The sequence below is a fragment of the Lepidochelys kempii genome, chromosome 4 (genome assembly GCF_965140265.1).
Source record: "Lepidochelys kempii isolate rLepKem1 chromosome 4, rLepKem1.hap2, whole genome shotgun sequence".
Classification (NCBI taxonomy): Eukaryota; Metazoa; Chordata; order Testudines; family Cheloniidae; genus Lepidochelys; species Lepidochelys kempii.
In genome coordinates this window covers 32,868,481-33,012,659 of record NC_133259.1, presented here as the reverse complement: position 1 = coordinate 33,012,659, position 144,179 = coordinate 32,868,481, and the positions used below count along the sequence as shown (strand labels likewise).

Sequence of the window (144,179 nt, the reverse complement as noted above, 5' to 3'; positions counted from 1 at the left end):
AACACTTTTTAACCGACATGCCCTCACTACTCGCTATGCCAGGTGCCTGGAAGTGGATCCTATTAATAATAACGTTTTAAAACGGCTTTTCTGCATGTTGGAAGATGAATACGTTTAGGCGTTTTCAAATCATTGCAAAGGGAAAATGTATGTCTGTGGGACTGTTGTGAGGCTAGAGGCGTTATCGATCCGGAATTATGGAGTAATCCGAGCCAAAGGTGTTTATGTCAAACTGTGCCAGTCTTGAAATGCAGAATTAGGATCATGTCAGACTCCTGCTGCAAAACTGCAGTAGCCCAAGTATTCAGAACTGGTCCCGCGGATGGTGAAATGTTGCTTATAGCTACCGTTCCTTTGTTTGTTTCTTTAAATTGTTGACATTGTCTGAGGCAAATTGGAATACAAATACAATCACCAAGGCCTTTACCTAGTCCAGAATTCTAATAATACATTTACTGGCTTGGCAGAAAGGGGGGAAAAATGGAAATCCATGTATTAAGTCAGCTCCACAGTTTCCAGACACCCTGGAACCCCTATTCCACAGCAGCATGTCTAATGTATTCCCTGGTGATTCTGGGCATTAATTAGTTGTTTAATAGGAGTATGACTAAAAATGTAAAAGAAGGATTAGGAGCGTGAAACGTATGTCCAGCTCCTTCCACACACTCGAGGAGGGAATGAAAATCACCCTGTATCTTATGTTTCTCTAGGAGCCATTTGCATTTCCCACCAGCTGCTCACTTCAGCTGTACCGATTCTGGGCCAGTAAAAGTGCCCAGCTCATCTCCTGATCCTGCTGCAGCCCCGACATGGGGGCAGCAACAGCACACGGCCGGGCGAGAGCCCAGACAGAAACGGGACAGCTTCAGCAAGCGGCTGCTGCTTTAAAACCTCTGAATCGGGAAAGTGGGGGGACTTGCGCACGCACAGCTGCGTATGTCTCTCTGCACAGAGTTCTCTCGCGCATTCTTCGGAGGCTTCAAAGCAAACCCAGTCACAACCCTGGGTATTTATTTACCTTCGTTATTATCTCCAGTGCCTATATGAATTAAGACACACAAATGCGCATTTATTTCACCGACAAAAGCGACTGAAGATTGTGAGGACCGATCCGAGTATTTTTCATCGACCGCACAATTTTAGGTGAACTCTGAAGGATTTTCCTCTCTTCTGTTTCTTCTTCAGATTTGTTGAAAAAAATTGTCTTAACTTAGCATACCAGTCCCATGGACAGAAATCCAGAGTGCCAAGAACAGTTTTTTGTTTTTTGTTTTTTTTTTAAAGAAAACTCATACACATGCATTTTGATTTCTTTCAAGTAAATCAATTTGTTTGCGGGCGTGTTTAAATGGACAACACTTAGTGTTTAAATAGATTTTCTACTCACGTCATCAATTCTTGATGATGTTTGAATGCAGTTCAGTTTCCTTCATAGCTAAAGAGGATAACACTTTCCATACAATTACTTTGTCAGCTCTTAGCCATTTTCAGAGTAATTTGCTTTCATCCTCAAAAATTACTACCACATTTACTACTAACTAAAACTAATTCAAAACATAAAATACTTCAAGACAAACATATTATATGCCTCATCAGAAGTAATGAAAAAAATAGGTATATTTTTCAAGTAGAGCAGCTATATACCCGAAGTCACTAAAAAAATTTCAGCAGGAAAGTAAATCATTTGTTTGGTTTAAATATATACTTTTCGCGTGGTGCTTTTTTACAATACAGAACATTTAATAAAATCGAATTTCAGTGGATGGTAATACAAATTCAATTTAATGGTTTGGATATTATATTGTTTCCTTAAACGATGTATTAGGAATATCAAAGATTAGCGGGAGAATTCAAATAACGTCGGTTGTTTCTCATAAATTTATCTGTGTGTGTGCAAAAAACCTAGGGCTTTAAAAAATATCGCACACGATGTTTGTTTGTAATCACCTTTCACACCTAGTAGTAAATATGTCCGAATTTATAGCACTCTACTAGCGAGCCTATAAAAATAAATCGCGATAAAGTTTACAAATACCTATGTTCTTTCCTAACGATAAACAAAACATAATATTTAAATGGTCAGGCAGTAGTTCGTGCCCTATATCTATAGCTTCCTACAGGAGCACACATTTTCAGAAGCAAATGTAAATATATAGATAAGCCCAATATTGCGGGGGTAATGCCCTTCTTGCAGAACCCTTAACCTCGTCATTTTAAAAAATGAGTTATCAGCGACCCTATGTGAACTTGGGTCCATCTACAGCAAAGGAAATTCTAGACTTAAATAAGCTTCTGAGTCTTGTACATCGCAGTCCCTTCATTGAAACTGGCCAGTGCCTCCCCTTCCCAGCTGCACACTGGGATCTGCAGTGTATTTTTCAGTCTGGACCGAGTTGACTTTGAACTAGTGAAGCAGTGCTGAGCGGGAGCAAAGTGACCTGGCCCTTTGCACAGACTTCACCAGCGCTGCGTTTATCGCCCCGTCTCTCTCTTTCTGGAGCAGGCACACGCAGACCACTCTGCCTCTCTCACCTCGGTTCTCGTCTTTACCTCTATCTATTCTTCTTCCTTTGCTTGTTTCTTCTTCCCCTTTTCTGGTTTTTCTTTTCTTTTTCCCACTCCCCCAAACACAGACACACACAGACACACACACTCGTTCAGGTTTTTTTTTTTTTATCAGAATTTCTATTGCTCTTCATCCTTTCCTGCCTCATCATTCCGATTTTCGCGCGCGTGTGTGTGTAACATACTCATGCTAATATACCATAGAGGTAATGTAGATCCTACTCTTAATTGCCCTGCCTTCACTCTGGTTTCTTATTCGGTGTCTGCCTCTGTTCTGCTGCCTGAGTCTATTTTATTATCTCCCTTCTTCCCCGCTTCTCTTGTCTATGTGTCCCTCTGCCTGGCTCTTTCTTTGCAGATTTTACGCCCCCCCCCCCCTTTCCCCGCGCCGCTCGCCTCTGTCTATCGCTGTCTCTGCCTCCCCTTCCCCAGCAAATCCACTGCCCCCTGCACTCCCCCTCTGCTCTGCTCCTCGCTGGAGTTAGTTTGGTGGAATCTCTGCTGACGTCACGTCGCTCCCAATGCAGAGAGGGGGCGAGAGAGAGGGAGCCGGAGAGTAAAAGAAAGAGCGAGTCAGACACAGGAAGATCTCCGATCCCACAGCGAATACACTAGCCCCCCGCTTCCCCCCCCCCCAGCCCCAACCACCTCCACGGAACCCTGCGCTCTTGTTTGGATCCTTTATTACTTCTGCCCCTGAGTTGCTGGCGCTGCAGTCAAGCCAGCCCCCAGGATTTGCTAAATCTCGAGGAGGAGAAGAAAGAATAACGGGGTGGAAAGCTCAACGAGTAGCCGGTAAGTGGAGGCCCATCCTTCCCCGGGATGTGAGATAATGCGAGTCTGAGAATTGGTTCCACTTTGCGGGGATCTTCCCGCTAGGTGATTTGTGTGACTCTCTGATGTCTCTTTTCGCTAGCGAGGGCCGTTCCAAACAGACGTGAGTCGAGCCGTTCTGGGGACTTTACACTGTTTTTCAGTCCTGGCAATAATGATCTATGGGGGCAGTTCAATGGCAATCGAGAAGATCGTGAGTTGTCTCGGAAAACGGTGCATCTCCCTGAACCCTCCTCTACCTACTTCACGTTAATACGTCTGGAGGGATTGGCGTTCGAGAGATAAAAGGAGTCAAGTCACTGAGGGTGGGGTTTTTTTTTTTTTTTTTTTTTAAGGCTTCTAATGTTTTGCCTAAGAAAAAAATCCAGCTATTAAATGAGGCCTTGAGAATACTACCTGGGAGACAGGCCCTTTTGCAGAAGAGAGTTTTATTATTTAGGTCAGCTCGGATTGGTTACAATTTTAAAATTGTGTCTTTCTAAAAATGCTTTAAAGTTAGTGCGATTTGTTAATTTATTTTACTGTTAATTGTATTATTAATTGTACGTTATTTGTGGAGGGAAAATATTGTCTCGATTACATTCCTTACAGTGCTTTTTTTCCTCTCCCCCTCCAAAATAAAAGGAAAATGGTGTGGATCGCTTCCTCTCTAACTATGCGTACCTTAATTTCTTTCCTAAAGGCAGCATTACAGAACATAATTTTTTAAATTAAGGACATCATTTACTGTAGGGAAACTTAAATTAAGTTAGGGAAAGAAGTCACCTAAAGCTTTAAGATTTTTACCTAGTTTCAGACAATTGCATATCTGGGAAGTAAAAGAGTGTTATGCACAAAGGAATTGCATATGCTTTACATGAGAAAGTGTAATGTGTGTGCCGATAAATGAATAGCCTTACGTGTAGCCTCCAAGAAATATTAATACAATAGAATTAATCTAAATCGTTGTCCTGTGTTCACTAGATTGTAACTAGCAAGGCTTGTTTGTATTTTCAGTATAAGGAAACATCCTTTATTTACTCAAGTAACCCTTACTCACGAGAGCAGTCACTGGGACTAACTACGGATTACTCGGATGAATAAAGATTACAGCATTAGGCCTTAAATTAAGCACCGATTTCGTTTATGAACCACCTACAATAACACCTACCATATTACAAAAACTACTAACTCCAAATTATGACCGGTGGTTCTGTGATACTAAAATGTTTTGCAAGATATTTGCCAGGGCCTCGGATTAATTTGTTTCTAAAATGACATCAATGTGTACAACTCACCTGATACTGCTTATTACTAGGTCAGCTATAGTTTATGTGCTTGGAGCAGAGTATTAATTAACTGAATTTCCTCAGCAATCCAAGAAAAAGAAAATACTTCAACAGTCTATGAGTTTGCTATTTGTTTTCATTTATAAAAATAATTAAATAGTTTGAAAGTGACAAAGTGGACAGGAGAAATTAAAACAAAAAACAAAGGGGAGAGCAACCCCCTTACTAAATGATTCGGCATTGTCATTTCTGTAGTCAACAGAAAATTGCCTCTTCTTTTATGCCCATTCCCCTGTTGAGATGTTCTTATAAAAATTAAAAGAGAGAAAATAAAGATCAGTGGTGTAATTGGGATCTGAGCGGCTGAAACCAGGAGAGTAATAATCCTGTCTAACAAGATATATTCATCCCAGGACAGCAGCATTTGAGGGGAGAGAAAAACTTCCCATTCGGGGGAAAAAAAAGTTGTGCATCTCAATTTGTTAGATAAATTAGCCGTCAAGGAAAGCGAAGAGGCAAGGCAAGTGAATTTGTCATGCAAGGCTTGTCTTGACAGAGCCGGTTTAAGGACTATCAGAGAGGAATTAAGGTTTTCTTAATTGCCTTCCCCAAAAATTTAGCCACAGCTCATATAGTAGGCCCAGTTATAGGAAGGAGCATTTAATACAGATCAGAGTTCTTCCTAAGTCCTTCTTTGGCTTTGAATATCAATTCCGATGTCGTAATACGACTCAGAAATGTCCTGAGAAACATACCTTGACCTTTTTTTTTTTTTTTTTTTTTTTAATTCTCACTTCCTAGGAGAAAATCCGTGTTATTTACAGAGCTGCAGACTGCATTGGAAAATGTGACTGTTGGTTGGTTCAGCCATACTCATGTCGATTATTAATTATCAGTATTATTAATTATTATTTTGTTATTTTATTATTATTTATTTCATCAAAAATGTTTGTAAACTCCAGTCTGCGGCATTTTAGGCACTAGCTAATACTGCATCCAGTTCAGACACTAAAAAAAGAAAGAAGAAGAAGAAACGAAAGAAAAGATTACCGAAATGATGATGACATGCAAATTTCCCCAGAAATTATCATAAGTAAACATTTGAAGCCTGGACTAATAAAATCCCATCTGTGTTACTTCATATCGAGTTAGCAGAGAGCTGTGATAATGAATTTTGTAATATCTCACGAACAGACATCTCAATCAGGCACTAATCCTGTGATTTTACTGCAGAATCACTAAATCTGGCGCAGTCAAACTGCTGCTCTTTGGCACAGGGATAGCGAAGGCGCACCTCCTGCCGCGACCAGCGAGGGCTCCCAGGCTGGCGATCCTAAACTGTCACAGACCGGGTTCCCACTGCCTGGCCAGCTAGATTAGAAAGAGGACGCTCCGGGCTCGCATTGTCAGGTTTCCCCAGAACAGGGAAGCAGCACGTGTAATCAGCGGCGTTATCCTTAATGAATAGAAAAGATGTTCTCCCTAGGATACACTTCTGCAATCCGCTTGTGCTACTATTTTATCTGCTCTGAACTACAACTATTCCATTGGTGCGTGGTTTACTATTTGAACCTCGCTGGACAGACAGCAGAGCACAATGGGGTACGAGGCTTTCCTAGACCAAAGGGGGTCGTGGTAGCCTTTAGAAGGTAATACAGAAAAAGATACAATGAAATGAAATCGAACCTAGTTCAGGGTTGTATTACCCCCTAGTAACCTTAACGTGATTTTAAAGTCGATGATTACTTAAAAGTGCGAAGTGTAGGAAGCCCCTTTTGTACTAATTATAGGAAAGCTAAATCTACTGCATCAAATGTAATGACAGTCTCATTTAAACTCAGCTTGTACAAAAGACAAATGACATGTATTCTATCATCTGAGAAAATTATGAATCCATAAACAACAGGATTAAAATGTGCTAAGGACAAGTTTGGTTGCAAAGTTTTAAAATATTAGATAAGTGCCTACAAAAGTCCGTTCGCCATTCACAAATAAACAATGCGATTCTTCAAAGGGAGTAAAGGCAGAAATGTTTGATCGCCTTGATCACTGTGATCATTATTACTGCCTTTTAATACCAGCGTGTCCCTTTCTGAGCGACAAGTAGGTGAACTTGATTCTGATTTTTTTTAAATGTATTTTGTAAAAATCGTTACGAAAATATGTTAGCAACGTGCTGCACACTGACTACTACAGCACGTCTCCTTTGACGTTTAATTTTTCTTAAGTAAGCATTTTTAAAATAAAATCCAATACATTTGATGTTTTACAGATAACGGGTGATGGAGTCCAACTGTCGTAAGCTAGTATCGGCTTGTGTTCAATTAGGTAAGACAAATATTTCCGATCGATTCATATGAAATTCTTTATGTGTGGAGAAGAGTAGTTTATTCGAATGTAAGTGGCTGTGTATTATCCGTGAGAGAGAGAGAGAGAGAGATGCACTTATATTTTTATAATCACATATTACATTTACAAATACTGATGTGCCGATTGATCAAATACTATTTTCTCTCTACGCAGAGAGCTGATACTTTAATGGTCAACAAAATTGAAGATCAATATTTTCTGGACTTTTAAATTATTTGAACTGCGGTGAAATTCACGCGGACTGTAATGTTCACAATGATGGTGATTTGGCAGAGTTCTACGTTTGACAGCCTCTCCTCTCTGTCTGTCTCTCTCTCTCGTCCTCTCTCTAGTGGGGGTGCAACCTTCTACAGTTGAATGTCTTTTCTCCAAAGACTCTGATATTAAAAAGGGGGAATTCAGTGACCCTCCAGAGAGCAGGAAAGAGGCAACCAGCAGCAAGCTCTTCGGGAGGCAGCATCCCAGCGCCAATGGTAAGCGAGAGCCCCCCAGGCCGCCTCCCTTCGGTCCCACTCACCTTATCACTGGTGAGTGAGAGAAAGGGGAGAGAGAGTCCAACGTGTTGGATGCTTAATTGTTCCCTCTTTATTTATTCCTCTTTTTTTTTAACTAAAAGGGCTTGTCTCAGGTGTGCAGTGCCCTGTCCTGGTTGGATTCTGGCGCAAAGTGTGTTGGTTGTTATTTGGATAGGGGACTTGCAGAGGAAGTTTCCCAAACTCCTTTCTCATCCTCCACTCTCTCTCTCTAGCTCTTGTTTGGGAAGGTAGGCCGGTCCTGAGCTAAAACGCGGTCCAACAGCGACCTCTGCTGCTGTACATCTGCGCCACTGCACAGAGAAGCAACAAACGGGGGAAACTGGACAATGCTGCCCACTTGCCAAAAGTTAACTGGGTCCAGGTTTTTTGCTGTGGGGAGTGCAACCCAATTAAAAATGGATATTCTTGGCGAGGTATTTTCCCCGTGCAAACAGCGGCGTGCAATAACGTGTTGTGAATAACAACTTTCAGGGCCAGCTTGTGTGCTTTTTTTTTCTTTTTTCTTTTGCTAAGGCAACACTTCCCACGGAGTTCAAAACGGGGAGGGAAGAGGGGTTGCCTGAGTAAGGAGTGCAGCAGGATCTGTCGAGTGGACTGTCTGGATGTATCCGCATCCTTTTGATGCGACCCTTTCATACGCTTTCATTGCACATTTTTGCTGTGCTTTAAAATGTTCTCTTTGTGCACCTAATCGGAAGTGTCTTCGTCAGTATTTTTTTAAATTAAAGTTCACAATAAAAATTTTTGCTAAAAGTTCAAAATAAGAATAATTTTGGTAACTATCTGCGCTAAACATCGGAAATGTCTTTTTTCTTAAAAATAAATAAATAAAGAGACACAGGAAACCACTGATAGGAGGATCTCTCCACCCCCTTTTTGATTCAAGATTTAGTGGCTCTAATATGTGAATACAAAATGTAATAAAGAAAAACATCAATGCAAACATATTACAAAGAAGAAAACAAGCTCTCTAGTTCACGTTCCTATTTAATTCAAGAGAAGCATAATTTTGTTTAAATAAAATATATTAAAGTGAATAAATAGTACAGGAAACTGGACTGCACTGATAATGTAAGTATTCCTGGTCTTGTGGTTAAACACTTACTTGTAAGAATATAGTATTAACCCAATTTGGCTAAATAGCTTAATATTTCTCAGATAACATCAAGTGATTTGCAATTGTTCATTCCCCCCTTCCCCGTTTGGAAGTTTTAATCACTGTTTGACAGCTCCTTATAAAAATAAATGTTTAGACCAAAGAATGGTTAAAAATCAAGCTTAGAAACAATTCCAAACCCTAAAGTATTATGACCCAATAACTTGTCATCCCGAAAAAATACATCATATTAAATTGTGCACAAATAAGGATTATCAATGTTTTGCACTTTTTAATCCACAAGTAATAGCTGTTAAATAATGTAGAGAGGAAAGATGACATTGGTTTATATATGGTTTGAGAATAACAAAGGCCTTTTTACCCTTCACCTTTTTTTCCCCAATGAACAGGTGGTTTTAATCAAAGACTACAGCAGGAGCTAATGGGAAAGTGGGGACCTTTCTGCTATAATAAATTTATGAGTCCTTACAAGCCAGTTTTATTCTTCTAAGTATTTATAAAAGTAATATCCACATATGCTCTATGACATGGTAGTTTTTACTTCCCTTGCTGAGAAACAAATGGTTATTTTCTTAACCATTAATTATGAGTCCGGATTATTGTATTACATGTAAAATTTCCTGCCTAGTGCAATATCGATAAGTCCATTTTTTACCCTTCAGACTGAAGGGGAAATTGCTATCCAAACATATTTAATACCATTAATTAAAATATACCTCTGTGTTGAAGTAATGCTGAATACCTTGAGTTTGTTGGCAATTTTTTGGATTTTTTAAATGGTAATATTTCATGGAATTTGTTCTATATAGAGCTATGTATAAATGCAGACCGTTTTGTTGAAACCTAATGAATAATTATAACTCCCGGAATGTCCTCAGTTGTTAGGATGATTTATTTGAAAATAATACAAGCAGTATATTTCCTTATTTACTTACATTATTTTGTTTTCTTTTTCTGTTTTAAATCTTTTAATCCACCTTGGTTTTGTATCGCGTAGTTAGAAGGAAATGAAACGATTTAATCTTTTATGTCATTTACTTCTGACAAATCTTTCCCCTTCTGTCAAGGCTTTTAAGTTGCTGTGTTAGGAAGTCAGGTATCAGAGACACAAAACAATTATTCTTTGGGAGCATATCCTGCCATAGTTCCTTTTGTCAAATTACAGTTGGGGGTCACTGTGACTTTGGAGAAAAAAAGATATGTAAGAGGGGAAAATCAGAGGAAGACAGCCTGCAAAATACAAAGGATTGTTGAGTTTCTGCAAGTGCTGAACATTTTCATAGCTCAGCAGAAAATAAAGGCTTTATTGGAATAAATGGGAATGTACACAGTCATATTAATATCTACATGAACATATTCTTGCTACAAATAATTTCAAATGCAAATTTACTAATCTTATATTTAGCCATAAAATGGAATTTAGGAAAAGTATTTCTTAGTGACAAACCACATAAAACTACTTAAACTGTGTAGTGGGGGAGCGGGTCAGGAGGGACTCACATTTTATAAGTACTGTTTATTATTATTTCATTTTAATTTCTGTGCAGTGCCCTGGCCTTTTTGATAGGGCATGCTGAGTATATGCAATTATTATATATCTTTTTGTAAATTCCACATTAGAAATCATGTTATGTAATTAATAACCCAGTCATGGAATAGCAGGCTCATAATATATAATGCTGAAATAACATATTGCCTTATTCCATCGCTCTCAACATCGCAAATTGATTATTTCAACTTGTTAAACTAATTATTTGCGGCTGAATATTCAATAATTTAACATCACTTTTAGAAAAGCCCCCACTCATTCAGCTTTATGTATGTATTCCCCTGCAAAGTTAGGTACACCACTGTTTAAAGAAGATATTTATCACTTATTTTTACAAAAGTTAAAAGCTAACTCTGCAAGTTTGGTAACCCTCTGTGGCCCCTCCACTCATAGTCTAGTTTCTTATAAGAATCCAATATCAACAGTTACCCTAGTGTACGTGTGTAAGTGGATGGATAGATAGATAGATAGATAGATAGATAGATAGATAGATAGATAGATAGATAGATAGATAGATAGATAGATAGATAGATAGATAGATAGATAGATAGATAGATAGATAGATAGATATTCAACGGGCCTAACTGAAAATCTCTGTATCCTATCAGTTCAGCGAGATACAAATTTCCCTGGCACCGCCAGTGCAGATATGGTGGAAAAGCCACATGAGTCCACCAAAATGTCACCGTAGCTAAGTATGCATGGCAGGAAGTACAATGTGCTGCTTGAACAGTGTCAGTACCAAAATGTAATTTAGGATGGCAACCGTGTCCAAAAAGGGGTAGAGAAACCATTGGCACTTGGCTTCCTAACAGCAGCCTGGCCAGTTGGAGGAAATCAGAGAAAATAACCTTGAGAAGAAAGAAAGAGGGAAACCTGAAGAAGAAAGGCCCGAGTAAGATAAGAGAAAAGAAACTGGCCTGGGAAAGAAAGAGATTCCTAAGAGAGCAAAGAAGGGCCTAGGACTAAGAGAGAGACTGGGAGCTGAACAGCAAAGGTGGGAGCCTTGGAAGGAAGAGAAACGCGGTTTCCCGTTTCTAAATCAGCAACACACTCTGGTCATACACTACGTTTCAGTGTTTCCGCAATTGATTGGGACTGATTCTCTCTCCAGGGGCAATGCGATTATAGCAGTTACTATCCCAAATTTAAGTTTCCCTTCAAATATTCTCTGCAAAATGAAAATTAAAAGTTACTTATTGTTCCTTTGATTTTTTTTTCCGTCCTCGTCTCACAATAATAGATGCAGCAGTTGTTAGACTGACCCCAGGGAAAACTAAATGTATAACGAAAGCTTATTCGTGAGGAGGAATATACTAATGGAACAATCTGATGTCTTCTTAATCCTATGTAAAAAGCTTTGTCGTCTTCCTAATATTGACTGAATGGGTAATTAATGGCTCTCCATCTAGGAGAATACCCGGTAATCCAAGATAGGCGAAAGACAACAAGCCAAAGGTAAAAGACAACAGGACTAGCTGGAGACTCTACATAAGAACCACTTTATCCATTTAGGAGAGTATTACGTCTAGAAACAATGATCTTATAGTAGATGAAGGCAAAAGTGGGAAAATAAATACCTGCAGTATGTCTTGCAAACACAGCAGTATCCAGTTAAGCAGGTCATCTGAGCTCCTGTTTCAAGATCTCGCTCTCTCTTTCCCTCTCTCTTTCTCTCATTCAGAGATCAATTTAAATCTGTGCAGAATTTGTAGGGTTCTGGGTACTGGCCCGTTGAAGTTGGACTATCGTCTCCCCCCCCCCCCCCCCCCCGTCCGCCTAACGGTTACAAATGATCAGGAAACATAAGATTTACCATAATGGATCAGACCAGTGGTCTTGATATATATTCCGGTATCCTGTCCTCACAGTGGCCCGCACTAGCTGTTTCAGTGGAAAGTGCAAGAAACCCTACAAAAGGAAATCTGCCCACAATCAAAGGAGTTGGGTTTTTGTTTTGCTTCTTTGTTTGTTTTCTCCCTTCTGAAATCCCTATTCCACAGAGGCTGTGAGGATCTGGAATCTAAAGAGAACCAATGATTCTACCGGAATTAAAAAATAAAACAACTTCTGACATTTTAATTTCAACCTTTAGCAGTAATGTATTACTTGGGTTACTACAATTAGGTTGGGGTTTTTTTGTCAGCTGACAGCTTTTAAAATACTATTTCGCTAGGGAAATAAAAACTTCATCTCAGATTAAAGGTGGGTATTTTTGGATTTATCTGATTTATGGTCACCATGACAACTAATGCCGAATGTTAGCTACCCTCATGGCTGGCGGGGGCGGGCGAGGGGGAGAGGACAGGGGGAGAAGCAATGGAGGAGTTTTAATCACAGTATTGTAAATAAGTGACTGCAGCCTTCCCTTCTGACTATACCTGAATATGTCTCTATTCCTACTTCTCCCCACTCCAACCCTCCACTACACACATGTTCAGGTAGAAATGGGCCTAAAATAGCCCGTTAGGTTCCCGGAGATGCTTCATAACTGAGACCATTCTATTCAAATTCTTTAGGACGGTTCTATATTTAAAAAAATCTCTCGTGATTCTTAACATAATCCAGATTTTTACAAGGGGAGGGGACCCATTTGATCTATTATCTAGAACCCAGATAGGAGAAGGAAGAGTTCGAGCCAGTTAGAGCCACTAGAGCAAAGGAACCCAAAGGGAGTCCAGGGTTTGTCAAAAGAATCTTGACAGAGCTGAGGTTTTTTCTTCCATCAGCGCCTAATATTCTAACAACCAAGGGATTCTGCAAACTATAAATCGCCTAATCCTTCAACTCAGAATTTCAAATGCGCAACAGTCACTAAAACTGTGTGCTGTGCAGTAGATAGAAAGCATGGTTCTGCAGTCACTTACATGTGTAATTATTCTTGACATACTAATAGAAACAGGAAAGAGCTGACAATAAAGACGTCAAAGCCGGGTGGGGTGGGGTGGGCGCTTGTTCTTTGATTAATTAAGAAGTTGGACCAGAATGTGGGAAGGGAGAGAGCCACTAAAGAGACAAACATACAGAGTTTCCAATTTATAAACTTTTAAAAATGCCTATTAAAAACGAGTGTGGTTGGCCACGCATCCTCATATTCTTCCATTGTTGAAGTCCATAGCAGAGTCGCAGTTGAGAACTGACAGTTTCGTTTCATTCTAAGCTAAAGAACAATCCCTAGGACTCTGTTGCAGGGCGTTCTCAAACGGGTTTGAACAGTAAAATCTAACAACTGTGGAACTAAATAAGACTATAATGCATAATCGGTTGCTTAATACAGTGACAAAACAGTATGGCTCTATGTCAGACCCAAAAAAACCGCCAAACCATTTGTCTGGAAGAGGGGAAAAGAAACCGAATTCAATCTCTTATCTGAGAACATTAAATCCCCTTTCTGACTACGAGTTATACAGTGCATTTGCGGATGTGGAGTCTTGTGTACGAATTTGACCAACGTTAAGCTTTATGACAGAGGCAAAAAGTCATAATGATTTATGACCAAACAAGTAAGAATTCGACATAGCATCCCATTACAGAGGAACCCACAAAGTGCATAATAAGTGCCTTGCAGTTTCCAAACCATACATATGTCTTTTCGTTAAATCCCAGGATCCCAGGAAAGGTTTGCATGTCTCAACTAAAAAGCCCCATCTTCAAAAATATAAATGAAGAATAGCTCTTCACCCTTAACACACACACACTTTGCCCATACTCCACATTTAAAGGTGGAAGCCCTAGATAAAAATAGAAGCCTTGCAATCTTTTTCCTCCAACCCCTCTCCCAGTGTCGCTTCTGTTCTTTAACCAGAGAGAGATTTATTCCTTTACAAATCGTTTAAAGGTAATAAGGGTCTCGTACTTCTCTAATTTTCCCCGTTATTTTCAACATAATATTGAAATACAGATTTAGAAAATAACAATTGTTATATTAGCCTTGTCCACCCACCCACATCCCGGGCTTCCTTTAAAATGCTGCTCAGAGAGAACTTACTTTGCTGAAGTTCTGAACCTACAAATCTAATGCGCAGGAATGTCCCAACCTTGCGTTTAAAATAATGACACTGGGAGGCATTGGTTTCGCCCTATTGGAGTCCTTTCATTAACGAGGGCTTCGGGGATTTATGAGTACAGGACCACAGTAGTACAGCGAGGTTAAGAAGAAACTGAAATATGATTAGTAAACAAATTGTGCAGAAAGGAGCTGGATTCATATTGACTTACTTATAGGTCATCTGCTGCCGGTGCAAAGGGAGGAAATATTTACTTTGCACATATACTTTATGATCTTGGGGGAATTAGCGGAAATTCAATAAGAAAACGGCTAGAATCATTTTAAAACCCCCTATTTAAAAGACTTAAGCAAATTAGAGTCTTATCAGATTAAAATCCACTACAAATGTAAGAGCATTGTCTCCATCGAAACGCTGTGGGGTCTGAGGAAAGAGATTCTTTGCCAAATCTCAGGGATAAAACACGTCATTTAAACACCAGATAATGAGCAGAATGTAAATTAATTTAACCTTCTTTACCAACAGGCTGTTAAAGTAATATGTATAATTTAGCGATAAGTAAGGCTGCAAAATATAATACTGAGAGAAAGAGCATCCACTAATAAGAAGGACCTGTCAAAAAATGAATAAAGGAAAGGGAAGCTTGGAAGTTATGCTGGCTTAAGAAAGTTCACATCTGTGGGAAACTCCCAGACATCTAGAATTGTGAAGAGTAATTATAAGTATAGGAACAATCTTATCGCACATACATCTGCAGTGTCTGGATTAGTTCGTGTCATTACGCAGAACTCTTCCAATCAATGGGGGTGCTACTTAAAACCCCATGCTATGGCCCACTCCCGAGTCTATTGCAAATATTTGGGATAAGGTGTTTTCTTGCAACTGGGTTCAAAGGAGACAAACGGATATGTTCAAATATATTTGCCTCTTGCTTTATCTGCGGGACAAGCCCATTTTCTGACTGAAGAACTTTCCAGTCATGTGGCCAACATGGAAGGACACACAATCTCCACAATGTGAGATTTGCTGAAGAACTCCCCATATTTCTATCTCACACCAACAACTACTGCAGTAATATAGCAGGACATGTAAACAAAATCAGAATGTAGGACGGAGATTAGCTCTTGGTTTGTGCTCTGAGACGCAGCCTATGGTAGAGTTTTATACTGCCGCCCATCACCCTAATATCTCGGCGTTAGCGGTGTCTGATTCATCGTAGTCACATTGTTGCTCTAGATTTCTCCGTTCTCTTTCCTTTAGATAATTTTGCTTTTACTTAGTAATTTGTTCATGACGGGGGGGGGGAATGGTCTCTAAAAATAAAAGGAATTTAGAAAATGTCCTTATGATCGGTTGTTTGAAATCTCCTTGAAATAATGGATGGATATATATTGCACAAAAATGAGATTTTCGTGGTTTTATTTTCTTTGAAATTATCACAAGAAAATAAACAAGATAGTAAACGAAAAGTGAGAAATTTAAAGGTTTACAAATACAGTGTAAGGATCAGCTAGAGAGAATCTCGTTTATTGCTTTCCAATAAAATTTAAAAGATTGCTATAATTCGAAAACTACCCATTTTTCGGCAAAAAAATCCGTTAGTCAAACTGGTATAACGCTGTATAATGTATTATCTATTTGATTTATTAATGGGCATTTACACTTGCGTGGTATTTTTAGTGTTGTCGTTTCTATCCAAGAAATCTGTAAAACGAGACTATAGTACTAAACACTTGCTAGGATCATGCTTAAAAGAATGATTTCTCTTTGACAAGCTAGGTTTTGTTTGTTTGTAAATCGGATTTATAAGGCGCCAGTTGTCTTGTTCGCAATTATAGAAAAGCTGTTTAAGACGAGGGTAATATCCATGCCAGCTGGGGTTGAAATTTTAAGATTAGTTCGGTTTTATTTGTTTCCTCTTCTTTCCCTCAGCAGCCTGCTTTTCAGTGTAGAAAATTGTGAAGCCAGCAAAGTATGTTGTTTCCCCATATCACTGGGGAACGGCAATAAATGTTATTTATAACAATGTGTGGGTCTATACAGACATACCCCCCGACACACACATATGCCTTCACCCGCGTTTGGAATCACCTCCTTTATATACCCAATCTCTTGCAATTTAGGCACGGCAGGTTGCACAAGCCTCTGGTCCCGCAGAGTGAATTACTTAGCCCAGCCCTGCTTCTCTGATAGGTCGCGGTTATGATAGTCGGCCTTCCGCCTAGCGCTTCCTGATTGGTCCGGAGCGACATCATTCCTGCCCCGAGCAGCGGGTCCCGGGCGGGGGAGGGAAGGGGTCGGGTGACATCACTGCCCGGGGAAGGCCTCCTCTGGTTTTAAGATGTTGGGCAAACAGGGAAGTGGCTGAGCTGATCGGGTCCCTTGCTCGCCTGGGTGCTGCGCCTAGATGTGTGCACAAGAGAGAGTGGCTGAGCTGGGGAGGGCTGCTGCTGCCTTGGATATAATATCATCTACCTGCCCCTGTCACTCTGACACTTACTGACACTGCCATCGCCTTAGCTTGTCGGTCAGGAGACTTGGTTCCTATGGTTATTCATTATTATTAGGAATATTATTATTATTATTATTATAGGGTCGAATTTACCTTCTTTTTAATCGTTTTTTTTTTCGTGCTGCCTTCACGCCACAAAGAAAACCCCCTGTGCCTCTGTGTGTGTTTTCCTTGAGACTTTAGCTAAGGCTGGCTGGACTTGCACATTAGACTTCTTAGGACTCTTTCAGTTGAAAGGGTAACAAGTTGCTTCTTGAACGCTGGCCGCTGCTGCTGCTTTTCTGTCTCCCACTGGACCAGGGAGCCATACGGGGAGTTGAGCCCGCACCTTCTGCAACGCTGCGCCTTGGAGCGGGGGTGCAGTGTCTATATATCTCTATATACATCGCTATACATATATACATAGAGACACACACAGAGAGAGAAATATTTGGCTTTCTTTTGCCGATGAACTTCATGAAAGATCCCTTAAGCCTGGAGCGCCTGGGAGCCGGGAATAAACTGTGCTCCACTTCACCTTCCTCCTCCTCCTCTTCATCCTCTTGCCATCATCACCAGTCGCCGCTGGCCATGGCTTCAGCTGTAGCGCCGGGGCAGCCTCGCTCTTCCCTGGACTCCTCCAAACACCGGCTGGAGGTGCACACCATCTCGGACACCTCCAGCCCCGAGGCCGCAGGTAAGACAGAGTCCATCCCGGGGTGAGGCTACACCCACACCCCCCCCCCTTACAAAGCCCCCTGGTAACTTCTGCATCACCCTGTGTCGCAGCTCAGTCTCGCTGCCGACCACCCCGCAACCCCCACCCGCAGTCTCTTCCTATGTTCTCTTGAGTGAAGGAAGGTGAATTGGAACCGCAACTGAGGTTCCTCTGAGTGCCTCTCCCGGCAGCAGAGCCCGGCTGATTGCCTTCGGTCTGTGTGTTCATTGGGAGCATAGGGAAAACCCTTCCCCCGTATAATGAATTGCTTCTGCAGGGACTCTCCGGCGGGTTTGCATTGGGATTCACTGCGGCTCCCATTTGGCTATGGAGTGCCCCAGCATCCAGCTGCGGAGAAAGGGAGAGAGACCCCTCGGCGCCCTTCAACCAGGGAGTTGTGGGGCAAGAGGGTCCACAAGGCGAGAGCAAAGATATTCAACCGGGACAATTATGTAGTCAGATCCTCAGTGAACCTTAATGCGCGAGATACAACACATGCAGCGACTATCATTTACTTTGGTATTTGGAAGTGTATTTGAATCAAGGTCTGTTGATTACCTCCAAGAAATACTATGTGTGTGTTTATTATAAATACATATGTACGGACAAGGTAACGATATTTATCTGGATACATAACTATGTACATACAGATAAATATTCTATCTACACCTTCTAGCTGTATTTGTATCGTCTGTACGTAGTCTCTCTCTCTGTTATCTATAAGAAATGGATAAATACATCGATCTGTACGGTAGAGAGAGCGTGTGTGTGGTGTGTGTGTGTGGGGGGGGTGCATACACATACAGAGCTGTAAATATAAGGTTAACAAAATCCAATCAAACGAGCCTTCTCTCTGTAGGGGGAATACTTGCCTTTTCTCGTAGCATTAAGGAGCAGCCTTTTGAACGCGGGGTGCCCTTATTTTACAGAGAAAGAGAAAGGCCAGCAGAGTAAAAACGAGGATGCCGGGGTTGAGGATCCCTCCAAGAAAAAGAGGCAACGACGGCAGAGGACTCATTTCACCAGCCAGCAGCTGCAAGAGCTGGAGGCCACTTTCCAGAGGAATCGCTACCCGGACATGTCCACCCGAGAAGAGATCGCCGTCTGGACCAACCTCACTGAAGCCAGAGTCAGGGTAGGTACAGACGCCGAAAGCCCGATGCTGCCTGGTGGGGGAAGTGTTGGACCGAATGCAGCTGCTTTCGATTTCAGTTTGCGTTCAAAACTTCAGAGCCTTTGCACAAAAGCATCAGGGAGCAAGACATTTATGTCAAAGCGAGACAGATTAGGATCTCCCTTCTTGGAATATGGTGCATCGCACGTTCCGCCCTTACTGTGCAATGTGCTCTCTTCCTTTTGATCGAAATGCGAATGAAAACATTAGCCAAGAAAGCAACTTGAAACAGGCTTCAACCTGTGCTGCCTCTAATGAGAAAAAGATACAACATACACAAGGGCTTTTATTTCCTCATAGGCATTCAGGGCATGCCCTTCCTTGCATTTTCTCTTTCTTTTGGTTTCATAACTACCCTAGCGCTTCCCCCACCCTTTCCCCCTCAGATTTATGGTACTATCACAGTGCTAAAAGTTATCAAGATTATGGGCCAAATCCTGATCCTATGCAGTCCCATTACTGTGAGGCCCTCGCTCAAAAATAGACCCCCAAAATGAATCCGGAGATCCTTGCTATTTTCAGATATAACCCATGGTTCATTTATTGCTCTACTTGTACAAGGATACTATTAAAAATACAGTTAATAGAAAAACATGTTTTATTTGTGGGAAAAGACTTTTTAGTCTTAAATGCTTTAGAATTAGAGTAGACCTGTAAAATAAATTAATAAAGACCTCTGTTTTAAATTAGGAACTAGCTTAATCTACAGAAATTTAGAAGTAAAAATATATTTTAATTAAAAATAGGCCAGCTGTAGACTTCAGACTAAAAGGAATAGTAGAAATATACAGTGAGTAATTAAGAAGTATAAAAAAGGGAGAGGGAAAAATCAGGCTTGTTGATTAATTCAAGCAGAATGTAATTGCAAACTGAATCTGTCTGGTGTCAACCCCATTGCACTGTCATTTTAAAAAGTAGTCTTCTTCATTTAGGCTGTTTGTTGTTGAAAACAGTCACTTTGCATTCTTTGTCTGTCGTTAGTAGACTGGTGGGTAAAATATCGGATTATAAAATGTTAAGGTAATTTTAGCAACCATTTCACACTGTATATTTTTATTCATGAGCTGCAATATAACTGACGGATGTTTTGTGAAGATAGCTGGAGAAACATTTGCTGCTTTAGGTTGACAATATTTTGTGAATGTGAGTGGGGCATGATATTGGTTTATAGCTGTGTGTCAAGCTGTGTCAAGGATTAATTGTACAGTTAGAGATTTGTAATGTAAAACATCGTTTGTGTAAACAAAGAGGAGCCGGGGAAGGCCTCTAGTACGCAAAATAACTCTGCAGGAGGCTGGCTGACAAATCAGACACCAAGATGTGGATTGGAAAGATTTGCAGAAAGGCACACGTTTTCGCCATTGTCTGGAGGGAGGGACCTTCGATCTCACTTAGCACGTTGTGAAAAGGCAAACTTTGCCAAAAAGCAGGAGAACACGTTTGTTTATAAGTGTTTGGGGGTTCTTGAAGATTAGCATATGGGGAGCTTGCAGTTTAAACAAGCTGCTGAGTCAAGATTTATTAGTATTTCCCCTCTATCTGTAATAGGAAATATTTTTTTTTCTCCCCTGGCAAAACTCTGCAGGTTTTCTACGCGTTTTGCATTCGATTTGCAGTTTGTTTTGTTCGGTTTTTTTTTTTCACTTAATGTCTCCCATGTGTAAAATGACAGGGAGCAAATATAAACGCGCTGTCTTTTGTAGCGCGAATGTGTGTTTCGGAATCACGAAAGAAAAACTCATTTGCAAAATGCGTGCTCTAAAACAAATATTTTATGTGATGATCTGCAGCTGATACAGTCTGAATGTGATAGAACAAAAAATCGCTAACGTGTACACTGCGGTTCCCGGAGAGTTTCTTTGGCGATTTTGCAAACTTCCGGGAGTTGTAGATTTGAATAACCATTTTAAATACAAACGTCTGTTAATAGTGAAAAATGCAATCCCGTTTTACACTGGTCAATTCTCTTGCCAGAAGAACGCGTGATATCTTTTGTATTACCGGCACCATTAGCGAAGTGCTGTGATTTTAGTTTTTGCATAACTAAACCGCGCCTGACCTTTTCCATTTTATTTATTTATTTATTTATTTATTTTAAAGGTTTGGTTCAAGAACCGCAGAGCCAAATGGAGAAAGAGAGAAAGAAACCAGCAGGCTGAGCTTTGCAAAAATGGCTTTGGTCCACAATTTAACGGTCTAATGCAGCCCTACGATGATATGTACCCCGGCTATTCTTACAACAACTGGGCAGCCAAAGGCCTGACCTCTGCCTCCCTTTCCACCAAAAGCTTTCCTTTCTTCAACTCTATGAATGTCAACCCTCTGTCTTCTCAGAGCATGTTCTCCCCTCCAAATTCCATCTCCTCCATGAGTATGTCTTCAAGCATGGTGCCCTCTGCAGTCACTGGGGTCCCTGGTTCCAGCCTCAACAGCCTGAATAACTTGAACAACTTGAGCAATCCCTCTCTGAATTCTGCAGTGCCAACGCCAGCCTGTCCTTATGCTCCTCCAACACCTCCTTATGTTTATAGGGACACATGTAACTCTAGCTTGGCTAGTCTGAGACTTAAAGCCAAGCAGCACTCCAGCTTTGGATACGCCAGTGTTCAGAACCCAGCTTCCAACCTGAGCGCATGCCAATACGCTGTGGACAGACCCGTGTGAGATATTAAAGTATAAAATACTGAATGGGAATCCCTCCCCCTTCCCACAAAGACTGAGAATTATACTAGAAAGTAATGGGCACTATAGAGAAAGAGAAGGAAAGAAAGAAAAGGAGAGAGAAAACAGAGAGAAAATGAAACCACTGAAATAAGATAGTCCCTTTGTTTTCAAAGGACCTCCTGCAGATTCTGACATCTTTCACTAAGAGTATTTCCAACAGTTACAAGAACATATATATATATATATTTACACACACACACACACACACACATATATATATATATATGGACAAATGTTTGACTGGATATGATATGACATTTTAATGTTACTATAAGCTTGTTATTTTTTAAGTTTAGCATCGTTAACATAAAAATGACTGAAAGGATGTATATATATGGAAATGTCAAATTAATTTTATAAAAGCAGTTGTTAGTAATATCACAACAGTGTTTTTAAAGGTTAGGCTTTAAAATAAAGCATGTTACACAGAAGCGATTAGGATTTTTCGCTTGCGAGCAAGGGAATGTATATACTAAATGCGACACTGTATGTTTCTAACATATTATTATTAAAACGTGTGAATATCAGTTTTAGAATAGTATCTCTGGTGGATGCAATGATGTTTCTGAAATTGCAATGTAAAACATGCCCTGTGTATAACATTTCGTACAATATTATTGTTTTACTTTTCAGCAAACATGAAAAATGTGTTTTATTTCATGGGAGTAAAATATACAGCATACAGTTTTGTCTGGATTTTTTTTTTTTTTAATGAATTAACTGCGTAGCGGTAACTACTTCACACTGATCAACTGATAGATGACACCCTTCTTTGGTCCCTTCTTTGGAAACACGGTGCAGTAATTTTTACTGTAATACATATAAATTACAGTTTTACCCCAACAAAAAATCTTTACACTGAAGTTACATGCTAAATAAACTCTGGCCTTGGGACGATTGATTCTGCAAAGTAGACAGGATTCCACTATTCCCATGAATAGCTCAGCAGAAAATGGATCATTTGAGATTGCTGGACTCAAGCATTTCCAACGAAAAACAAAGTCGCTGCGTCCATGTAGGGAGTGAACGGCTCCCGCTGTGAAGGAAACTTTTATTAAATACCAAAAGAAAGTTTGACAACAAACACCCCCTAGTCAAACGCGACAGCCCCCTTTTTTCTTAAGTAGAGAGATCTTTCATGTAATATTACATTTCTATTCCCAAATTCCTTTTCAGACATTAGCAGAAGCAAAGACCACTCCAAATAACCGCAACCTCTGAGAGCCCAAGAGGTTGAGAGGTTAGCGTGAAGTTTCCTGAGCCTTGTACTGCAATATGTAGTTGAGAGAAAAGGTCGTGCTCTCTGTGTTTTGTTTTAAATAATATTGACCCATTAATTCTAAACCTGCTTGTTCGTGAAATTATACAGGATTATAGTTTGCCATCTCCAGGACAATGAAGTAAATCAAGATGAATTACAGTTTGAACCTCCCGTCTGATGACATGTGAAGGAGGAATGAATGTCTTGTGGGGAACGGGGAGCGGGAAGAATGGAGATTGAGAGAGACCCTTTTTGGATGGGGCTTTTGTTTTTTTTTAAAAAATCAAGAATTAATTAAAATATAAAACGCTGAACAAACTGCAAAAAGTTCGTCGGCTTGCTGTGTAGGGGGGATAAACAAGCTAGCTGGGACTTAAGAGGGGGAAGCCCTGGAGTGCCTGTCCCTGGAGAAGCTGAACCTGTGTGTGTGCGTTTCTTTGCGGCTGGGTGTGTTTTGGCTGCTGTAACTTTACCTATAGGCCGAGCAGACACTGCGCCTTTGTTCTGCACGGAATCGCTGCCACTTAACAAGAGATCGCAGATAATGCCCCGGCTTTATGATCGGCGCTCGCTGCACATTAACTTTTCTGTCTTTATTTTTGGAGGAGTCGCGGCCAGACCTGCCGGCAGGGATCACGCGGTGGAGGGAGAGCAAACAAAAAGCCCTTTGGACAACGGGTCACCTTCCCCTTGTATTCCTTGGCGGTGGGTGAGAGGCAGGAGCAGCCAGACGGATTTGTTCAGTCTGCAGCGTCCTGACAGTTCAACGGGCCTGGGGAGGAGTTGGTTTAGCCTCCATAGTCACCAGTGGCTGCGGGAAGAAGCCAGGGGAATGGGATTCTGCTTAGAGTGACCCCCACCCCCAAGCAGGATAAGGGCGCATAGTGTGTCTTGGGCGGGGGGAAGAGCAGGGCCACTTCTAGCTGTGTTAATTAATTAAGCCGGGTCAATTGGATCCCCGGGCGAAGGTTCCTAAAATGGGAGGCTGGGGTGGGCAGGGGTCCGTTTCCCCACCATCGTGGGGCTGGCCAGTGCAGCTCCCGGGACAGAGCCGGGGGAGCAGATGGCGCCTCTTTGGAGCCCAGAGGCAGACGGGCCGCTCCGGACCCCAACTTTCCCCCTTTCTTCCCCAGGCCAAACCGGTTCCAATCGATTTGCTGCGCCATGTCAACACCTAAATCCTGGTGAGTGCGAGGGGGAGTTGTTGGGTTTTTCCCCCACCAGCGTCATGATTTCGGGGCTAGTGGCGTGTTAAAGTGCTAGAAACCCAAGCCTTTTAAACTGGTGGGTCGCACTGCAGCTCATAGTTTCCTCTGTAAATGCTAAAACATGGCGAATTCAGAGCCATCCTTATCTGCCTTTACTTTCTTCCACACTCGCTCCATGGGACAGTCGCATGTTATTAGAAATCCCCGAAAAGAATGCTGAAATATTTACCCTCTCTCTGTCTCCTTCCTACCACTGTTTTCCTTCGGCGGCTGTAGTTATTACCATTATTCCTTTGCTTTTTAAAAAATCAAACACAAAGTATTGGATCTGAGCTTTCACTGTGCTACCTAAATTGTTAAAACGATGAAAAATCAGCGTGCCCACTCACACAGGACATAAATCACCCCGAGTGTATTCTGAATTTCTCCTCCTCCCCCTCTCAGTTGAAACCTGGAGGCTCATCATTTCTCTGCGCCACTTGACCAAAAGATACAATGTTTTGATTAGGTCGTAAATCAAAATGTTTTTTTGGGGCTTTCCTTCTCCTTGTTAGCGATCAACGTTTGAACATGAAAAATAATAATAATGGCGAGAAGTGGGGGGGGGGGGGGACCCAGAGTCTTAACATTCCAGTTCTTAACCAAAGATAATAAAGTACCTATCTGATATGCGGCTGCTCTTTTGAGGACTCTAAACTGTAGCGCTAATGGCTGACCCAAAGCACTCTGAGTGTGAACAAACAATGCTGTCTGGGTCCCAATCCACATCTCAATCCACAATGGGATGGGAGTCCTAATCCCTCCCCCACCTCCCGCAAAAGCAGGGATTCACTCTGCAGTCTACCCAGCCCTTCACTCCACTTCTCGTGTGCGGATTAGGACGGGGAGAAGTGTGGCCTGTAATCAGATCTGGTGTTTTGAAACATTTATGAATATAGACTGGCTATTGATTGACTTCAGAAATGGCAAGGCGCATAAATCTAAACACACAACGTAAGTAAAGTCACTGAGTGGGAATATACCTGAATAAAAGCGAAAGATTTCGAGTATTTCTCTGTGGTTATGGGTTTAGATGTTGTGAAACTTTGCCCTACGCGTTTGGCGATAATAGTTGAACTGAACCCAACCCCAAAACGTGAATGAAATTCAAAATGCAATTTCATGCCACAGCGGGTTAGCTGGAGGCACTTTTTATGAAGGTACCTTCTTTAAAAAAATATTTTTAAACCAAGAAAAATAATGAATCAATCCATTTTTATCCAAAATCTCTTTAAGAAACAGCCACAGCTTTATTTTCCTTTGTTTTATGATTACAGGATCTCTCTCCTCCCTCCGCCCCCCATTTCTGCCTTTGTAACTCAGTGGATAAAATATGCCTCTATTTTACTTTTGCATACATAATTTACATTCTTCTTTTATTCAGGGTATGCTGTGCATTTTATTTAACTATTGATTTTGGATCGCTCAAAGGGTTAAATAAAATAAGAAAGAAGCAAAGCCACACAATTGAATCCAACTGTGGTTATTTATTCATCATAAGAAACAAATAAACACGCGGTAATACCACTAAAAGTGTCTCAGGGGAGAAATTACTCTTTTGAAAATAGGTGACGTTTGAGATTAAATTTACTCAGCATAGGAATGTCTAAGAGAAGCTTTGCAGTTTTATACAGGGGAATATGAAATGGGTACGTTACGGTGTTTAAAATGTGGACAGCAATGTTGCTTTATTATATATATATACTTTTTCATATACTAACCCCAAATTTTCCTTAAATAAATGGAAGAGGAAAACAATAAAGTTGTTAGGTTTTAGTAATGGAGAATATAAACTCCAAATTGCTTTAAAGTATATTAATTGTAGTAATGTGGTGTATATAATTTGCGTGTATAATTCAAAGCAATTACTCGTGTGTGTGTATGTGTGTGTGTGTTTCAGGCAAACTGGCAAAAGCAAAAACATTCAAACAGAAACTGTCCTTAATCCTCTCCACTGTGCTTTTTTAGGCATCGCTTCGGTTCTCTAGTGTGCAGGCTGATTTTACATATCACATTCTCAATAATACCTAAGCATTTTAAGGACACATAATTTACCTTGCTAAATGCCTACTTTGGTACGCATATTATGCATGTGTTGGTCTGAATATTACGCATCCAATAGACCGTAACAGTCAATAATCCATAAACGACGAAGGATTTACGCCTTCAGAGCTCCATAAAATGCTGGACTAATTGATTGCTAAACCTTAGTTTTCTAAATCAAAACATTTTGAATGAATTTCTTCAAATATCTCCAACCGCCACTCTCTTTCATTTGTTTATTTGTTTCACACCCCTAACATTTCATAGCGGCAAGGTCATTTTTTTAACGAAGAAAAGGACTTCTTTAGGACTGAGATTTTGTATCATATGAACCAAGTTCCACCCCAGATAACTGTGGATACTTAGCAGAGTCGCAAACCCTTGAATACCAGCCAACTGATGACACAATCACAGCAATACTTCCAGTCTGTGTGGCTCACTAAACTTGCATTTTCAATGTGGAATATGTATTGCCTGGAGTACTTCTGTTATGTAGGAAATCGCCTTTGCGCGACTGGTAAATCATTCTGCGAATAGGATCCTCATTACACCAAAAAGAAGCAGCAACTTTGAGTTTTGAATTTTCATTTTTTAAATTATTCTTATTTCCAGCTCTGCCCCTAAACCGATCTGTTCTTGTGGACTCTGGAGTGGGAGAACTTTCGCGCGCGGTGTCAAAATAAAAATGCCCGGGTAGCTTGATCGCTTTCTCACTCAGGGTGTCCTAGCTTGTGTGCAAATGCGAAGAGTTTGTACAAGTCACTTGACTATTGTAGACATTTGACAAAATATGAGAACTATTGACGGGTTTATATCATTAAGTCACTAACAAAGACTGGGTTAAGCGTTTGGAGGGGGCCTACCCTGAGGAACAAAGCAATCTTATGTAAATAAAGCTGCGATCTTATTTATTGAAATCACATTTGGAGGGAGGGAAAGGTGATCTGTGAGCTAATTGAGACGTGTTACCTACCGGGAATAAATTACGTGCATTTACAAAATAACATGATCTAAAACCACAGTAGGAGAGGGCAGCTGAGGGGCTTTATCAGATACGAGTCCTGTTTATCTGCGCCTTTACAAAATAAACGCCCTGAACTGTCTGAGCTGAATTTGGCTACAGCCGGAGCTGGCTTTGCTGTTCGGTGTCTGTTCTGGTGCAATGTCGATTTTCTTCATATAGCAGAGCTGGCCGAGGTGTAAGGCGTGCAGATTGGATTACGGACATTTCTGACCCCGATCCCAAGGAGAGAGAAAAGAAACGCCACATGCTGTGCCTTAAAGTACACAACAGCTCAGCCAGTTTACCTGACAGCCCTGGAGTAGAACCCGGCGCAGTTCCATCACAAGGGTAGCACCAAACGGACTTTCGCCTCAACCTTATGACCGAGCCGCGCCCTTCCCACCCGCGAGACCTAATGGCGCATTTAAAATGCACAGGGACATAGCTCGGTGCAACATATGGACTATTAGCGTGTGTGGGCGCGCGCATAGATAGCACGCTGGAAATATATGGGCCAAGTTCTGCGGTCAATTACAGCAGTGTAAATCCGGCGTGACTCCAGCGCAGTGAAGACGGAAGTCAATGGAGTTACTCCAGATTTACATTGACGTAACTGAGATCAAAATTATGCACAATATTATATCTAGAATATGTTGGGTATACGACACCTTATATAGATCATGTATTCTTTAAAATAGAACTAAAATATATTATAGACAGAGCTAGAAATATATATTATATATGCATATCCATATTGGAAAAAAAAGTACGATAACTTCCTCTGTAATTGCACAGAGATGTTTTCTCTCCATCTTATATTGTTTAGCTCTTGCAAAGAGCTATGCACAACGAACACCCGTAGAATACACTCATAAAATCCAGTTGCTGTGTTGTACTCTATGGTTGCTGTCCTGGCACTCATTGCCGGCGCATTGCTTTCCTCGGCATCTTCCACTGCTCTGCAGGGAAACAGAGAGAACCCGGTCTACCCCCCGCCCCCATAACACTCTTGGAGCCCTCTTCATTCCTCCCCACAGATTCCAAAGGAAGGAACCTGCAACAGCCCAGGGTGGTGAACAAATAAACAATGTAGGGGGATGACAGCCAGCAAGTAACCCGTGCGGGTTTTTTCCGCACGGTCTGTTTAGATCTGGCCTTTTATAAACTTTTGTATTATTGTCTGGCGATCATAAAATTGCGCGGAAAAGCTGCCTCGAATAAAAAGGCTTAGACGGATAAAAATTAGTCCTACCTACATTTAATCACTTCCCGAGCCGTGTGTTTGTGTCGAATGCAAAGTCTCACACACAGATTCCCCAAACCAAACCCTGTTGAACATTAACAGACTGCAGCTATATTGCGGTGTAAAATGTAACATATAAAAATGAAACATCTATCAGATTCTTGTAAAACGTCCTGTAAAGTGAATCTATAAATCTTGGTATGCACTTAATCCTTTAGACTTGACTTCCTCTGTTTCTACAAAATATTTGCGCTCCCCTCCCGAAAAACAAGAACCCCTGCTGCTATTAAATGACAATGGGAGGTCATTTTCTCCAAATACCACAATAACTTTGTTTTCCCCAAGGTGGGCTTTAAAATAATCTCACTCCAAGGAGGTGAGCGGCTTCCATTCAGCTCCAAAGCAAAACATAACAGATCGTGATAGAAAAATTACTTCGATGGAAGGTTTCCCCTCCTAGGCAGTGGTGCTGGAAGGAACTAGGGGTACTGGGGATGCAGCCGTACCCTCCAGCTTGCAGTAGTAATAACAAACACCAAATACATGGCACCCCCATAATAAACAATTGTTCCAACACCCCTGCCCCGGGAGATATAATGTACAAACTGGGAATATTTAGGCAGGAGAAGGGTGAAGTATATGGATTCCCGGAGCACACGGGCAGGCAGGAGAGACTGGAAGAGAAAGGAAATGCTGCCTACGTAGGGTGCCATCTGAAGAATAATACGAGTCCACTCTGCCTTGACGTGCAGGTGGGCCAGACTGGAGCCAGGGGTTTCTTGCTTCTCTGGTGCGTGCGCGGAAAATGCATGCAAAGCTCACTCGCAACTGTCTCTCTCAATGCCGGGGGCCCCTTCCTACCGCCGCCCTGAGAACATGCTGTCAAATGTGCGCGGGGCGGTAAGACGCCAAAGGCCTTTCTTTCGGCGAGCCCCGCATCAGCTCGTGGCGGGGCTGATCGCCGCCCCGGCGGCAGGGACAGGGCGCGAGAGGCGCAGGAGCCGGCTGCCCAAAAGGTCAGCGGGCTGCAGAGGACAGGGCGCTACTTCAAAGGGGCGTCGGGAAGCTGCGCCGGGCTCCGTGCCGGCCGCTCGCACATGGCCTGGCCATCGCTGGGTAATTGCTGCGTTTCCCCTTCGGAGCCCAGGGTCCGGTTCGGGCGGCCTGACTGACAGCTACCCGCAGCCGGATCCTCCCACCACCAGGAGTGACCAGCAAGGGAAGGGGAGCCCGGCTGTCGCTGCTCCTTGTCCCACGTGAAAGCGGACCCGGCGCCCAAGTTCTGCGGTAAGGGAACGGGCACCTTCCCTGGGATGCAGCGTTTCCAGCAGAGGTGCGCTCAGGCTGCTGGAAAAGCAAGGTCCTGCCTTTCACGGGGAGGGTGCAGTAGGAGCGTGTGTCCTTATTTATCACCTACAGGTCCATGCTTGACCACTGGGCTGCTGAGCCCCACGCAGGGGGAGCAGCCCCCGCGCCCAGGGCTTTGGAGCAATCTGCTGGCTGCCTCTCTTTCTGTATAAACACAACACCTAGGTATGGCCCATTTGCTGCACCCGCGGTTGGTTATTAGGGGGGTCAGTAAGCCAGGCCGCAGGCTGATAACCACACATAAGTCATTAGCAGACACGCAAGTTAAGTCATCAGAAGCAAAAAATGCCCCTGTGTGATCCACACTCTTTCCTAAGAGGCAGCGTCTCTCCATAGCTACGGAAGAAGCAAGGCTCCTGTTATAAGATTTTATTTTGACCATCTCCCTTGTTGTTTTTTTTTTAAAAAGCAACCAGACCCTTTCAAGCTTCTTATATCCCATGCTGCCATGACATAGACACATGACACCAACACTTGAGTAAATCAGAAAACTGCCTGAGGATTTAAGGGGTGAAATACTGTCGCCATTACAGTCTATGACAATACTCCCATTGATTTCAGTGAGGTGAAGATTTCGTTCCTAGAGTCCAACATTTTAAAGTGTTCTGTCCTTTAAAAAAAGAAATCATTCCAGTGTTTTTGCCTCCCTCTTATTCTTCTGAGACTTGTCTACTCACCCTTGCTAAAGTCCAGCACTGCTGCTGGTTGCATCACTTTTGGGTTCCCTAGTGTATACTGGCCACTATTTTAAGCACTGATTGGAATCAACAAGGGACCAAGAAATTTGGTGGCCCCCTCTGTGCTAGAACTCCCAGTCTTGCTAAGGCTGATGGAGCTGGATCATTGTTAGTAAAGGGGGGAAATCATTGCAAAATGTGCCTGCTATAGACCAGGCTTTTGACTCCATGAGCAGTGTAGCTATGTTTTTGGGTTTTGCCTTCCCGCCCCCCCCCCCAGTTTTAATAGATACCTGAAGAGATATTTACATGTGCTCAAAGTCATATAGAACTCAGCATGTCTCATTCATACAAATATGATATGTATTATTTTATATAGATTTTAAAAATCCTATTCAAACAATTGCACTATTTGACATCCTCATCTATCTATCTATTCATCCACAAGAATCAATAGTGTGAATATTTTAAATCCAGGATCAAATGAACAAGTGCATGGACTCGTGTGTAAACGCAAAGAAATAAAACTGTTTACAAATAGGTTCTGACTGAGCAAAGTTCTTGTCATGTGCATAACTTTAAGTACATGAGTAGTCACATTGACTTAAATGTTGCTAGTAGAATGCTTAAAGTTACATATATGCTTGAGGGCTTCACTGGACTGGGGCCATATATAAAGCAAGTTAATATAAAAGGTCACATATATGCAAACAGATATATTCCTATGCTATGAATATTCACATGTGTTTATAAGAAAATAATTACAATGTATATTTCAAACCCCTCATCAGTCCTGTGTTGTATGTGTGTGTATATTTATTATATAAACATATCTCCCTACCCCCATTAAGGGCCCAGTTTCACCTCTACAAGGCAATACTCATGTGGAAGCCAGGAAACACCATAAAGAGTCTCTTGTAGAGTTTCTTCTGTTTTTCAATCAGAGAGGGGTGCTCCCTCCTATGCTCCATGGAAGAAAGCAAGGGTCTGATCCTCAAACCCAGCAAATGTTGGAAATCCACCAGGGGCACAGGGTTATCCATGCAGATGCCCTGAGCCACTGTATCAAAGTTGCATTCCCAGCAGCTCTCCACTACTTACTGACATTGAGACATCATTGGTAACCCTCTAGCAGGGCACCTGGTGGCTTACTCCTGGACTTCTTTTAATGTGGTGCTCCCCAACATAGGGACAGAAGAGGTGGGACATGAAAGGTAATACAGCAACAGGTTGCTAGAAGACTTTATGGTCACTGGAGAACTAGTGGAATTATGACATCATGACCTCCAAAGGGACTAAAAGATGAACATATAGGGTTTGTTCTACACTGGAGTTGTTTACACTAGTGCAGCCAACTACACCCATGCAACTTTCCTCCCTTCCCCCAGTACTGACATGCTCTTTGAAGAGAAAGGACTTTTATATAAAGGGTTTGGGGTTTTGTTTTTATTAATGTCTTTTTAACTCCCGTGTCTAATGTCCAATGTCTAATGAATACTTCAGAGACAGTAAATCTCACAGATACAATGCTGTTGCCCCTTTGATTAATCTGAGAGAGCTCACAACACACATCTCTAAAGATCCCCAAGGAGTTTTCTAGAAAACCGGTCTTGGCATTTCTAAGGTAAAAAATAAGCAGACTGTTCCGGCCCTTTTTCCTTTTTTATTTTATTTTTTAAATGATTCAGGTCTTCTTCATATAGCGTAACAAAGCAAGTAAAGACATAAGTGCACACACCCATTCTTTCTAAAGTACTTTGTAGGACACTTTTAAGGCTACACTCTTATCACAGAAGACAAGGTTTCCATGACTTGACTTTGTTTTTAATTCCCTGCCTGATCGTTGACATTTTAGGATTTTTGCATGTAGGTAGGAGGATTCGATGTTAAGAAAGGAACCAGTTTCTTTTCCAGTACTGAGAGCTACTGAGACAAAACCTATGCCACATTGAAGGCTATGACTTGGATCCTTGCACTGGATGCTTGTTTGGAGTCAATGAAACCCTGCAAGGATGCAAGGGTTTGTGCTAGCAGATCTGATTGCAAGATCAGACCCTAGGAGCGCAGGAACTCTCACCATTAGGCCTGGTAGTCTCTCTTCCATGAGTCTGTTTTTTTTGGGGTGGGGAACAATCAAAAAGTAGCATTCCTCCCACTGCCTCTGCTGAGTCTGAAGGCAGAAATGTACCTCTTCTGCCTATCTTCTTGCTCTGCTGTTTCTGTGGGACTGGACTCTCTGGTACCAGAATTGTAGTTTAACTTACTTTACTGCAAATTAGAATATATTTTGATTAAAATAATGTGGCCTCTGGCTTTTGGCAATATCTATCATACATTCATGACTTTAGCCTTCCCCCATCTCCTGACCAGAATAGGACTTTTCATAGCATTTACCATGACAAATCTCCAGTCCTAATTACCAGCCCTTGAATACATTTGCTTCATAGCTTACATCCAGTTGGCACAAAAATCACACCCAATATGTAACTTTAGTATTCCCTCCCCTGACAGAAATTCCTACTACAAGCCTCATTCGTCTAAGAGAAATCTTTAATAATCACACTAGAAAGATAAAAATAAAGCACATGAAACAATAGTGCTCTAATATGAGTAATATTAACTGAATAGTTGGAATCAGATTAATTAAGTACTGTGTTACAAATAGGAAAAGGTTATATAGAGATAAAACACACACTATGGATTTTACTCACACCAAAATTCAGTCAAGCTTTATTCTTTTTGGTCTATTTTGATGTTACCAGGCTCCCCCATTCTATTCATGTACTTGTGATTGGGCCAAGAGGTCAGAGACTTTAGGTTGGAGTTACTGGGTTACTGGCAACAAATCTGACAAATATTCTTGGTGTGATGCAATTAGGGATGATAGAACCATGCTTGCATGTCAGTAACTATCACCCAATAAGTAGAGGCAAGAGAAGGTAAGAGAGGGTTTTCATAGCAGGAGGCCTTTTTAAATTCACACAGGCCGTGCAGCTGAGGGGCAGGCCCACCCTTCCCTTCAACCTATATACAGGAACAGTGATTACTGAAAATGACTGTTGTTAGCTAGGGCATACCATATTAATATTGTATTATTCCCAGTTTGCAGTAAATTACATTAACCAAATTATGTTATGTCTTTCCCACAATTCTGTCCACTTTTCTCCTTTATGTCGAGAGAGAGAGAGATGTCCCACAATACGCTGCAAAGCTAAATGTACCATTTGACATTAACGAATATAAAACCTGTCCAAAGAAATATATATTTGTTGTATATCCTAGTACAGGTATCTTCCCAGGCAACTGGTTTGAAATGTAGTATCCCAAACAGAGATAAGGAAAGGTACAGAACAATTTAAGGAACTGGTGAGTTGGATCTTAAATGATGAATAAAGTGCTTTCTAACTTATAACCGTGCTATAAATATAAGTAGTTCCAAGAACACTTTCTGTGTAAAGTGAACATGCTGCAAGATAGGAATTGCTTCCTGAAAAAGGTTATGTTCACACTATACTACATTGTCTTAGACAATAAAATTGGCTATATTTGATCTCTTAAGCATGTTTTGTAACAAACCACAAGTGTAGCCAATCAATTGACTATGCGGTTAGCAACGCTGTCAATGAATGAATAAATGATCTTTTAAGTAAAAGAGAAAATAGCGTTTCTCTCCTAAGCCTTTCTTATCTGTCGTATTGACTCAGTGGCAGCTGAGGGCACTCAGCGTCTCATAGGGTTGGGCACATCACTAGTAGCACAGGTTCAGCTGTCTCCTTTTAGCTGAATCAGGATGTGTGGAATCTTCATATTCTGTTTCTTCCCTTTTGCATAATAAAAGGCTTCTAATATAATGATGAAGCTTAGTTTTAGCAACACCGTTATTAGTCACATCACAGATCACATAACATGGGCCAGATCCCACATTCTTTGCTCACTCCAACTCCTGCTGATGTCAGTGGCAGTTTTGAGCATGCCAATAATGCAGCCTAGGCCCCAAATGTGTATTTGATATCCTACATTATTATAGGACCAGCTTATCCCCATGTTTTTTCTGTAGATGGGATGAAAAGAGCAGAAACATGCTCATTTGTGCCCTGATTCAGCAAGACACGTAAGCATATTTAACTTCAACTTGAAGTCAGTGCAGTTTAAGCACATGCTCAATTACTTTGCTGAATCAGGGCTTTGGCTCAAATTCTGTGGTTGGAGGAAGGGGGCCTCACTAAAAAGGTTCATCTCCCACCCTCAGTTTCACAGCAGCTGATAGGTGTGGTCTTTGTAAGTACAGAACTCCGCAGTTTGTAGAGGGGAGCCTGGCTGGGCAGGGAAGGAGAATGGCGAGCAAGAGAGGTGAAGCCCTGCTATACCTGCAAAGATGTCCCCATCTCACACAATGCTATCTGTTATCTACTCTCACTGAGGGCCCTCAGCTGCATTGGGACCAGTGTGTTTCTACTGGATGGAGGATAGAGAAAGTAGGATTTGAGGAGCCTGTGCCATTCGGCTCAGCTTTGTCAGGGCTCTTTGTGCACAGCTGCAGGGGGAGCTCAGAGGTGAGAAGGGAAGGGTCTGCAGAGTAGATCCATGATTATGCTGATTCACTGATCATGTCCATCTGCAGAAGGGGCTTGTGATGAGGTTTACACACACACACCTACCTGGAAGGGTTACTGTACTGCTGTGACCCCAATCAGCCCTGCCTGCTGCTCCTGGAGTGGGTGGCATGCTAAAAGCAAGGGTCTAAATGGGAAGATCCCACTCAGTGGACTCCTGCTTAGAGAAGAGTAAAGATCAGTAGCCATTATGTGATGAGAGCTGTTGGGCTGGGACTTAGCAGTAGTCCTGACTGACTCTCCCTGACAGATAAGGTAGGCCTCAATGTGAAACTACTTGGAAGTAACTGGGGACCTACTGAAGATTCTCACCCTAGGCCCTAGCAGTGGGGTCTCTCACCTGAAGGGTCAGGAGAGAGACAGAGAGCTGAGCCCAGACAGTGGATGGATAAATAACCATAAAGGGGCTAAGAACTAAGTCCAGCTCTGACAAAAAATTCTTTGTTTGGGCTGTGACTTTGGACTTTGCTACCCTAGAAGAGGATTGAAGTTTTGAAGTGATCCATCTGGAGGGTGGTGACCTGCTTACAGGGCTGTAGGAGAACGACTTGAGCATAGGTGACTGCAGCAATAACTATTGAGTACCTCTGCTACTCTGTGATCTGGCAGGGGGAGGGGAAAAGGGAGGGGAGGGAAGGGGAGTACTTCCTACAGGGATTAGAAGTATCCTTTACATCCAGCTTAGCTACTTCAGCTTGTTTTGTGGAGGAACGCTTGCTGAATAGTATGACAGCTTGCCCAAAGTGTGATCATGTAATGAACGACCCATTTCATGTAGTAAGTTCTGTCCCAGCTACACAAGTTGTTGTAGGAAGCATAACTCTGAAGTCCATTGCTTTGGTGCAAATACCATTTTTAGTATTTATGCTTTAATGATAGTGGTCATATGGATAGTTTATCATAGGGCTAAACTTCCCTTTTCTTAAAAAAAATTCCAAGTTAAGTAAATATGCAAAATTCTAACATAGAGACAATTATAGCGAGAACTATAATGGAAAGTGCATCTTGATCATTATTGCCATGGTAGAATTGTATTACCAACAGTTACACATTTGTATCCATCCTGGTATCCAGCTAGCTTAATCCTTTATTATTACTATTCATCTTAGTAGCTACATGCTTATAAGTGTTTGTGTGCGTATACACATACATGAAAATGGCTCTGGAATGGGGACAGAGAATGGGGACTGTCACCGTACAAGTTTTACCATTGACTTCAATGGATGCAGGATTAGGACCTAAGTGCATTCTGGCAAGGCCGATTGTGACGCCTGTTGTAGGAGACAGGAAGCTAACTCTGTGTATGCACAACTCCCACGGAAGCCAATGGGAATTGCGTATAAATTATATGGTGGGGGTTGGGGTGTAGTAGAATTTGCCCACAAGACAGTAATTATCAAATGAAGCAAGTCTGATAATATGCTTGCTTGTTTGAATGGATCCCAATCATCATCAACGCAGGGGCTTTCTAAAGGGATAAAAAAGAGTCTGGTTTATCTATCCGGAGACAACCTCTTTGACTACTGTAAACCTAGACTACAACCAAATAAGTGAAAATTGTATAAAATCACTAACAGCAGTAATTGATATAATGGGAAAACAAGATTGCAGCATCAGGTACTCTCAGATGAGTAGCCGTCTAAGGGCTGTACTAATCGAGCCCAACCCTTCTTGGGTTTAAAGTGAGATGTCTAATCCTGGCTCTGGAAGCCTGCTGGAGCAAATCATTGATGCCTACAGATTACTAGCCATTTCTTGAGTGAATTCCTATATATCCAGAGGCATTTTTGTAGCTGCTGGGCATCTTAGATTCCACCCCCTGGACTTTCGGGAGAGCTCGTGGGGGCTAGAGAAATGTAGTTTCTTTTCCCCCTTCTGATTGCTCTGAGGAGATCTACTTTTGATGGGCTCATCATTTTTCTGACATGGAATCATCAGTGAGGAGCACTATCATAGGGTGTGTTGTCTCTTTTTGGCTCTCCAAATTGTCAATCTTACACAGAGTCCTTCTCCCGCACCCCCCTGAAATAAGGAGAGTGTGTGAATGCATCATTCCCAAGGGACCTAGGGATGGAGTCTGTGATTACTTCGGTTGCTAGATTGGAATGGTTCATCTTCCATACTTCTGAAATCGGCTACTAAGTTAGGTGCCAAGACAGTTGAGTGTACAGGGACTCTAGACCAGGATGCAGAAGTCCTGAGTTCAGATCCTAGATCAGCCACAGATGTCCTGTGTGAACTAGGGCAAGTCAACTAATCTCTCTTCTCTTCCCCATCTGTAGAATTCAGATAACTTTCTTTCCCCAGAGAGGTGTGGGAGGTAATGATGGTGAGGTATTCATATGATCCTCACTACTGTAGTATTTAAGTATCTGGATGGACAGACAAACATCTGCATCCTTTTTTTCTGTCTTTAGGCACCCAAGTTTGAAAACATTGCCATAGTGCACATGTTCAGCATGTTTGCTTTTTCAGCATGCATAAACTTTGCTGTTTCAAACTCAAATTTCTTCACAAAGGCTAAGCATACGGTCCTCATTGAGGACTATAAACGTGAAATGTTAAATCAAAGCCAGCTTTTAAATATGGGGGTAAAAGCATCTGAAAAATTCCTTAACAGCTGAAAACTTGTTTGATGTCCAGAAAATTTTAACTAACTACCCAACAACCATGAAATATCTCTTCCAAGAGAATAATGAAACTGCTAAGTAACTGTAGATGGTCATTTTATTCTAAATGCCTATCTCAACCACAACTACAGCATAATTACTGAGACACTCTAATACACAGAGACAGATTTATGTTAATTAATTCATCTCACTCATTATCTAAAACACTGAGTATGAGTATAGCATAATTCTCCTTGAAATGCTAGATTTATTCAGACAAGTGTGTGCTGATTGCATTACATGTAAGTAGCAGAGTGAAGCAGGCCAGTTGGCCCAAATAAATGTAAATAGGGTAACTCGTAGTTTAAAGAAAGTAATGCCATGTGTGACTTATACTTCATCCCTTTGTCAAATGATATTGGCCAGGTTAGAAATTTTCATTAACATTTTAGTTTCCACAGGAAAACCATCACAGTAACGTAGAGGACGTTCTTAAGAAACTGCCACATTGGCAGAGGTGCCAACTTTTCACTTTCCGAGTGGGTGGTCTGCTGCAAAATTCCCCAAAGGCTAAGGATCCAGAGCTGGCTTGGGCATCCCTTTAAACTGAAGTGTTTCAAAGATTTTAAGATGTTTCCAATAAATATAGGTTCATATTTAACTATCACAGTTTAGTGGGTTTTTTCCATAAAAAAATCTTAAGGGACAATCAGCACATTCCATATTCAACAACCACATAATCATCCCCCCCCTCCCGACCCTACTGCAACATAGCAGAGTCTCCTTGGATTCCAATCCCTTCTCCTCTCATTTGCTTTGCTTTTATGTGGAAATTGCCAGAGGCCAGACTTTGCCATCATTACTCACAATGAACAGAACCTATCTCCATGATCAGTGCCATTGATTTCTTTGGGACTACTTGCATAGCAAAGGTGCTACCCAATATGAGTAAGGATGACTGAATCAGGTCCTAGGTTAACTTTAAACACAGTAGTAAAAATATTAAGGGTTCTATTCTGCTTATTCTGTGTACACAGGTTCCTGATCAATATCAGTGGGAGTTCAGAGGGAACTAATGATCTCCATATCAATGGGACATGTCAGTGTAACATGAAAAATGTATTCCTTTGGTGTGATTTTTTTTATATAACATTCAGAGTCCTATGGAAAGAAAGGGGTGCCAAACATTTAAGTCCCACAACAAAAGCATGTTCTACGTTCTGTTTACACATAAATTCTGGGGAGGTACACTGCTGAACAGAATTATGGGGTTGAGCATGGCAGATCTATGTACATCTAACTTATTCATGTGCATACCTAGTCATCATAGTTAGCCAATCATAATGATCCGTGGTCTTCCATGTTGGAAAAACTATGGAAAGCTGTAGATCTCTGCTTCAGAGCAGAAACGTCAAGTCTGTATTGAGTTCCTCAGTTGTTCTCACAGAATGGCCTGGGGATTCAGCCCCTCAAGCCCATAGAACCTAGGGAGGTGCTAGAAGACAGAGCCATCTGGGCTTACCTCCTTGAAAGAGAATCCCCCAAATGCTGGCTGCCTTCACAGTGCTTTCTGGGTAGGGTGTCTGTATTGCTGAGGAAGGAGGCGAATGAGTCATTGCAAACTGTGTTTGCAATAACTTATGCTCTTTGCCCTGTGGCCTTCAGGTTTGTATATGTAGAATGTGCTCAAGAGCCTCTTCCCTCATTCTCAAACTGCAAATTGGGAGTCCTTTTTTGAGACTTGCCTTCAAAAATCCTTTGTTCAAAATCTTCATCAGGGATGGTGCTGGTAATGCAGCACCAGAGTTGTTTTTACAACTCCTGAGCTGGAGTGGAGGAGCTCTTGAGCTGCAGTGGTGCTCCATGGTGGGAAAATAAGATTCTACTCTCTTGACCCCCTGTGCAAGGCCTTTTTATTTTTTTTTTATTATTAGTGTGGTAATTGTGCCTAAAGGGCCCAATAGAGGCTGGTTCCCCATTGTGCTAAGCAATCTACAAACACAAGGTCAGAGAGCTCTACCTGGAATAGTTCATAGCCTAAACAGGCAATACTGATTGTTGGAGGGGAAACAGAGGCAGTGAGAGAGAAAGTGACTTGCCCAAGATCACACTGAAAATCAGTGGCAGAACTAGGTCTAGACCTCAGTTCTCTAATCTGCTGGTATTTGTAAAGGGCTCTAGGATCTGGTCTTTAGAAACGTGTATGCTACTAGCTGCATAAAGCATAACTATTACGAAGTCCATGTTTTTGCACTCCGAAAGGGATGATTGATTAACATAATCTTGAATATAACAAGGAATAAAGAACTAACTTTTTGAAAGTTTGTGTGTGTATATAGAGTAACATTTTGTCACAGCTGCTACATTTGAAAGAGGAAAAACCTGAGAGAACCATTAACTCTATGGCACATCAGCAATCTGAGATATCTTTGTCCTCTGCTAAATGATTAGCTCAAAGCAATGCCTATTCTTGCATTTCTATCCCAAGCAAATCCGACAGACAAACACTCTAATAGCTATTATAAAATAAAGAATCCTTCATACATAACAATTTTACAACAGTGGAAAATCAGACTCATCTTTATTACCCACAAGGACAATGTTTATTTTTCATTCATTTTTTAAAATGTTTTTATGGCAACATTTATCAAACAATTGAAAGTAGCAATGGAAGAGAGCATAAATCACAGGAGAAAGGGAGTCCAGATACCTGAATTCTATTTTTGCTCTTCCACTTATTTGCTTTATGATCTTAGGTATGAGGTTTAACAGCTCTGGGCCTCAGCTTACCCATATGTAAAATGGCTCTAATTCTTAACTCTCAGAGGAATGGACTCCCCTTCCCCCCCCCACCATAGAAACCATACTGGGAGGGGCTCATGGGAAGGAATCTCCTTGTGATGACCTTACCATGTGGTTCTACTGTGGGGCTTTTCCCCATCTAGGATGCAGAATTAGACTCTGGGTTCCTACAAACCTGGAGAATGCCAAGGGATCCATAAAAAAGCACAGGATCATCCACCTGGGGACCTTGTCCTCCACAGATGTGTGGTCCCTGCAGGGCCCTTGCCCTTGACAGCACAGTTAGATTGGAACTGCATTCCCAGGGCCTCTCCCCGATCGTGGCTGCCCACAGGTAATCTGTAAAAATCCGTTCCTAAGTGTCTTGAATTGCACACCCAAAATTAGTGGAAACTTTTGACCTTAATCTCTTTCTGCCTCAGTTTTCCATCTTATAATGAGGCTACTACCCCCTCCCTTGACAGGGGTATTGAGAAAATCAATTTAGTCTTTGTGAAATACTCTGATATGGTAGTGATGAACACTGCAGTGTGCAGTAAAGGAGGTCTAAGGCTATGCACTGAACAGCAAGGATAATAAGCAGTTATTCAATATTTTGCTTTAAGTGAGCACCATCCATTGTGGGCACTGAATGAGGCAGGGGTCCTGTAGGGAAAAAAATAGTAATTAAAGACTGTATCCTAATGCATATGCACAAGGGGGCTGAATTAAGATTGCACAGGCAACTTTAATTCTGGAATTTCCTAACTTTGTGTGTTTTGACTTTGTAACAATGTTCTTGTAACACTTTTTTTTTTTTAGTGTAATACATATGGGTGTTGAGAGCTTTGATGATGATTTATGAAGTGCCAACAGTGTGGTTGGCACCTCATAGGAAAATATAGTTGCTGACCAAAGACGTTGATATTTTAGTTCAGACCTAGACTTGGTCAAAATAAATTTCATTTTTCTTAAATTTTTGTATTGAAATTTTCATTCCCCAGGTTTTGGAAACAAAGGATTTGTTTGTTCGGCATTTTTATGTGATTTAAAACATTCCTAAACCAAAATCTCCCAGTTCTTATGTTTTCTCCCTTCTTATCTCCCCCACCCCCTGCCGTGCTTTCCCCATTTCTCCTTATTCATTCTCTTTCCCACCAATTTTGCCACTGAAAAGAGGAGGGAAACCTCCCAAAATCTTGGGGAAAAAAAACCAATTTTTTCCCTAAGTTCTTCAAAAAAAAAAAAATCTCTGAAAACGTTGAAAAACATTTCACATTTTTTATTAAAAAGCCACTTTTTAATATAAAACTTTTTTTGACCAGCTCTTGTTCCGTTTCAAACATGAGTACTACAAGTTGTATCAAACAGAGCTGTAGGTCAAGCAAGAATATAGTGACGGTTATTTAAAAAAAAAAGGCTTTGTAGAGGTAGTGTGATTGAAGTAGCAGAGGTAGGTTGCTTGATCCATGAGAAGGGACATGATAACCCCACTTAGTTGAACTGTTTCTGGATATCCATAATATCCAGGTGAGCAGGAGAGATGTGCACATCAGATGTAACTAAGATTCAGATGAGATGGACTTCCAGATACATGGGGTTTTATAATAGAACATGTTTCAAATGAATACATTCAAGAAGGCACAAGTGTGTTAGCTTGGGCACTTGACTTATTTTTAAACACTTGTCTAGTCAGCCTGCCAAGTTTTCAGACATGAGCTCAAGCAAAATTCTTAAGCCCTGTACTTTATAACTGCAAAATGTCTGTCTTTCTTGGGAAACCTATTACTTAGACCTTGCCCACACACAACAGTAGTATTGCTTTAACGATGCTATTAAAGTGGTACAACCTCTCTAATGTGAATGCAGTTGTATTAGGATAGTTAATTCATCTATTGGAAGAGGAATAACTTGTATTGTTATAAGAAAAGGAGTACTTGTGGCACCTTAGAGACTAACAAATTTATTTGAGCATAAGCTTTTGTGAGCTACAGCTCACTTCATCAGATGCATTCAGTGGAAAATTCAGTGGGAAGATTTATATACATAGAGAACATGAAACAATGGGTGTTACCATACACGCTGTAACCAGAGTGATCACTTAAGGTGAGCTATTACCAGCAGGAGAGCGAGGGTGGGGGAGGGACCTTAGAGCAACTGAAACAAGGATTCTGTTAGCTTTTGTATAATCTCTAGGATGCAGGAGACATTTCTAAAAGCTCTAGCTGACATGTTTTAACAAGATGGGGGGTAAAACTGTCCTGTAAGCTTTTTGGGTCAGGGACTGTCTTTTTGGTCTGTTGTACAACACATAGCAAGATCTATGTGGCATCCAGGTATATGATGGGGGATCCTACCCATTCAAGTCAAGGGGATTCTTTCCATTGACTTCAGCGTGCTTTGGGTCAAGCCCATAGATAATACAGGAATTGATGCCACAAAAATTCTAAAATAGAAAGATGTACATGAGACAGGCTGGTACAGCAAGTGCAGTTGAAAGTGACCTGAAGAGGAAAGAGTGGGGTTGCACAGAGAGCACCTGAAAGAGTTTTTATATTTACAAAAAAAAATCTCCCTTACTAGTTGGTGTTCTTCATCTTGCTGGCTGTATTTCTTGGAGCAACCCAGAGATATGGATAGGGAGCTGTCTCAGCACTTAACTGAAGGGGAAAATGTTTTGAATTTGTAAACAGCCCGATTCAGCAAGGTAATTAAGTATGTGCTTAACTATAAGCACGCAAATAATTCCATTGAAATCAATAGCCCTACTCGTGTATTTTAAGTTACGCTTGTACTTCATTATCTTGCTCAAATGGAGGCTCCAAAGAGCTTTTCTTCCAACTATTTGTTCAGCAAAAGAATTACGCAGGTGTTAAAACTTTATGTGGTCTGAATAAAAATTACATCCCCTCTCAACTTACTAGGTTTCAGTTCCTTGGTCTCTGTTGTCACAAACCTACTACTGTAATTCTCCAGCCTCCATAGTCATCCAGGAAAAATTGGGTAGCCAGTACCTCAACTTCATATATAAAATACAAACAATCTCAGGCCTTCTTCGTATACAACAGGCAGCAGAGGACACAAATCCATTCCCTCCCCTTTTGCAGGTTACCTTTAAGAACAGAGTGGATGCCTTAAATCTGCATTTCCTTGGGTTTGCCACACTTTTAAAATTCTTCCATAGTAGCAAAGAAAATACATTCACTCCAATCTTTAACAGAGTTAACCACTGCACTGCTGTGCTTTTCTTCTTTCCTTTCAGATGATTATATTTCAGTCTACGGCCACCTGTGATTAATGGCATCAAGTCCCAAGACACTGACCCACAGCTATGGACCTGTGAAGTATAATTTCCTGGATCTGACACAGTATATTGAAGGAGCCCAGAAACAAGAAATGGCCATTCATACAATGAGCGTAATACCTTCTGAGGGGTAACAGGCATTTTGTGCCAGTCCATCCTGTGGAGATGTAATAGCAAAAAGTTCAATAACATTAAAAAGCTCTGATTTCTGTTCAGAGTATGGAGGCAACAACAAAAACAAAATCTGCTATGATTGCTACCACCAATTATAAGTTAGCTCTTCTATAATACCACATACTCTGACAAGATTATGATGTTCATATGTGTATAAAACATTAACACTTTTCTGGGCTCTGATCCTGCAAGCTGTTTCACATATGGGGCCACACGGAGTCTCACTGACGTCAGTGGGGCTCTGTGCGAATATAAGGATCTGCCTGTATGAATTAGATTGCAGGGCTGGGGCCTCGCAGCCTTCTCCAAACCCCATTGAAGTAAATGGAAAGACTCCCTTTGACTTCAGTGGGCTTTGGCTGAGGCCTCTAATGAGCATATGAAATGTTAATGTTCAGATAACCTGACAATTTCAGTTCTTTAAGGCCTGGTTCACAATAATATTATTTGTAAGGCGTTAGCGCATAGAGTCCTAGGTCTGGATCAGGACCCCACTATACCAGGTACTGTACACAGAATAAAATAGCGCTGAATGTCTCTTTAAATAAAAGTTTCCATGTACTGTTTTGAACCATAATAGTTTTAAAAGCCACATTTCTTTTTTAATTTTGAAAAGTAAATAAGCAACCCTTCTTTTGAGGTGAGACCTTGTGTCAAGGGGCAGTCTCAAATGAATGTTTACTGTTGAGTCATAAACTCTTACCATTAAATAGAGAGTTTATAATGAAAATGTTGACAGACCCTGAGCTCTGGTATCACTTCTAAGAATCCTGCTTGATGGATCTTGGAATTTATTTCCATTTACAACCCAAACAAAAAAACCCAAACAAATAAAGGGTGTGTGTATATGCATCTGTGCACTTGTGTACATAAATCTGTGTTTTAAATAAAGATGAAACTTCCTGTCAAGTTTCAGCAGGGTGACTTTTTGCAGCAGAATTGCTGGAAAAGTGGGAGTTTCTAAGGGAAATGAGGACACGCCTATGAACTGCATAAGTCTTAACAGGCCAGGAACCTACACAATAGTTTTTATATTTTGTGAATTCCTTTTCTGTTTATAAGCAATTGTTTTAAAAGTTCTGAAATCTTTCAAACTAATGCTGCATTCTCACTGAGATATTCCCTGTGTGCTGTTTGTCTTCAGAAATGTCTTCTGATGTTTGACCCCATCGGTCCTTGCTAAGTGTTGAGCTAAAACTGATTAATATTTCAAAATAAATTGCTCCCTCTAGTGAGATCACAACAGTACTGATGTCTGGCAGCCATGACTAAATTGCTTGTGTTTTGCTATAAGAGCTGATTATATATTTTACTTGTTATGGACACAATCCTGCACACCTTATTCAGACAAAACTCACAGTGATCTCAATAAGAGTTTTGCTCAAGCAAGGAGTGCATAATAGGGCTTTATACATTTAAGATTATGCTATTTACAAAGGTTTATTCCTCTCACCTCATCTCAATACATTAGGGCTAGTTTGAAACACCACTAAAACCTTCCCTTAAATAACATGTCAATTAACTAGTGGACCTTTGAAGAACCACACTAGCTAACACCCTGCTAAAGGCTTTGCTATGGATAAACTTCATAGTAGATACAAACAGCACAGTCATTAATATCCACTTCATTTCTTTTATCATAGAATCATAGAATATCAGGGTTGGAAGGGACCTCAGGAGGTCATCTAGTCCAACCTCCTGCTCAAAGCAGGACCGATCCCCGACTAAATCATCCCTGAGAGAAAAGTATCACAGAGAAAAGGTTTTTTTTTAAAAAAAAACAATTAGTTAGAATCTGGTCATATTTAACAAAACATATAGTTTGCGCTTCACATGACTTTCCCCTCAATCTTTTTTATGTAGAAAACTAATCTAGAATAATTATTTAAAAAATGCCAGAGCAAGACATTAAATTAACCAGACCTACAACAACAACAAAAATCAATTCTGTTGGGGTTTTTATTCCATGCTCACCATTGTGATACAAGAGTGCCTTCAGAATTAGGACACTTAACAAGGCAACTAATGTCTATTATAACTTTAATAGTGTGTTGCCCTTTTGATTGGACAGCACTAATCTGGAAATGCTCAGCAGCAGCTCTTCAATGCAAGATGGGGGTGCTAGGCCTTTTGTCTGCCAATTCTTGTAAATGAATAATTAGCAGCATTATCATCGAGTTCGGCATACGGTCAGTTATGGATGACATATAATCCCCTTCTCAGAATTGTTGCATCATGCAACCCTAACATAAGAGGCTATCTGGAGAGGGGCCCCCTGAGTGGGTGTCCTTTGCTAAGAGAACATGCAGATAACTCACAGAACTCCAGACTGTAAGGTGCAGGGCTCCACCCGGGAAGGAGGACAGTAATCACAAACTCAGTGGCAGTGATAACACCTCCCACTCCCTTTTAATAGATCAGCTGCTCCATGACTCTGGGTTCAGCAGGCTCTCCTTGCTTTCTAATTTAGGGCTTGAATGTGCACCATTTCAGTGAATGCTGAGCACAATCAAACCCTGAGACTTCTTCTCCCTGGCTAAAGCTGGGCTTTGACCTTCTGTTTTTTCTCCTTGATTTCACTTCCTCTCTGTGGTGCCAGCCAGCCAGACCATTCTCAGCATTCAGGGGGAGGAGGGCACGGCTTCATGAAGCTATTTAGTTATTGTTCTGCTTAGCACTTTAAGGCCTGAATCCCATTTTTCCAAAAGTGACCTAAGAATCAGGTGTGGACCATGGAAAAGGAAGTCTGCCCCTCTGAGGGAGAGAGGACCAGGAGAAGGGGATGTGGAGAGGCAGCAATAAAGAGCACAATAAGGGAAGTGGACTTAGGGAGATACCAAGAAAGGAGAGGGGGAAGGCAGGGAGGAGCCAGGAGACCTAAGGAGATGAAAGGAGTTGGGGGGAAATGGATCCAGGAGGTGGGAAAGACAAGAGAGGACATTTGGAACAAGAAATAATTCTACTTGCATGTGTTTCTGGCAGGATAAACCTGTCTGTTTTATTTTCTCAACCTAAAAAAAGAATAGCTCACCAAGAGCAACTCATTTGATTTTGCTAAGGAAAGGTCTCCCTCCTCTGTCACTCTTCACACCAGATGTCTATCAGTGTGATAACAGTTGTGAAGCCCCACCTCCAAAGACAATATGTGAAGAGCTGAAAACCAAAACTACCACCCTGTATTTTATCTGGGTACCATTTAAGGTTAGTGAGCATCATTGTAACTGTCTTTCTGCATATGCGTCAAATGAGAGTGCTAAACAAGCTCTGCTCACCCTTTAATGTCTTACACAACATATTCAGGATTCAATTATCATGTTATGTCCACCTTACTGCAGCTGGGCTAAAGCTGACACCAGAAACTGTTGCTTCTTCCCTCCCCCCAGTTATTACCGTCATCTCTATGGATGTTAGGAGAAGGATAGTGCAACATAAAGGGGTTTCCCCAAATGGACTGTGATCTGCTAGTGTGCCTCAAAGCTCCATTTAAACACTAATTGTAAAATTAAAATGGTATCATTGGAGTTTAAGTTATGTGTCTGGATCCCACATCAGCTTATGCATGTGCTTAACATTGCTTAGGTGAGTAGTCCTTTTAAGGTAAATCATGTGTGTGTTTGCAGGATAGAGGCCATGATTAGCAATGGGCTGAATTGCCTGCCTACCTGATTGGGTGCTGCAGGCAAAGTAGACACTCCTCTGCCTATCTTCTCTGTGTTTTTGGATCACACGGAGGGTTAGGTGAGGATATCTGCAGTAAGGAAGCAGTATGCATGCTAGAGGCAGAAACATAGGCCTCTAGGGAACTTTTATTGTGAAAATTTAGTTGTTCGAGTGCGGTTAGGCACCTACAGGTTTTGGTGGCAGCCAAGCAGGAGTTTTGTGGCTCACAGTGAAGCCTAAAACTGGGACTTAAGTGCCCAACTACCTTTGTGGATATGGGCCTCAGATGCTGTTTATAAAACCCACAAAACATTTTTTTATTCAAACATTTCAAGAAATATTAATACATAAACACAGGCAGTGCTAGCAAAGCCAAGTATAATTAACTGTAATGACTTCTACCTGTCACTAGAGGCTGCTCTTAATACACAATGATGAAACATTAATAGGAGACAGTTCATTCTGCTTTTTTCACCACAAATATAGATTACTTACAATTTACTGAACATATTCTGATAAGAAGTTAGCAAAGTTAATTTGTATTTCCAAGGTGTACTTATGTGGTTATCTCTACTTATTTCCATTCCTCAAATCAGGTGCTATATACAGATCCATTCAGTCTGTCTGTTGTAACTCTTAAAAACTCCGATGGGACTATCAGTATCATAGGAAGGGATCCCATGTTCCGGACTAAAATCCACACTTTTCTATAAGGCTCAAAATAAAATGGATTATAATGTTCAAAATGCTGTGTAAGTAGTGGCTTCTATGTTTTAGCAGTAGTTGGATGATATTTCCTCTAATTTACGGTGGACAACACATATCTACAATCTATAAAAATACACTGCATTAAGTTACTGGAAACTTAAATATACCAGTAAAATAATTCAATTATTTTGTCGTCATCTTCTTCCATGCCACCTCCTGTGCTTGGAATCCTTTCCAAAATCTATTCAGTCCTCCACTCTAACATTTTGCAAGGAACGCCAGAGGATCACTTCTGTAACGTTGACAAGAAAAGGTGTGTTTATTTTTCAACTGTGACTATTTGAGGTGGTTGCTGTGTATCTCTTTCTCCTGGTAATCTGATTTTTTTGAGTTAACTGGCCTTTCCTCTTGTTGTAGTGTTAGCTTATGTTAGATGTTTCATTTTTATTTTACTTCAATCCCACTGCAAAGTCATGTTGTTGTCTCTGTGTTTCATCCCTGTGTCTATGGGGAGCCACAAAGGCATAGCCTCAGCTCCCTGCACTAAGTCTGGCTTTCCCCTGCGCCTACAGCCTCCAGAGGGACCCCCTCTGCTGCCTTCTTTTGTGTGCAGCCAGCAGTTTTTTTCAGTTTCCCACAGCTCACCGCGCACCTCCCTCTTGAGCCTACTGTCACCATCACTTGTTTGACTTAAAATAAAATGAGTTAACAGTTTTAAGCATAGTCCTGCACCTCTTGCAATTTACACCAGAACAAATGACTAATCTTGGTGTCTTCAAGAAAAGGACACTCACACAATATGCAACCACCTTCAGCTTCTGGGTCTTGTGCTCCCCTGCCCATCCAAGCCTACTGAGAACATACAACTCACATGTTTCAGAGTCCTGGGGCATTACAGATGGGGTGAGACCTGCCCACTGACAGAACATAACCTCTTTCTATCCTGGGAGGCTGCTTCACTGGGCTCGACGGTTCCCTGAGTACAGTGTGAGAGCAGCTGCGAGCATGAAATACAAGAGAGGAACTCTGCAGACAGACTGACCTCTCACCTTGCTTTGGGTGATGCTCATCCTGGAGGAAACTATTTTGATGACTAGCCCTCCAGCCAATGACAATCAAAGTCCTCTGTGCAAGTGGTAAAGTGGCTTCTAGTCCATGGGGGGGGGGGGGGGTTCCCTGGCTGCAGGTGACAGTAATATACATAGTTGTAACATGCCTTCCAAATTGACTTATAACTCCTCACAAGTAGAGCTGTGTGAATTTTTTTTCCAAACAAACCTTTTTTTTGGGGGGGGGGGGGGGGGAGGATGATGACAAAAAAAGAAGATTCAGCAACACCAACATATTTTGAGAATTTGTGTTGATTTTTGCCAAATGATTTCAGTCAAAAACACTTCAGAAAAAATCAACGCATTTCATTTCAAGACACTTGCAAAAGTTTCACACTTTTTTATGCTGAAGGGCTTTTTGTTCAAAAATTTCCTTTACTTTTATTTGAAAACTTTAAAAAAGTAAAAATGCTCAAAATTAAAATGCAACCTTTTGTTTGACCCAGAATGACTATTTTTGATTTTTTGATTCACTAAACATTTTTTTTAATTGTTTTCAGTTTGAGCTGAAACTTTGCTTTTTGGGGGGGCAGTTGCCAGCAAACAGAAAAGCTGTCATTCACCCAGCTCTGCTTATGCGTGTTAAGGAGAATTCTGCTGTGCGCTATAAATCCTGTTGTGGGGATGTGATCACCTTTCTCACAGCCCTGAGACCAGTGGACCTTCTATTGTCTGTCCTGAGCTTGAGATTGTCCCAAGTGTTATGCAGACCTATTGCAATACCAGCTAGCCATAAACTGCTGTCAGGGGAATCTCTGTGTCTGGCATCCCTCTGTAAAAAAATGCGTGGTCAATGAAGAAGGGGAAGGTGATGTAGGGCAGTTTTCTGGGGGGAGAAGCATTATCAGCAGCAGTTTGTAGGTGCTACCTGTACACAGGATTGCTGCCCTTTTGGATATTTCATGGTGGGCATATTTTGCAAGCCACCCCACCTCCCCTGCAACTTTTGGGCTAGAAACTAGAACTTCCGTGATGGTTACAGCCTCTTGTGTTTTTCTTTCTTTGTTTTTAAAATTGGGTAAATTTCAGACACTTTTTTTTAAAAATATAAATTAAGCTGCAGTAACCCAGGGAGATTTATCTCCAGACCAGCTCCCACAAAGGCTCAGACACATCAACAGCAATGTGCTCTTGTGGCTGCTTCGGTGCTATTTTTTTGGGGGGGGAATGTTTTTACACTTGTATCATATTTTTCTATACCAATTTTTTTACCTCTTGGGACAGTTTCTTATCTTATGTGTGTGGATGTAAACCTGGAGTAACTCCAGTGGAGAATGTAAAGTGGGGCCCCGTTACAATGTTTCCCAATTAAAATATAACCTTAGCTTGGTTAGTGTTTTCATAACCCAAAATATACAAGGGCTTTAAAGCCAAGACATAAACTTAGGGTGAGATCTTGATCCCTGTATTCTTAACAGGAGTTTTGCCATTGATTTCAGTAGGGGTAGATTTAATCCTTAGTACCTCTTTCCAATATATCTAGTACAACCTGTTGATATCTGTACCAATCACTGGTTACCTTCTCCCATTTCACCTGGATGCCAGTGAGCTGTTACTGTACTGTTAGAAGACACAATACTCTAGGATAGAGGCAATTGCCAGTAAAGTTTTCATTCATGACCTATTTTACCATTGGGATCCTCTAATGGTGCGGTTTTTAACTGCTTTATAGTCCACTTCTCCATTGCTGCTTCTGTTGTTTCAGCAACTGACTCAAGAATACTTACACAGCTGCAACATCTAGGGCACTGCAGAGATGCTTTTCATTTCTTGTTCTCTTCTTCAGAGTAATATTTCCAATTGGCCCTTTAATAGGAGCAGCAAGAGAAAGCATCTTCATTTGCCTATAATTTCTGCAGCCTTCTGGGCCTGAAGTGTTCTCATTCTGTGAGCACTTGCATCTGTGTTTAATATGAAAATTTCTCAGGCCAGAGTAAGGCGACATTGAAACAGTCCCAAGTGCCTGTTCTAACTCTGTAAATGCCAAAGTACACTGTGGTGATTACTCCAGGCATTTCTCTTACTCACTGTATGCAATAGTTTTTGTTCTATTGGCAACCCTGAAAATGAACCTGGTGTAATAGGAACAGCAGAGTCCTAAAGAGCTGCATAGAGCTAAAAAGCCAGCCAGTTCTGCACTCCTTCACTTTATCAGTGGAAATTCCTTCCTCGCTGATCCATATGACCAAGGGAAAATTATCTCTTTTTAAAACAGCTCACATTTCTTTGGATTCAGTTTCAAAATTGTCATTCTTAACCTTATCGCAGACCATTTATAAAATGCACCAGTTCCTGACCAAAAGATTTAGCATGTACCAGATTTGTTATCCATGTATGACGAAGAGTCTGAAAGAGGTGCATGCCACAGAGTACATTCTCCATGAGCCGTTTAAAGGTTCCAAGAGGACTGCATAATCTAAAGGACATTACTTGAAATTGCCAGAGCCTTTATCCTGCTGTAAAAGCAACTTTCTTCCTGTTTTTTTGGATCTATTTCCGCCTTTGCAGAGCCAATTCAGATCAACATACCCTATTAGAGCACCAAATGTATCTGTTTCTGACAAAGGACAGAAATCCTCTGTGACTGTAACAGAGTTGCTGGCCCTTTAAATGAAATTTGGCTCAGCACTCCTCGTCCAGTCCAGGTGTGCCCTAGTTTGGTGTAATGAGCAGGGTTGGTCCGCCCTTGAGCATTATAAATGAGAGTTGAGAAAGGGCAGTTCAGAACTCAAGTCGTCACAGAGAGCCTAGAGGGAGTGTTCAGAAAGGGCGAGCCCCCCAGCACTGACAATAAAGAGAGCTCAAAGAAAGAGCAGAGCTGAACTGAGAGCTTCAGGGAAAGGTCCCACTGAAGAACAGGGTGGTGAGAGGTCCTGGCTGAGCTCTGGAGCCACAACAGGCTGGTGAAAGCAGAAGCTAGGAAGGCAGTCAGAGAGTCACCTACAAAGTTCTCCAGGCTGGAGAGCTAAGCATGGCCAGAGACCAGTGGAGAGGGAGATGCCCTCAAGCTCAGAGAGCCAGCAGGTCAGAGAAGGCTGAAGGCTGGGGAATGGATAGGGCTGAGCCCTCTGATGTCGCTAGGCAATAACGAGAACCATATCTGGGAAGGAAATAAGGCAAAGAAACACTCCAGCAAGAGGAGCTGGCTTAGGCATGGTGAGAGATGCCAGAGCTATAACTGGGAGTTGAGCTGGGGCATGGTGAGAGACGGTGGAGCCATGCTTGGGGATGGATGGTTGGGGACGAATGTACTGTTTGGACTGCTCTGAGGGGGATTTGGGGTAATAAATTAAAACCACAAAAAGGCTATTTATATACTCTGAAGGGTGCAGTGAGTTTATCTGAGGAATCGAGAAGGAAACTGAGGCAAGGTGCCACTTGTTGGGCTGCCCTGAGGCCATGACGGAGGGCTCCCAGTGACCATTTAATTTTCTATCGTCCACACAGAATCGTTATCCATCATCCTTTTTCCCAAACAGAAAGTATGGCTGATGCGAAAGGTTCAATTACCTCTTACAGACTAGTAATGAAATGGCAGGAAAACTCTTCCCTATCAGAAAATGAGAGTCAGTGAGGTACTTGCCTGAAAAATGTGCTTCTCCTCGTGTCTGCTTGCTGTATCTACTAACGCAATGAAACACTTTATCTTGGTTGATTGAGGGAATAAATTCAACCGGAAACTCTTGTCAAACCTTTCTACTGCTGCTTGTATCAGTGTCCAACATTGCACTGGATCAAATCTACTTAGAACTTTAGAAACTCCACTCCCCCACCCCCCTTCCTACTAGGTGAGCTGCCTCATATTTTCTCATTGTTTAATTAATTAGAACATAAAAATCTGTATTTTTCAGACAGACTTGAAGCTAATAGAGCTGAACCATCTTGTAAAACTAATTCTCTTCTCTTTTTGATAGATGTGAATGTAACCCATTGCTCAGTGTATGAAATGGGTTTCCTTCTGTGGCTGATCCACAGATATGGATCTGTTGCAATTCTCAGCTTGAGAGGTTGGCCCTTTCTCATGCTTTTCATGGTAGCAGTCTCTGGTTCAGTTACAGATGAGACCTCACTTATATGATAGCTGACACACCAGGGATTGAACTGAGGACCTCCAGAGCTAAAAGAACAAGGTGAAGCTAAAATGCTCCGCTCTTAAGATGAGCGCTATAATAGATCTCTCTCTCCTTTGGCTCAGCTACAGAGGGGAATACACAATACATATTAGCCAGTTAGGATCAAAAACATTTGGCTAAAAATAGGCAGTGTGACTGTGTGTGTGTGGGGACGACAGCCTGTGCCATTGAGTATTACTACGTATTCTATATTGCAGCGTGCTAACGTTAAATCAGCCCACAGGAGAAGAGCCACCATATTTATTTGCTTTATTCACCATATTGATTTGCTTTATTCAATCATAAAAATATTTAAAGGTACAGACATAAGATGATAAGACAAGGAGTCCATTATAAATATGAATTTTTTTCATATGGGGGGGAGTGAAAGTTTTCTTTCATGTTCTGTGCATATTTTGGTTCTGTACAATTGCCTCACTTTCATTGCTGGGCAAAGGCAAGAGCACTGAGTAAGTAAATGGCTCTTTGCTATGTTCCCATCACAATTGGAAGCATATAACAGCAGTGGGTTGTAACCATTGTAGGTTAAAATCCTTAAATGTTTATTTGTGGAATGCTGGCTGACACTTTCCTTTCACATAGCAATTGACTAACAATCACTAGAATTTTCTGACCTCAGTGGACGCTACCTGCACAGCCTAGGGTGAATTTGGCCTGAAACATGAATAAGGGGTCAATAGAGCATGAGAAAGCATCAGTTCTGCTTCTCAAATCTCTGAAAGTGAAGAAACTGCTTATTCTTTAACAGCTGGATCCAGATTCACAGTTGTTCTGCACCCCCTTTTGCACCAGCTAAGGTGGAACAAATGGGCTGGAGGGGTGTCATAAGGCAGGAGTAGCCCCACAGGGGCCCCCTGTTCCTAGGGTATTTCTCTATTCCTGGTGCACAGCCAGATCTGCACCATCTCTTCAGCAGCTTCACACACCCTCCCTTCTGCTGGCGGCTTTCCAGGGTGAAAGGAGGTGTGCTTTTACTCCCCCTTGATTCTGCCCTCCTTCAGTGGCCCATTGAAATAGTGGATAAGTTTGGCCAACTTTCAGGCCTACTCAGTAGCCTGCACTGGGAGACAAACTGGCCTCCAGTTGTTCCTGGATAGAGGAGGCCCAGTCTGTTTCCCCCATGTTCCTGGGCCGGTCCTAGCTCCAGCACAGGGATGGATTTGCCCCTCCTCGGGCTGCACTTCTCAAAGTGATTGCCAAATCTGAAATTCTTTAGAAGCAGTGGTTGATGTTTTTCAAAAAGGCAGTGGTGGCCAGTCTTTTATTTCCTAGTTAAGAGTGAGCGTTTCATAGTTGTTCTTGTTTGTTTGTTTGTTTGTTTGTTGCTCTTCTTATGGAAAGAGAGGTAACAGGTACCCATTTCCTTGTCTAAAACTTATAGTGACTTCTATCCTAGGTGCTGTTACTTTGGCAGGATTTAGAGAGAAAAATAAAAATTACAGAATCCCAAATAATAAACTTAAACAGTAAGCTGGTAATATTGATCCCTTGAATACCAATAGTTAAACTTTTAAAGAATCAATTGAGAAACAAAATTAACTGACAAAGAGTCCTGTGGCACATTAAGCCACAGGACTCTTTGCCGCTTTTACAGATCCAGATTAATATGGCTACCCCTCTGAAAATTAACTGACATTTCTTTAGTACTAAGAATGCAAAGCTAAACCCACATGATGTCTTTTTTACAAGTATAAACATAGAAAATGATTTTAAAACAAGTTCAAATTATTACTTAATCCCCTTGGAATAGACCACCTGTAAAATACACTTGGAAAGGTATCCCTGAGTGTTTTAAATGGGTTTCTTTCTACATAAACAAAGGGGTGCATTTTTCAAAGCAGGAGGTGGGAGGTACAAACAGGAGTCCAATCCTGGAATTGCTTATAACATGAGTAACTTTCCTCTTACAAGTAGTCTTATTTATCTTACATGAGTAAAGTTATTCAGGTGCATAAGTGTTTGTAGGATTCAGAGACAGCATTTGTAAATGGATTCCCAAATGTTCATGTAAGAAACAATAAGTGCATAAAATTAAGACAATATCTTTTTAATTCTTCGCAACTTTGAAGTAAAACATTAAGTTGTTAGCCATGCTTCTATCTCTCCCTTGTTTTGTTTTAGCCATTCAATATTGTTCTTTACTGTTTCGAGAGCCTGTTTCCTGGGTGCTTCTCCTGCTCCAGCATTAGGGTATTTTTCAAAGAAATTTTCCATCTTGAAAAGAGAAAACAAAATGAATTCACAGGCAGCAAGTACTTCTGTTGTATTTAACATCAAGTAATTTTTATAAGGCCCAATTCTATGCTCTTGAAATCATGGAAAGTTTTATTTGAGAAAGGACTTCAGGATTGGACTGGTAGTACTTGAATAATAATTTTATAGCATCCAAAAACTGTGCTAGGCATCTTAGAGAATAAAAGGACAAGTTTCCTGCCGAGGAAGATCTTACAACTTAGTGGCTTAAAATGACTATAGGCATCATCTCCATACCTGCCAAAGCTGAAGGTCAGTGTTGAACGTTTGGGTTATTGATACTATTCGACCAAGATTTCTATCATTGATAGTGTACCTGAAAAAAATAAATAGTATTTGATATAAAAATAAGATTGCTTTTTTGGAGTGTTTGTTCCTTTATTGTTAATACACTCTTTTAGTTCTTAATCTTTTAGCGTCATGAAATAAATGTTGCCCCAAATTTCTAGATGTTACCAGAAATATCTGAAAAAACATATATGATTTTTGTACTATTCTGTAGTTTAGCTATACCTGGCAAGGTTTCTGATGTAAACATATTCAAAGAACGGTGTCTTCTGCCCGGAATCGAGCCAACCCTTGAGAGAAATTTCCATTACAACACCCTCACATGTCTCTATCCCTTTGTGGAGCTACAATTGTGTATGGCCAGAGGACCTCTGTAAATTGACAGGCTTATTGTGATTCTATGCCCTCATGTGAGTTTCAATTAGATTCCCTTTCTAATGTCCTACTCTATTAGTAGGAGTGAAAGAGCACCTCAGGAATCAGTGTGAATAGACAGGAGCAAAGCTGGAAGCTGATTTCATTGTTAGTACAAGAGGGAATAAGAAAAGTACAAGACCCCCCTCATTGTAGATTGCTGTGAATAAAGAGAATATTCTGTATTAGGCCAGATTGGGGATTGACTGCTGCAGATTCCATAGAACACTACTCCCATAACTGGAACTTGCTACAGTTTTCTCCTAGCATTGGCTGCTAGTGATCATTTGGGGATAGAAATATACCTTGTGGAATAAGTCTTAACTGCTTTTATTTACATCTTTTTATTCCTCAAGTTGATATTACAATTCTTTACCACACAGATATACGGTTCAAAAAGCCCAAACCATAATACAGCACACCTCTAGGAAACTGTCGTGTATGTTCTCTCTCCTTTTCCCCGAAAAATACTTGTTTTTTTATGAGTAAATATTAAAGCAAAAAGCTTCCTGACTGATTCTTCTGGTGCTGTCACAACTTAGTGTGGGAGAGATCACAATTCACTAAAGGTGATAATCAATATGCCTGCAGAAAACCAGAATGGACAGTGTCTATGTGGGTGAAATGACTGGAAATTCTTTTTTTTTTTTTTTTGCGCGGGGGGTCGGGGGGAAGATGCAAAATCTACTTAGGGCACTGGGCTACAATGCATTTTTTTCTGTAGGTGTTGCACCAGCCTATTGGTTGTCCTAGCAGGTGCAGCCCTTTCACACCACTTGCATGGGAGTTAGTCACTGAATCCGTGGAATTATTGCTCGCCTCTGCAACAGTTTATGATGAGCTGGTGTGATAACTCCCTCTGAAGTTTGTTTAGTTATTCCACTGGTAGCCTAAATGGTATGGAGGGCCTTATACAGCCTTTAGTGTGCAAGGATCTGAGTATTGTGAAAGCAGTGGCAGATGAGGGTGTTCAGTGTCTCACAGGACCAAACGTTACTGGCCGGATTCTCAGAAAAACTGGTCTCCATAAACCAATGGGATTCTTCACATGCTTAAAGTCAGGCAGGTTTTTAAGTAACTTACTGAACTAGGGCCTTAAATGTGCTTCCTACGTTATGCAGTGTTTAAAAGATCTGACAGCTAGTTACTTTGTCCAAAAGAGAGAGAGGTAACTAACAATCAAACCAACTCCTGCATTGTGCTACTCAGCTCTCAGCAAGTTTTGATTCAGACTGGAAATTTAGTGTAGGATTTTCAGGTTGGCAGTAACTCTTCTTTTTCACCACAGGCTGCAGTAATATTTAAAACATTTTCAGCTCTCTGTCCAAAGGAGTTGCTTCTTAGAGCCATTTGCTTCCACAGAAATGGGTAAATCCAAAGAGATCTGCAAGTTTTGTTTCACATTAAGAGAAATGGATTGATGTGTTCCTGCACTTAATGGTGATTGTGTGGCGAGACTTAAGTAAGGTGAGAGAAGGAAATAAAGAGCAGGAGACTTAGAATTAAGTGTAAAACGTTTGAAGGATGTTAACGTACCTGCTGACTAGGTATTCCCAGTTGAGACGTATCCAGTCCCAAGCCATGGTTTTGCCATAGCTGTTATAGGAGATGTATTTCAGGACTGTGAACACATCCTGACTTTTAATAAGACTGGTGTTGTAAATATATTTTAGATACCTAGGAGAAACCAGAGGGGGAAACAATTAAACAGACTTTAAAACCTTCTATTAAAGATTGTGAAAAGTGAGTTGTAAAGAAACTATTCAGGCTACTGAGACCAACCTACTATCTGCAGAAATATTTATATTTTCCTATGGAAAATCTAACACTAGAGACTTATTTTTCCTAGACCATTTTAAGGATGAAATAGACTAGTCTAAAATGTGATTACCTATTAAGGATAAGATTTTTTTCAAAAGCGACAGGCATGTAGACATCGCCCGTGTTTTAAAATTTTTTTTCTTCAAGGTGCCAGGGCTCAAGCAAAAACAATGCATCTTCCACATATCGTGACCTTGCATGCACCATATGTGCAAGCTTATGCCTGGCACGCTACTCACAGAAGAGGTGCTGGAGCTGAGCCCCAGCACAAAGTAAGTTCTGGGCATCTCACTGAAAATCAACTGGGCTTAGGGCCTAGATCATCAAAGATATTCAGGCATCTAGTTCCCATTGATTTCCTATTTCACTTGAAAATTTTACCCTAAATCTATCCGTTTTCTATCCCAGTGAGTGAGCTCAAAGTCCATTAGTCTAATAGGATGAAATCTTGGGAACTACAGAAGGTTTATAATGCAGTAGGTCAGGGGAGTGACCAATAGGTCCATAAAATGGGTGGACTCACTGTCTCACAGACACACATTTAAGGACAATATTAGGAAGCTACTCCTAGCTACAATGTACAGCAGCAGCTGCAAAGAGGTTCCTCTTCAGATACTGTAACTTGGGGCTGAGGGTTCTGTTCTTCAGCTCCATAAACAAGTAGCTGAGTGCACAGCCAGCTTTCTCAGTGGTGTGTTCTTTTTTTCCTTTATTTCATTAAAAAGGTTGATTCTGGGAAGGGCCAAATTCCACCTGTGAGTTACCTACAGTGTGGATTTGTTGTTTGTTGTTTTTGCTCTGCAGATTTGGATTTGTCTGAATAACCCATGTTTTAGTCATAGACGTGATGACTGTGTAGGGGTTAGTTATGAAATAACCTTAAATGATGATGTGCACCTGTGAAGTGATACACAATGCTAACCTCGGTCACCATATATCTGTATTACCATTACCCTCGTCCCCACTCTTCTAGTTCTTCCTATTGTTAGTTATGCTCATTTGTTTAATCTTGTCTTCAATTGTAAACTCTTCGGGGCAGGGACTGTCATTTTATGTGCTAGCACAATGGTGCCCAGATCCCAACTGGGACCTTGGAGGATACTGTCCTGATAGTAGCACTAACAATTAGGGTAGTTCTATGTTTGCAAGAGATGAAGGGCTATAAAAACCATCACCTGAGCATATTCTTTCAAACAACAATGACTTTGCCTAGTTACTGGCAGTATAATCTCAGGGAGGACTACTCAAGAGTGACAGCATTTGACAATCTGCTGTGTTCTATATCATACTTTATATATGACAAAAATGGTAATGCACGTGAGTGGGTGGGTAGATGGGAGAAGGAAAATAAGTCTTTCAGCGTATTTTCAGCAACCTGTCCAAAAGGGTGATGTCCTTCACTGATGCCAGACCATAGAGCAACTTTTCTTTTTCTTGAGCTAATGAAGTACTTTGGTATTTCTGAAACATATAGTTCCATGATGTCTCATTGCCGGAGTTCTGCATCCCATAGCGATATACCAAGAGCCGGAGATTTACAGGTGGACTAAAAAACATAAAGCAATATATTATGGTTGCCACCTTTTTTTGAGTTGCACTATTATACCATACACAGTACTCTTAACTGAATGCAAAAACTATGAATATTCACCTTGAGCCATCTAACCAGGAATAAAATAAGCTAGATGCATTGTTCAAAGCATCTGGTTCGTCCATTCTGCATGCAAATCCTAAAACTTCTGCACGAAGAAGCCTTTTAAAAAAAAACAGAGAGAGGAGATTTTCCAAGTGTTCAACAATCTGAGTCTATATATAATAATGTATACAATAAATTCTTAACCTCATCACATGGCTTCCAGTTTCATCATCGTTCCAACCCAGCTTATTTGCAATGGGTTTAACCAAACTGCGAAAGTATGCCTGAAATAAAGAGGTTTTCTGATTACCCTTATGGGTTTCATGATGTAACAAGGTTTTCATATTCATAGTTTGCCTTTTTAAAAATACCAGTAATAACAACAAAAACCCCTTAACCATACTCTGGAAAAAAAACTTTCAACAAAGTCACCATGTCATGAAAGGTTCAGAGTAGCAGCCATGTTAGTCTGTATTCACAAAAAATGTCATGAAAGGATGTGAACATCATACTGCACCTTTGCTTTGTACTGCTATGATGTGCTGACACAACATGAAGATGTCCCATCATCCTCAAACCTTGTGTACACTATGATAATATAACAACTAGTGTAAACTAGTACACTCTCTGCTCAGCTTGATTCCCTGACATAATGCTGACTACAATTTGTGCTGACCATTGAAGTATGTTCCACCCCAGGTCAGCTATCTTGATTGCTGACAACCTCACTGAGACACAGTTACCTTGCATGGTGTAGGTCAGGCATCAGAAGTTTTGCTATCTTGAACAATCTTGCTTGTAATACACAAGACAGCCGTGGCACAAAAACAACTGTACGGTGAACAATCAAATAGGTGGCAACCATAACTGGGAACACTCCCATTTTATTTCCAGTATATAGTCCCAGACTGTATTTTATAATTCATGGGCCTATATAAATCAGCTCACAAAATATATGTTGAGACTATAATAAATAATACACATCTTTTAATGTTGAAATTATACATAAAACAGTTTCAGCAACTTTGAAAATCACTCAGCTTTCAATATTATCATTATTATAGCTCTGAACTGTAAGATTAATAGATTATAAACACGACTTTCATTGATTGCATCACCTTAAACTTGGGGTAGAGCTCTGTATCATCTCTAAGCATGTCTCTGAGGTAAGATACAGCTGATATAACTCTATGCCAAGGTAAATAGTCCTCTTCATTTTGTAGATATTTTGTTAGATTCAGTGGAACAGCATAATTCAAAAGTTCAGCCCTGAGGAAGGAAGAGAAACAATTGACACAACTTTACAAATCCTGCCTCGTTTGTAACTGGAACACACACAGAAGTCTAGTGTAGCGTGTGTTAATTGTAACCATGTTCCATGGCTGCATCATTCTTGTGAGGAGGAGCTCTTTTCAGAAGGAATTCGTTGTATACAATTTGAAAACTTGCTTGCCTATTTTGGAAACAGTCTAATATTTTTGAGGACGACAATGTATCGATCCTATTGTACAATCTGTAGGAAGCAGAAGGACTTGCCTCAGGAGCATGTGCCTCTCTAGAAGCAAATCTGTTCAAATCCCAATTTCAGAAGAGTCAAGTTAGAAATCAGCCTTCTACTTTTTTCAGTGTCTGTTTGCCTTAGATTTAATTTCTTCTTCCCTCTCCATCTAATCACTGTCCCTTTTCTCTCTGTCCTCCAAATCACTCATCATTTCTTCCTCAATTGTATACTACACCCAGTCTACCTCTTCTCTAATAGGAAGAGAGAAGGACAGAGTGGGCCCCCAAACAAGCAGCGTCCTCTTTTCCAGTTTTTGCAAACATGGTTGGGAGGAGAAGTTTTCTTGTCTCCCCCATTCCCCCCACTGCCATGAGATAGGGCTGATTAGGGATTCTGGAGAGCCAACAAACTGTCTCCTCTGGGAGGGAACAGGGGCAACATCTTCCTTTCCTCTCCCCAGACAGTAGGAGGTGGGGGCTGGTGGCTTTCTTATTCCTTTCCTCTATGGGAATGTGCTATATTATGGAACAGGCACTCATGAGGATTCAACTTACTGTCTGGTCTAAAAATAGACTAGGCAGAGCAAGCACACCACCATTCAGCACAGTGCTCTTGGGAGAGCAGCAATAAGTAAAACTGGGCAAATAGCTGATCGTTCAGTTCATTGGCGGAGGGGGAATCAGACAAAAATTCATTTCCAATCAACCAGATTGATGCTTCAGATTTTTTTTTTCAATCAAAACAATTTGGCAAATTCAACCCAAATTCACAGAATGTTTGTTCACCTGAATCTTTATTTTTTTTCCCACTGGAAAAAGTTTAATAATTTTGCTCCGCTTTAGTGATAACCTGATTGACTTCACAGCCTATTCTGGAGAATACTCTCTTCCCTCCCCATTACATGGTGGAACGGTCCAGGTCTGTATAAAAGTTGGCTTCTGTACACCTGCTTTTAATGTAGACTCTCGACACTTACCACCCCACTTAGTGTATTGGAGATTTTGTGCTATGATGGGACAGCTGAAAATAACACACTTTTAATTGTGTTGCAGTCATGGAAATGTTGTAAATTTAATTGGTGAATATGTCCCAGTGGGACTGTGGATACGTGGCTCATCTAAGGATTGGTTTTCTCTTTTAGTTTTGAAACCTGTATATTACATCAGTGACTAAAAGTATTTGGCTACAGGTTTATCAACTCATAGTAAAATGCAGAAAATCTGCCTATACTATTCGGAGTATCTGTTAATAGAGGAGGTTGTTTCAAATCAGTAAGCAATTACAATAATATCTAGCGTTAACGTTGTGCTTTTCATCAGTAAATCTCAAATCACTTTGAAAAGGGTTAGTATCATTATCTCCATATTGCAGCTGGAGACACTGAGACATCGAGTGGTTAAAGTGACTTGCCCAAGGTCAATCAGCAGGCCAGTGGCAGATCCAGGAATACAAACTGGCTTGCAAATCTTTTTATGACCCAGAAATAAACATTGAGGATCTAAACATGGGGAAATAATTTTAATGTTGGGTGAAGAATCCAATGAATTCAGTGGGACTGCTTTTGTAACTGTTCACCAGTGGGAGTAATGGATTCATACTCTGGCTGTGAGTTTGTATTTTCACAAAACAATGGGTAGCTAGTGGTCTGATCACATGACTGAGAGCCAGAAAGCCATACATTCCAATACCGCCAATTCACTGTTTGGTCTTTGGCAAATCACTTAACACTTGTGTATCTCAGTTTCCTTATCTGCAAAATGGGGATGTTAATCCTTACCCATTTTAAAGGGTTGTTGTGAAAATTAACTAGTATTTGTAATGCAGAATATTAGTGACATAGAATATTTGTTAATGTGAGTCCCACAGAAGGGACAAACTAGCTCTAAATATTTAGCTAGTATGTTTAATAATCATGGAATCTTGTATGTTGTGGGGTTTTTTTTATTGTACATGGTATTGAACATAAAGGGTTTGATTTTAAATGAAGAGGTGTACAATTCATGCACACACTTGCTGTGATTGTGTGTGTAATTCAGTCATGTGGGAACAAATGATCATAATTAATCCTTTGCATGCACAACTTCAATAATTACAAGTAAATTGGATGCAAAATTGTGTATATATTTTGCTTATGCAATTGCATTCTTAACGGGTTTAGTAACCAGGCCCAAACCATCTTTATTTTCCTGACTTTTTATGGAACTCTTATCAACAGTCCTTCCAGTTCTCACAGTGTTTATCTCTTTTATACACAGCTACTCAACTGCACTCCCACAAGAGCCCTTCACTTCATCCTAAGGCAAAAGGAATTGTCTGTATTGTGTGATAACAGCAATTAAAGTGCTAAAGAGATTATTATAGCACCGTGCTCTTTAAAAGGGCTCCGATAATAAACTTGGGAAAAAGTTATGGAACATACACAGGAGGCACTTTCCAAAGAAAGTTCTGAAGGATTATTATGATTAGATGTCATGTACAAGAGCAGAGCAGCTCTGAAGGAGCTCTCATTACCATTCTAGGGCAATCAACATTGTGTAGTTACCTGCTTTTATTCACCAAACAAACCTTGAAAAGGTACACACAGTTGTGTGACCAACAAAGAAGTTATGTCTCATTAACTGTCCTAATGTCTCAAGATTCAGAAGGAAATCTGTTGGATTTGGGGATATCTATTGAGACATATACACAGAGGGACAGACCTCTGTGACTCTCTTTAGACACTTGGTTTCTTCTGGGAATGCTTCATCTGGAACATTTCTGTCATGGCCTTGCCATCCACACCAGGCTCAAAAAACCAAGAGTTCTTCAGGCAGAGATAGGAAATAAAATCCTTCTCCCATTGAAGTGAATGGCAAAACTCCCATTAACTTCAGTGATTTAGGATCACACCCTAATATTGGACAGGTAAGGCCAACTCTAACTGATACCAATAAGAGTTGTACCCACATTTGAATTTTCTCCTTATGGAGGAAAATGTAAGAGAAGAAAAGGCTGCTGAAGACAAACCAAGACTTGATTCTTCCTGGAGTTACAATAAAATAATAGTTTAAAAATTCTCATTACCACCATCCAAACCAAGAGAATGCCAATATAATAACCATGGGAAGACATGAAAGCTATTTTGAAATGTCTATAATGTGCTAGTTTCATTATAAAACCTACCTTGCCAAAGAAAACACATCATCCACAAGCCCGGCACGATCAGCAGAAGAGAAATACTGCACGAGGGGAGGAAGAAAAAGAAGCAAAAAGACGTTTATATTTTGTAGAAGAAACAGTAATTGTCAATAGATCCCAGAAACCAACCAGCTTGTAACCAAATCCAGTTAATTTAATCAGACTCACCTTTTGGTTGTTAAGCAGATTATTGGCTATGTTGTTCCAAGTTTGTGTTTCATAATTTACACGATAAAATCCAATGTGGTCTGGATTTATTTTCAGTAAAGAATTAGGGTTGCTGGGTGTTATAGTAATTCCGGTGGCTGTAAACAAATAGTAATGAAATTTTACATGCATATAAATACATGGCTGGGGGGGACTCATTGGAAATATATTCACGCCAAAAGTCATATTTGATTTTTAACCCATATCCACAAAGGACTCAAAGCTTAATTCTAGGTTGGTTGCTCTAAAATGGCAGAGAGTAAAGATATTGATGCTACCTGTTAGCTTAGAATAAGAAATAACTGTGGTAACAGTGTGAAATCTGTATGCAAATGTTCATTATTAAAAATGGAGACTACTGATTTTAGAATAAGCATAAAGAAAATTAAGTGTTTATTGCAAAAAGAATAATCACAAAAATTATTCCTATTAATATTTATTCCAAAAGCCTCTATCAGTTCTCAGTGTTTGTATTAATCTGATTTTATATTTTACCTATTTATCCTCTAAATGTTTTTCCATTTTAGGTCTATGCATCTCTTTTTTAATTCCCCTTCCTTGATTCAGGTCCTATAGCTACAAATTAATTAAACTATAAAATAAACCAAGCCCTTACTCAAGTCTTGAGGTTCATGGAAACTCAGAGTGAAGCCTGACCCTTGAGGATGATGTTCCATTCTCAAAAGTTAAACTGCTCCCACTGTGGTCAGCAGTTTTGAAAGTTCACTTAGTGCCTATTCCAGTGTCTGAAGTCAGAAGCCTTTTACTCCAATGCGTATTGACTCAGTAAATAGTATTTTTCACTTTGGATGAGCAGTGCAAGGTATTTCAAGTGACTGTTCTAATTCATTGGGACAACTCTCAGTCTCCAGTGTTGCGTTGGAGAGAGTGGTGAGAGAAAATTCTTTCATGCAGTTTTCCGTTATGCATCATAACATAATGGGTAGGCTTACTTGCATTCAGAGTCTAGGATGAAAATTAAGTTAAACACAAACTTTAAAGTAATTTAAAAAACCAAAACAAACTCAACTGCGAGAGGGGAGACAGGTGCTAAATACAAAAAGAGAACAGAAGAGCTGGTAATATATTTCTGAATTTTGAAATTTTGTTGAGCAGTAGAAACTTTTCAAATGTTGAAATGTAGAATTTTGGGGAAAAAACCTAAAACTTTCATGGACATCTCCTGGGTTTTTTTGAGCAGAAAATAGCTTCAGCCAATTCCAAATATAACACAGTACTGCAGCTCCATCCACTGAAACTAAGCGACTCTAGACTTTATCACTGCAAGAGATGTATTTAGCACCATCCAGATCCAGCTTCTCCCTTAGGCTGAGATTCAGGAAAGTACATACTTAAGTCCCATTGCTGTCAGTGGGACAGCAGGCTTATAGCTAAGCAGTGTGTAGGTGCTTTTCTGAGTAGGGGTGGATTTAAGCATGTCTTAAATATTTGAATATGCAGTCCTCGCACACACACACACGCAATCATTAAAATTAAACTGAAATCCTTGTTTTAATGTGCCCCAAATTCCTCTAAACCAAATGACCAATTTTATATTAGGCTGTGTCATATTGTTTGAATAAATAAGAATAGATTTTAATTATTGGACGTAATTAGCATAATCCTGTTTATGGGAGGGGCTTATTCTCTTTCTAGGGAAGGATCTTAACTCCTTTATTCCCAAGCAGTATGTTTCAAGCACTGAAGAGCATAAAAGTTAATTGTTATTTTTAGTTCTTACTAAGGATATTTTTAAAGCTTTGCATGATTGTCACATTGAACCTACTGTTATTCAGAAATGAAACATTACTGAAGTTTACCTGCAGATTCTGATTTATTGTAGAATGTAACATCTGTTTCGTTCCCAGCATACCATTTCACTGGGATATTCCATGTGTAACTGAAATTATTTTAAATGAAAAAATAAACAACTTTTGAAAGAGAACCTAAAATAACACATTTAAAATATTTTATCTATTATTATGATGATTAATAAATAATACATTTATTGTAGCACCTATAGGATCCAGTTTTATTGTGCTAGGGACTGCATAAACTTACTTCTTCATAGTCAATTTCTAAATATGTACATACCTGTGTATCTAGATATAGATATCCACTAATATATGACTAATTACCACAGATAACAAATTTTTGTTTTTTTTACCAATAGCTTGATTATTTAAATATATTATAAACTGCTTTAGGGTATCTTTCTGGCAAAAGCAATTTATAAAAATCTTGGATACAGGCAAGCTAATATAGATACTTGGTTATTTTTATTGAGCAAACCCTGCATAATTAGGACAATATTCTATTTCTAAGTTAAAATAAAAGGTTTGAAGTATCTGATAGCATTCCTCTTTTAGATATGGAGAATAGAAGTAGTTTAGTCCCTAAAACTATGAAATATGCATAATTGCTGCCAGGCCTCTGGCAGACTGAGCACAGGACTGGAAGCTATGGATTACTGAGTTTTAGTCCAAAATCTGGCATTGACTATGTGTGGTATTAAGCAAGTAACTTATGTCTTGATTTAGCAAGGTATTTAGTCACATGCCTAACTTTAGCCATAAGAGTAGTTCCATTGATCAAACCATTTTTCTGAAATCCATGGAAGGATTCACATGCTTAAATACCTTTCTGAATGAGGGCCTTAATGTCTCTGTGCCTCAGTTTCTCCATCTATAAAATGGGAATGATATTTACCCAATATCAGAGGGGTGTTGTGTGGACTAGCTAATTTCTGTACCATTCTATACTGTAAATGTGTTTGTTATAATTATACACAGTTGGAAATAGAGTCTTGTCAAGTAGTATTTCTGTATCATATCATGCTAATCTAGTAGATCACAAGGCATTTAGTTTCATGAAGTATGATTATATGCAGATGGGTGACCTTAGCATTAATGTAGAGGTTTACATGTTCAAAGTTTTGTACAGACATTAACTAATTAACCTTCACAACACCCCTGTGTGGTAAGTTGCTAAGTATTACTCTACCGGTTTTACAGATAAGAAAACAGAAGGTGATTCTTTGACAACTATACAACGAATCTGTGTCTGAGGCAGAATTAGAACTCAGGACCTCTTGATTGTTTCAATCCTGTGTTTCTTCTTTTAGATCACATTGATTCCTCCCTCCCTCACTGGGCACCAGATTGTGATATACCTTTACCCACATTAAGTAGTATCTTACTCTTTGATAAGTCTCATTGAAATCAATGGAGCAGTTGGGAAGTAAGGTACTATATAAAGTAAGGGTATCAATATCCAGCCCAGAGATGTTTTTCTATCATCTTAGATACCATGTGGATAAACACCATACAAAAATTTGTGTCATTCTTCTGACTTTACTGCATTAGAACCCAGGATCAAAGGAATGATAGCTTCATTCTGGCAAGTAAGAAAATGAAGGAAGTCATGTCTCTTTGCTACCTACCAGGAGAAAGGTCAGCTCTTGTGTTACATTTTTAAATACAAAATATTTTAACAGATTTATACATATTTAACTTTTATTAGCTGTCTTTTGGAGAATTATTGCCGTGGAGTTTAAAAGGGTTATTGCTTGGCCAAAAGCCTGGCTGTTGCATTTCTCCAGGAGAAAGCTGATAAAAGAGTTCCTAATACTTGTTTTGTAAATGCACTTAGTGGAGTGATTTTCCTTCAGTGTTTTAATATGTTCCTGAGATCATGTACATAAATACTTCTCTTGGGCATTAAGTACAATATCCATATCCTGTTAAGTATGTGTATTGAGGATGTGTTCCTGACATTCTATATTGCAGCCATATACTTGCCTAGCAGCACTATTTAAAGAACATGAGTTCTTGAAGTTGTATTTCTCTTTTGAGTGTTAATATCCAGAACAGGACTTTCTCAGGACTTTCTCAGGACCTTCTGTTTTCTTATCTGTAAAACCGGTAGAGTAATACTTAGCAACTTACCACACAGGGGTGTTGTGAAGGTTAATTAGTTAATGTCTGTACAAAACTTTGAACATGTAAACCTCTACATTAATGCTAAGGTCACCCATCTGCATATAATCATACTTCATGAAACTAAATGCCTTGTGATCTACTAGATTAGCATGATATGATACAGAAATACTACTTGACAAGACTCTATTTCCAACTGTGTATAATTATAACAAACACATTTACAGTATAGAATGGTACAGAAATTAGCTAGTCCACACAACACCCCTCTGATATTGGGTAAATATCATTCCCATTTTATAGATGGAGAAACTGAGGCACAGAGACATTAAGGCCCTCATTCAGAAAGGTATTTAAGCATGTGAATCCTTCCATGGATTTCAGAAAAATGGTTTGATCAATGGAACTACTCTTATGGCTAAAGTTAGGCATGTGACTAAATACCTTGCTAAATCAAGACATAAGTTACTTGCTCCCAGCTAGGGAGACCACCCCTGCAGGCTTCAGAGAATAAAATTTTATTAGAAACTGTTTCACAGCTTAGTCACAAACCCAAACCTGGAGCTGAGCTGTCACAGTTCCACTGAGGGGCACAAGGCCCCAGTGGTCTCTCCCACGTCAGCACTGGCTGAGGGAGGGAGTAAAGTTTTACAGTGCACTTGGATCCTTTGCAAGGGATGAAACCTATTCCAATGAAGATAATATTAGGACTTTATAATAATAATAATTAATTATATATAATAGTGTATTTTATCGCTAAGCACTTAATTAAACTTTACTTATCTAGAACTAATTTCCCCCACTACTGAGATGCAGCTGTTTCTGGAATGACTGGAGCAGTGCACAATGTACATGACTGATTAGGGCAGGACTCACGTTGGGATTTACATTAAAAGCATGATGAACACCAAGAACCTGGTGCTCTAATTCCTTTGATTATGAGGAAAGCTGGGCTTCTGGATTTGCCCACTTCTGAGCATAATGCAATGAGCCAACTTTGTGAACAGTAAGGAGCTGTTAATCTTCCATATGGCACAGAGGGAGAATTTGCAATAATGAATTTGTTTTTGGTTCAAGTCTGCACATTCTCCCCCCCCTCCCGCCCCAAATTCAAATCCAGACCAGGGCACTAGTGACCAGAAGTGGTTTTTCTGGCTGATGGCTCTTTGATCTGTGTGAAATTAGTTGTTGTCCAACGTCAAACCCCACAAAACCACCACCACAGTTGACACTGGTTGGCAGTCTTGTTGGCAGTCTCGAGCAGAAAAGACAAGAATTGTATCAACATGGGGACAGAACTACTCTTTTGCCTTTACAGATGGTGCTCTGTGGGTTATTGCTGAGGCACACTTGCTGGGCAGCCTGGGGAAGGCTGCATTCTTCTGTCCATGGCTGTACCTGTTTTGGTGGATAAAGTCTCCAGGGCTATAAATGCAGCATTTTCAACCATCATGAAATTCACTCAGAAATATTGAAAAAAGAAAAAATATCCATATGGAACTGAAACTGCTGTGTGATCTCCATTATGCCCCGTCCTCCATACCATTTATCCTCCCTTCCTTTTCTTCCTTTTGGATTTAGACATTTGGTGTTGTACACTGAGAGACAAAGAGCTGATGCAGTAGTTGTCCTGGGTGTGGGGAGGTATTATATAGCATCTTGTTAAGTTTTCTTGTAATTTTACTGGTTGTTGCGTTTCCCCCAAGACCTCTTCCACTTGGTCTCCCAAGAACTCAGTTCACCTCCAGTCTTGTCACTCAGGTTCCTTTATTTGGCATAAGGCAAAGTTACGTGGAGTTGATTAGACTCAAGCAAAGGGGGTGGGTGGAGTGTACCACGTATCCAAAGTTACACAGCATACCTGTTCCTTTAGACATTACATTTACTATACATTGCATTACATGTTTTGGGAGGTAACTGTACACTGAAGGTAGGGAGAACTGGTTGGTGGGTGTGGGTGTGGGTGTGTGTGTAAGAGAGTGAATGAATCCACATGAACATATCTATCTACAGCATCTCTCTTTCTGCTGTTCGTCTACATGACAGGCATATACAGTAAAACCTTACCCTAGTGCAGAGGTCGGTTCAGAAGTATTTGCTGAGGGGTCCAACAGAAAACGTTTCTGTGTGACCTTCAAATTAGCGTCCACACTCAATACAGGGTATCCCATCTGCCTGGTCCAGGTGTCCATCACTTCCTTCACTGGCTTACCACTTGTCTAAGAATAACAGCAGATGGTCTCACTAAGAAAGCTAAATCAGACTGAAGAGGGAATAAAACTCTCATCCTGACTGGATGGGAGACCAGAAAGGGAACAGGTTTCCCTCATTAATGTTAGGGCTTTGTTCCTAACAATTCATCAAATAAGACGGTAAGATTAGCTCAAAAATATTTGTTAAACTCTTTCATGGTGCATGTAACAAAAGAAAACTAATGAGCTGTCAACAGAGACATTTTAAATACTCTTGAAGAAAATAGGGTTAAACTAGGTCAGGGTTCAGACAGTAGGAGGGGCAAAGAATATTCCCTGCCCTTGTGGCTTGCTCCTCTCTGTGCACTTCAAGCTCAAATGATTTTCCTCCTCTGCTGCCTTCTGAGGAGGGAGTAGAACACAGGAAGGACTAACTGAAACTCTAGCACTATTGGCGAATCTCCTCTACAGCAGAATTCCCAAACTGTGGTCTGCAAGCCAGTCCTTCCAGGTGCTCTGAAGAGAGCTGAGTTGCTGGCTCTGTCCCCCATCCTCCAGACAATTTCAGATAGGTGCTGGTGGAAGGAAGGAGGAGCCAGCACTAGGGACTGCTGTTAAAATGATGGAGCTGCCCCCTCCTTTCCTCTTTACCCACAAACTCAAGTGCAGCTGCGTCTCCGACTGGGGCCATGGGACTTTACCAGTGCCCCTCCAACCCACCATGTGCTGGATGGAAAGGAGCCAGGTTTAAGGTGTTGTTCTCCAGGGCTAGAAGGTTCTGTGAGCAGCAGAGAGGGAGAAGAGAACAAGGAGAGAGCCAGACTGGGCAGACGAGAGCCTGGGACTAGAGGGAGGGCAGGAGGAGACACTAATGCAGAAGTTGGGCATAATGGCTATCAGGAACCTGGGTGAGGGAGGGGGAGAGGAAGGCATGTGGTGTCTGAGTAAGGAGCTGGGAACTTGGAGAGGCAGAAAACAGGTGGGCCTCAGGAGGCAACTGGGGAGCAGGATAGGAAGAAAGCACCAAAACCTGGGGACAAGGACGGAACCAAGATTTGGTGGGAAATAAGGGAGCAGAAGGGATCCAGGGTAGTTAAACTGGCAGTCATACTAAGTGTTTAGATCAGTGGTTCTCAACCAGGGGTATACGTGCCCTTGGGAGTATGCAGAGGTCTTCCAGGGGGTATATCAACTCATATTTGTGTAGTTTTACAACAGGCTACATAAAAAGCACGAGCGAAATCAGTACAAACTAACATACTGACAATGACTTGTTTATACTGCTCTATAAACTACACTGAAACGTAAGTAGAATATTTATATTCCAATTAATATAATATATTATATTATAAATTATATTACATATAATTATATGGTAAAAATGAGGAAGTGAGCAATTTTTCAGTAATAGTCTGCTGTGTTACGTTTGTATTTTTATGTTTGATTTTGTAAGCAAGCCGTTTTAAGTGAGATGAAAGTTGGGGGTACACAAGACAATCAGACTCCTGAAAGGGGTACAGTAGTCTGGAAAGGTTGAGACCCACTGGCTTAAATACTGTTGTGATGAGCGCTGTAGAAAACACTACTATAGAAAGAATCATGTTAGGGGAGTGTGTGTGCATTTAAAGGAGACTGATGTGGGCAGATAGGTTGGAAGGGTTGCAATTTCTTGTGTATGTGCGTAAAGAATTGTTTTGCTCGATCAGTTTCCCCTCACTTGCTCCCAGTTCCAACCCACACCCAAGCAATTTTCCCATGCAAAAAATGAGTATTGTATTTACTAGAGGGATGAGATTTGGAGTTTGCTGTGCTGGGGGAGGCTGCCTGGGATATGATCTCTCTACTAACAAGATTCACAATATGAAAAAGTTTGGGAAACTTGGGAAACCCTGCTCTGTAGGATGAGTACAGAAACCTTTAATAGCAAGGGTATTAATTGTTACAGACCATACCTGTGCCAGGGATTCCCAGAAATCATCTGTCTTTGCATTCCGGAAATGGTATTTCTTTAGGTAGTCCTAGAAAAAGAGAGAAGAAAGTGTTTTAAATAGTTGCATGTCCTTCCTCACCTGTCAAAACAATGCACATATTGTAATGTTATCTGTAGAACTAATGTGCAGAATTCCTTCCTAAGAGTGGTGTTGTTCCTAACCAGCAAATACTTTGAGATATATGTACATTTGTTTATTTCATTGCTTTCTGCACAGATGGAAAGTAGAAACACTTTCCAAATGCAGGGTCCACAGGTTGTTCTAAAAAGGAGATCTCGGAGATATCTACTCCTCCCTGTATAAATGCAGGGTGGGAGCAGTTGTTCCCACTCTTCTGCCTTTGGGAAAGCCAGAAACATTGAGAAATGATTGCACACTGAATTATAAGTGTCCAAAATATTAGTCCATATGACTTACAAACACCATTTACCAGAGAAAATTTGGAGGGCATGAAAGATCTTAATGTCAGCCAGGATGAAGTGTGATTTAATTTCTACACGGTCCAAAGAGAACCAACCTCTTCTTCCTTCTGGAAGCTAATTTTGGGTCCATTGTTTTTATCAAAGTTTTATTAATTTATATGTCTCAATTTAAAAACAAACCGAATCAGCAAAAACACAGCTGCTCACTGATGAGACATTTGAAAGGGTGGAATAAAGTTTCCCCATCATCCCTGTCGTGTGTGTCTGCAATAAATCAAATGGAACCATATTAATCCAAAAGCATTTCGTACTTCCCAAAGGACAGGCCTATTCTTTAGGCGGGGAGTCAATATTTTCCAACATGATACATTAATGTGCAATATATTAATCCTTGGAGAGGGCCCTAGACTTTTTCTTTGTTTACTTGAGTGGACAAAATGTAGTTTGTTGTAAATTTCTGTCTTATTAAATAGGTCACAAAAAGAGTTATTTTAGGGGTGTCTAAAAGTGGAAATCAAAGTTGAACTATGATAATTTGGACAACTGCATTCTGTGATCGAAATGTTAAAGGTTTAACTGATAACTAATAATTTGCTATTTAATGATTTGCTGTTATGCTTAAATATTGAATGCTAGAATATGCTATCCCCCAGTTCAGTGCTACTCTGAGACTGAGACACATCAAGTAGTACGTGGTATTTTCTTTCCTAGCCTGCCTACAGAATGTTAGGTAGGTGGTGCTGTTTGTTTCAATCTCAGCCACAGCTGTTCCTGTGCTTTTATAGGGAAGTGGGTAAACAGGAAGTATTTATCACGGCAGCTTGTGCCTATAATGTAGAGTGTGATTGAATATTCCTGTCTATGTAGGACTGTCCTTACGGATTGTATGGAAATGTTTTTGCTGTGGTTTCAATATAATCAGTCAGCTGGCCAGCCAGGATGTTCTCCCAGCCCCTTCGTATCTTAGCCCTGTCAATTCTAGCTTGGGAGCAGTGACGAGAGCACTAGTGTAAACGGGGCTCAAGCATCTGGCATCAGGCATGACCATATTCTGAAGATTCACTTTGAGGACTAGCTCAATTGTGAGAGATTTCTTGAAAAATGCCAGTGTAGCAGCTCAGAGATCTTTGGGGGAAGAGGAGGAGGTAGGTTGTTTGTGTGTGTGGGATAAGAACATATTTAATAACCCAGGAAACAAAGGCATCATGATTAATTATTTAAAGATTTCAGAGAACAGCAGTTATGCTCTCTATTTTTGGAGAGGACCCCAAGTTCTCCAGTTTTCTGTTTTGTGTGTATGGTAGTTGTCATATATCCTAACAATGTATCCTAGCCTCTTGGTAGGGTTAAAGTGAAAGAGGGCTGTGGGGTTATTTATTTATTTATTTATTTATTTTTCCAGGGCAAATTAGCACCATGCATCTGGATTGACAGATGTGGAGTCACTCTGTTTTCAGGCTCTGGCTTCCCTAATTGCTCTGAAAGAGGAGTTTGTAATGGCCTTCAACTTTTTGCAGGTGCCAAGTGAATCAAGATTTGTAAAGCCTTCAGACAGATTTTTGTAAACGGCATAGCACAACTGGGTGGTCTGGAGGTACTTGGTGTTAGGAAGATGCAGGAATGCTTTGGTAGCTGGGTGATTAGGTTCTAGTTATTACAGATAAGAGCATGGGGATAGAGTATTAAGGAGGAATCAGGAGGGTATTGTTAGATATCATGTGCCTAGGGCAGGGGTTCTCAAACTGGGGGTCAGAACCCCTTGGGGTCGCGTGGTTATTATATGGGGGGGTTGGGAGCTGTCAGCCTCCACCCCAAACCCCTCTTCGCATCCAGCATTTATAATGGGGTTAAATATATAAAAAATGTTTTTAATTTATAAAGGGTGGGGGGCGGGGTCATATTGAGAGGCTTACTGTTTGAAAGGAACAGGAGTACTTATGGCACCTTAAAGACAAACAAATTTATTTGAGCATAACCTTTCGTGGGCTACAGCCCACTTCATCAGATGTTGTAGCCCACGAAAGGTTATGCTCAAATACATTTGTTAGTCTCTAAGGTGCCACAAGTACTCCTGTTCTTTTTGTGGATACAAACTAACACAGCTGCTACTCTGAAACCTGTCATTATGCAAAGTATTTGAAAGGGGTCACCAGTACAAAAGTTTGAGAACCACTGGCCTAGAGTCATCACTGGCTGGTCTTCAAACACACATACAACCCTGCAGTTCAAATTCCAATTCATTGTGAGTATGAATTTCCACTTAACATTGCTACCTAGTCCCACTGCAAAAGGTTCCATAACTTCTATATCATTACCAAGCTGTACCACCATGCTGGAAATTTGTTTAACCTAGCTTTTATTGTCTACACAGCTTTTTCAGATGCAGTTGAAGGAGTTAGTGTATCTACAGCCTGAAAAAATTAAAATTTATATTAATTGGAGTAAATGTTAGTATATAAATGTTAGGAATAAATGTTTTAGTACAGAAATAGTTATCTAAAATTCTAATGAAAACATCAAAAGTGAACATATCACATTCATTTTTCTGAGTAAAATCTTTCCCTTTGCCACATATGGTTTATTTTTGTTTCTGGCATGTTTTACTGTAGTTCATACCTGACATCCTTTTTGAAAATTTGCTGATGTAATCCAATCTTGAAGCATTCTGAGAATTGATGCTCCCTACATACAAAAAGAAAGGGAATAAGGTCATTTCACACCTTTTTAAAACTAGATTCTCATTACTTTAAAAGACTTCACTAGAGTTTATATTTCATTGAGCAAAAATAGAAGTACTCTATAGGGATAAAAATTTAGTTCCTTATTTCTGCAGAGCATTCTCTCTCACTCTCTCACACACACACTCCTGCCATGATTTCAGATCCTGTTGTGAGACTTTGAATAAGAAATTAGAAGCCTTTAAAATGCTGAAAATCTGCAGTTTTAGATTGTACATTGGCTCAACTCAAGGCTTAAATTATGCTGGAATGATGACCTGGCATAAAAATACCAGCCTCTGAAGCAGATTGACAGGCTCTGTGACACTTACTCCAAAGAAAAGATCTTGGTGGGCAGGAGGAGACAAAGTGAGATAGGGGCCTTGGAAAAGGAAGAGGGTGGGGGAAGACACCAAGGTAGAAGAGAGAAATAAAAATGGACAGAGGAAATAACAGACAGGTGGAAGAGAGAGAATGGGACAGCCACAAAAAGAAGGAAAGGAAAATAAACAAGACCCAGCATACCACTTAAAGGTTAGTACATTTTATTTCCCTGGCAGAGAAAAAGGATAGCTGAAAAAATATTTTGAACTTTAAAAAAACAACTCACTCTCCCATGAGATTAGCACTTATATCAGTCCTCAGTAAGCCTTGACTCCATTCTTTATATTACTAGGGATGACAATTTGGACACACCCGTGTCACTGGAGTGGTCGTTAACATTGAGTAGACTTATGCAATCGTTAGGACTTGTCTATATTAAGACTTAGCGCACAGCAACCCAGGGTATGAATATACAGTGCACTAGCCTGCTGCATGCTGAATGGCCATGTGGACCGTGCTACCATGCACTAAAAGTTCCATAGCATGCTTTGATGTAGAGCAGTGGTTTCAAACAGCAATAGACAAGTCCTTAATTTGGAGACTTTCTTTTGCAATTTATTGTTGCAGTTCTCAATCTGGCCGGCAGATGACTCTTTTCCAATACAAAAATAGCTTTATTTGTTATATAAATTGGAGAGGTTGATAAGCATCAGAACTGATTACTTATACAGACTACAAGGTCACTTTTATAAACCATGTAGAACAGTGTTTCTGATCCTCATAACCCTCCTGACTGCCTTTTGCAATCCCCTTGAGGTTGTGACAATGGAGAACAACACCACAAGTTATATAAACCTAGTTGTTTGCATAACTTTTCTCTCATTTGGGCCAGCTCTTCAATTTACACTAAATGGAATAGCTCAGATGAAGTAAATAAAGAGACGCTGATTTATACCAGCTGAGTAGCTGACCCTTTTTTATTTTTTTGTAAACATACATGCTATCAGCATATTTTTATAATTGCTAGCCTATGCCAGAGATATTGTGCGGTTGCACATGTGTAAATTGGGAAGTTTTGGTACCTATAGTTCTTTAGCCACAGGGTTCAGAAATGCTGAGACTCTCAAGCTCTTTCTGAAGTAGTCTTATTTAAAATATTTCCTCTGAAATTTTTTTTATCAATATTAGAGCTAAAAATATTATGGAAAATTCAGCTGTTATCTGAAGACAATGTATTAGACTGTTAAACTGTGAGAGAGATGAAGTGTGATAATTCAAGTGCAAATCTCAAAACAACTTTAACTGTGGAGTCACTAATACCAGCTCTATTATATGGTCAAACTGTCTTTTACCTAACTAGAGACAAGTGGGCGAGTTAATACCTTTTATTGGACCAACTTCTGTTGGTGAGAGAGACGAGCTTTTGAGCTTCCACAGAGCTATTCTTCAGGAGCCAGGGATATAATTTATCTTGAATCTGAGTATCCTCACTTTGTAGATTTAACTTGGATGATTCTTATTGTCTGTAGGTAAATCTCTGATGATAAGATTAACTAGTTGGCTTCCTTTCAGGTAACACTCAAAATAATTAAGAAAACCTCTTATGAGAGTGTGTGACAGTTGACAACACACCATTTGGAACTCGGTGTCAATTTAATCAGAACACATAAAGAAGAACACATGAAGAAGAACTTTGTGGAAGCTCAAGAGCTTTTGTCTCTCACCACAGGCGCTGGCTTTTGTTTTTGCCAGTGGGTGCTCCTCTCCACCCCTTTTCCCCCCCAAGCAAGTGGGGGTGGGTCCTTGGGGTGGAGTGGGGGGGCAGGGCCATGGTCCTGGCACCAGGGCCCACAAAAGATTAATCTAGCCCTGCGGGTGTTCCCTGGTTTTTTTCGGTAGATACTTGAGCACACACAGAGTTAGCACCGATGTCTCTCACCAACAGAAGTTGGTCCAGTAAAAGATATTACTTCACCCACCTTGTCTCTCTGATACCCTGCAACTGACACAGCTACATCCACACTGCATTTTACCTAATTTGACTTTTCTACCTATGTTGTGCCCTATCAATCAGATACTGACCAGGTATGTAATTACAGAGTGTGCTGTGATGACTCCATAGACCCTAAAAAATTCATTGCATCTTTAGATTGTATAAGCATTTATACGTGTTCTGATTAAGTTGACATTAAGTTCCAAATTGCGCATTAATTGTCAACTGTCATACAATTTCATAAGAGGTTTTCTTAGTTTTAATATTGAAAATATATCCCTGTCTCACTGTTCCCAAACATGGCAGATTTCAGAGTAGCAGCCGTGTTAGTCTGTATTCGCAAAAAGAAAAGGAGTACTAGTGGCACCTTAGAGACTAACCAATTTATTTGAGCATAAGCTTTCGTGAGCATCCGATGAAGTGAGCTGTAGCTCATGAAAGCTCATGCTCAAATAAATTGGTTAGTCTCTAAGGTGCCACTAGTACTCCTTTTCTTTTTCCAAAATAGTGGTTTATCTTAAAACATTCAATTTTGTGGCAACTATGTAGGCACAAAGGGGAGGATGGATTAAAGATGGGAGTTTTCTATTCAGTTTCTTATACAGCACAGTACCATCTGGTACCTTTAAAAGCTGTAGAAAACAAGAATGTGTCTCTTACTCACTGCATTGGTGAAACTTAAATCAGCTTTAGGTCCAGAGTGTCTGATTTTACTCTACATATATTGGCTATTGTTGGTTTGATTGAGACCTTCAGGGTTGCAGGAATGCAATTTACCTAATGGTTTATGGTTTGGCTACTGGACATTTATGATGCAATAAATACTGATTTATATTGTTGGGTACAGGCACTAACAATTGGAAAAAAAACTATAAAAAGTAGCCTACTTGGGTGTAGGGCTAGCTAATAAAAAGAGATACCTAACACTCAAGAGGATTTTGTTCTAGACATAGCTGAGGCTAAAATCTGTGACAGATACATTTTTGCTGAGCATAATAATGAAAGTCTTGAGGCAAGGAATAGGCTGGCTGTAACATTAGCAGACGCTATGTTAGAATTTCTGCATACAGGGTTCTGAAGGAAAGATACAAAATCACAGTCTATAGTTTGTTCACTAAGGATTTAATGAATTCAACTCAAAATCTTAAGTCTACTAAATTTTGAGTGAAATCAGATTTTCAAATGCAATTAATTATTGGGAATCTCTGAATTCTTTAAGTAACTTCTCTCTTGGAGTGCAGTGTGCAACGGAGAATTTGAATGATTAGAGGAATCCTTATCTATAGCATAAAATAGGAAAGAGCGGTAGAGTCATACAAGAAGTTGTTAACCTAAACGAATTCAGTATACTAAAAACAGTAAATCTTTTGCAGTAAGAAGCCACTGGGTCAAATTCTTGCCTCGCTCCTACAAGTGTTCCCACTAAAAGCAGTGGCCCCGTCCAAAAAGGTCCCCACTGTCATTAACAGTGTTTCAGCAACATTAGGTACCCTTGCTTAGAGGAGAAGTGCTCTCCTACAGACCTTGGGAGACAAGCCAGTCCTCGCTTACAGACAGCCCCCCCAACCTGAAGCAAATACTCCCCAGCAACTACACACCATACAACAGAAACACTAACCCAGGAACCAATCCCTGCAACAAAGCCCGTTGCCAATTGTGTCCACATATCTATTCAAGGGACACCATCATAGGACCTAATCACATCAGCCACACCATCAGGGGCTCGTTCACCTGCACATCTATCACTGTGATATATGCACCATGTGCCATATGCCCCTCTGCCATGTACATTGGCCAAACTGGACAGTCTCTATGCAAAAGAATAAATGGACACAAATCAGACATCAAGAATTGTAACATTCAAAAACCAGTAGGAGAGCACTTCAATCTCCCTGGACACTCAATAACAGACTTAGAGGTGGCCATTCTTCAACAAAAAAACTTCAAAAACAGACTTCAACGAGAAACTACAGAACTGGAATTAATTTGCAAACTTGACACCATCAAATTAGGCTCGAATAAAGATTGGGAGGGGCGGGGTCACTACAAAAAATAATTTCCCTTCTGTTGATACTCACACCTTTTGGTCAACTGTTGGGAATGGGCCACATCCACCATGATTGAATTGGCCTCGTTAGCACTGACTCCCCACTTGGTATGGCAACTCCCATCTTTTCATGTGCTGTATATTTATATCTGCCTACTGTATTTTTCACTTCATGCATCTGATGAAGTGGGTTATAGCCCATGAAAGCTTATGGCCAAATACATTTGTTAGTCTCTAAGGTGCCACAAGGACTCCTCCTTGTTTTTGCTGATACAGACTAACACGGCTGCTACTCTGAAACCTGTCACAGTGTTAATAAGGGTGGGGAACTTTTCAGAAAAAGGCTAGTGCAGACACAGGCTGATTGTTTGTGATCCCCATTGTCTTTTGTCTCCTCCTCAAACCCCCTTTATTATAGTTAAGATTATAATGCGAGGCCTCTCCTACCTTGCTGTATGATATGCCATCAAATACAGATGTTATTTCAGCTGGAGATGACACATTGACCACAATAGGGTGAGAAGACAACAAGGAGTCGTCCTTCAGCACAGGCAGCACGTCGTCAATTAACACCTGATCAAGCTGGTAAACAGAAACAAAACCAGGAATATAATTCTTACTCAAAGAACAAATAGTTTATAACTTTAAATGGAAGCTTCCAATCTGCCTTTGGTATATGGAATGTGGATGGAGGAGGCATGCAGACTGAAATTTCACCTCCTCTGCAGAACGACTTGTGCATTAGCACTGTATTTCTAAGATGGGGACCTCTTTCCTCTGCTATGATAAATTACCTCCTGCAGAATCCTGTTTGAACATGTGTATCTTACAACACAAAAGGTCAGCAAGGCAAAAAAGGGAGACTGTTACCAATTTCAGTTTTGAGACACAGCACAGATGGCTGTATAGAGGTCAGGTTGAGGAGTACGTAGGGTTTCTTCAGGAACTGTCCCTGTTTTTTGTTTTTTTTCTTCCTTTGTCAGATCCAGTAACCTGTCATCCATATTCGCTTAATTCCTGATTAATAGATGAATGAGACTAAAGTTCTGTATAACTTTGTTATACCATTCACTAGTATACAGCTCTATGCCTTAGTTAAATACTGTGTCTAGATTTAAAAAGGGGCTACATAACTTCATGATCAATAATAACATGTAGTTATGTATGTTAAAGTAAAAGTAATGGAATTTCATACTTCAGGTTGTAAAGAGATTAATCCAGGATGAGGAAGGATTTCCCCCTTCCCTCCCCCCGCAATGTACAGCACAGGATTGCACAAATGAAAGAGTGAATAATGTTTTTTTGGCTTTGCTTTGGAGTATCAGATATGCTCTGGTCACTGCTAAAGTAAATGTGCCAGTGATCGGTATTTTGCTGAAAAGGATTTAATGTAATAAAAATCTAACAAACTAAAGCCCTCCCCTCTTCCCCCGCCCTATATATAAATAAAAGTAGGAATGCATATGATAGCTAGAGTCTCATATTAATTTGGTATATACGGGCCATGGCATCTGTTTTTGACGGACAACAAAATCACCTAATTCATACAAGCAGTTATTAATCCTCAGTGTGTAAAATAAGCACCTGCTTTCCTTTTCTTGTGTAATGCTGACAGACCCTGCTCATTGGTGGGCAAGTTCAAACGTGGGACCTCTGGAGCTTAGTTGGCTTTTGGCTCATGCACTATCTGTTACCTAAGGCTGTACAGCAAACTCATTAATATCTCTCTGTCTCTGTCTCTCTCGTGGTCTCAGTGCTACTAGAGGGGACAGAACACCACACCCAGGAGGTGTGTGAGTTACACTTGCACAATTGTAAAGCGAACTAATTAGTTCAGCTTCACTGTTAGCAATGTTGGGAACTTTAGGATAGACAGGCCACCTGCAGTCACTACTGTTTTAAGCATTTTTTTTATTAGACTTGCTCTGAGTATGGTTCTATGTCATAGTGCTTAAAACAATTGCAGGAGCTGGATCTGGAGAACTGATTTCCCCCCATTAACCAAAGCTGTAGAAAAAGGTTTGGATCTGAATAAATTCACCCTAAACCCCCTCTTGCCAATCCACCAGACTTCAAAGGGATTCACATTCCAGGTTGCATTGTGGTTGTGTAACCACACACACACACACACATACTCTTCAGCTCTTCTGAATCAATAAAAGGAGATGCTCCATCTTTCAGGAGTAGGACTTTTATAGCCACTTTGCAAAATTGCCATGACCAGGCTCAGAATCTACTTATGATTCTTTACTGTGATAATAAGCTAATATTTTACTCATTCATCAAAACATTCCTCTCCTCAGGTGAGCAGAACTTTGCAAGTCTTATAGACTAGTTTCAGACCAAAACCTAGTTAGCAGGACAATTTAGAAACCCAGCAAGTCCTTTCACAGTCCAGTCAGTAGAGGCCTGTGGTATACAATCACACAAGTCAATTTGTTCAGGTATCTCCTTTCTCTACATAGCTGCGTGCCACAATAATTAAGTGTATGTGTATCCACTACGTGTCCTTGTTTTCAGTGTCTGTGACATGACTCTTCTTTTCATTCTATTTCAAAATAAAAAATATAGTGTAGAAATAATTACCATTTGCCAATCAGTTTCTGCAACATTTACTCCCAGGAACTCAAAGTAACTGGCAAATCCTTCATTTAGCCACAAGTCGTCCCACCAGTCCATGGTCACAATGTTTCCAAACCACTATAATTGTAAGCATTAAATATGAAGTGTTAGCCACCGTGATAATTGTATATTATAGTTTTGCAAATCTTCATGCAGTATCTTCATTTGTTTACATTTCTTCCTGTTGCCAGGAGGAAGAATTTGTCGTAAAGCTAGGTTTTTAATGGGAATTCAGATGATGACTCACATTACTCATTTGTATTATGAAATTACATATTACAGCGGTGATTTGGTACTGATTCATATACCACTGGAAGTATTTTTAGTTTCTTCCTCTTGATTTGATTTACCTTTATGGGGACCAAATTTTCAAGCAGCTTCCAGAGTTTAGTTGGATCCATTTGCAAACTTAGATCACATATCTGCACATGTAAATGATGTGGGTGGGTGGATGTGAGAGAGATGTGGTTTCAGGCAGATTTTTCAGAGGCTGGCTGAAAACCTGGTCCTAAGCATCTAATTTTCTGAGAAGAGTCCATTTGCAATAATTCCAGTACTGTAAAACTAACAATAGAATTGCCTTTGTGCACTTATTTTAAAGTAAGGTTTAAACATACTTAGAAGACCTGGAACCAAATGTATGGCTGATTATTTTCATAAACAAGGTATGGATACTGTGCACTTCTAGTGCTTTAAAAACATTAAACATTTAATAAAATCTACCTGGTGAACGAGCTCATGGGCAATCACAGCTGCTACTCTCTGTTTGTTGGATGAAGCAGATTCTTTGGGATCATAAAGTAGGTTTGTTTCTCTGTAAGTGATCAGACCCCAGTTTTCCATAGCACCAGTCCCAAAATCTGGAATAGCTATTTTATCTATATTGAAAGAAAGAGAGCTGGGTAAACATTGTATTCTCTAAGATTCTTAAGTGATATTTCCTTTTTGGGTAGGAAGACATCCATCTGCTTATTCACAATGTAAGATAACAGCTTGTTTTGTTGTTCACCATTTGACAGTCTTCTATATTACATACTGCAATGACAGAGTGAACCCCAGGATCTCTGTTCCTATGTGTAAGATGCTCAGTGATACCATGGGGCAGATCCTCAACTGAATGTAAATTGTCATAGCTCCATTGACTTTAATGTAGCTCTGACAGTTTACATTAGTCAAAGATCTGTCCCCAGATAAAATGCTGTTCAAACTTATGGAAATAAACTTGTGATCCAACACTAAAATTTGGCTCCAGAAATTATTAGTATTTTCTAGGGATATGCTGTAGGCAATAAAGCATCCAAAACTGTCTGTAACATAATGAGGAATGTCATTATTTGTCACTCTCTGGAATAACAAATATTTATTGACTTATTAACTGAAGTTAATCCCCCATATGGTGATTTGCTTCTCATTGCAATCTGTGGAATCACTTCTTCATGATCCATAATCAGTACAAGTTAAAATGAGAATTATTGACTCTCAGATGACAGAACAAGAAGCAGTGGTCTCAAGTTGCAGTGAGGGCGGTCTCGTTTGGATATTAGGAAAAACTATTTCACTAGGAGGGTGGTGAAGCACTGGAATGGGTTACCTCGGGAGGTGGTGGAATCTCCATCCTTAGATGCTTTTAAGGCCCGGCTTGACAAAGCCCTGGCTGAGATGATTTAGTTGGGGTTGGTCCCACTTTGAGCAGGGGGTTGGACTAGATGACCTTCTGAGGTCTCTTCGAACCCTAATCTTTCATGATTCTATGATTGGCCATGCATTCTGTTCTGTGAGGGTAAGGGTAAAATAGAAATTGATTCAAAATTGGACAGAAAACCTTACACACATCTCTAATTGCAAATTGCAGGTATTTATTCTAGCCAGCTCGGTCACTGGTCAGAGCTGTCAACCTGGCAAGGTCTGCGGGACACTTTATACAGTCTGTCAAAAGATCCAAAATGAGGAACACAAGAAAAATTAGTGATGCCAGAAGCTTTGATGTGATAGTAAATTAATTTATTTAAAATAATCATTTTGTTAAAACCCTCTTTGATTCATTCATTTCTAATTTAATCAATTTATAATAATGAATGGACAATATCATAAAGATAAGAAGGAAAGATGGAATTTTGGTTTTTAACTGGAGAGTTGAGATGTTTGTCTCCTACAACTTGGCGCTTTGAGGAGCACAATATAAAATCTATAAGCTGGTCTACTTTACAAATATTGTTAATTCAGGAGACAGAGTTTGACTTTGAAATGTAGATGGAACCTTATCAGTGTCCTTTAACTTGGCATCAGACATGTTACAGAAATATGCACTTGGTTATATATCGTTAAGATTCAGTCTAAATGGATCCACAAATTGGAGCCAGCTTGTAAACAGGTAAAGAGACAACTGTGTTGTAGCTAGGTCTCCTGACTTAGGGTATATCTATACTACCTGCTGGATCGGCTGGCAGCGATCGATCCCGTAAGGGTCAATTTATCGCATCTAGTCTAGACACTGCGGTGAGTAGATCAAAGTACGTCAACTTCTGCTACGGTATTCACGTAGCTGAAGTTGCGTAACTTTGATCCCTCCCCCAGTGTAGACCAGGCCTTAGTTGTAATTTGTACTGTAAATGGACATTTATAGTGACTCAGTTGATATGTAGCGGTGAGGAGAAGAGGAAGGTCAAAACCTTCAGAGAATTTAGCATGTCATGTTGCTTTACATGGGTAATCCATTAGAGAATGCATAGCATGATTTTTTTTTTTTTAAAAAAATTCCTCTGGCTACCTTAACTTTTTTTTTTTTAATTTCCATCCTTTTCAGTTAAGTTTATAAACCTTAATAAACTGTACCTTTGGATTTTATAGCAGAGGCTGCTTCTATAGCTTTTTCACAACTCTAATTATATCCCCAATTAGTTCTAATTTCACAAATCAGATCCAGATTTCAAACACCCAAATTTAGGGATGCTCAGATCCAACGTTTTGCTTTGGGACCTTAAAATATAGGGGCTACAGGCAAAATTTGGTTCCCTAGCAAGGTTGGTTTTGGTTGAATCTGGGCTCTTCATTCAACCCATCTACAGAAAATAAATTATAGTCATGGGTCCAAACTCTGCCCTGGTGGAAATGGGTGCACCCAGATTGGAGCAAGTCACATGACTTGCATCATTTGTGTCACCGGTGACTCTGGTCGAGAAGTGTCCTTGGGAGCTGAACCAGTTTATCTCAAGCTGCATCTGGCTGTTTCTCTGTTGATGTCACCAACGTTTCTTGTTGTTTAAAATTGGACAGTCTAAAATAGCGGTGTTAGGGCCCGTGTTTGGATTCAAGCTGCCAGAATGAAGGGAGGAGAATGTCCTAATTGGGTCTGAGCCTCCCCTCTTGACATATGAGAGCATCTTGAACTATAAAGTCTTAATCTCAGCAGATTCTGGCATAGCTAACAGCAACATTTCTATATTCTCACTCTCCCATGAAACAACGATGACTCAGAGCAGAAAACAAAACGGTGATAGTAAATTAAGAGAATGAAGAATAAAATGGTAACAATCACCTAATTTTGGAAGAGAATACTTCATATCAAAATACCGTTCAAAGTAGTCAAATACAACTTTAGTAACATTTGCTGCATAATCTGCTGTGTGTAATTGCTTTGGCTGTGCATATATCCGGAGCTGTAAAACAAAGCAGAGAAATACAATTAGAGCAGATCCCAGTTGGACAAAACAAATCAAATTATATTTAGCACTGAGGAATCATTTAGCAAAGACAAGGATAATATGGCTGACTTTTCTTCTCTGGAAGATTAAACCTAACAATAAAACCCTTGTCTAAACCACTTATATGAGGAGGTTTATGAAATGTCAACTTTATATATAGATTAAATCCATGTGTAACCCCCCCCAAAATCTGTGCACTATTCATTCTTGAAACATTATGAGCTTATTTTCTTCATTCCTCCCAGCCACTCTCACTCTATCATTTCCTTTTTTTGTCCAATCTTAGATTACAAGATCTTTGGGTGGGAACTCTGCCTTTACTTGTTTTGTAAGGTACCATTCGCATCTATGGTGTTATACTGTATAAGTAAAAAGTAACACTAAGGAACAAACCTAGCCTATATTTTGCTAAACCATATTTCTGTCTGCTCCTCTGCTTTCAACAAATTCTATCTGGACTTTTGACCACAGCTTAAATTAATTAGGATTTGACCTTTGACCTCATTTCCCTGTAATTAGTGGAAGCCATCACATCACATTTGAATAGATTTAGAAAACTTATTTGTTGGAAGATCAGCTATGCTTTTCAGTTTTTTAAAGGGATAGCTTCCCCAAATTAACACTCTTAAGCTTTGCCGCTGTTACTGATAGACACCCCCTAAGAAAGAATAGGCATGCATGCTCTCCTAAGACTAGTGCATGAGACGGGAAGTACTGCAACTCACTATCAACAAAACAGCGCAACTGACCCTATAAACATTCAAAGAAGATCAGCTGGAAAAAGGGTGGTTTTTTCCCTCTGGTCTTTTGATATCTTTAGAGTTTCCTTGTAACAAGAATGGGTACATAATTGTATTCCACAACTCTCTGCTATAGAAGTGCACTGTACAGGGAAGAGGAGGTAGGGAACGCCTTCCCCACACAGATGTACCAGTGCAGGATTGAAACCTAGTATTCCAGGGCATTGGATCAAGGAGCTGGCACATTCTGGGCCCAGGAGGGTATGGTCAAATGGTTATACTTCTGGAGCCAGCAGAGAAGGAGACCAAGACAGACTGACAGATGCAGAGGGAGCTGATAGACATACACTCTCTGCTGTGGTCGCTTTATTGTTCTGGCAGCAAAAGCTTTGCACTTGGGGATGGAGAGAGTGGGAGGGAGGAGAGTACAGAGTCCACTGAAGATTTAAAGGGACAGGACATCACACAGTCGTTGGTCTCTCTATATATGCATGTTTCATTTAGTGGATAGATATTGTTCCTTTTTGAAGTAATAGTAAAGTGTGCTCTGTTTCCTTCACCTTCCTCCCCAGCTCTGGTTACCCCTAGCTCTCCTGTTCTGCACTGACACTTTCTTTGTCATGATTAGAAGAATATCAGGGTTGGAAGGGACCTCAGGAGGTCATCTAGTCCAACCCCCTGCTCAAAGCAGGACCAATCCCCAATTTTTGCCCCAGATCCCTAAATGGCCCCCTCAAGGATTAAACTCACAACCCTGGGTTTAGCAGGCCAATGCTCAAACCACAGAGCTATCCCTCTTCTCCCCCGCCCCCCCATGGTTCAGGTAAGTGTAGGAAACTGCTTTTAGTAGACTAAACTCTGTCTGACTGTTGACATTAATATTATAAAAATAGAATGGCAGTGTAGTAAGGTAGGCATAGGCATGCGTGATAGCTGCTAAGCCATCTGCAAAGTATCATGCTTAGAGCTTGGCTTGCAAGAGTGATATTTGAATAGAAAATTCCAAAGCTGGTATGATGAGGATAGGCTCTTGGCTTTATGCGTGTTCTGTGATATTTCGTACTTGGATTTGTTTATTATAACCTGCAAACTACAGACCAGTCAATTAACTGAGCAGTATGGTTGGATATTAAGGTGTATGCATGCACATTTTAAATCTAGAATTACATTTTGTAATGAAGAGGAGAAAAGTGATATGTTAAGTGCTGATTTTTCATGCCCCCACCATCTGTGATCAGGAACTGCCGCTGCCACATGGTAATTAATTTTGTATTACTGTTTAGCAATGGAATATCCCTCAGGCTTAAGAGACCAGGGACTTTTTCCTTCAAAAATGTACAATTAGAGCTGGATGGGCATTTTTTGGTGAAACAGTTTTCTTCAGAAAATGCAAATTTGTCAAAATCAAAACTTTTCTGAGAAAAGTATTTGTGCTGACAAAGCTTTCATCTGGAAGGTTTCTTGGGTCCAGGATGGAATTTATGGTCAAAACTAAAAGAGAGAGAACCCAGAATAAGCAATAGTCCAGTGGTGAGGACACTCACCTTGGAGGTGGAAAAACCTAGCTTCAAATTCCTGCTCTGAATCAGGCAGGGATTTGAACCTGGATCTTCCATATACCAGGGGGGTGCCCTGACCACTGGGCTTATTAGTTATTCTGGTGTCTGCCCCTCTCTCTTTTGCACTGTCACACACATACCATAAATTCCATCCTGGATCCAAGAAACCTTCCAGTTGAAAGTTAGTCAAAAATTATAGGTGTCCACAAAAACATTCACTTTCAATGAGTCTGAATCTTCTGATGGAAAAAATATTCCTTTGAAAAAAATCCTGACCACATTTAGGCTTTGAACTGGACAAAGGAGTTGGCCTGCGGTGAGGAGCCGTGGTTGTCAGCTGACAGGCTTCAGTACAATGAAATTAAGCTTTCTCCAGGAAAAAGTGGTGAGGAATACAACTGAAAGGAAAAAAAACAGCTTCTAAAATTTAATTGGGTTTTCATCAAGACCAGGGGATTTCCATGAGGGTTGGTTTGCAATTACTGTCTGTAACTTCCCCTTCAGTGATCTCTTTACTCAATTTAGTGTGCTTCATTCCCCCCCACCCCCAACTGGAATAGTTATACTGGTGAAAGGCCTAGGGTGGGCAAAATGATATTGGTAAAAAGGTGCATTACATTTGTGTAATTTATTCTGCTTCCAGAACTGAAATAAGCTATTCTGGTATTGGCACTTTTTTTTACCGGTATAATTGCATCCACACTAAGGGGGTGCTGCTGCTTTAACTACATCTAAGCAGCAAAACTTTCTAGTGTAGCCAAAACCTTTAGGCATTCTTATTGACTAACATAAATAAAATGTGTAAGAACTATAGCCCAAACTAGATGGGGATTCTTCATGCAAACTCTGTGCTGGTATTAACATCCCCTCCCCTAATATACACACTTTAAAGTGCTATATAAGAGTGAGGTATGTATTTATTTATAACTTGTAGATATTCACTTTTATTCACAAAAGCTACAATTGTACTATATCTTTTCTGCCTTTAATATTCCCTTTTGAAACAACCAAGGTCAATCCCTAACTCACAGTCTAGAGTGTGGTAGCTGAACTTAGAATGGGACGGCTTTTGTGTATACAAAAGAATGACTTCGTGTGCAGTTGCAGCATTCCATTTCTTTTTCCCTGAATACATTTTGCAAAAGACCCATGCAAATTCTGATCGTGTACATGATTAAGCTCTAGGGTGTATGTGTCTAGGCTAGATAAACATAATCCTGACACTGAAAACAAGTGGAGCAGCCTATCTGAGAACCACAGTAGCACCTTGGTCGAAAGGTTTGGAGGCCCCTTGCTGATTATCACAGTTTATGACTTAGATTTGCAACTAAACAAACAAACACAAATTTAAAAAAAAAAACAAGGATACTGCTTCACATCGCAAAATGTACTCTGGTCACGTATTTAGACAAACATAGTGCAGTTTTAATTTGTGATCCAACACTGCATGCGCAAAGATGGACAAATACATAACGTTTTAGAGCAAGGAGACCTCAGCACAGCACTGTGCTATTAGATCTTTGCTAAGCAGTGGGGTGAGACCTCTGGGATTTTTGTGAAAACCCTAAAATGTAGGAAGGATTGATTTGCAGATTGGGACACTGAGGCAAAGTACTGACTTACCCACAGAAGGTCACACTGTGAGTCAATGGCAGTGTTGGGAATATAATCCAGAAATCTGGATTCCCAGTCATTACACAATATTTTCTCTTGAACAGTAATAAATTAGCCTGAGCAAATTGTTAAAACATCCTTCCTGCAAAGTGTGTTCTCTGATTCTTAGAAGAGAAGGGAACTAACAACAGCACCCCACTAGAAGAATTTTTCTGTCTCACATTGAAAAACTTAGACAAATAACTAGTTAACGGGGGTTGAACATTCCAGATTAAGTTCAGGCTCAATAAGGAGGTTGAGTGAAAGGCTAACTCATGGCTAGGATTTCACCTTCAGATTCAACAACTCTGGTAAAATCTTGTGAACTCTACCCACAAGTTTTCGAATAGTAAAAATCTCATGAGACTAGCCGTTCTTGTAAGATTTTGGCTGAATCCAAATCAAAACTGGAAAACAGACTTCTTACTCTTTTGGATACAATCTGGAACCAAAATTGTAGGAGCCAGTTCAGATTTGTGGATTCAAATCCAAACATACTCAGCTCAGAGGACTGAAGTTCCAGCCCTTCAGGGCAGGGACTGTCTCTTTTTAACATGCATCATTCTTACTCTGGTTGGGGGCATGACTGTAATATAATTAATAACTGTACACTATGCTTTTTTATATAACAAAGCATTGCTATGACTCAAGTTTTTCAACGTTGTTGATTAATAAGCAAGAGAGACATGAGGTCCACATAGATTCACAGCTTTTAAGGCCAGAAGGGACTATTTTGATCATGCAGTTTGACTTCCTGCAGAACACAGGCCATAAGAATGGGAAGATTAAGCAATACAATATGAAAAGCTGATTTATGTTTTTTAAAACTTGCATCTGGAATGTGTTCAGAATGAAAATTGGACTTACAGGAATTCCACTGGCAGACTTTCTTTCTACCCAATCAAACTGGTGCACAGCAAAGCACACCAAATAAGTGCTCATTGGGACAGATTTCTGAAAAGTTGTCCTGTTCCAGCCATCAAGCAGTTGAACCGTTTGCTGAAGAAGGAGAAAAATAATTCTTACCTTGTGAAACTGCAAACATGTGCATAAAAGAGTAAAATATTCATATATAAACTAGAGCTATAGGAATGACGAATTGTGTCTCTGGCTTTACACAGCTCATGGAATGGGAACATGCAAAGTGATTTTTTTCTTAAAGGTGGAATGCATATGATGGGGCTTTGTTTTTATGCACTAAGAATGAGTTTTCTTATTTCTAGCTGTTTGCATTAAGAAATCAAACCGTGCATGTCTTTGCTTATATACTCTTGTTTGGATGAGTTTTTCAATATGCTTGAGCCCTGGTTAATGTGTTTTCTAGCTAGCCTTCTTGAAATGGCTTCATAAAACCAAAATGTTGGAGAAATTAAAGAACGGGTCAAACTATGCCCTCCTTTAAACCTGTGCAATGTTCCTGAAGCTAGTGAGGTAGTACAGATGTAACTGAGGGCAGAATTTAGTCCACTGAATCCAGTCCAATTTCTTTCAGTAGTAATTAGTGCTGTAAACCTTGCTGGGTTTGCTTTGCAAGGGGTTGTTCAAACACCTTTTTGTTTTTAGAGCTGGCCAGATTTTTGGTTTGTTAATCCATTGCAAGCCTGTCCTGATTTTAGCAAATGTACTTGGTATTCTTAAATATTTGCTGAATAGTGTGGACAAATTACTTCAACTGTTTGTTATTTGTTACTGGTCATGTGGTATATACATCCCTGGTTGGATGCCTCTCTATAAAAGTAAAATAGCCAATGACAAATAATAGATACTATACCTATAAGTACAGTGGTTCTCAACTGTGGTCCACCGCTTGTTCAGGGAAAGCCCTTGGTGTGCCAGGACGGTTTGTTTACCTGCTGCGTCCGCAGGTTCGGCGGATCATGGCTCCCTCTGGCCGCGGTTCACTGCTCCAGGCCAATGGGGGCTGCAGGAAGGACGGTCAGCACATCCCTCGGCCTGCACTGCTTCCCGCAGCCCCTATTGGCCTGGAGTGGCGAACTGCGGCCAATGGGAGCTGCGATCAGCCGAACCTGCAGACGCGGCAGGTAAACAAACTGGCCCAGTGCGCCAGGGGCTTTCCCTGAACAAGTGGTGGACCACAGTTGAGAACCACTGCTACAGTAGAAATATAATAAACTTCTGAGATTTTTGTGAATAGCAGCCTTTACATGAATAATAGATGTTTTGATAGCATAAGCAAGAGTGAAACAAATTAAAGTAAATTATTTATATAGTCACAAATCTGTTTTTTCCCATTATTCAAGCAGCTCTGTTCTGATATCTCCAGTCCCCAATATCCCTTTGAATTTTTAAGACTGAATACACCCATAATCTCAAAGAAACATTCAAATGAAATCACCGTTTCCCTGTTCTTTCAAAAGTAAATTTCACAGATTCAGTGCAAAATAATTGATCAGTCAAATCCTTTTGTAGAACCTTCCATTCAGTCTTTTATGCTTTGAACACTTTTCCAAAATATGTTAACTGTGCTTCTACTTTCAACTTACTCAAATTGCTCCTAGAAACTCCATCAGCATTTCCTACAAAAATGGAGTAGTCCATAAAAAACATCAGTAAGTTTCTAAGCCATGTCTACACTCAGAAAAAAAGGTGTATTTTTAGCATATAAAAACACAAGAGCTACCATACTGGGTAAGCCATGGTCCATTTTGCCCAGTTGCCCGTGTCTGCTGGTAGTCCATACCAGAGCTTCAGGGAGAGTGTACAGAACAGGGCAGTTAAGGGTGGATCACTCCATATCTTCCACTCATGGCTTCTGGTAGTCAGAAGTTTAGGGTCACCCTGAAGCATGAGGTTGTGTCCCTGTCCATTCTGGTTAATAGCCATTGATGGACCTATCCTCCATGAATTTATCTAGTTCTTTTCTGAACCCAGTTATACTTTTGGCCATCAAAACATCCTATGGCAATGGAATTCCACAAGTTAGTTGTGTGTGCATGAAAAAATACTTCCTCTTGTTTGTATAAAATCTGCCACCTATTAATTTTATGGGGTGACCCCTGGTTCTTGTATTGTAGGAAAGAGTAAATAACATTCTCTATTCACTTTTCTACATCATTCATGATTTTATATGCAGCTATCATATCCCCACTTCGTTGTCTCCTTTCTCAGATCAACAATCCTAATCTTTTTAGTCTCTCCTCACATAGAAGTAGTCCAAACCCTTGCTCATCTTTGTTTCCCTTCTCTGAACCTTTTCCAGTTCCACTATATCCTTTCTGAGATAGGGCTACCAGAACCGGACACAGTATTCAAAGTGTGGGTTCATCATGGATTATATAGTGGCATTATAATATTTTCTGTCTTAATTTCTATCCCTTTCCTAATAGTTCCTAACATTCTGTTAGCCTTTTTGACTGCTGCTGCACACTGAGTAGAAGTTTTCTGAGAACTATCCACTGTGACTCCAAGATTTTTCTTGAGTGATAATAGCTAATTTAGAACCCATCATTAAATATGTGCATTACTTTGTACTTATCAACACTGAATTTCATCTGCCATTTTGTTGCCCAGTCACCATTTCTGTGAGATCCCTCTGTAGCTCTTTGTCAGCTCTGTGTAAGCTCGAAAGCTTTCTCTCTCTCACCAACAGCAGTTGGTCCAATAAAAGATATTACCCTTCCCACCTTGTGTCTTGAATATCCTGGAACCAACATGGCTACAACACCACTGTGTATAATTTATATATGTCCAGTAGGGGAGGCAAGTCTACAATATCTGTGCATGTGGAAGCTCAGGGATAGGCAGCTAACGAGAAAATGGTGATTCTCTCCTGCATTGGGATTGGCATTGCTGTGTTATGTTCTACTGTTAAAGCCTTGGTGGCCAGTAATACACAACTAGGAATGATAACTAAACAACCAGTCCTATTTTATATAAATCTTATTTAACCTAAAGCTGTATAACTTCTGAAATGACAAATGATCTGTTAACACACCAGGGTGTTTAGATTTGAATTACTCTTATGTTTGTTTTACAGAATCATTATACTTATGTAGTACGTTTGTGAAATACATACCTCTACTGGCATGTTTGCAAGTGCTTTGTATGGTTCTTTATGGATGATAGATATGGTGTAAGTTGCCTTTTTGTTTGGCTCATCAAAGCAAGGAAACGACTTCCGTGCATCTGTTGGCTCATGATCAGTAGCTGCTATGCTCCTTTAAAATAAACAAAAAAATTGTTGCATTGTCCTAAGCCTTCATGGTAGCCATTCTTTGTTATTTCAATGTATTTCCATGCATAATCGTTTGTTAAGACTGCAAACTGTAGTAGAACTAGCAAGTTTTATTGTCAGTGGTCTTTTTATGAAGATACAACTTAAATATTTATAACCCTCAAATATTCTAAGGCTCCTAGAAGTCACAACCAGTACTTGTTTTTTAACAAAAAACAAGTAAAACTGCTAATCACAAATGGAGGACGTGCTTAATATTTTTTAAGAGCAGGAAAAGTAAAACACAAGTAGTTCCTCCCATAGTAAGGGGAAATCCTGCTCAATGTGAGTAATCCCATTGACTTCATATTAGTAAACATTAGTAATGTCATCAACTAAAAGGAAACTCAGGCCCTAATCTAGCGATGAGCTCTGAATGAATGGACTGCTCTGCCTATAGGAAGCTTCACTGATTGGGGCTTCCTGGAACTCAATACAGGTTCGGGACCTGAGCTACTCCTGGAAAGACATCTTCAAAAGCTTCTGAGTGATTGCTTAATCACACCCCCGCAAAACGGTGAAGCTGCCTGCACAGCACTTTCTTGTTATAGGCATTTATCACTTGGAGGTTACCCTGTACACCTGCCTGCCAATGCTGCTAAACTTTACTGACTCCGCTGATGAGTTGTGTACTGACATGAAATGTTTGAAATTGGGTAGAACATCTAATGACAAATCAGTGCCACAGTGTGTTTGCGTGTTTTAGCTTGGAAGTGAAGTAGGCTTTCTTACATAGACATGACTAAGGGAATTGTTGCAAATTGGGATCATTTAGAAAACATTGCCAAGGCTTGTATGAAACATCCTCCTACATGAAATCAAGTTTTCTCCTGTAAGTATGCTGTTCAGGGATGGAGCATGCTCTTTGTTCTGATTGGTGGGGGAATGCATCTCTGATATCTCTTCAATTAATTTGGAATGTGGTGCATTTTCTCACAGCATTTCTACAGCTGCTCAAGCTACATTAGGGTAAGGAATGGATTTTTTGTTTGTTCTTTCCCAAAAAAGTAATCAAAAATACTCATAATAAATGATAGATCTTTACCACCATCACAAGTTCACCTGACAGCCAATTTTTCAGCGTTTCTGTTGCCTTTGGCTTTCCCCTATGATGGTTAAATACTAAAATGGTCATTAAAAACTGTAGTAGCAGCAAGGTTCATGTAGAAGTCTGAGGAGATAATACATCTCGATTTTTACTATTCATATTCATTTGGACAGTCACTTAAATGCCTTGAATTCACGGTCTTGGGGGAGGAAGTGTCATAAACATCACCTTATTTAAACCTCTCAAAATAGCTTAGACTTAATATAGTTTCTTCTGCTTTGTAAGATGTTTGATGTCCTGTTCTCCTCTTTGTAGGGTTTAGAAGATATTTAACAACCAAGTTAACTTCAATTCCCTGGGCAATGTTTTACAGTTGTTGCTTTAAAAAATTGCTGTATATTTAGACACACTTCTATCCATGTTCCTCAAGACTGATAACACAAGAAACTTTACACTGATTTATAAGGTGATATAAACCATATATCCTCATGCATTTGTGGTGGGCAGACAAACACCAGTGACTCAATGTCTCAATGCCACAATTCATGGGGATTGATTCAGAGATCTCTAGACCAGGGCATCCTCCTGTGCAAACAAGTGGTAATTAAAGAAAAAATGAAATATTGTATAACTTGGTTTTGAGATAAAAACCTTCCCTTTTTTATAAGGTGGATTGTGTCCCTGCAATTTCTGTTGATCTCCAGGTTTTTAAAACATGAACCAGAAGCGACAAAGTTGTAAATATACCAGAAATATTAAGAGATCTGTCTGACCACATGCAGCTGTTGTTCCCAAAATAAAACATTGCTACATTTAGAGTGATGATAAATTACCATTTTTTGCTAAGCATACACAGATTTTCATTAAAAAGGGAGAAATTTTTGTCTCCCTCAGTTAAGTAATGGATTTTCATCCTTTTTTTGCAAACATAGATTCATCACTTTCCCAGGGAAATTTTGGCACTTTAGCAAGGGATACACAGTCATGGCAAAATGTATTTTCTGCCTGCAGCAAATGCCTTGGCTTCCTTTTTAAATAGTTTTCCATTCTCTCCTTGAATTTTCTCTATTTCACATCTGTGCAACCAACAAAACCAGGAATACCAGCTTCCTTATCAGCTGGAGATGTGCCCAAACTAGCACCATTTGAGCCCCTTCCACACCCACACAATGCTTCACTTCAGTGGTTGGAATAAAAGGGAACTCACATTTGAACCAGATTTTAGTTATGCAAAGCCAAGACACAGCTGCCTTGCCCATCTGTATCCTCAGTAATACCAGAAGAAAAGAAACTGGAGTTATTTCACATCTCTTGATGGCAGCTGAGGACTGAAAAATCTGTCACACTCTAGTCTGATGCTTATTTGGTACTTTTATGGACCTCGTTATCCTCATACCTGAGCACCTCACAATCTGTTTGTTGTACTTATCCTCACCACAACCCTGTGAGGTTCGGAAGTGCTATTATCCCCATTTTACAGATGATGCGCAGAGAAGCTGAGTGTCATAGTGGAAGTCCATGACAAAGAAGAGCATTAAACCCTGGTTTCCCAAGTCCACAGGTTAGTCCCCAAACCACTGAATCATCCTTCCTCTAGGACCTAACATTGCCCTCTGGTGAATGAATAAAACCAGAGATGGATCCAAGGGACAGTAAAATCTGGACCAGTGCCCAGTGTATAAAGAAAAGGGCCTGCGGCAATGCTTAAGCAATCCTTTGCCCTGGCAGAAGCAGCTCTCCAGACGGCTTTTTCCACTCCACCTCCTCCTCCTCCCTGCCAGTCTTCCTCTTCTCCATCAGCAACCAGGTCCCACAGCTTCTGAGACTGTTCAAGAGGAAAGCTAATTGCCAGCTGGCTGAGTCCCCACCTCTCTCTCTCATAATATAGGCTGGGCTGGTAGCACTGCCTATTATTAATGTTGCCCAATTCTTCCCACGATAAGAGGTGTTTTCACTTGCTTCTAACATTGCCAAACTTTTATCATTTGAGCTAAAATCTTCCACAACAGGTGTCTACCTCAGGCTGAAGTTTTACTGAAAATTTCAGTCAAAATAGTTCAGTTACTTGCTTCTGAGAACAAGGTGAGGGGAAAATAAGTTGTTTGCCCATGTTAAACAATTCTGGTGCTTTTTCCTTCGTGAATCTTTAGTGCCTGCATTCTCTGGAGGAGGGATTTGAAATTTTGGTAGGGGGTGTCTGGACAAATTTTGTGTCTGGACTGTGCCAGGCCCATGAAAATCTTCCCAAATTTGGTCAAGTTTATAAACCTTTGAAATATCACACTTTGCCTATGTTCCATAGTGGTTTGTTAGAGTTTGGCCACTAAATTCACTGAAGATTTAATCTGCATTGGGCATGCTGTAGCCAAGGGCTGAGCAGAACTTTCCCTGCAATTACAGCTCTGGGCTACTGAGGCCCATGTGGAGGTTGGGTACCTGAACTTAGAGCAGGAAGCCTGTCTTTTGTGTGCTCTCAATACCCACTCAAACCCTTGACCCCACCCCCGGGCACAGTTGACATGGAAGAGGAAGCAGCCTGATTTGAATGCAGAGGGGACAAGAGTTGGACCTGAGGGGAAATCTGGAGATTATATTGGGCCAAGGAACCTTTTGTGGTGAGACTGAAACTGTAGGCTTATGGTGAGGGGAGAGGAGAAAGAAACTGGGAGTTGGGTGGGTAGACTGGGACTGGCTGGGCCGGGGTGGAGGGATTGGGACTGGCAAGCAGTGAAGCTAGTAGGAGAAAGTCAGGGTGAGGAAAGGCAGATCTGACTAGAAACCAGAATGTGGGGGAATGACTGGGGCAAGGATAAAGGGGGATATGAGTGGAGGGACACTGAGATTGAACTAGGAGCCCAGGAAGAGAGACTGGGACTGAAAGCTTATGGAGATGGAGAAAATGGAGGGAGAAAAACAGATTAGATGAGGAACCAGAAGGGAGAAATGGGGAATTGTTGGGTCAGGAGACTGGAACTGTTCATGCTATGGGGAAGACTGGGAGCGGAGGTGGAGAGACTGGGATGGGGAGTGCAGAGAGAAACTAGGACTAGCTTGGCAAGGAGACTGGGACTGAATAGGTGAAGAGAATGAGACTGGTACAAGAGGCCATGGAGAGGGGGAGAGACAGCACTGGGACAGGGACAAATTGAAGAGGACAGAACAGAAAAAATCCAGCGAGGGGGGGATAAACAAAAGACTGTGTACCCACGTGAGCACGCTTCTCTCCAGAGCCTGGAATGAAACCCAAGATCCCTAAGCCTCACCATTCCTTTGCCATCAGCAAATATCTGTGAAAGCCACTGGTAAAATGTATCTCATCCCCCTCTAGTGCTGGTCCACATAAAGGAGGACAATCTACTACTGCGATCAGTTATTCGGCCTAAGTGGCAGACATCTGTGTGGTGGATCTAAAGCTTCCAACCCTGCTGATGAACCATGTGAGTGTCAATATGATTCCACATGTTGGAATTTCTGTTCACTTGCTTTTCAATTTGCTTTTTTAAAAACTTAGGAGATTACACAGACAAAGCTACATTAAAGAAATATTATTAAGGTTGCAAAGTCAAGTACTCAAAAGTTAGGAAATGCCAGAATTAAGATTGCCTGTGCAACCTAATTCAGATGTCTTGTTCATATGCATTATGATCATCTTAAATTACATGCTCAGATACTATTTTTTCCGGAGGACCTCTGCACAAACAGATCTGGAATGAACCAGGGTTGTATAATGAAGGAGACTTGTCTGTAGGATCCCTGCCTGATTTATTGCTGATGTTGGAAGGTGTATAATGATTGAGGCAGAGAGATTGTAAGAAGAGGATGGACGGTCTTGTGGTTAAGGCATGCTGTCCTAGAGAATAGAAATGTATCCCTTCCTCTGCCACAAAGTTCCTGGTCATGCTAGGAAAATCAGTTAAACCAAACTTTTCACAGGTGTTCAATAATGGTGCTTCACTTGAAACCCTGGTATCTAATGTGCAGAAGTGCTGAGAACTCCCAGCTGCAACTGAGGTCACAGGGAGCTGTCATTAAATATATATAAAATGCAATGTAATGCTACATACACTGCAAAAAATCAGATACTGGTATCACCTCAAAGTAGTGAGTACTTTTGACCTTAATTTCTCTGTGCCTCAGTACCCCATCTGTAAAATTAGAATAGCAATATCCCTTCATTTACAGGAGTGTTGTGAAGGTAAACTCATTAATGTTTGTGAAGCCTGTGGATACAATAGTGATGAGTGCCATAGAAACACCCAGGAGGAAATTTAATAATTCCATCTCTAGAGCAGGGTTTGAATAGTGTGCAATAAATAAGGCCTAGGGCAACACCCGGAATGATGAGAAGAAGACAAAATAATGAATAACTGCTCATTAATTGAGCACCATCCCCACTGTCTACTGAATGAGGCAGTGGTTCTGTGGAAAAATAGTATGTAATGCTGTAATTAAAGACTATCCTAATGAATACAAACAAGGGCCAGAATTAAGGTTACGCAGGCATCTTTAGTTTAGGCATTTCTGAACATGTTAGTGTTTTACTTTGCAACCTTAATAATGGCCTTTTAACAGTTTTTTGTCTCCAATATCCATACACACACATACACATATCCCCTTCCCACCATTTGCTACACACACTTGCTATGAAGACAGGATGCCTCCAGCTTTCACGTTTGAGCTGCTGTTCCACCTTTCCCTCCTATTTCTGAAACTGAGGCCTGGTGGCTGACAGAAGGGTGGGATGAAAGATGAGCTTGTGGTGAAGACTCTGAACCGGGCTTTAGGAAATCTGGGTTTTGTCCCTGATTCTCAGACAGATTTCTTGTGTTACCTTGGGCAAGTCACTTTTCTCTCTCTCCCCCTCAATAAACTAGAAATAACAATGCCCTACTTTACAGGGGTGTTGTGAGACTAAATGTGTTAATGATTATGAGGCTGTTAGATGCTAGGGCCATAAGAACCTTATCTAGATTGATAACAGAGGAGCTGCATATGGTTAGTAGGGAGGGAATAGAGCTGAAGAGCCAACTGGGGGCTCAGATGCTCCCCATATGGCTCCCTCTTAGATCAAATTGCTGCTGCAACCCATTTATATAGGTATGGGGCAGGGACCCAGTTGACGTTTGCTCTTCTCTCTGCCCTTGCATCCTCCCTTGCCAGTGCCTGCCTTTGCTTTTGCTCATGGTATTGCCAGTCAGCAGCAGAGTGAAGGTGACATAACTCTTGCCTGTTGCACCCCAGGGTTCTGAATAGCAACAATGAAAACTGACTAGAGTTGTTAATTTCACTCTGCTGCTGTTCAGGAAAGCTAGGAGGTATTCCAACAGCCTGTCTGCATTTTCCAGGTTATCTTCTATGTATCAGGGCAGGAAATGTCACTTTTAAAAAATTAAGTCAGAAATGTAAAAGAAAGTGATGGTTTTAGTGCCCCTTTCCTAACACATACTCACCAGGGAAAGTTTGCCACTTAGCACTGGCTAGCAGATTTTTCAAGCCCTACCTTTGAAGTAGTGGAGATCTGAGGCAGGGAAAGGGTTAATTGAACCATGAAAAGTACATACATTTTGGTTCTTTGATTGTGGCTAAACCTTTGCAACCATTGGTCTCATTACAAGGGATGTGCTGGAGCAGAAATATGTCAAATCATAGATATCCTCCAAATTTCAAACCTGCATATGTGTAATTTAAACCAGCCGGGGAAGGAAAAGTGGAGCTCTGATTCTGACATTCCTTTTGCTTACAACATCAAAGCGGTTATGTCAAAAAAGCTACCACAATCCTAGTTAGTTAGCATTTCACTGAAAGGCTCTTACTTTGGGGAATGATAGAAAACAACATACAGAGCTGCATGTTATGTACCAGACTACACATATAAAGCAACAGATAGGACTCAGTCCCTGCATACAACTCCCAGATGTGAGTTTGCAAAGATCAGGGATAGACTATGCGCAGTAGAGTTCCAAAATGTTTTTCAGAATAAAAACTCTAACCCATATTTCCTTGTAAGCAGCCGCCCAGAGACTGCTTTGGCATTCTTAATGCTGAACCTTCCTGGGGGAACAAGGAAAATTAAAAGAAAGCCCAGAAATATAGCAATTTGGTGACAGAGAGAAAGTGAGAAAGGGACAGAACAGGTCTGAGCAAGTAGAAATAGATGTGCAAGTCAACGTTTGAAAAAAATTGGTTTACTTGGTCACTCCATTCTCAGTGTAGGTGGTTCTATAAAATCCAACCAGGGAGCCATTCAGCCAGCCTTGGAACTTCAGGGTTAGTAGATAGGTGTCATTTTCAGTAGTAGCAGAGAGCATGTCTTTTGCCCCCATCACTACATATTCGTGTTGTTCATATTCAAAACACTCTGTCAGTGCAATCTGCTGCCCCGAGGCTTTCCAGAGCATGGGCATCTCTGTGATCTTGATCGCTCGGAGGTGAAGCCACAAGTATTTGGTAGGTTTATCCAACTTGATGGAGATGTTGACTGTCCCTGTGTAGATATCTGCATCCATCTCAGGTTTCATTTCCAGCTCGTAGTGTTCTGGGTTAATGTAAGTGGGTAGCCTGAAATTTATCCATTCTCCACTCGCATCATTTTTGGGAGGGCAGTGGTGTGGCTCTACTGTCCCAGGGGTAGTGGTTGCTGGCTGTTCTGTCCCTCTGGAAGGTTGGCAAGGCTCAGGTCTGCTTAATCCCACGCCAAGTCCCACAGCTAAACCTATTGCAGCCACTACTGCACAGATGATGGCCACATGCTTTTTCTTCATGCAATACCTCTTGGACTTCTTATCCTCAAAATCCATTCCCTGCATCTTTGCTCCCTGTCTTCTTTCAAAGCTAAACGTTAGCTGTAAAAAGGCTTATTAAGCTCCTCCGCACTGCTTGTTTTTAGTAAGCCCAGCAGATTTGGTTTGTATTTTAATGGTGTATTTATAGCCTTTCAGTCTGTTTCTCCCACCTCTCCTTCCACCATGCACTCAATTAATTAAAGATAGCACTCATCTGAACCAGAGGAAAAGTGGCTGATCCAGAGGAGTGCAGCTGTGGAGGAAGACAGAGGAAACTGACACAGAAGAACACTGTTACTACTCTACTCTCCTTATAAGCAGTTCAGCCCCACCCCCTACTCCTCTTGCTCTGCTCTGAGTTAAATATAAAACAGCACTGTGTTAATCAGCAGTTAGGAGATGATCATATGCCAAAGCTCTGTCAGCAGCTTTCAGAAAGTTCACAGATAATGGTGTAACTGCTAGGAAGCCTCAACTTTTGCTATTACCTCTTATTTTTTCCTCTTGTTATTGTTGTTTGTTTGTTTTACCAACCAAGGATTTCCTTGAACTTCCACCACAGATTTTGTGCAATAAAATTTCCAAGGTTTTTAAAAAAATCTTTGTAGTTTCTTTCAGTTGTTTTCCCTCAGTTACAGAGTCATTGTTTTACCATGTTACTCCATGTCGTTATAGGCAGAAGAATTGGCAATAAAATTATATATCTTCACTTTTGTTTCAAAATTTATACCTTTAAAATTTTTCTATTTTCACACATACAGGACCAGTTTTCCAAGAGATCTTTTAGAACTGCACATACAAACTGGTAGCCAGGGATGTATTTACTTCCTTAGCCAATGCAATTAGTGTTTTATGTTGTATGAGCCATTTGAGATACTTCCAAAAATGTGGCTTACAATATGATTTAGACACTAGAGAACTTTCATTTCCATAACCAAACATCAGGTAATGTGAATCAAATAGAACCTGCTCTTGCAAGGGCAACTTCTGAGAGTAAGGTCTACTTCTGTGAGTAAGGATTCTAGTTTCAGGCTCAATGTATAATCTATTTTCTTGATATCAAAGTAGATGAGAACTGAACATGGAAATCTCCAATTTGTTTTAAACTCATAATGGAGGAATTTAACGGGTGGAACAGAAGCATTCAGTTTTCAGCTGCTGTGACTCACCTGTTTTTCACTTGGTCCAGAGGCAGAACTTGTGTCTCCTGTGTTTACTTATTTCATCATGACAGTGTCTGTATTCAGAATAAGGTGCAACAATTTGGCTGCATGACTCCTGTTTAAATTGATGAGGAGCTGTATGGCTTAACTCTTGCTGTTGCAATGGATACACTTCAGTGTTTTTTAAAGAGAATTGGATACAGTTTCACCTGGATAGCTGGTCCTCAGACCTAAATGCAGCTGTTACATGCTCCGAAAGATATACGCACAGTGCTGTGCAAGAGGTTCTTCTGGGGTAATCTTTCCCCACCCTGTTTAGAGATGGCTCTGACCACAGCTTTACAAATCACTTTTGTCTACTCACTTTCAAATGTCACAGCCTCCACTCAGACACAATGTTGTGTGACATTCCTAGGCACAAGATCAACAAAACTGGCTGGTATTGAAGTAACTTAATATCTTGTGTCCAAATCAAAGATTTCAAATAGAAGCCAAAGAAAGAGAAGGTTTGTGTCTTGGCGAGCTCCAAGTTAACTCTTACTCAGATGTTTTCAGGCAGCTCTAAAAGAAAGAAACCAATGTAATAATCAAGTGTACAACTGGAATCTGTTTTGCATTATGTCTGGTTTTCTTTCTTTTCTTTTCTTTTTTGTCTGTTGATCAAAATTAGACATGATTTGGGAAAATCAGTGCCTTTGAATGAACTTGGTCAGAGCATAAGCTCTGGTTATAGGGGCCAACATTGCAGATCATCATGGTCTTAACACTTACAATTTACTTTCTCTTTTTGATCTGGTTTAAAGATACAAGGAGAGAGAGAGAGAGAGCAGATATAAAATAAGATGCCTTGAAACAGAGTGGCTTGTTAAACACTTATAAAGTGAAATATTAAATGTGTCTGGCTTTTTCTTTGCTTCTTTAGCCAAAAAAAGTGTTATGATTTCAGCCCACTCTGAGTGTTTTTTTATTTAAAGGTAAAAAGTGCTATCAGTTGAACCTATTGAAGATGTAGCAGAGTGGATTAGTTATTGTAATTATGAGAAGATTTGCAGATTTCTATATGGGAAGTGAAAGTATGAGTATTTATACCTTTACAGGGAAGGGCGGGAAAGCATATCTGGGTGAGATGGTTCAAAAAAAAATGATTTGTGCTAAGTCTTGAAAACAACAGCAGCAGCAAATACCATAAAAAAAAACCAAACAAGCAATGACATATTTATTAACATGACACATAGCATAGATTGTTGCTTTCTATAAAGCAAATATGGTAAAGCTGTTACCTATGCTTGAGCATTCCTTTGTCACTGATCATCTCTTTACTGAAAAGTGAGTGTCAGGTGTAGTTATGGCCCAATATGGGTGTACATTTTTTTAATGGGGGGATTTAGGGCTTCTGGGCAGGGCCATCCTTCCCATCCCAAAAATAAGCTTTGTGCCCTGTTGACATCTGAGGGGGAATCTATGGTAGAAATAGCAGGAGATGGCACCAGGAGGCAGCTAGGCTGCTGAGCTAGCCAGGGACAAAAAACAGAGACCTCTCCACCAGTCTGAGGCAGAGAGGAGTGTTACAGGATGACCTCTGGTGGCTTTGAATGAAGTAGGTCCAACTCCTCTGTGCTGGTGCTCCCATTTGACCAATGAAGGAGGCTAGGCAATACCTGGGGCTACAAAGAGACTCGGTGACCTGAGCAAGAGACATGGGGAGTCAGAGCTGCCTGGGTCATTCAGGAGAAGGGCAGGAGATGAGAGCTGCCAGAGCCAGGAGATTGATTGTGGTTCCAGGCAGAAGGCTGAAGGTAGGAGAGCAGCAAGAGGTATTTGCTAGTTGGCATCCCCAAGCCAGAGAGCTAGGGCTGAAGGCCAGTGAGCAGTAGAGGGAGATACCTGCTGGCTGTAATCTAGAAAGCCAAAGCCAAGGGCCAGAGAGAGCTGAAGTAGGGGGATCAGTGGAGGAGCTTATCTGCTGATGTTTCCAGGACTGGAGAGCTGGACCCCAACAAACTGTGAGAGGGCAAGGAGGAAGTGAGGGATGCTTCCCTGGTAAAGATGATCTCCCAGTAGAGAGGCTTTTGGGGTTCATGCAGGGAAGATCAGGATTTTAAGGACTACATGCACTGGGTGTGGATATGGACTGTGTTTGGGGACTTTGGTTATGGGCTGATTTGCAGTATGTTTTGTAATAACCTGGCTCCCAAGTGATGTATTATTCAAGCAAGAGAGCCTGTGTACAGTCTTTAGTTATCTGATTTGGGAACCGGAGGCAGGCATGCTCTGAGCAGGGGGTGCTTCCAGGAGAGGCAGCCTTATGACAAGGGGGTAGTAACAAACAATTCCTACCAAACAGTGCAGTAATTGGGTGTGGAGGACACAAAGGCACCTGTGATGCCCTCACTGCCAAAGTGAGTCAGACGGGAGGGCAGGGATACCAACACCGCCATCCCCACACCAAAAGACACAGGCCCTGTCCTCCATCTCTCCCTGGCCTAAGGGAGATGGATCTCCACAGAAATTAAGTGGGGAGGGAAGGAAGTGCCCAGGTAGCTCGCTCTCACACCCAGGTAGCTGCACCTCTACGAGTCCACCCTTGAACTCCAGGGAAGATTTGAGTACCAGACCAGTTTGGGAGGGGAAGGGGGGAAATGCATGTCAGATTTTTGTAGTATGATCAGTTTTAATTTTAGAAACCTAAAAAGGAATGAAAACTGATGAACCAATTATTTCACTCATAATCATAGAAATGTAGGACTGGAAGGGACCTTGATAGCTCATCTAGTCCTGTCCCCCGCGCTGAGGCAGAACTAACAACATCAGGCACCCACAAAATGATGCCATTTGCCAACGATCTATCCAGTGTAACAAGCAAGGGTTAGATGGAAAAGGAGCAGAGAAGGGCAACAAAAATTATTAGGGGTATGGAACAGCTTCTGTATGAGGAGAGATTAAAAACGTCTGGGACTGTTCATCTTACAAAAGAGATGACGGATGGGGGATATGAATTAATAGGCAGCAGGTTTAAAACAAGGGGAAAGAAGTTGTTGCTTCACACATTGCACAGACAACCTGTGCAACTCATTCCCAGGAAATGTTGTAAAAGCCCAGAGTAAAACTGAGTTAAAGGAATTAGATAAATTCGAGGATAGGCCCATCAATGGCTATTAACCAAGATGGTCAGGGATGCAACCCCATGATCCAAATGTCCCCAAGCCTCTGACTGCCAAATGCTGGGACTGGATGACGGTGATGGATCATTCAAAATTGCCCCGTTCTGTTCATTCCCTCTGAAGCATATGACACTGACCACTGTCAGAAGGCAGAATGCTGGGATAGACTATTGATCTGACCCAATATGGCAATCCTTATGTTCTAAGATTTATTTTTTATTTCACCTTAATTTGGGACTTAATCTACATTGGGATCTAATCTACACTGAGAAGCAGTGCAATAGCCCCAGCGCTAGTTAGCCATCCCGCCTTTCCAACTGCCCTAACGTGGTGGGGCGGAAAGTCACAATGCTCTAGTGTTGGTATTGGGTGGCATACACATGTGAGGGCCAGGCTTGTGCTGCATACAGTCATAATGCTACTGATAAGGGCTAGCTTCTGTGCATGAATGGTAGGGCTGTTCTATCCGTATTCAGTGCTGCTCACATGATACTACAACGAACATAAACACTTCCAACTGTTTATTGATATGCAAGGATTTCAGAACAGTTGATCACATTTTGCCCACAGCTTCTAATTTTACTTAAAAATTCAAAAAGAAATGAATTGCAGTGAGTAGCTGAGCTGTAATGCTGGTTAGAGCTGGATGGAAAGGCCTGCTGAGCTTATTCAATATGAAAAGAAGTACTTCCATAAGATCCTTAATTGAAGCTGACAGTAAACAAGAGCTGTTCTGGGAAACGTCAAAGACATGGAAATAAAGTGTAAAAAAAGGAAAGCGTATAGCTAAACACAACAGACACAAACCTAGTAAGCCAAATTCATACCTTGTGTAACTCTACTGAACTCACTGGAGTCAGGCCAGGGATGTATTTGGCTTCCTGTTCCTAAAATGTAAGAGCACCAAGGAATCATAGAAGCAGCAGAGTCAATGAGCCCAATGTTCTTACTCTTTTGTTATTCTTCAGACTCCTATATGTTCTCTGTGCTATCTATATAATGAGATTTGGGGGTATCTCACAGTGAATTCAATCCTTGAACATCTATCAGGCTGAGTTTGGTCCCTAGTCTCTGAATCACTGTTAGAGAGCTTTGGTTACAAGAGGAAGACCCTAAGTAGCTGTTGTAGTGACTACTTTTTGGTAGGTTTCAGAGTAACAGCCGTGTTAGTCTGTATTCGCAAAAAGAAAAGGAGGACTTGTGGCACCTTAGAGACTAACCAATTTATTAGAGCATAAGCTTTCGTGAGCTACAGCTCACTTGCTGTAGCTCACGAAAGCTTATGCTCTAATAAATTGGTTAGTCTCTAAGGTGCCACAAGTCCTCCTTTTCTTTTTACTTTTTGGTAGACCTTTAGTTGCAGGATTCTTCTACATGTTTGTCCTTGCGGCACTCTGCAGGAAAGACTCCTTAACTTGAAAAATGTGAAACTGATTGTAGTGCTCACTGGAGACCCAAATGAATTATATTAGAAATAATTCCTCTCACCCCCATATTTCTTATGGAATTAATGATTGACCTTGACTTCATCTCAGATTTTGAACACTCTCACATGATTGTTAATCACCTGGAAATGCTGTGGGCCTTAACAGTTATTGTTGTACAGTAAGCCCTGTTTCATTTGAAATCTTTTCTATTATCATAATTTTTAGTTTATAAATCACGCCCTCTTGAATTTGTGTGCTTTGGAAGTGCAAAGACTTTGGATTAAATTGATTTAATTAAAGACATTCAGGATTTCTTCAACAGTACTTGTGTTTCCTGAGTAAAATCTTTGGAAGTTGACCTCATCTATCTAGGGGTGGCTGTTTACTGCACTGCCTCAGGAGCATTCTCCTATTTTCTAAAGTAGGTTGACCAGCTCTGGATACAGTGCACTAGATGAGGTAAAATAGTATCCCTGCCTTCTGCTGCAATAATATCACCTCTTTTTGAATGCAGTTGTGTTTTATCTGCCACATCAGCACTGCATTTCGATTTTATTCTTCACTGAAGATGTACACTGGGATAAAGCCTGGAGGGAATTTCTGCACTAGGAAATATGTAGCTTTACCCTTTGGTAGAGGATTTCTTCATTTGATTCCTTGCTTCAGACTCCTCACTTAAAGTTTATGCACAATGAAGTGAATGCCATCTATTAGCCTATTTATGTAAACAATGCAAGTACTACTGTACTAATTTCCATTGTTTCTTGTGTTTTGCAGCTGCCTTTAGTTTGATATTAACTTTTGACTTGAAGATCTTGCTTAGAGTTCTTTCATTCAGCTCATTAATGAATAATAAAAAGCTGGGTTCAGAACCCTGACCCCAGCAAATATTGTCATTCTTTTCCATCTTTAAGAGGTTACATTTATATATAGTTACATTTTATTTCCTGTCTCTTCAAAAATGGTCCCTACAGTAAATCAACTGCCTTTATAGTTAATGACAGGTTTCAGAGTAACAGCCGTGTTAGTCTGTATTCGCAAAAAGAAAAGGAGTACTTGTGGCACCTTAGAGACTAACCAATTTATCTGAGCATAAGCTTTCGTGAGCTTTGGTGTATATAAATCTCCTCACTGTATTTTCCACTGAATGCATCCGATGAAGTGAGCTGTAGTTCATGAAAGCTTATGCTCAAATAAATTGGTTAGTCTCTAAGGTGCCACAAGTACTCCTTTTCTTTTTATAGTTAATGACTCCACACATTAGACACTAACCTCTGGTATGCAACTTCAATTACTTCAGTTTTTTAAAATGTGCCCAAAAGGAGCTCTGGTGCATCTACAAAATGTAAATAAAACATATGCAATTTTTTTTCTGAAACCCAGCCAAGCTGGGATTTTCCCAGCACCCAATACAACTTGTTCAGCCCACTTTCCAAGGCAGAAGTCTTGGAGAAATGATGAGCTTTGCAGAATGACTAAAGGTCAATAAATTTGGACTCTGATGGGCCAGTAGGAGAAGCAGGCTCCTGAGTTGTGAAGCCTTGAGTAAAAGTGCCCAATTCAACTGGTATAGGCCTCTAGGAGTCATGTGAGATACTTCTCCTGCACTCCAACTCACCATATCCTAAAGGGTGATGGGTCAGTGTCTTAGAAAGACCTCTCTCCCTACATGGAGGCAGCACCCTCCTCTAATCCCCTCCTTAACGTCCCAAGAGTATAACTCAACTATGGATTATCATTTCCACTGGGTTGGATAAGTCTCAAACTCCCTGCCATAGGCTCCAGGGTCTTAGAAGGGGACAACAGGAAAAACTAAAACTCCTAAATGCCCTTCACCCTCATGGAGTTAAAGCAAAACACTATCCTCTGCACAGCCCACCTGATCTCTCTCCTACATTGAGCTAGAAAGGAACTGAACCCTCAAACTACCACTGAGATCAATTCTTTAAAAGGGGGCAACAAAATAACCAAACAAACTTCCTCAGCTAGATGTACACCTGCGCAACACACCTTTCCCTCCTCACCCCAATGACATAACCCTCTTCCTCATCCCTATCAACCCTTCATCCAATGCTTTCCCTCCACCAGCTTACCTCACATAAAAAGGAATTACTTTCTGAAAGGCATACAAAGATGTATACTGAGGGTATGTCTACATTGCAGTTAGACACCCACAAGTGGCCCGTGCCTGCTGACTCAGGCTCGGGCTAAGGGGCTGTTTAATTGCAGTGTAGACATTCGGTCTTAGGCTGGAGCCAGAGCTCTAGGACCATCCTATGCTGCTGGGAGTGCTTCTGGGTCTGCAGCTGCTCCTGGAGTCCTTGGGAATTAAGTTCCCTTTTTGATCTGTGCTGAACTAGAATATAGTAAACTTTCTCTCCAGGTGGATCTTTCTATAGTTATCCCTGCCCATGTGGCGTGCAAACTGGATAATTGCAATGTGCAATGTAAGATGGTACACATGAGGACCTCTCAGACCCTTCAGCTAGTGCAGAAAATGGCTTCACACTTATTTGGTGAGGGAGTTAGCCAGAGGGGATATACAGTGTTTGCTCTCCAGAGGTTACATTGACTTCCTATTTACTACCATTGCAATTGAAGGCATTGATGTTGATCAATATAGTTTGCACCCTTGACTACTTGAGAGACCTCCTCCATCCTTGTGCACCTCTGTGACATGTAATATGCATTTATGCTGACAATCCCTAGATCTAACTATCTGGGTATCATAGGCAAGGCATTCTCCATGTAAGGGAGGTCTAGAAGTCACTCCCCATATTGATCAGTCATAACCTGAGCCCACTGATCTTCAGGGCATGGAGTAAGGCTCGTCTATTCATGCGGCTTTCACATTGGGAAAAGTGGGGGAGCTTGGGGTGTGAATGGATGAATAAGTACATAAAAAGAAATTGCGAGGCAGCCCAATAAAGACATCTGCTCAATGTGCGGCAGCAGGGCAAAGCCAAGTAAAATACTAGGCTTTATTGAGCAGAGAATAAAGATTAATATGAAGACCATTACAATCACTTGATGGTATGTTTTTATCCTTGAATGCTGTATTCAGCTGTAAGCTCCTCATCTTATTAAAAAAAAAAAAAGATAACACAGAAGTGAAGAAAGACAGAAGAATAATTGGAGACATGGGTGCAGAAGAGTAGAAGCAATCCATATTAAGATTAAAAACACTGAGCCAAATTCTGCTCTCCTACATTAGTGTGTATCTGGAGTGACTCCATGAAAGTGCTTTTAATTTGGAAAGAAGAGCAAGAGTATATAATTATGATATTAAAAATATTGGATGGCTTAGTAAATTCAGTTTTCCTTTCCCATGATACAAGAACAAGGAGACATACCAATTAAAAAGACAATACATTTGAAACAAAGTAAAGGAAACACTTTCATGCAACATATTGACACTGAACTGGGAGGAGTGGTAGATACGCTGGAGGGTAGGGATAGGATACAGAGGGACCTAGACAAATTGGAAGATTGGGCCAAAAGAAATCTGATGAGGTTCGACAAGGACAAGTGCAGAGTCCTGCACTTAGGATGGAAGAATCCAATGCACCGCTACAGACTAGGGACCGAATGGCTAGGCAGCAGTTCTGCAGAGAAGGACCTAGGGGTGACAGTGGACGAGAAGCTGGATATGAGTCAACAGTGTGCCCTTGTAGCCAAGAAGGCCAATGGCATTTTGGGGTGTATAAGTAGGGGCATTGCCAGCAGATCGAGGGACGTGATCGTTCCCCTCTATTCGACATTGGTGAGGCCTCATCTGGAGTACTGTGTCCAGTTTTGGGCCCCACACTACAAGAAGGATGTGGAGAAATTGGAGAGAGTCCATCGAAGGGCAACAAAAATGATTAGGGGACTGGAACACATGAGTTATGAGGAGAGGCTGAGGGAACTGGGATTGTTTAGTCTACGGAAGAGAAGAATTAGGGGGGGTTTGATAGCTGCTTTTAACTACCTGAAAGGTGGACCCAAAGAGGATGGATCTAGACTATTCTCAGTGATAGCAGATGACAGGACAAGGAGTAATGGTCTCACGTTGCAGTGGGGGAGGTTTAGGTTGGATATTAGGAAAAACTTCTTCACAAGGAGGGTGGTGAAACACTGGAATGCGTTACCTAGGGAGGTGGTGGAATCCCCTTCCTTAGAAGTTTTTAAGGTCAGGCTTGACAAAGCCCTGGCTGGGATGATTTAGTTGGAATTGGTCCTGTTCTGGGTAGGGGGTTGAATTAGATGGCCTCCAGAGGTCCCTTCCAACTCTGTTATTCTATGATTCTACGATTCTGTGATTCTATATAATTCACCTGTGGCACTCAGAGTAAGATGGCTGATGGAGGGGATTTTGCATCTTTCCCTGAAGCACCTAGTCACTGTTGAAAACAGAATAATGAACTAGACGGGCCATTGATCTCTTCTAGTATGTTGATTCTTATATTCCAATGTTATTAGGTGCACCAGAAATCAAGCAGAGTTACAGAAAAATTATTGCATGTATATGTGATTTTTGGCACTATAAAAAGCCCCATAGATAACCCTGCTCAAAAAGAAGAAGAAAGATAAGTCCATTATACTTTTTTGAGCAGCTAGATATTAAATCACAGAGACTTCCCTGTCAACATATTTCAGCTCATTTCCAAGTCTGTTATCTCCTGCATTGGCCTTTGTTTTCTTTTATAGGTCAGAATTTTAAAGCTGAGAAAATAAGAAACAAAGCAAAAAAAAATTTCAGAGGCAGAAACAATGCCACAACTATTATACAGAAAATCAGTGGTATTATATAAACTGAACTGTAGTCATTTTAAGGCATTTAACAATGACTTTAGAGGTTGGGGGAGGAAAAAGTTGTAGAATTCACACTACAGGAAGACTTGAATCCATTTATCTACAATATGGAGACAGGATGAGCTGTGTATTTGAAAGTTTCCCCACACTGCTCCATAAGTATGACTGGGCTTGGTAGAATTCGATTTTTATTTTTTTATAATTTCAACAGATAATATGAATGTTTAATTTTTAAGAATTTTATTTTTTATTGATTTTAAGATTTCGTAATCGTGAAAAAATTATGGGGGGTCAGACTATAGTGGGGATTAGACAGTGATTATTTAATGACAGTAAACATTGAGATTAAAAACATTAAAGCTTTATAACCATCAAAACACAAATTGTCATTATCACATGTCAAGATATACAAAACATCCTTAAATCAAACTCTGTTCGTTCTCAAGCAGTATTTTTCTTGCTTTGCCTATCTATACATTTCTGTTGTTATTGATGGGAATATTTTTTGTTGGTTTGTGTGTGTACGGCGAATCCTATGTTTACCGACATTTACTGATAAAAATCTAATCCTTCCAAGTCTAATCCTTCCGTGTGCTTAGCTGTATTTAGGGTAGACTGCCCCTAAGGGCTGATAGGAGAGAACAAGTTTTATGCTTCTTCCATCCTTGTCCACTCCACTGAGACTACCAGCGAGCGTACCAGCCACAGTTATTGGGTTTTGTAATGTGGATGCCTTTTCAGGAGGAAATGGACTGAGGTCAACCAACTTCTTTCACATAGGCCAAACTCTATCTAATGGTATAATGGGAATATATAGACCCCAGCACGATGAAAGCAAAAAAGGGGCTAATACAGACACAACGAGAGGCAGGAAGTGAAGCAGCTTGAGTTGCAGCTGTTTTTGAAAAAGACAAAGTGATGCTTGTGGTGAAGGAAGCTGTCCTTGAGGGACATGCTGATCTAGCTGTGACCATCTCGGCTGGAAGAGGTTGGTACACACAACAGAAGATAAAAAGAAAGAAACCCACACTGGCCATCCTTAACCAGAAAGGCTGACGTGTGTTGTCTTGAGGGAAATGACTGCTGGTTTAGATGGCCACCTGCCATACCAGAAGAGGACTAGTGTTTGTTTTCTACTAGAACTTCCTGTAGAAAAAGGGAACCATGGAGGAGATTTTGCAACTCTTGGTGCAACAGCAGGCAGCAGCTCAAGAGAAGTGTGGTGCAAGGAGCAGCAAAACCAGACACACAGCATTATGCTCCAGATGTCGCAGGCACAGCCAAACAGCAGGAGATGCAGACAGCAGCATAACAGGAGCACAAAGGTGATTGACCTGGTAATTGCCCCCAACAACAACTGGAAAAGATAACCCAAGCCATAGGGCTGAACCTAATTCACCAGTAGAGGCTGAAAATTACCAGTGAAATATTTACTCCTAGGCCCCTTTTAAACCAAGATGAAACCAAAGGATGGCCCAAAGGTCCTCCTGGAACTGTTCAAACTTGTAATCATTATACCAGTGGGCTACTTGGCTGGCACTGGTCTTACCAGATGAAGAGCAAACTGCTTGTAGTGGCACGGTCAGACAGATGGCCTGGGCTTACTACCAGGTGAAGACAGCTATCTTGGGTAGTTTGAAAATAAATGGGGAGAAGAATTGCTGCTAGTCCTGTGAAGAGAGGTGAGGGTCCTTTTGGGAACAAGACTTGGAGTTCCAGCATAAAGACTCAGGAATTTTTGCTATGGGAAGCGAAAACCAGAAATCAGCTTAGCAACACAGGTGGCAACCTGGTTAGCATCAACCTTCTAAGGTCTGGGAAAATGAGTGAAGGCTTACTGATCTCCCCATGTTACTACAAACCTTAGCTGAAAACCAAAGCAGCCTTTCATTAAGGGAAAGAGGATGTAGGAGATTTGAATGAGCAACAAAAACAAGCCTTCCACTTGATAACAGAATTGGTCCAATCAGGACAGACTAATCTAATGTTCGACTGTGAATTTTACCAGCTCCAAACTAATATTAAACACACAGTAGCTTTCTAGCATGCCTCTGGGTCGTTTAATGATATTACATTTTTCTGAGCCTCAGGAATGTGGTGGGTATTTTTTAAATGAGTTGGTAAATGAGCCTGTCTACTTTTTGCTATTCTTCATCCCCAATTCCCTCAACAGTTTAGGCTCCACAATCCTTCAACAGAACAGCAAAGACTCTATGTTGTCATTATTGAAATAGATGGAATTCCACAGCAACCCTCTTTATGTACAGTAGAACTTTATAATTACAAACCCCAGAGTTCTGGACTGACTGGTCAATGACACCTCATTTGGAACTGGAAGTATGCAATCAGACTGCAGCAGAGACCAAAAAAAAAAAGAAAATACAGTATTGTGTTAAAAGTAAACTACTAAAAATATAAAGAAAGTTTAAAAAAATTGACAAGAAAAGGAAACTGTTTCTGTGCTTGTTTCGTTTAAATTAAGATGGTTAAAAGCAGCAATTTTCTTCTGCATAGTAAAGTTTCAAAGCTATATTAAGTCAGTGCTCAGTTGTAAACTTTTGAAAGAACAACTATAACATTTTGTTCAGAGTTACAACTTTTCAGAGTTACAACCTCCCTTCCCAAGGTGTTCGTAACTCTGAGGTTCTACTGTAATGAGAATAGGGAAGTGGACCGCTAACAACTTTGTGTGTTGTTTGTTCCATGTGCTTTAGCAAATTTAAGCTCCTCTAATCTCATAATACAGTTTTGTCCTGTGTACACTTGTTAATCCCTCGTCTTCTTCGGAGCTGCCAGGGTTTAATCAGTCAGAGCAGTGGCAGGTCAAAGTGTAAAAATGTCATGTGTTGCTGGAGTTCTGGGGCAGAAGGATGTCACAGTTTCCCTTCTCTGCTACTGAAAGGCAAGAAGCACTCTAAAAAGAAGCTAAAAGATAGAATTTGGGAGTGATGTGTTTATGCAGTCACATGCTTGTATATACTGCCTGGCTACATTGTAATATTACTTTTATCGTCAGCACGCTTCCAAACCTTTAGTAACCCTCAGTACCATGAGCTTGGTATTATGCCATTTCAAAGACTGGGAAGCTGGAGCCAGAGAGGTTAAGTGATTTGCCCAAGGCACAAAGGTAGTCAATTTCAGAACCATGCGGCTCTGTATGTATTTAAAGAATTATATTGTTCTGGCTTCTGCCTTTGAGTACCAGTTAAGAAAAATGGTCAGAATGTGGTGTCATAGTGGAGGAAGGAGGGAGCTGCTGGAAGCTGCATATGCTAGTATTTTTAGTTCTGTGTTACTTGGGCATCTGGTCCTTCAGGGTAAAATGCACACACACACAAAAATGATCCGTCATGTGAATAGCAACCTATAATTCCATCAAATCCTAATGAATATTTAGTATGAGTGGAAGTGGTTTTATGGAGTAGGAATATTCCATATAAGGAATAGACCATGTTTATCCAAATACTGTAAAAGCACCATTATTTACAATTCCTGGAGACCAAAATAGCTAACCATGTTAATCAACTCAGGAGCTCTCATCCTATTAGGCCAGAATAAACACACACTCTAAATTTGTGGTGATCTTGCTAGTAGCATAGACAGAGAGGTGATGCTACCCCAGCATCATTCTTGATAATACCTGGCCCATTTGTACTTTCAGAATGTCCTATTACATTGAGGGCAATTTGTGTGGTCACATGACTTTAGTGGAAAATTGAGGAAAACATGAAGCCAGTGTTGTGTAAGATCAGCAACACCTCCAAAGATGGCAAACTGCTGGCCATTTTCAAACTCTCAGTAGTCTGGAAGGTGCTCAGAATGCCATCACTCAGCATGAATGACCCTGCAAAATACTCCAGTCTACATTACTTAGATGAGGTTATTGAGGAGGTTGTAGCAAAGCAATTCCAAGAATACCCGCCCTTCACCAACATCTTTGGTTGCTAATATATCGTATTTGTGTATCTTAGGGTGTTTTGAACTGCTGCACATCACTGTAGTCTCTGAAAGCCTTCCTCCCAAAAGGAATTGGCAATAGTGAAGTTCCTGGTGGATTTTGTGGAATCTCTGGCTCTTCTCTATTTTTTGTGTTATTGAAAACTCTGTTGGAGGGGGGACTTTTATGGGGTGTTGATATGATTGTCATTCTGGTTATGGTTATGGTTGAACAACTTTATCAGTGGAAGGCTTTCAAGCATTTTTAAAAGGTAGTCAGACTCTGAATTCATCTTCTCTCCTCTGGAAGTTCTTTCCGTAGATAGACTTCCAATTTTTAAAAAGGGCTCCAGAGGTGACCCTGGCAACTACAGGCTAGTAAGCCTCACTTCAGTACCAGGCACATTGGATGAAACTATTGTAAAGAACAAAATTGTCAGACGCATAGATGAACATAATTTGTTGAGAAATAGTCAACATGGTTTTAATAAAGGGAAATCATGCCTCACCAATCTACTAGAATTCTTTGAGCGGGTCAACAAGCATGTGGACAAAGGAGATCCAGTGGATATAGCGTATTTAGATTTTCAAAAAGCCTTTGACGAGGTCCCTCACCAAAGGCTCTTTAGCAAAATAGGTCATGGGATAAGAGGGAAGGTTCTCTCATAGATTGGAAACTGGTTAAAAGATAGGAAACAAAGGGTAGGAATAAATGGTCAGTTTTCAGAATGGAGAGGGGTAAATAGTGGTGTCCCTCAGGGATCTGTACTGGACCCAGTCCTACTTAACATATTCATAAACAATCTGGAAAAAGGGGTACACAGTGAGGTGGCAAAATTTGCAGATGATACAAAACTACTCAAGATAGTTAAGTCCCAGGCAGACTGCGAAGAGCTACAAAAGGGTCTCACAAAACTGGGTGACTCGGCAACAAAATGGCAGATGAAATTTAATGTTGATAAATGCAAAGTAATGCACATTGGAAAACACAATCCTAACTATACATATACAATGATGAGGTCTAAATTAGCTGTTACCACTCAAGAAAGAGATCTTGGAGTCATTGTGGATAGTTTTCTGAAATCATCCACTCAATGTGCAGCGGCAGTAAAAAAAGCAAACAGAGTGTTGGGAATCATCAAGAAAGGGATAGATAATAGGACAGAAAATATCATATTGCCTCCATGGTACACTCACGTCTTGAATACTGCGTGCAGATGTGATCGTCCCATCTCAAAAAAGATATATTGGAATTGGAAAATGTTCAGAAAAGGGCAACAAAAATTATTAGGTGTATAGAATGGTTCTGTATGAGGAGACTGGGACTTTCCAGCTTGGAAAAGACTTGACTAAGTGGGGATATGATAGAGGTCTGTAAAATCATGAGTGGTATAGAGAAAGTAAATAAGGAAGTGTTATTTACTCCTTCTCATAATACAAGAACAAGGGGCCACCAAATGAAATTAATAGGTAGCAGGTTTAAAACAAACACAAGAAAATATTTTTTCATGCAATGCACTGTGAACCTCTGGAATTCCTTGCCAGAGGGTTTTGTGAAGGCCAGTACTATAATGGGGTTCAAAAGGGAGCTAGATAGATTCATGGATGATAGGTCCATCAATGGCTATTAGCCAGAATGGGCAGGAATGGTGTCCCTAGCCTCTGTTTGCCAGAAGCTGGGATTGGGTGACAGGGCATGGATCACTTGATGATAACCTGTGTGTTCATTCCCTTTGGGCACCTGCCATTGGCCACTGTCAGAGGACAGGGCTTGATGGATCTTTGATCTGAGCCAGTATGGCCATTCTTATGTTCTTCGTTGACTGATAATATTTTATCCCTGGACTCTCATGCTTCGTTCAGTCTTTCTGGTCTCCATTGTTCCAGAGAAGTGCAACTGTCTTAGTGATTTGTAGGTTAAAATGTAATCTCCAATGTAGCTTGGATCTGAGACATTAATTGCTTTGAACGTTGAGACCAAAATCTTAAACTGGCAACAGAAGCGGGAGAAGAGTCAGTGGAGATACTGCACATAGATTTCTCCTGGATGACTGGAGCCTTAGAAGTGCCTACTGGAATAGAAGATGCTGCGTGAAACGCACACACCACTTCATATTTTTAGCTTATATGCAGCACTTCAGGTTGCCATTTTCCTGAATATAAATTAACAAACTGAAATAAAATACAGTATTTGCTAAAGAAAAGACTATGGAAAAATAAACACAAAGCAAAAGTTAAAAGGTGCAAATCTTAAGGACAATCAGAGTAACCTTTTATCTTTTGAGAAGGCTAGAGGTAATTGGCTTTGGAGGAAAGTTGCATCCATAATGTCCAACATCAAATGTTACTGAAGATCCTTAGACTTCAAAAATAAGTCAAATAGTGTCTTGATCTAGATCTAGTTTGAAGTCTGAATTCTTTGTGGAAAGTATGTCTGCTTATTTTGCCCAATAGCTTCTCCATGGATATTGGTTCTCAAATGAGAGAGAGGATTTTATGCATCAATAACTATCTTAATTTTGCCGGATCACTGCCTTTGTTCTCTCCATAGGGGCTTGAACACCAGTAGTTAATGGATATGGTTAGCTAGCATGCTGTTCTGAAACAAGCAAACACAAAGTTCAAAAGAAAGGCTAGTTGATGTCCTTCAAGAACTCATGTGGATCACTGCACCAGAACAATTCAGTTTCTTCTTTTATGAGACTAACAGCCAAATTCTGGTCCCTTTTTTGAAGTCAGGTAAAATTTGCATTGACTTCAAGAAGACCAAGTTTTGGCCCTAACTGTTTTGGCAACTGAAAAAGCAGAGATGGTCCTAAGCTGCAAAGTTCAGACCCAGATTTCTTGCAAAGTTTGGGGATGTTCAGATCCAGGGTTTTGATTCTCAACCCTTTCTTGTACAGAAGCTGTTATTAATTATTATTGTCATTATTTTACTGTCTTTTTAGCTTCAGAGTATCATAACCACTGTACACAAGAAAGACGTGGTCCCTGCCCCAAAGAGCTTATAATCTAATTTCAGACATGACAAAATAAGCAAAGATAATAACAAACAAAGAGGGGGGAAGGGAAGTAGTAGGACAAGGGATACGATCATATCAGCATGGTCACTCAATAATTGCTGTGTAGACGTTCTGGCTTGAGCGGCAGCCCAAGCTCTGGGACCTTCCCACCTCACAGGGTCCTAAGAGCCCAGATGTCTATACTGCAATTAAACAGCCCCACAGCCCAAGCCCTTTGAGCCTGAGTCAGCTGACACAGGCCACCTGCAGGTTTTTAATTGCAGTGTAGACATATCCTAAGTGTTCACATGTGCTGGGCATGGGTATACGGTGTGCACAGGCATATACCCACATCCATACTGCCCCTTTTTGGTATGCCATGGTAGTGCTACCATTTCAGAGATAGTATCCCAGAGTCCTTTGTGTCACAGGAGACACTCTGGGAATCGTCTTGCTGCGTGTTGTTGGTACTGTACACCACCTTCACACACTTAGCAATGGCAGCTCCTGGTCACCTCTCTCTTTTGTCAAACTGCGTTGAAGATGTGGCGTAGTCCATGATGATGTGGTTCTGCTCCTGCTTGCAGGACAAATGTTCATGTGATCCAGTACTGGGTACTGGACAGAATGGGTCCAGAAAAGTTTGAGACACTGAAGGTGGCTGACCCAGAAGGCCACGGGGATCTGTAAAGGAGTCTCCTGAGGCTTGTCTCCCAGATGGTGGTGGAATCTGACCACACCCAGGTACTTGCACTAGGTGGCTCCACCACAGGCCCTTGTTCCTTACTGCTCACAAGGGGCCCCTACTCCTTGCAGCCACCTTAGGTCTCTCCCTGGGAGTTTGCTGCACTCCCCCTAGGGATGGGGTGAAGATCTCCTGGATGGGATTTCACCTGTGACTCCAGAAGTCAAAATAGCAATCTCCTGCTTGGCAATCCTGCTCCATCTCATCCAGATGACTGCAGTTTCCTCCCTTTTAAAGGTCTCCTGCCTATCATATGTGCTTGACCCAGGGCCTCTCAAGCACCTTCCTCATCTGTGTGGGGTCTATACACCATCCCAGGGTCCCATGGAATACATGTGTTGAATGCTGGGATTGCAACAGTATGCCCTTGCCACTTCTGGTCCCAAAGAACCAGGCTGATGTGTTGGGACCACATTGTCTTGGAAACCTAACATGACAACTAGTGGCTGCAGAACTTCCAAATGAGGAAGCAGCCCTTCATGGAGATGTGAGAGCAGCTTCCACCAACCTCCAGAGCCGGATCACTCCTTTTTAGAAACCTATACCAGTACAGAAATGGGTGACTGGCAACATCTCACAGTACTGGTCAGTTGCTAATTAGTTAGGGTTTGGGAAGTCAACTGTCAGAGCAGTGGTGGTACAGGTTTGCCAGGCCATGGATATTGTAATTTGGTGGTTGCCATAACCAAAGTCCCTGAAATTATAGCAGGATTTCTGAGGGTGAGGTTTCTGAACTGTATGAGGGTCACTGACGCAGCACGCATCCCAATATTTTGCCCACCAAAAGGGGGCGGTGAATATGTGAACCGAAAATGTTACTATTCACTCATTCTCCGAGGCTTAGTGGACCACAGGGCTCAGTTCTTGAACATCACTGTTGAACACACTGGAAAGGTCTGGGACGCTAGGGTGCTCAGGAGGTGGGATTACCTGGTAAGGGGAAGAAAGGACTCTCTTTCTTAGAAACAACATGGTTTTGTACAGTACTTCTGTCCCCACAGGTTTTTGGGGAAACCCCGCATACCCACTCTTTAATGTGGCTCATGAAGCCATACCCCGACATCATAAACCCCCACACAAGCAACCACTCACCTCCACCCTTTTAGTGTGGCTACAATTTGTAATGGGCAGGAAGGATAGGGGTTGGGAGAGAGGGGTAGGTGTTGGGTCTTTGCACAATTAGGCACAATCTTTGCAATCAGGCATAGTACAGAAAGAGGTGTTTGTGCAAGCTTCTCCCCCTGGTCCTGTGACAAATGTTACTTCAAACATTTCAAATTTGGGTGCCTGGAGATGAACTTAGATATATATTTAGGCATGTAAATAAATGGCCTGAATTTCAAAGTGCCTAAATGTGGATTTGGGTGTATAACCTTCCTGCAAGTTTATCTGGAGAATCTTATATTTATTAGGTAGCAGTGTCTTGTGTCCTTGGTAGCCCACCAATAATGCAATGTTCTACCTCAGACTGGATCTAGATGTGATCCAAATTTCAGGCAGAACTGTAGCAACATTTTAACCAGCCGATCAGTTCTTTCTCTGCTTGGCTGATGTTTGGATTACTGCCACTGCCATCTTCAGCTGTATGTCTGTGTTCTACGCTGTTATTCTGCATCACCACAGTCAGACTAGAGAAGCTTTCTCTCTGGATCAGGCTGCAAACTGTCTCCTGGAGTACACGGATTAAGTGCTGCAGAGGGGAAAGAATGTTAACATAGGTCACACACATGAGCCACTGCAATACGGAAGTAGATTCCCCTCTATGTTCCATTAATCAATTTTATCAGTAGGAGGGGCTGATATATCTAGCACTGTCATTCCACAAGGAAATGAAATTCAGCAGCGTACTGAAAATAGCAGAATCCAGGAGTCCGAGCGCACAGCAGATCACCAGCCATAAGAAAGATCAGTGTAACTTTTTAGTGGTGCCATTAAAGCAGTTTCAGCCTTATATTTCTGCTGCTTGTGAGGAGCTGAGTGGGACATTCTGCATCCCTGTTACCAGATAGACTCATCTACCACCTGGAAAGTAGCTTTATTCTGTTAGCTCATCATGTCTACTGTATTCAGTGCTTTTCCTATCATTCTAAATATGATTGCAGTCACCTCAAAGATCTTCCATCACTTTCTGTGATGCAGAAGTAAAGAGCAAATATCCGCCTAAAGAAATTCCCAGCTTTGGAGAGAGGGAAGTGGAATCCTTCTACAAATCCTCTTTATGGTATTTTACTGTATAAATGTTCAGCCTTGGTGGTATCACAAAATCCTTGAAATTAGGGTTGGAAGATACTTTTATTATGGTAAGGTCAAATAAGCCATTTCACCCCATGGACACAGCGTGAGATTGATAGTATATTTCCTAATCTAATTTTCAGTGTCTCAGTGATGGGCTTTTTCCTCACTTGACTTGACTTGGTTGACTGATCAGCAATCTAATAGAACCCACTGTCAGGTTTTTTTTCCCTGCTGTCAACGTTATTTTTCCTTTTCCTTAATTTGAACCCATTAAATCAACCTGATCAGTCTCTTATCTTCAAACCTACCGTTCACTTAAAACAAACAGCTAAGCAAAACAATTGAACACAGATACATACATATTGAGCAGTTGCAAGTTGTGTCGGTCAGGCTATCTCCCTGCTAATAATAATGCTGCTAAAAATGACTGCTCCTGACACCCTGTGGTACAGGTGTGAGGACTCTGATGCCTAGAAATGAAATTACAAAAATAGGAAGTGATTGTTCTGACCGTTCAGTTTCATTCCTGTGGAATGTTAGAATCAGTCATGGTTGTGACACAGTATGGATAAAAATACAGTCTTCAGAAAGATTTGTTTTCTTCCATTCCATAAGGGGAAAACTATGTCTTTTTTGTGTATACACCCAAATTATAAATAACACTTGCCTTTCACCTCCCTGGGCTGCCAATCATTATCCATGGTTTTCATTCAATGTCTGTTTACCTGCAGTAGCTATTATTTAGCCAGCAGCTAGGAAAACACAGAAGGCTCTGGAGAAAGGGACTCAAATTAACATGTGTACTGGCCTTGAAAACAGTGACAGTAGACACAGAAATATGAATAATTTGATTTATTTTTCTAATTCAGCCTGCTAATGCCTTGTATGTCTAAAAATATGTTTATTTTATAATGGCAACAGAAATTTGATGTATTTTTGGAAATTTGATGTATTTTTAGCAAAAAAGGCTATTGTTCATACATTTATGAACATTTATGATTAATTACAATCTGACAGAGATGGATCAGTCAAAAGGAAAAAAAAACCCTTCTGATGAATGTGCGGTGGTTTGAGTTGCTCCCACTACATTCAATGAGGGATTGGGTCCAGGGATAAGGGCAGTAGGAAGATAGGTCAAAACTCTTTCTTGGAATGAATTCTATCCTTTTCATATCCCTGCTAATGGAAACCCTCATTGATTATCCCCTTGCAACATGCAATTTTTGTTAGGACAGCACAGAGAGCTCATGTATATAGAATTGGAGAGGAGACTGGCAAAGATCTGAAGTGGGCAGCAGTGAGCAGCTAGGCAGGTGGGAATAGGGAGTAAAACAGTAGGGCAATGGCATGAACTAAGGCTCCGCTATAGTCTGTGGGAGGGGAAGGAAGCTGAGAAAGGGCCCCATTTCTTCTTGAGAAAGGGGGAGGAATAACAGGTGGATGAGGAGTGTAAGGCACAATCAGGTGGAGAGATAGTAATAATACTTCCTATCTAATTCAGTCAAATGTCTAGTTTTATACCAAGAGATGGTCAGTAGACCGACTGCCATCAGTGACAACACCTGCACAGTCTGCCCTGACAGCCAAAGCAAAATCATAGAAAACCCTCCAAGTGGGCCTTTTATTTCTAAAAAACAGATTTATTTTAAATGGCAACAGAAGGCGTGGCAGGAATATACTGTAAAGATTAATGACCACCTGAAACAATTAAGTTACTCCAAACTTACATCAGTTTAGATGAGAGCAGAGTTTGGTTCATTGCCCCTTAGGACATCAACTCCACCTAGAATATCATTAATCTCTAGCAAACTTCCATTATCTTGACCGCTCCTGCAAAAGTAGACCACCCTTGGGTGGCAAAACCCCATTGACTTCAGTGAGGACAGGATTTCACCCCATCCATTTTATATATGCCTGTGTTCAAGTGTTACATTCTCTGTTCTCATGAGAATATGCTCCAGTTGTCATACTCCGTGGTGACAGAAATTTCCATTAGAGTTCCCCTTATCTACATAAGAGGAACAGGTGTGCAAACTGAAATTATTTCCTAGTGACTTGACACAACACCCCTTTATGGGGTATAGTGTACACAACAAGCAGCCAGCTGGCTCTGCTGACTAAAGTTTGGTAGGCAGGGGGCAGAGCTATAGTTCTGTCTACTCCCTACCCAGTTCACACCCAGATAAATTGTCTGGTGTGCAGTCCCTTTGTTCCCTTGAGCTCCCCAAGTTGTAATGTGGGTGGCCCTTTTCAGGTGCACAAAAGGAAAGGTGAGGGGTCAGGAATCCATATGTCCTCCTCCTACTCTGTGCACTTGCATAATGGCTAGCCACCATCTTCCTGTATATTTGTAGAGATAAAAGCATATTAAATGTATGTGGCAACAAGTTTATACTTAGTTTGATATTGGGTATTAACTTTCAATAAGTTTTATTTTTGGTACAATACTAAAATTAAAGAGTCTCTTGTATCCTTAACAAGTTAATAGTTTACACATGATTCACAAGTCACATTTTAAAACAAATTATAGGAATTCCTTTCTTCACTATCTGGAGCGTTACATGTTAGTGGACTTTACTCTTTCATCGGCTGTTATTTTAATTGTTGACCAAAAGATTACAGAAAAATATCAGCAATGTTCTTGGGACTTGCATACATGTTGCAACTAGAATAAGTATATAAATTTATGATAAGGAGGATGAAATAGATTTTATTACCATGGCACAAATTGTGGGAATGGTACATCGCTGGTGTATTGGGCGAATATAAGAGATGGACCCAGACTAAAAACCCAGAAACACCCAAACTAAAACTTCAGATTTCAATACCACCAACCTTTGGAAAATGGGGGATTGATGGAGGGAGGATATGATAGAGGTCTATGAATGGAGAAAGTGAATAAGGAAGTGTTATTTACACCTTCACATAACACAAGAACCAGGGATCACCCAATGAAATTAATAAGAAGAATGAAGTTAATAAGCAGCAGATTTAAAACAAACAAAAGGAAGTGTTTCTTCAAACAACACACAGTTAACCTGTGGAACTCATTGCCAGAATCACACACAGAATATCAGAGTTGGAAGGGACCTCATGAGGTCATCTAGTCCAACCCCCTGCTCAAAGCAGGACCAATCCCCAATTTTTGACCCAGATCCCTAAATGGCCCCCTAAAGGATTGAACTCACAGCCCTGGGTTTAGCAGGCCAATGCTCAAACCACTGAGCTGGATGCTGTGAAGGCCAAAAGCTTCAAAAAAGAATTAGATAAGTTAATGGAGGATACGTCTATCAATGGGTATTTGCCAACATCGTCAGGGATGCAACCCCATGCTCTGGGTGTCCCTACCCTCTGACTGCCAGAAGCTGGGAGTGGATAATGGGATGAATCACTCAATAATTGCCCTGCTCTATTCATTCCCTGTGAAGCACCTGGTATTGGCCACTACTGGAAGACAGGATAGTGAGCTAGATGGACCATTGGTCTGACCCAGTATGGCTGTTCTTATGTTCTTAGTAAAAGTTTGGATCCATACCCAAGCATGAACTTGCTTTTGCCAACTTTTAAGAAACTTCTTGAGCGTAGCCTTGGAGTACTGCTTCTGATTGGAGGGAATTATTGAAAATATTCCTTCAATGTTGGAAGCTATCTTGGATTCAAAATTTGACCCCCTAGAGAAAGCTACTAGGATTTTCGGATGGCAACAGAATAAATATTTGGCATGTTTCAGTTTGGAATAAGAAATAGGTTAATACTGATGTCAGGAAAAGCAGCTGAGTTTCTTCCAAGGTTAAGGGAGCCCTATGTTTCCTGACAGTAGCACCAATGACTCCAAATCAGTTGATCAAAATTCTTCTCTTAAAAGTAAATGTTCAAAATGAGTTGCAGAAATGGCATTTTTTAATTTGCTGCAAAATTAGAGAGAGCTTTGAAAGGGGGTGTTGGAAGTGCATAGTCTCCGATTTTAATAGTGTCAATCAGTTTTTGACACTTCAGTTCTTAAATGAGGAAAAAAGAATAGACGATAATCCGGAAGGTGCTGAGTGGGTGAATGGAAGTGATGGTTAAAAACAAAATGATCAACAATCAAAAAGTTTGCTTAGTTAGCAGCAAGCACGAAGTAAGTTAAGAGGTAAATTCCTTTGGAAGTTCATAGAGGGAATGTTAATAGTACCCTACACAAATCCTTACCTGACAGGTGTTAAATAAGAGAAGAACTGTAAGAAAAAGCACCTTGGATCTAGAAAGGCTACTGAAGGAACAGGGCCTGTGTGATGTATAAGATAGAAACTGATCTTATATCTATGTAATAATAGTCAGGATTTATAGCACGGTGTACTCTCAAAGCATTGTAATACATAACATAATTAATCCCCACAACACCACTGTTAAATATGGACGTTATCCACATTTTAAAGATGGAGAAACTGACACTGTGAAATGCCCAAGGCTACACTGTATCAGATCTGGGATAAGAATTTAGGAGTTCCTGCCTCATTGCTCTGTGCCACTTTTATGCTGTTTGAAGACCCAAGGGATATGTACAAAGTGTCTACTGGCATCTCTGGAAAATAAAGTGGAAAGGAGTGGGATACCATGAGTACAAGGACTGAAAAAGAAGGGCTGCTGACGGAGGAGCTGAGATGGATTGTCTGGGAACACAACTGCCTGCTATCAAAGGATCTAGCAGCAGCTGCATTCCTGGAGGCATTGGCCTCCCTCAGGCACAATGACACAGAGTGCTTCTATTGAGGCAGTGTGCCTCCAATATACCCTTTCCACATCTTCACAACCACAATAGTGCTTTTTACTGACCACCCGGTAATTTAAAAAAATGTTTCATGGGGAAGGTTGAGCTCCCTGTATGCTCCCCAGTCTTCCTAGGTACTTGAAGACCTAGATTTGCAAGGGACTGGGGAGGAAATACACATATGCTACCCAGCTGAGTTTCTGATGAACACACTTGTGGACTCTACATCGTAGAACTGCATCCTTCTGCCTGGGCAGGGGTCACTTTCATTAAATCCAACATGCAAGTTGCAATAGGGTGAGGGCAAGCAGTCCACTGTGCACCTGCAACCTTTACTCCCCTCAGTGGTCCTATATGTGTGAAGCAGGGGAAGAAAATCTCCTGAGGCCAGATTGTCCCTGACAAGTACTGGGGGCAGCATAAAGCTGCCCTCCCCTACCCCTACTAGGCACATGATCTCTCCCAGAGCTCCTGGGCATACAGGGGGAGTGCACCCACTCTGCCACATTTGAAGACATGCAGCATGCTCCCTTCTGTATCTGGCCAGCTCTGCTGGCCAGGCATAAAATGAGCCATGGACTCCCCTACTGCCTGCTCTCTTTGCTATGAGTTGTAGGAGGGAGCAGTCACAGTGCTCTGGGGAGTACAGGGACTGTGGTAGTATTTGGCTGCTACACAAGGGCTGTGAGGAGGGTGTCTTTTTTACACCCTAAGCCTCAGCCACCTCCTCCCTTGTTCACTAACACAGCAGCTAAATAGAATCTGGCCTTTGATCAATTAAATTATCTGGTATTTATTCTGTGTAAAGTAGAGCTGTAATTAGTCACCATCGTAAGTGTGAATACAAGTTAATAGCCAGTTTCATTCAATTATAATGAAAAGAATGAATGTGTTTGCCACTGCAGTATAGCTCCTACAAAAGGTCTTAGTTTCTCAGATTATTTGTTTCTCTTACCCCCTAAATAAAATGTAACATTTCCAGCAACTTTAGACATACTTAATTCTTCAGAATCTCCCGCTTCCCATTTCAGCATTCCAAATTTTTGGTTAAATCTTCCTTTCTCTCTATTTCAGGCTTTCCACTTCCTTTGTGTTTCGGTTACGCCTTGAGTCTGTGTGGCCAACGTTTACACAAACTTTTCCATTAAAGCTGTTTACACTTCCCTCTTCTGATGCTTCTTCTTTTCTTGGCAGACCTTTTTTTTTTAAACTGGAATCATCACTTCCTGGAATGTTCCAAGTAAGTTGTCAAACAACTTATTAGTCATTTAAATTTCAATATCTGTATACTTCTGTAACTAAAGGAAAAAGTATCGGAGGCTAAATTCTGATGCCCTTACTTTGGGCCTGATCCAAAGCCTATTGAAGTCACTGGGAGATTTTCCATTGGCTTCAGGAGACTTTGGTTCAGGATGTTAGTTGGTCACAGAAAAAACAAATGGGAGCTTTTGCCTGAGCAAGGATTTGGCCCTGTGTAAATGCAAGGCTCATAACAAAGTGCCTGCTTTGCAGCCCTGGAGAACAAAGTGCTCTGTTTCTCTCTACGAGGTACAGTCTAAGCAATGATACTGAAAGCTCCTCCTTGCTTTTACATTAGTATGTCTCATCCATGACCTAGGCAGCATGCCTAGGGGCAAGAAAAAGTAGTTCAGTTTCCCTGCTCACTTAAGGTGAGATTGTGGCTAGCTTCAGTGCACAAGAGTGGAAAGTGCAAAAATGGGCCTTACCCCTTTTGTATTCCCTTGATAGGGGCCAGCCAAAATTGAAGTCCTTACATCTTTCTGAGCACAAAGGTTATTCAGAACTCATTTCTTCACATTTGCTAATCTTTCCAGAAGAAACGAGGAAGGGTGGGAAGACCATCCGTGGAACAGAATAGCCACAAAGGGGAGCTCAGTAGCTGCACTCTTGAGAAGTCTCAGAAGGCATTGCCTACAATACCCACTGGATGGATCATCCTGGCTCCACTCAAATCTGTGGCTTGTTGGCCCAATCTGGCCCAAAGTGTGAAAGCCGCCCCATTGCAAAAGCCCATCTAAGATCTCTGGTACCATCAATTCCCTGGGCTTCTGTTGTGCCATGGGCCATGTATTGATATTCTACACTGAGTGGATTTAATCCTTAATACTTGGCGTCTGTGCTGAAACTGCCTACCAGATTGCCAGTCAGTGCCAATTGTCATGGTGGTTTTTATTGCTTTTCTGTTGGGAAATAGAGGACACCAACTCTTTACACATACACTGTTCATTTTTATTTTTAAATGGAATTTCCCCCAGCTCTCAGCTTTTTAATTATGAGGTGTTAAATCTCTTTTCCAGGATTAACTGCCATCCTTCAAAGCAGCATAAGCTATTTTTGCACTGCCAATCTATATAAATCATAATGGCCATAAAAAACCCAACAGAGCCATGATTTGATCAAATGGACACCTACATTGCACCAGTTTGATTATGGTTAAAAAGCAAAAGTTTGACTCCAGCGCTGACATCTGCAAATGCTCAGATGTAAATGGCTGGATAGTTTTACCTTTGTAGTAAATGCAATGGGATAGATCCTGCTCCCTGCCCCATCTTCTTGATGTCACTCCAGCGGCACAAAAGGAATGGCAGGTAGGCTGAAACAGTCAGTCTGAGGTTCTGTATGCAGAGGGGAATTACTGGGTGAAGTAAAGCCAGCATAAGCAGCTCTTTGCCACCTACTTCCAGCCTGGCTAATGCAGGGGGAAATCAGAGGATGTGCCCAGAAATAACTGTGTGCCCTGTGGCTAGTCTCACTTGTGCCAAGGACAAAAGTGGTCTCCTGCTACTTCCAGGATGGGGGTTGGTGGAAATCGCAGGAAATCCCCTGTGTAATCTCCCCTCCTTTGGTTTAGTGAGAGCTGCTCAGATACACCTGAGGATCTGGCCCTTTGTGTTTGAAAGCCTGTTTGTAATGGTAGCCACCCTGATTTCTATCTAAATGTTTATTTAAAAATATAAGTCTCCAGATTCAGTGGGGACCATTTTAAATACTCTATATTTGCCACAGATACTGCACCGTAGTATGTCTGAGATACCACAGTTAATTCGCTATTCTAAGTATAGGGAAATAGCTGTGCTAACTCACATACTAACTGTTGGCAAAGTTCTGTCTTAATGACCTCAAGGCTAAGACTACAAAGCCATTTGCACGTGATCCTTTACAGATATCATTTACAATTGAATTTAATGACAACCCACAGTAAGTGCCTTTGGGAAAACTATGTGGTTGCAAAGTACTGTCCAATCTTGTGGCTAAAGCAATGGGCTGAAATTTAGGAGGTCCGAATTCTGTTCTCAACTCTGACAGAGATTTCCTGTGTGATCTTGGATAAATCATTTAACTTCTCTTTGCCTCTTTGCTGTTGAGCTAATTTACTTGCCAGCTCCCTCTCTTCATGATGCACTTAATGTAAAAGGTTATAAATGAGCCACCAAAACCCAACTATCCGAATGATCAGAACTATGCTGAGGAAAGAGGATTTTAAAGGGGATGGTCCAAATGCATCCAAATTAACATGAATGCTAGCACAATAATATTTTTTCTGGTCCAGACTTTGAACATAATTGCCCTGTACCTATGTAACTCATGGTCTTTAGTTGGCCTCAAAGATATGGTACTCCAAAGGCAGTGATTTTTAAGCTCTGTTTTACTTGCTTATATTTTATCATTTAAAAAATCATTTAATTGTGCACATAGTTAGTGCGGATCACCAAATCTACTCTCAACAGGGTGAAAGGGCCAGCTTTCTGCTCTGTCCCCAGAACACTAGCTGGCAGGAAATCCCACCCCTGCTGCCACGTGTCTTCTGTTTGGAGGGGGAGGACTTAATTTAAGAAGGGACTACATAGCCTGCTCTATCCTTGCAGCCTGAGAGGTTTTTTTGAGCTCAGGGATGGGGGACAGGCCTGGGCCTTTTTGCATGGCCAGTAAAAGGCTTACATCAAATGGCGTGGAAGAATCTGCAAGAACCCAAAAGGAAGAAGATACTGTGATCAGTGACTGATGTTGGGGGCACATGGGCTGTTTTTTCACTAATGTAAGTGATTGCTTCTGATAAACTGATTGTTACTGATAATAGTCTTGCAGTGATTTCTGGTGAATCCCTGCCTCCCTGAAAGGCAATAAGAGGAGTCTCCGCCCCAAGGCAAGGAGCCTTGGAACATTCTACAAGAGAAGGGAGTCCCCCTGCACAAGTGTCTGTAACTACATGTCCTTGTTAAACATTGCCCTCCCTCCTACATTGCATCCCATTGTTTTTTAAACCCACTTGTCTCTTAATTCCAATAATAAACCCTTCCAGATGGGGTCTGTCTTTTGTTACGTGTTTATACAGCACCTAATACAATGGGTCCCTGATCTTGGTTAGGTTCTTTGGTTGCTATTGCAATACAAATGGCAATCATATAGAAAGACGTTACTTACATCTTGCATATTAAATATTACTTATTGCTATTTTAAACGAATTGCTTCCACTCACAAAACTAAGTAGTATTTTATAGTGCAATTTACATTGGAAAATTGTAATGTGTGCAATATTTCTCACACTTCTGTTGTGCAGTGATAGCTTTCATATTAATGCTTCAGAAAAAAGAATTTAATTATTCTGTTCAAATTGTGTGTCCTATCTAATAGATGGTTTTGGTAGTTAGTGTCTGACCATTTTCAATTGCTGCATTTGTACTAAAGATCAACAGAATTGCTGACAGTGCAAGTTATTTTCTTGTATAAGCATTTGAAAATTGGTCGCCATTTTTAATAGATTTTTAGTGTTCTAGACAATTCAAAAAAGAATTGGGCTCATTACTTCCTTAGCTGCAACAGTGACACTATATAGAGAATTATAGGGCAGGATAAGATAGAGAGATTTGAGATGTCAGCAGCAATTTATAGGAGTGACGAAGTCAACTGGCATGGAGATAATAATTAACAGGATCACTGCTGTAAAGATTATACTATCTTCTTGATATATCTCTTCTCCCCTCTAATAAGAGGACCTTTAACCAATTTTCCATGGTGAAGGATAATTCACAGTTGAATAGAACCTTGCCTAAGAACATTTTCTCTGCAATCCTCTCCCTTTATTTAACCCACTTCCTCTTCCTGCTCTCTCTTTGGCCTCTCAGAACTGGCCTGAGCTGTGCTACAGGGTCTGAGAATAAGTTCTTGGGGCCCTTTAACAGGCACTGTTGTCTGCATTTCCAGTGGTATCTTGCAGAAGGCTATGACACCTTCCCAAATTCATATCTTTCAGGCTGAGCCTCCTCCTCACTTTTAAAGATCTCAGCACAGAGGTTGCTATCTCTAGCAGCCTCTCTGCTTCTGGGCTTTTGTTGTCAGTCATCTCCAGTGTCATGTGCTTTGTGGACTGTGTCCCCACAGAGTGGATTAGGACCCAGTGAAGAGTCCTGTGGGCCTCACAATGGGGTCATCAGTGGTGTGGTGGGTACTTGAGCCCTCTGAAGGAGACAAGTGAGCCCTCTGAAGTGCTGAGGGACTAGGCCCACTGTCACTGAGAGACGAGCAACTGGGCAATCATGGGGAGAGGGATGGCACCACAACCATGTTGGTCTTATGTGAGATAAAGGAGTCTTTGTTCAAAGAGGTCCACAATGAAAAATAGTGAAGGTATTTTAGCAGGAGGAGGTTCACATGAGCCCCTTGTTTCCAAGTCTGGGCTTTGGGCCTGTAGCAGGGTCACTTCGCTCCTGCCTGAAGGGGATAAAGCAGCCCTAGAGAGGGCTGCAGAGAGGGAAAGCTAGGCTGATTAGGAAAAGAGCCACAGCTGTGGTCAGCTTAATCAGGGCCCAGCTGACCCTTATAAGAGGGCAGCGGGCCAGAAGCTGATACATACTTTGTTTAGCTTTATGAGAGAGAAGGACCTGGCTGTCTGGGAGCAGAGAAGGGTATCTGAGGTGGAGCAGTGCTGGGGAAGGGCAGAGGGAGCAGGGGAGCTCTAGCCAAGAAAAACCCCAGGCTGCAGGCCTTGCTAAAAAGGGCCAAAAAGGTACGGGGGCAGCACAGTGATAGGCAAAGGCAGCAGGTCCTAAACCCCTCTTGTCTGTGATGAGTGGAAATTATACTGCAGTCTGCCCCAGTTAACGGGGGCTAGATGGTGACTGGCAGTAGCCCTATACTGAGGCAAGGTGGGGATAGAGGGTTGGGGGGGTTCCCCTGGGAAGGGGAGGCCAGAGACTGTGGGGTATTGCCTGGAGGGGTACTACCCCAGGTAAAAGGCACTGAGGTCTGGAGGGACATGGGGTGGGAGGGGCAATGACAGTGATACACCAGCAGAGGGTGCTCCGGAGCTGGTAAAAAGAGCTAATTCCTGGACAACCAGCAGGAGGCGCTGCAGGGGTGAGTCCTGCCCCATCACAAGGCCCTGTAAAGGAATGCCTGGCCTGTAGTACTTCCTGATGACCTAGTGCTTCAGGCACACCTATCCTCAGTTTCCCTTCTCTCAGAGCCCCTTAAGAACTCCACACAGCTCAAAAGAATGGAAGACAAAACTCCTCTGTGAGGGTTCTACTTCATTAAATCCCCAAATAATCTTGAACTAGTCTCTTCCCCTGATTCACAGGCCTGTGGTTCTCAATTCTGGGCTGTAGGCTCTCCCCTTGGCTCACAGAGGTTGCAAAGTCTCCTCTTTGAGGCCTGTGGTCTCTGAAGTCCCTCTCACTTAGGAGTCCTGATGGCCTTTTATCAAGTGCATGTGGTTGTTATCCAATTAACTGCCTAGACAGGCTCATTCCCTTTAAATTAGTTCATCACAGGTAGTCTGGGCCTAAACTCCCTTAAAGGGGCCAGCAACCCTGTGATGGGGATAATCTCAGCTTTCATTTTAAAAAGAGAGTCATTAGTCTTTGCCCTTGTGGTAATTGCCTTAAAAATGCAAGCCGATATAAATCTATTGCTAAGATTGAAAGTCATATTCCTCTGGACTCCAAATCTGCAGCAGGAGGCATTGGGGGAACCTAAATTTGGTCCCACCTATACAGGTTCTTTGCCACACTCTTTATGTGATAAAAGTAGAATTGGGTGGGAACCAATTTTCCCATCCCACATGAATTTTCAAGAGCCCAAAAAATTTTCTTGTCCCTAATTTGGACAAAAAGTCAATCTCTTTAAAAGTTTTGCAAGCAAAAAATCCCCCCCCCCTTCAGATCACGTCAATCTAAACTTTTTGTTGCAATAATTTTGATTTTGACTCTTTTTTTGTTACATTTTTACATATTTTACTATAAATTAACTTAAATTTCTAAATGAAAAGTTGTTTGACCCAAAATCTGGAACTTTCTCTTTTAAAAATTTCAAAATGGGATGTTTCAACAATTTTGAACCTCTGTCTCAGCATTTTTGAAATCAGAAATTAATCAAAACCAACCATTTCCCAGACCAGTTTTGATTACAATGAATCAGCATTTTCCGACAAAAAATGTTTTGATGAAAAATTTCTGACCAGCTCTTGATATTAGTCAACCTTGCAGTGTCTCTAAAAATCATCTCCCTGACCTTTCCCTAAACCTTTAGGCTAACTCTGTATATAGTGAAGGATAACCATGGCCAGAAATTTGTTATAATTGTGGGAAAGGTTCCAAAAATTGTCTTGTAACACACCCCAAAATACTGAAGATGACAGTGCTTATGTAATTGTTCAGCTCTTTGAGTGCCCACACTGTTGCTGTGGCTATGGCAACTGCTGTCTACAACCACACATGCTTCTAGATTATGTACCATGTAGACCCTGTAAATTACATGTACTTGGGACATTGCCTCGAAACATAGGTGGGTAATAGGAGAAGGGGAAGAAGTTACCTAAAAACATGAAAATGCCAGCAGTTGAGTTGGCAAATTTTTAAATTTGTTAAAATTTTGGCAGCACTTCACTTAGTCTAATATTCAGTTTGGTTGAGGGGTTGAGCAATGTTTCTGTTCGGTTTTTATGTCTGTCAGACTGGTTCACCAGTTGCTAATCTGATGTCAGTCTACATGAGGCGCGGAGCTTTCCCAATAGTTATGACAAATTAGTCATTAATAATGTGACTGCAGCTACAATCACAGTAAATCTAAAGACAACGGAGTATCAAGTCCTCAATAGTTCAGAAGAGCTAATAATCTCAAATTGGTACATGCACTAATAAATCTGTTGCATCCCTCCCATGCTCAGGCTGCAGTATACCCATAACCTTTCATTGAAGACTCACCGTTACATATGAAAGTAAATCCCTTGAAGTCAATGGAGAGACTCTTGATTTACATCCGTGTAAGATGGATCAGAATCTGTCTGAATGTGATCACTAACACAGTACATGCACTTGCAGAGCTGGCTAGTACTATTATAAATGTCCCCAAGAAATTGCAAATTGCACGTGTACTCTGAAAAGGCATTCAACCTAGCATATACTACCACTGGCATAAACTGGTGCTCTATGTGGTATATCCTGGCACAGGCAAATATTAGTACCCTGTGAGGCAGTGGCTGTGCGGCATTGGCCGAGGAGGCAGATAATCTTTAAAATAGCGGAGTTTCTTGCCTACTGTACCAGCAGTCACAATGACCATAGAAGGGTCTGTTTTTTTCCTCGCTACTCAGGCAGAATAAGGTCATCGTGGATATTTTATGGTCAGCACATCTCTAATCTTCTGTACCTTGCTATTATAATTACAACATAAATATTCATGTGGGAATACTTAAGAAATCAGCTTCCTTTGGTATTGTATGGTATTTGCATAATTATCACTGCAATTTTTGACATATTTAAACTGTCAAGTCTGTTTACGCTGGAGTGGAAAAGTATTTACTGATCCATACAAATGTTACATTTGCATCTGTAACAAGAAAACGTATGCTGCTTCAGTTTGCTAATGATAAAAATTGTACGTCTGGTTAAGAAAATGTCAGAGTTGGCCTTCCCGCATCCCATTAGTAAAGGGACACGCTTGTTTTCCCCCAGGAATTTCCGTCGAGTGTAAGATGTTGTCTAGGAAATTGTTGAGAAACGCCAGAATTTATATGAATTATTAAAGTAAACCCTCGGCTGCTGAGCCATCCACGTACCATAGTTACGGAGTCATTTGGTTGGCAAAGTAACAAACATGGCAGTGGCCTAAGCCTTAAGATTAAAACAAATGAAACATCACCCCGTTCTTTAAAGGATCAAACGCTTGAGCTTTCCGGGAGGTATGCGTATCCTCAGCTTCCCAATGAAATCTATGAGAGATAAAGGGACTCGGCACCTTGCAAGAGCTGGCACTAAAATAACTGGGTCCTCTTTCATTAACAGACTGCAGAATTAAGAAGGCACATCCTGTCCTAGTTTTGTGGCTTGTAATAAGAAGAAGCAGTACTGCCAACCCCAAATGCTGCAAGATTGAGTCAGGCCCCCCCAAATTATGATTGACTTAAAAATCATGCAAGTTTTCAAAACAATAAACACTGGGTTCTTTTTATTTGCTTTTGACTTCTGAGTAGTTAACGTACACGTGGGTCACGTTTTCAAGCTTTTCTCTACAACCATGCCGGTTAGAAACGTACCTTTTTTAAAATGAAAGGTGAGATTCTTGTCTCAAGGAGTTGAGGCGTTAAGTAAAATATCAGACGTCATGAGACTTGAAATAAAATCATGAGAGCGACGACAGTCGAGTCACAGGACAGAACCCCCTTGACCTTCTGAAGACCTCCTGAGTATCCTGTTCAATCACAGAGGTCCCAGTCCTGAAGTCCTTGCTCTGACAAAGCTCCCATTGCTTTCAATCTACCAAAACGAGTTTTACATGAGTAGGTGACAGGTTTTGTCACAGTTATCTCAAACTAAATGCCCTACTAACAGTGGGGGCTCAATAGGACATTCTTGCTGGCTCCCTTTTTGGTATAAAGCTACTGTAAACGTCGATGTGCTTCCTCTGTCTGTCTATGTAGGTTCTTACATCATACCAATCACCATGGTATCAGTGAGCCCCCTCATTTCACTTTACTTTACCATTGTCATGCTGGCTATTCCTAGTTATTTTTCTCCCATCCCTTAGGGTGCAGCCCCAATTCTCTACAAAGTAATTCAAAGAATCTGAGAAAATAACTGGATGAAGAAGAATTATTTTTTAAAAGTTAAATTCAAATAAGCCTGAAATTGCATTTTTGACTCTGCAAACACTTACGGAGTTCTTTTCTTTCCATGACTCTTCCTCTTAATAGCTGCAGCATTACTTCATTTCAGCCACTAATAGTCTGGGTTTCATCTTCGTTTGGGAGTTCTCCATACAGGAACATACTAAACTTTGTTTTCAGATGTTCTTTCTATTATCTCCAGAACATTGCCGGAATATGTTCCTTTCTTTCTTGGGCTGATATGAAGAAGTTAATCCATGACTTTATCACGTAAACACTAGACTACAATAATTGTCTTTTTTAAAGGATTTCAGTGAAATCATTTACAGATTATACAAAATGCAGCAAAGAGACTCCTCTTGTGTGTTAAGACATTTCTCATTTGCTGAGATGTGCGCATTGGTACTAGTAGCCTATTGCACTGATTTTTTTTAAAATGTTGCTTTTGAAATGTAGTAGTCTTTACAGTGTAGGTCTCCTCTGCCTTTGATGTGTTCTGTACTGACTTTGTTTTGAGATCTTCTTGCTTTGGAGGCCTGAGGTCCATTTAAATCAGATTTCTGTTGACCAAAACCTCAAAATCCATCTCTGAATTTTCAACACCCCGAGTTCAAGAACTTCTCGGGCATTTGGTGTTTTGATTTGGGCTCATCTTTAGTTCAAAGTGAAACATCAGTTTAAAGGCCTCTCTTGCACTTCATTTTGCACCTTTTTTAATAAAGTGTGATAAAATACCATTATTTCATAGTGCTGTATAAACTGTATTCTGTTCTTGATAGTGGACCAGAGTCGGACCAGAGTCAGACCAGGTCTCCACTAGTGGAGCCCTAGGTTCCAGAGATTGGTAGGAGAAGAGGCTGAAGTGGTAGAAAGAGGCCATAATTTCTGCTGTGCCAGGGGACCATCGAGGGCCAGAATAGGAAATACAGCCCTTGGGAGGCAGAAATCTTGAAGGTGGGTAACATTTCTTGGCAATACACCAGCTTCCCTCTCTCTTAGAGAGAATCTCCATTAGTGAGCAACAGAATCCGATGTCACAGGGAGACACAGGTCCAGCTTAGATGATTCTTTCCCTTAGATTTTAACTGTACTGCGTAACAGGGCAAACTAAGAACATTACATATAAAGTGTTAAAGAGCTTCTTAGGTTCATTTCATTTCACATCAGTCTGAAAGAGCACAGAGTGTATTATTTTTCACTTGACGTTTGATATACTTAAGTACACAAGAATGGAGACCAGCCCCATCTTTGCTATGGGCAGCTAGGTTTTCCTTAATGTTTTCGTGCATGCTGGTAGCATAAGCAGAAAATTTAGTGCATGCTATGCAAACAGTTTCTGATGCCATGTGCTTATGCGTCTTCCAACTACAGAATGTGAAGTAAATTCATCTAAATATTTCTAATAATTTTTCTTTTCAGTTGGACAATGAAAAACATATGTACATAGTGCCATTCATATAAACATTCCAGAGCCCTTTGAAGAAGTAATGTACATTATGCTAGAATAACTGGGCTTTATACACAAGTTTAAAAGAAATCTGAATTTTGAATACTATAGTGAATTCATCCAGTGTAATCTTCAAAAGAAACCCTCACATAGGGGATATGTGATTAGACGTGTCTGTGATTTGGAGGTGAACTAAGCAAGCCCAATACAGGAGAGTATTCTAGTGTGTCACAAATAATGCAACAGCAGAGAGCTTCTAAAAAAAACTCTCCAAATGATCCACTTAAATTCCTTTAAGTGAAGCACATTTTAATCCAGATTCTCAAATTAAAGGTAGGCTCGCCAAACACACAGGAAACTCTCTGGGAAATTTAAGTAGTATAATTTAATTGCCCATATCCCCTAGCTCAAAGGCTTCCATCTCTTTCTAACCAGTCCCAAGAATAAACCTTCAATTCTTGGAGTAAAACCTCTGCTGGAAAAAAATCCTGGCTAGGCAGTATCCTCTGAGGAGTGGCTTTCAAATGAGCTCCCAAAGTGAGGTTTGTATAATGGCAGGCAGAGTCCAACAAGCCCATAGCGTGAACTAAACCCCTTTGTTACTTTACCCCTCTTAGGCCCAGCAAGAACCCTTATACAAGGGCGTCTAGCTGCTTTTTCAGTTCCCCTGGCTCACAGGTGGCTACTCTGCCACAATTTCCCAGCATCCATCATTTCACAATGAATTTTACCAGCAGCTTGTGAACCAAAAGCAGCAGAACGAATTGTATGACAGGAAAATAAAATATGATGAGCCTTGTGTGGTGGACCATGAAATGCCTTGAATGTTAACAATGGAATCTTTGTTAGAACGGGAAACTAATGTTATGACCTGAGTACAGATGAAATACAACTGAGCCAGAGTTTAGCTGCGTGTAGAACATTTTTTCAAGCTATAGGGTGATAGCTTCTGAATTTAGGAACTAGCTCTGTTTGAACTGGTTGCTGTTGATGTATAGTACCAACTGGAGGACCTGAACAGAATTGCCATGGTCCATTTTTTTTAAAACGCTATACTGTCCCTGTTTTATTCTTAAGGTCAAATCTTGGTTTTCCTGAGTAAGATCTTCTCTTATTGACTTTAGCTGTAGAATTGAGGATTAATGGCTTTGTATTAAGTTTAGCTACAAATACACAAAAATAAGGAAGGCTATGGCTAGGCTGGGTGACAGAGAAAGTTAAGGACTGGTTTGGTTTGACTGGCCAGTGTTGGTGATTCTAGGCTCTATGAAACTGAAATTGCTCACCCACCCACAGAGGAGAAAGTTATGAGGTTACAACAAAGTTATAATTTAATGGTTCATGCTTTAAATATGCTTTGTCTACAACTCAACTACGGCTTTCGGGTCCCTTTGGTGTCAGAGCCAGCCAGTCAGGTGCATTCTGGGGTCTCAAGGCGAGCTGGAGCTGGCTAGAGTGACTGTGGTACCCAAAAAGAGAGAGAGGGTGAGTTTTAAGAATAGTTTGTGCTCCTCTTAGCTTTGCTGTTTGTTGCATTCTGCACACACTTGTATGGTTAAGTTATTCCCTCACTCAAAAAGAATTGTAAATCACTATTAAATTGTCGCTAGTTACACAAATTTGAGAATGTATGCCGAATCACTCAGACCTCTGCAGTTCATTGGTCATAGAAACAGAGCTGTGGAATAGTGTTTGCAACTACATAAGCTTTTTGAATTAAAATATGCAGTATTCTGCTCAGTTTTTAATTTTTTTTTACTAAATATTCTGAATCTGATAAGTTTAGAACGACGCCATTTGAACTATGCAATTATGTTGTAGCCTTCTTGGTCCCAGGATATTAGAGAGACAAGGTGAACTACTAAACTAAAGGTAGTTGTGTATTGAGTATACACTTCTGCATAAGAGTTGACAGCAGAACACAAAGAGAAGGTTTCAGATAACTAAGACGTCACTATTTTAACTAATATATATTCTCTGTGAAGTAGTTTAATAGATAATTAAAACTAAATTATGATTTTCAACATAAATGAACAAAGTACATTTGGTGATGTGTTATCCTTACTTTTTAAAAATTGTTCATTTGATAACTCACCAAGATGAGTAATTCTCTGTGGAGCTCTTGGTCAGTAGTACAAATGAGCAAGTTTCTACTGTATTTTCTTTTTTTCTTTGCCAGGAAGGCTTTTAAAGAAAAGTAAACATTTTTACAACTCATTTAAGGTAGTTAAGACCCCTAATTACAGAAAGTGCAAGAATGAAAGGTTCAGAAAATTGGGCTTAACCATAAATTCATTACACTCACTGATCATTAACTTAATTATGCCAACCATGGGTGAAATGCATATAGTTTCTACTAATAAAAATAGAGCAATTAAGTTCTACATCAAGGAGCAAATGCAGTTAGTTACCATTACTGTGTAATTCCATAACAGATTTTTTATCCCTGGTTAATTCAGTGACTGCCTTTATTTATGCTTCCTAGCATCTTAACTATGCAAAATTATTTACTAGAAAATCATAGAGATGTGTTTTCTCTCTCTTTTAAAAAAAACAAAAAAAAACAAACCACCACAACCCGTGGTTAGATACCGCAAAGTAAGTGGCAATGCCTTAACCATATGTGTGTTGTAAAGGTCACAAGGACCTCTTCCATCCTTCTTAAGGGGAGTACTAACCTTCTCTCCTTTCATTCAACACTATGAGGCCTTTTGCCTTGCAACTTAAAACCAGGGCTCTGAGGTTTGTTCTTGCCATTCAATATGCTTATCAGTTCCCTTTCACATGGGAATGGAACATGAATACTATTTATTTATTTATTAGGATTAATGGCTTTTAGGGCTGTCAATTAATCGCAGTTAACTCATGCGATTAACTCAAAAAAATTAATCGCAATATTAATCGCATCATTAAACAATAGAACGCCAATTGTAATTTATTAAATATTTTTGGATGTTTTTCTACATTTTCAAATATATCCATTTCAGTTACATCACAGAATACAAAGTGTACAGTACTCACTTCATATTTTTATTACAAATATTTACACTGTAAAAATGATAAGAAATAATATTTTTCAATTCACCTCATACAAGTACTGTCGTGTAATCTCTTTATCATGAAAGTGCAGTTTACAAATGTAGATTTTTTTTTTGTTACATCATGGCACTCCGAAAAAAAAATTGTAAAACTTTAGAGCCTACTAGTCCACTCAGTCCTACTTCTTGTTCAGCCAATCGCTAAGAGAAAAAAGTTTGTTTACATTTATGGGAGGTAATGCTGCCCGCTTCTTATTTACAATGTCATTTGAAAGTGAGAGCAGGCATTCACATGACATTGTTGTAGCTGGTGTCGCAAGATATTTACATGCCAGATACGCTAAAGATTCATATGCATCTTCATGCTTCAGCCATCGTTCCAGAGGACATGCTTCCATGCTGATGACACTTGTTTTAAAAAAAAAATGTGTTAATTAAATTTGTGACTGAACTCCTTGGGGGGAGAATTGTATGTCTCCTGCTCTGTTTTACTCTCATTCTGTCATATATTTCATGCTTTTGTAGTCTTGGATGATGACCCAGCACATGTTGTTAGTTTTAAGAACACTTTCACTGCAAATTTGACAAAATGCAAAGCAGATACCAATGTGAAATTTCTAAAGATAGCTACAGCACTCGACCCAAGGTTTAAGATTCTGAAGTGCCTTCCAAAATCTGAGAGGGACGAGGTGTGGAGCATGCTTTCAGAAGTCTTAAGAGAGCAACACTCTGATGCAGAAACTACGGAATGCTAACCACCAAAAAAAGAAAATCAACCTTCTGCAGGTGGCATCTGAATCAGATGCCACATGAACATGCGTTGGACCACACTGCTTTGGATGGTTATCGAGCAGAACCTGTCATCCGCATGGATGCATGTCCTCTGGAATGGTGGTTGAAGAATCAAGGGACATAATCTTTAGCGCATTTGGCACGTAAATATCTTGTGGTACCGGCTACAACAGTGCCATGCAAATGCCTGTTCTCGCTTTCAGGTGACATTGTAAGCAAGAAGCAGGCAGCATTGTCTTCTTCAAAAGTAAACAAACCTGTTTGTGTGAGCGATTGGCTGGACAAGAAGTAGGACTATTGGACTTGTAGGCTCTAAAGTTTGACATTCTAGAAAATATTCAAAACATCCAAAATATTTAAATAAATCGTATTCTATTGTTTAACAGCACAATTAATCACAATTAATTTTTTTAACTGCACAATTAACTGCAGTTAATTTTTTTTTAATCGCTTGACAGCCCCAATGGCTTTGTATTAAGTTTAGCTGCAAATACACAAAAATAAGGGAGGCTATGGCCGGGCTGGGTGAAAAAAAATTAAGGGCCGTTTGGTTTGACTGGCCAGTGTTGATGATTCTAGGCTCTATAAAACTGAAATTGCTCACCCACCCACACAGGAGAAAGTTATGAGGTTACAACAAAGTTATAAACTCATGTCTTATGTTTTAAATATGCTTTGTCTACAACTCAGCTACAGCTTTCAGGTACTCAGCCAGTCAGGTGCGTTCTGGGATCTCAAGGCGAGCTGGAGCTGGCTAGAGTGACTATGGTACTCAAAAAGAGAAAGAGGGTGAGTTTTAAGAATAGTCTGTGCTCCTCAAAAAATTAACATGAGTTTATTGTGATAAAATCATCCAGTAATATGGCACTTCCACTGCAGTTCAGCATTCATTAATGGATCATTAATTCAAGGTATCACCATATGTGCTTCCCTGCTCTCGGACGATGGCCACCTCTTACCCTCTTATGACCTGTTCTCAAACTATGTTCCCTCTCAATGAAAGAGATCAGTTTCTTTAAA

General features: G+C 40.7%; 2 protein-coding genes and 1 non-coding gene across 5 annotated transcripts; 1 reads left to right on the top strand and 2 right to left on the bottom strand.

Annotated features, from left to right (window-relative positions):
- Positions 1-6,949: 6,949 nt before the first annotated feature.
- Positions 6,950-21,293, top strand: PITX2 (paired like homeodomain 2). 3 transcript variants are annotated; one of them, XM_073340053.1, is made up of 4 exons: positions 6,950-6,995; positions 7,412-7,510; positions 18,385-18,590; positions 20,730-21,293. In XM_073340053.1, the coding sequence occupies exons 1-4, from the start codon at positions 6,950-6,952 to the stop codon at positions 21,291-21,293; spliced, it is 915 nt and encodes a 304-aa protein (XP_073196154.1). The 3 variants fall into 3 exon arrangements, with proteins under 3 accessions (XP_073196154.1, XP_073196153.1, XP_073196152.1); XM_073340052.1 differs by having other exon boundaries at positions 7,370-7,510; XM_073340051.1 differs by lacking the exons at positions 6,950-6,995; positions 7,412-7,510 and adding an exon at positions 17,206-17,434.
- A 32,235-nt stretch (positions 21,294-53,528) lies between these two features.
- On the bottom strand, positions 53,529-102,816 carry ENPEP (glutamyl aminopeptidase). The gene is made up of 20 exons (XM_073340050.1): positions 101,954-102,816; positions 94,519-94,660; positions 91,350-91,481; positions 86,365-86,485; positions 83,553-83,707; positions 82,794-82,907; positions 80,655-80,789; positions 75,743-75,808; positions 72,666-72,731; positions 70,589-70,740; positions 66,404-66,483; positions 64,545-64,681; positions 64,362-64,417; positions 60,817-60,967; positions 59,903-59,982; positions 59,714-59,815; positions 59,438-59,608; positions 57,778-57,918; positions 55,777-55,855; positions 53,529-55,500 (listed from the first exon to the last, which is right to left on the bottom strand). The coding sequence occupies exons 1-20, from the start codon at positions 102,568-102,570 to the stop codon at positions 55,363-55,365; spliced, it is 2,835 nt and encodes a 944-aa protein (XP_073196151.1). The 5' UTR covers positions 102,571-102,816; the 3' UTR covers positions 53,529-55,362.
- Positions 102,817-141,901: 39,085 nt separating this feature from the next.
- Positions 141,902-142,029, bottom strand: LOC140911022 (U6atac minor spliceosomal RNA). The gene has a single exon (XR_012158815.1). It is a non-coding gene; the product is annotated as a U6atac minor spliceosomal RNA (small nuclear RNA).
- Between the last annotated feature and the right edge of the window lie 2,150 nt (positions 142,030-144,179).

Coding starts and splice junctions, on each gene's coding strand:
- PITX2 (XM_073340051.1), top strand. CDS start 17,206: ATGAACTTCATGAAAGATCCCTTAAGCCTGGAGCGCCTGGGAGCCGGG. Junction 17,435..18,384: donor CTCCAGCCCCGAGGCCGCAG/GTAAGACAGAGT, acceptor CTTATTTTACAG/AGAAAGAGAAAGGCCAGCAG. Junction 18,591..20,729: donor TCACTGAAGCCAGAGTCAGG/GTAGGTACAGAC, acceptor TTTATTTTAAAG/GTTTGGTTCAAGAACCGCAG.
- ENPEP (XM_073340050.1), bottom strand. CDS start 102,570: ATGCAGGGAATGGATTTTGAGGATAAGAAGTCCAAGAGGTATTGCATG. Junction 82,908..83,552: donor CCCATGAGCTCGTTCACCAG/GTAGATTTTATT, acceptor TTACAATTATAG/TGGTTTGGAAACATTGTGAC. Junction 64,682..66,403: donor CAATAAATCAGAATCTGCAG/GTAAACTTCAGT, acceptor ATTTGTTTACAG/CCACCGGAATTACTATAACA.